The sequence below is a fragment of the Juglans microcarpa x Juglans regia genome, chromosome 1D (genome assembly GCF_004785595.1).
Source record: "Juglans microcarpa x Juglans regia isolate MS1-56 chromosome 1D, Jm3101_v1.0, whole genome shotgun sequence".
Taxonomy (NCBI): Eukaryota; Viridiplantae; Streptophyta; class Magnoliopsida; order Fagales; family Juglandaceae; genus Juglans; species Juglans microcarpa x Juglans regia.
The window spans coordinates 42,582,613-42,696,847 of record NC_054594.1 but is presented as its reverse complement, the minus strand read 5'-3'; the positions used below and the strand labels follow the sequence as shown (position 1 = coordinate 42,696,847).

Genomic DNA, 114,235 nt, shown 5'->3' with positions numbered 1-114,235 from the left:
CATAGTCAGAAGAAAAGGGATTGTGAGAGGAGACAAGAACCATATCATCATCTTATCAAATAACATGCAAAGATCCCTAGACCATGAACAGCAAAGACACTGTGAAACTTTGATATATTATCCGAAACAGATACAAATTAAAGTAATGCACGTCACGTACTGCATGTGTTAGGTTCCATCGTCCACATGAATGTCTATATATATATATATATATATATATATATATATATTATGCATGCATGCTCGCTTGTGTCATGTACTTATACATATATATAAGTACTCATGTGTATATATACACTCTGCTAGCTCCCATGCATGCATGTCATTTAACATGCATGCCGACAATAATGTACATCTGCATTGTACTTCTATGTACCCTTTTTTTGAAGTATTGTGATATTATAGCATAATTAAACCAATATCAAACATATCATAAACCTTCAAAAAGGAAAAAAGAAACTATAGAATTCAGTTCGAGTTAATTAAGAAAATCAACCTACAAAACGTAGTACTCAAGCTTTCAAATTTTGCAGTAATTAAGAAATTGACTGTGATCATCATCCTCGTTTGATCACAACCTAGGAAAAAGATATATATATAACAGAACTGACTATATATATATACATATGTGTGTGTGTAATTACATGATATAAATTTATAAGGTGGACCCCATGGAAGAGCAAAAGTTTAGGATGGGATCATGGACAGTAATGTCACCCCCTCGACGTACAACCAAATTATTTTTTGTTTATTTATTACTCCCACATGATGGCCCAGCTTAGCTGTTTGCTCTGCAGTCTGCACCATTTTGCAAGCTTATAAAACAGCAAAATTCTTCACAAGCATTTGTTTCTCTTTTTCTTGGGTAAAAAAAAAAAAAAATGCTAATTGGTTCTCTTTCTTTTTCTTGATCTCTTCCCACATTGATGTCATAAAATATTGTGTATAACGCAGTTTCAGGTAGAGGGTACGTGCAGATCAAGACATGAATGTATAAAGTACTATAATTTGCTTACTAAAAAGCATAAAGATCTCAATTCGATCATGTCATTGAAACCCATGCATGCATGCTGCTTCTTAATTAATTCATGATAGCTAAACAGCCATGCCAGTAAGAATTATCGTTTAAAAAAAAAAAAAAAAACCGAAAAAGAAAAACTAAAATGTAAGAATTTACAGGAGGTGGGATGATTAGGTGATGACTAATGGACCTGGTCTGACCACACAACGTCAATAATTAACCAAGTGAACTTTCAAGGACTACCAACTTCATGTGCAATGCCTCCTCACGTTTAAGACATAAAATAAGTAGCAGTTGGGTCACCATACTTCCCCCTGGCCCATTAATTGCTTCCCACCAATTATGGCGGTACATCATTTTGCTGCTTAATTCGCTAATTCCCACGTTACTAATCGATCTCTAGCTACATTTTTTTTAATATAAAATAAATGTGCATTTTTATTTTTCATTTATGAATTCACATCGGTTGCTAGCTGTAATATAAATTATGAAACTAAAGGTGATAAAAATTCATGATTAAAACATTAACATTTCTTAAAATCAATTCCTACCTCTTAAGTTTTTTAAACAAAGCGCATATCCCTTAGAGAGAAGAAAAAAAAAAAAAAAAAAATAGTAGATTTCAAATTTCGGCCAAATAAGCAATTAGAATTACATTTTTGAAGTCTTACAACCAAATGAACCTTTCTTCCTCCTCCCTTTCATATTTTCTCATCTCACATTATCCCTTAGTTCTATTTGTTTTGTTTTTTTTTTTTTTTTTTTTTTTTTTTGGAAAAAAAAAGTACCCTAAGAGTTCAGATTCCTAAGGTGAAAAATTAGCCAAAAAAATAAAAGAAAAATTCCCCACCCTAATTTCCTGACTAAACCCCACTAGATCAAATGCCTAAAATCAGGCCCACTACGATGATGGATCAAGTAATCATCACCACCACCGTTTGATACGCCGAAAATTGAACCTCGACTAAGAAATTGTTGTTGTTGAGTTCTATGCACCTCCTTCTGCCTCCTCAGCTCCAAGACCTTCCTGTGTGAGTTGGAGTGCTTCGCCGACACAAAAGTTGGACTCGCGACGGGTCGGTACTCTGGCACTAGCCGACCCGACTTATAACGGACCCCACAAGCGTTACAAAGGGTCTTCGGGCCCATGGGCCCAGTCCGCCACTGTGGAGTCTTTTCGGCGGCACAGTGCAAACATTTCCGGCCCGAAGAGTCTGACTCGTTTTGTTTGCTCTCTCTTTTCTTAGACGGTGTCGTCTTCGTGGTTGCAGATGATGGTTTTTCGATTGGAGTGTCGACCTCGGACAGGGTGGTAAGGTGGAGGAGGCGTGTGGACCAGTCGCAAGGGGCGGCACGTGATCTCTTGCTACGGGCCTTGCCAGGCAGTGGAGTTTCGGGTTGGAAAAAGGGGACATTTCGGGTAGGAAGCGTTTCGGAGGAGGAGGACGATTCGGGTGTATTAGGTTTCGTGGCGGTGGCGGTGGTGGGCCCAGTGAGAAAGTGGAGGCCTTGTTGGACCGAGAACGAGTCCTCCACGAAGTTCGACAACCATTCCAGCTCGGCCAGGTCGTCGTACTGTAACAAGACACCCCCAAACAAACAATGAATCCATGAAATTCGAACAGAAAACAATTTCATACACTTCACGGATAAAACTGAATTTTGCTCGAACCAAATTCACGGAAGGAGCGTGAAAATATTATGCTCGATTTTTTTATTTTTTATTTTTTTCAAAAAGAAAAGCAGTTACGGGGAGGAAATTTTATAAAGTAACGCGCCCGTAGTACTTTTTTTAAGATGAATATTAGCTGGAAATCTTTTTGCAGAATGATGCTGTAATTTAATCGAATGAATGGGCTGAAGTGATTATGAAATTGTAGAGAGGACTAACGAACATGTGCAAAATTCCGAAATAATAGAAATTCCTTCTCAAGGATGAGAAAGCTCTTTTTGTTTAACTCAACATTACGATAGCGCTAAAATTGCGTAGAAATAATCCAATTTGTCATATCACGTGAAAAGAGAAATTACCGGAACGAAGAGGTCGCCGGTGAACTGAGAGTCGCCGAAGCTCCGGGAGCCAAAGATGCCGGATAACTGAGCTCCGTTGCCCGAATTGCAGCTGTCGACAGCGGTTACGGTCGAAGAATCGTTAGAATTTCCGGCGACATTCTCAAAGAAACCGTCGGTCATAACGGCGTCTTCGTTCGAAAAGTCTAGGAGGTCGTCAACGGTGAAGTTCTCTCCTGGCTTCTGTTTTTCCGGCGACAATGGACCGGCACCGGCGCCAAAGCAATCTCCCATAAATAGCTCCGGTAGTTCCATCTCTGTGCGTATTGGTATATACGAGAGAGTGGTGCTTTCTAGAGAGAGAGATAAAAATTGCAGCGTTTAGAGAGGTTGTGTCTGAGACAGATGGAGTGAGGGCGAAGGTAGTGTGGGGGGGGTTTTTGAGGAGTGAAGACGAGGGCAATACTGTAAATGTGATCAAATTGGAGCATCTTCTTACATGTAGCAGAGAGATGTACGAATTTGCTAATAAATCATGGGAAGTGACTTGCAAGCTCTGTAAAGTTAAGTTCTCCTTCTGTTTATTAGTTTAACTATCTATACTCTTTCTTCCTCGTAACAAAATAATAATAATAATTAATTAATATTAATATTAATTATTACTATTATAGCATCACTCTTCTTTATACTCATTTACCTTTTTGTAAAATATAAATAATTTTAAAAAATATATTTAAAGAATTAAAAAAATAAATAAAATAATCCTAAAAGACTAACATAAAATTAAAAATAAACTAAAATTTTAAAAAATAATAGAATAATTTTTTTAGTAAGACTTGATAATAAATAGAGTAGTAATAAATAACAAAAATCTTAATGGGAAATGAAATGTCAGCTTGTCAATTTTGTATTCTCGACACGTATAACATTTAAGACATGACAGATTAGACTGCTAAAAACTTAAAGAAAGACAGACAAGAAGGTTAAATTATGAGTTTCTTAATTATGATCTAACGATGAAATCTGTGCAAATTTGATAACTCAAACGAGTTTTTTGCAAAAACGCTTAAAACCAGAAAATTAGTCTACAATTGATTCGAGAGTATTAAATTCTTATTGTTTCTTTTTTTGGAAACTAAAATATTCAAAAATATTATTTTAGACGTCTAGGTAGATATTCTTCATTTAAAAATTAATAATAATAAAGATTTTTCATCCTCAGTTTATAATAACTCATGCATGGTTTTGTAGTTTGTACGTTGGATGTTCAAAATTCAACCCCATTAGAATCGCTCTCTCCCAGGTTTTGTCGCCGGATTCCTCTGCTTACCCCTACTAATTTTTTTTATTCCCCGTCCAGGATTGTGCTTGCAATATATATTTAAGGCTGTTATTATATTGCCTGCCCACGTTTAAGCACGATGATTATACCTCAATTTAGTCCGAATTTATTTTCACAATTTCTTTTTAACTCATTACATCTCATTTTATCTAATCATTACAATTTTTTTAAATTCTCACACAAAATAAATTAAATAATTTAATTTTTTTAAATTTTAAAATAAAAATAATTTTAAAAATATATATTCTAATAATATTTTATTTTATTTTTATTTTTAATTCTAATTCTAATTCATTTCATTTTATTGACGAAAACAATTAAAGCCTTAATAAAAAATAACGGCCATGATGTAATCCACGTGGTCTCTTAGGATGATTTTTCACTTCTTATGCCGACCTTACCTGCCACATAAGATAAAGCGTAACGTTACAAACCACTTCCAGTGTTTGGTAAAAAAGTTGATAAAAATTTTGTATATCTCAGAGAGTCGGTTCGAGTCCTTTTTTTTTTTTTTTTTAATAGTAGAAGGGATAAGGTCTGCCTGGTGGCTGCAGTTCATTTTAATTTTTAACTGTAATGTCAACTTTTCTTATTGATCATTTAATTATTAATTTAAATTCAAATCAATTAAATAATTCATATCCCTTTTTTATTTATATATTTGTGTTCTTTTACTTTACTTCTTGCTTGCTTGCTTTCGGTGGGGTCGAGTAGCACGTGACAAAGCTGGAGGTGGTGTCAGCGATGCATGTGAGAGTCCTTAAGCTTTGGTCCGAAAGCCAACCCATTACCCCTAGAGCTTGTCAATTCCACGTGGCTGGAATCTATTGAACGCTTAGCCATTTTCTTTCCTTTGGTGCACCCTTCACACGTGCGTTGTGCCTAGCGTGTCTAACGCCAACGTGATAGCACGTGCAGGGAAGTCACGAGGATGGCACGCCCCGCACTTTCCTATCACCCTGCAATGCCACTGCCACATGCGCGCCTTTAATTAAGGGCTTCCTTAATTAGGATTAAAATTATAAACTTCTATATAGAATGCTACGAAATTGTTTTATTTGGAGAATGATATAGTCTCATATGCGTGGACGGTGGAATCTCCCATACGGTCTTTGGCTTTTGCATATTGAATGATTAAACTTTTTTTTATTGTTATTATTGAAGAAACTGAAACGATAAATAATATATTTTGCTACTCCTTGCTATTGATTCCAAAACTTCCTTGGATTTATTTTTATTGCGCCGGGGGGGGGGGGGGGGGGGGGGGGATACTTTGGGCCCGGCCCAGATCAAGATCCAACAAGAATTCGGGTCCAGATCAAAAGTTAAATATTGAGGTAGAAAAATAAAAAGAATAATAAGAGATCAACATTTACTTTTTTTTATTTTTTCCTTTCTTTTTTAATAAGGATAGGTTCCGGGCAAAGATAGACATATATATTGAAGAAAGAAATGTTATTCTTCATCTCCACACCACACATCAATATGTGATTTATCATTTTTATCTAAACACATATTTATACATTAATACATGAGTTTTTAAATAGAATGACAAATCACATGTTAGTATGTGATGTAGAGGATGATGAATATAATTTTTCTTTACCAAAAGTTGCTAAAAGAACAAGTACTTCATCATCTTCTTTGATGGCATGGAAAAGAAAAATACGATTGGGGATACAAAGGGAGAATACCAGTGGTGAAATCTTAACATGCCAAACCTTAAAATAAAACCAAACATGCCATCAATATCAAAAAGTTCTCTCTATAACGACAAGCAGTTTAGCTGAAGTGATTAAGGTGTGGGATTGGGGTAGTTTCTATGTTGAATCATACCAATACAGGCGTGCACTTTATCAGAGACAGTTGCCTCATCAATGTAGACTAGCCCAATATAGAACTTGACTCAAAATAATTGCAACGAGTAATTCTATATACCATGCTATTATATCATAATATCGATGTGGTATTTATCAACAACCATTAGACCAATTCTAATTTTTTTAAGAAATTATGTTCAAACATTGATAAGAAATACCGTATCTGTATACTGAGATAGAAGTAGGATCATTGAGAATCTATCATTCTCAAATTTCAAAATGGAGAGAGAAATCCACCATTTGTCCATTTCCAGACATCAACAAATTTCAAGAGAGTTCCAACAAAACTACAAGCCACATTTGGTCTTGTTAGTCCAGTCTTTTGATAAAATCTTCCAGTTTGGAAGTTTCAACAAATGTAAAGAAACAATGAGACCTATACATGTGAATAAAAAACATTCAGAACGGGAACCTAAGTGCAAAAGTTTCAAAAGATGGATTTCATGGCTCAACTGTCGTCACTTGTTGCCACTCCCCATCCACCGCTTCCCTCCACAGTGTCACGTTGTTGTTTCCATCAGCCACAGCCAATAAGTTTCCTGTCAGCGACCAGGAGACCCTCCAGACTGGAGTCTTAAAATCATTCAAAACCTTGCCTTCCCACTGATCCCCCTCCTTGGCCACAGTCCATATAATGACTCTGCCATCTTCCGAGGCACTAGCAATTGTAGATTTTGGAAGCCCTAAGTTGGGTGCCCATGCAACATCACGGACCCAATCTGTGTGCATCTGAAGAGCTGGAAAGCAATCCATCTTCCAATTCCCATCATAGAGCTTCCACACCTTCACAGTATTATCACAACCACCAGAACAGAGCTTCTGAACAGGATCAAGCAGGCCGGAACCAACAAGAGCACCGGGCGCAGTTGAGGGAGCCCATGAGACAGAAGTTACGCCAAGTGGGTGAGCTTGGTCGATTCTTGATGTGTCCCAACCACCATTTGGTTTTGCAGTGAAAACCGAGATATTTCCATCAGAGGAGCCACATGCTAGGCAAAGACCCAGTTCATGAGGAGCCCAAGCAATAGAATTGACAGATGACTTGTGGTCACTAAAGACATGAGCTTGAATCCACTCATTCTGATTACCCTCCTTCCATATAATTACACGCCCATCATAAGAACATGAAGCGAGTAAGGACCCAAATTTTGGGTGAGCCCAGGCCACCTGCCAAACAGGTCCTTGGTGGCCAGTTAAGGTTGCAAGATGTTGAGAGGCTGAATTGCTCACCCCAGTGATCTTAATTGAAAGGTCTGACGAGGCAGTGGCAACACGCTTTCCATAGTAGTCCATAGCCAAATCGTGCACCACATCTTGATGACCAGTTTCAATCTTTTGTGAAGGCATCTTTCTATGATTATCCAATGCTTCAAAACAAAAAGGTCAATGAATTTAAAACCTATCCATCCTTAAACTGGTTTGCACACAAATTCAAATCTTCCTAAAAAGATTGAATTAAATAACTCAACGTTTGATTGCAAAGTACAAGAAAAAAGCAAAGCAAAAAAGCTTAAAATCTGCGTTTTCCACTGTTTTAGGCCTCCTTTGGTTACACAGAGCAGATGAGATGAGATGAGATAAAAGTTGAAAGTTGAATAAAATATTGTTGGAATAAAATATTTTAATATTATTTTTATTTTGAGATTTGAAAAAGTTAAATTTTTTATTATATTTTGTATGATAAAGTTGTAATGATTAAATGATATGAGATTGTTTGGTTCGTGTAACCAAACCAGGCTTAATTTCGATATCAACGGGCAAAAATCGTAAACAATCCAATACCTGCATTATTTTCATGTTATCCATTATTTCAGGCTGCCAAATTATAGAAATGCGAATCTAAACATCACAGGCTAGGTATGAGCTCGACTAAACGACCGAAAAAGAAAATGGGGGCACAGATAACAACGCACCAAACATAAGGTTAGGGAAAATTGGGGAGGAGGAGGGAGAGAGAGAGAGAGAGGATATATATTATATATACGAATCAAGGGGTTAGAAAATGAGAAATATGAGTGTGATCTAAAAAAAGTCGTTCACGGGTAAGTCAACTCCCCCATGAACTGCATCTTCCCATCTGAAAATTTTGAAACGGACGACGCACCGTCATTTTTCAAAATTTACCCTTGGTACACAGCCTAATACCTACTGATTAAACAATGAAGAAAACGTTCCTGATTCCACATTCCAGAACCTCCCCCAAGCACCCGACCCCAAACAAGGACAATAAGATGCAGATTAATTTCTATTTTCTTCAATTTTACAAAGCGAACAAAACAAAAAAAACAACTGCCGCTGATGATTATTGAGTTCGAAATGAGAGGCATTACCTGATCCAGGAGTAAGACGAGGAAAACCGATTGTTCAGGTATCGCAGAGAAAGTAATCAGGAATGTTTGGGTGTGATGTAACTATCGCAGAGAGACTGAGAGAGGAGGTCTGAGCTTTAAAAATAAAGGACTGGACTAAAGGCCCAGTGCTCGTCTTTTTTATGAGATTGGGATTTACCAAGAAAAATAAATGATACGATACGAGGCACGATCCACGATTCGGCTTCCTGGGCCATCGTCCATTTCTGAAGAGGTGAAGGAACAGGAAAGCGTATTCGAAAATGAGTTAAGATAAATTATAAATAATAATAAAATTTATAAATAATAATGAGATAAATTAAAATGTATTGTGAATACAAACTGGGCCTAAAGTTCACAATAAATAGTACAAAATCCAGAGCAACCTACCCGATTCGTTTCTAAATGGGAATGTAGATGATTAATTTTTCATTCACTATAAATGGTGCAGTATTAGCCTAAATGCCAACATAAAGAGGGTTATTAATCTAGGAGTAATACTAGTTACAACTTTCAAATTGATAAGTTTCATATAAATTTTTTGTAAAAAAATGGATTTTCACGAATAAATAATAGTCTTTTTTAAGTGAGATCAACTTTTTTGTAAAAATTTATATCTATTTAAAACTTATCTATTTGAAATTTGTACGAATCGTTTTTATTCTTTTAGATAAACACATTGATATAATATCAATGATGTGTTTATCATTTATTTGAATCTGTAGTACTATTTATGTTCGCACAACTGCAATAATTTATTAAATTTTCAGATTCCAAACCGGAATCTAATAAAATAATCTACTAAATACTCTTAAACATGAGTTGGTTGAAATTTCAATTCAGATGCACGCGACGATGAGGTGGTGCTCCATTTAATGGTGAACGAACAAAAGGTACAACACAACAACATAAACAAAAGAGTCGGTCAATTATTGAAGAGTCTTGCTAGCGCCAGTGATTCAACAGATTTTTACCGCGAGCTGCAAAATGTATTTTTATATTTTTTATTTTGTTCGAGAAATTTTTTTAAAATATTTTTAAATATTTTTTAAAAAAAATGATAAAATCATTAAAAACACTTCCTTAACAAATAAATAAAAATAATAATCGGTATCTTTCGTCTGAATGCATCATTTCCCTGTGTTGAAACTGCCAAAATTGAGAAAACGTGTCACGCTTTTATTAATTATAAATTGGTGTCTATGGTCCAACTGCTGTAATCACAACCATTGACTATGATTTTAAAAATGTCTACTTATATAGCATTGGCATTGGTTAGAAGTCAAAATTTGGCAAACTTGTTTTGGTTAAAAGTCAAAGTAATTAAAATATAACTCCAAAATAAACCAAAATAATAATATAATATAATATTTTTAATAATAGATTTTTAATACATTTTTTTTCATATTTTGCTTCTACATTAAACATATGTTAATTACTGATTTATAAATTATTAAATAATTATTTAACATATGATTTGTGTGATCATTATAATGCAAAGAATCAAAAGTTTGAAAATTAAATATGGATTTTATCTGTAAACAGTGAATAATCAAGTTTGGACTTCCCTTTCTATTTACTATAGCTCACAATTTCACCTAAAAGACTTTAACTAGTTCAATGCACCTCATGTAAGTAAAATTTAGGTATATTTTGCACTTCATTGATATTTAGTTAGTTCAATGTCAATATTCGGAAATGTTTAGATAGTGAGTCGAGATGTAAGTTGAAAGTTGAATAAAATATTATTAAAATAATTTTTTTTAATAATATTATTATTTTAATATTCAAAAATGTTAAATTTTTTATTATGTTTTGTGCAAAAACTTAAAAATTGTTTTTATTATTTTTGAAATGAGTTGAACAATTGTTAAAAAAAGAAATACAGTTTCAAATTTTAAATGCAGCTTGCATCGGACCCAAAAGTTTTTTTTTTAATTATTATTATTATTATTATTATTTTTACTGCAATAATATCTGGATACGGAATACGCATCCGTATTTGTCCTTCTTTCAGCAGGTACTATATTATCATCCACCCCAAGAAAAAATAAATAAAGCATTGTACTTTAATTTTTTAAATTTATTTTTTTGAAGAGTCAAGTGTGCTATTTTACTATTTAGGATAACATGTGTTATTATTATTTTTTTTTCCTAATAGCCTCTATTTAAGGGGAGTATCTTGAAATCTTCCACTGATATTTTTTTACTCTTTATTTATTTTTTATTTTTTATTTTTCCTGATATCCAAGCAAACACATAAGGCACGATAAGGCCTGCTGACCCCTTCATGTCCCTACAGAGAGCATCACTCACCCACCATCTCATCACTCCCATTTCTTTTATGTCACATGTCAATCTCAGTGTCGTGTCATGTATGTGGGTACATATGTTACGACTATATACCGATGGCAGTGCTATGATGACGTCGGAATTATATACATATATTTTTATTTTTATTAACTGTCGAGGAAATATTTAATTACTTATTATTTTTATTATTATATAATGAGCTTTTAAAATCGAGGGAGGACGCATGCAAAAACCTAATCATGGTGTCCTCTGTATCCCACGCAAACTCTCCGCTCTCCCCCCAAATTGCTTTTGTAATTTTTTAAGCTCCTGATTCACCCACTATCTTTCTCAAATGCCCCTACTTTTACACCGAATTACCTCCTCTCAAATTGCTTTCGTTTCACAGCACTGCCCTCTGAACGGAGGACATCCCCTGTGTCATCTTTTTATAAAAATGAGTAATCCTCAAGTTTAACAAAGAAGAATTAGATTAAATAATAAAAAATTCGTTAAAAAAGTTTCGATTAAAATATATAAACTATTTTTTATTAACCATTTTAGATAGAAATATTCAAAAGTGTCATAAAATGTGAAGAGAAAGAGACGAGGGTTAAATTTGTGATCTCACTGAGGTTGCGGGAAACACCGTTTTCAAGTTCAGACTTCAGAGTTCAGAGTCCGAGACTGCCCGCAAGGGCACTTTCGTCACGACTGCATCCCCACCACTTTTGTAAAAATAATAATAATAAAAAAAAAAAAAAGGAAAAGGAAAAAGTACAGTAGAGAGTGAAGACCTCTGAGCGGAAAGTGACGAACCAATGAAAACTCAGGGCCAGGGAGCAAACGCAACACCACCAACAACAAAGAACGCGAATGAAACCAAAAGCAAATCAGAGCACAAAAGCTTTTCCTCTGTCTTCAGGCTAGGTCTCACTCTTTCCGATTATTGTCAACTTCCCCCCATTCCCACCTCTTCTTTTGTTTCCTTTTGCTTCCGAAAGCAACAGATCACATGCTTCACAACATCTTCCACTAGTTTCACCCTAAGACAGAAGATAGAGAAGAAGGGAAAGATATCCCATTTTCGGGAGTGTAATGCCTTTGATTTGTGCTATGTTTTTTTGTTTCTTTTCGTGAAACCTTAGGAAAATGTTTCAGGGGTAGCAGAGGAATATTTGGGGACCATGAAAATTGGTCAAACTGTGTCGTTTTGGCTGGTTTCGAGGCCGTAAAAAGGGTGAAATCGGCAAGAATATTTGGTTTCAGAGCAAGTTTGGATCTTCTGGGAAAACCTCTATTTTGGGCTTGTTTTTTTTTCTTTTTTCTTTTTTTTTTTTACAGTTTCCGAGTTGGTAACTTGGTGGTTGGGACTCGTTCTGAGGATTAGCTGAGTTGGATCTTGGTCGAGTTGTTGGATGGGTGAAAGAGCTTAGCTTTAAATCACGGGGAAACATCTGGTGCGAAACGTTTCGTGGTGTTTTTGTTTTCGGTATTTTGTGAAACACTTCTTACTCAGGTGCTTCGAATGTTTTCGCGATAATTCGTTAGGTTCAAGCTCTGATCTCGAAAGATTTATGTTTTCTTGTGTTTGGGGCTGTCTCTTATTGAGAAAACACGGGTTGCTGCGTTCTAGTTAAGGATATATATTGGTGTCCCTTTGACGATTTATCTTATCATTTCGTTTTTCAATCTCAGTATTGCAGACAGATTGTATTACTTCAAGACGTGGACACAAAATTAGAAAATGCATAACTTCTCATGAGACTTCCGTCTGTCTCTCTTATTGCCCTGGAGCTCTGGCAAGTGCTTGGAGTTGTCATTAAGGAAGATAAGCCACTTGGCTCTGTTTAGCTTTTTGTGGGTCACTTGAGTTTGAAGTTAGATTTCCATTTGTGGCTAATTTTGCTGCTTTGAAGCTCTAGGAAGTGCTCGAGATAATCGATAAGGAAGTGAATTTACTTGGGATTTCTTTCTTTTTTTGTTGGGTACTTATAGCTGAAGTGCGAGTTAAATTTGTGGTTGCTGTTGTTGGTTTGAATCTCTTTGAAGTGTTGGAGATTGTGCTTAGGGAGGAGCTAATTGGTTTTGGTTCAGTTTTTTATCAATAAGTTTCGTTTATCTGATTGGAGATGGCAATGTCCTGCAAGGATGGTAAACCAGGGATAGACAACGGCAAGTATGTCCGGTACACACCTGAGCAGGTTGAAGCACTCGAGAGGCTCTATCACGACTGCCCGAAGCCAAGTTCGATTCGCCGCCAGCAGCTTATCCGCGAGTGTCCAATTCTCTCGAATATCGAGCCCAAACAGATCAAGGTCTGGTTCCAGAACAGAAGGTATGGAGGTTTGCGGGTGTACATTACGTATGTGCGGTCTTTGTTTGTTGCTAGTGAAACGATGACATGAGAGCCCCGCCATGGACTCTCCCCTCACTATGACTGACAAATGAACTTCTAGTGAAACAATGACTGATAAAATTAGTAGAATGTGAAAATGTTGAATTTTTTATGTCTTATACTTGAGCTGTATGATGAAAAATTCGCAATGTAATTGAAACGCTTTTTCTTCACCTACATTTATTTTTTCGGTTTCCAGATAGTTACCCTGCCATGCTTTTAATAACAATTTATTTCATTCATGTCTTCAGATGCAGAGAGAAGCAGAGGAAAGAGGCTTCGCGGCTTCAAGCTGTGAATAGGAAGCTGACGGCCATGAACAAACTTTTGATGGAGGAAAATGATAGGTTGCAGAAGCAGGTCTCACATCTGGTGTATGAGAATGGTTACTTCCGCCAACATACCCAGAATGTAAGAAATTATGAAGTTTACTAACTACTCTCTCTCTCTCTCATCACAGCACCTTTGTGTTTTTTCCCCTACGATCGGTCGCAACTGAAAGAACCTGGATATTTTATTATCACTATCATCGCTGTTATTATCTAATAAATTGTGTGGAAACTGAGATTGGAGGTTGACTTTTCTTTTAGACGACGCTTGCAACCAAAGACACAAGTTGTGAATCGGTGGTGACGAGTGGTCAACACCATTTGACACCTCAGCATCCGCCGAGGGATGCTAGTCCTGCAGGGTTAGTGAGAATATGGTTGTTTAGTCATTTTCATTCATTGTGCTGTGTGACCACCTTGTTCTTGGCGCTAGTGGCTGATTAATGCATGCTTGTATTTTTTCCCAGGCTTTTGTCCATTGCAGAAGAGACTTTAGCAGAGTTTCTTTCAAAGGCCACTGGAACTGCTGTGGAGTGGGTCCAAATGCCTGGAATGAAGGTATCTTTTTACACGTTTTTTTCTTAAAGTTTTCTTATTTAAATGATAGTTCTTTCCCGATGCACATGGAATAAATAATATTTACTCAGATAATTAAATTACAAACCTTGGTATTTATTGTGCTCTTAGTGCTAGACCTCTAATTCTGATGACATATTTTTCCTGGTTTATTGGGGAAACATTACAGTAAAAAAGGTTGCTGCTGTTCAATTCTGTGTTTTAGATGCTACAAATTGCTTGGTCGAACAACTAGTTCTAATCTTTCTTTGTGCTCAGCCTGGTCCGGATTCCATTGGAATCGTTGCTATTTCTCATGGTTGCACTGGAGTGGCAGCACGAGCCTGCGGCCTAGTGGGTCTAGAACCTACAAGGGTAGGTGCTTTTTCGTTTTACTCCCTTAAATACTCTGCTCCTATTTTGAGCAGTTAAGATAATCTTGTTTACTTAATTACTTATGCTTTTCAGGTTGCAGAAATCCTCAAGGATCGGCCTTCGTGGTTCCGCGATTGCCGAGCTGTGGATGTTCTGAATGTGCTGCCCACAGCAAATGGTGGAACCATCGAGCTGCTTTACATGCAGGTAACACTAGTTATTGTATCCTTATAGTGTCTGTTGGAGCAGTTTACTTACTTTATCAATCATCTTATTTATTAATGATGTAGCTCTATGCGCCAACTACATTGGCGCCTGCTCGTGATTTCTGGTTGCTACGTTATACTTCTGTTTTAGAAGATGGCAGCCTTGTGGTACGTGGTCTCAAAGTAACTGGGCTTATGATTCTTCATGGAATTGAATATCCTAGTCGATTGACTTGGTTTACACAAGCGCATATATGTTCATACACACGAAGTCATCCTTATTGTTTCAACTTTCGAATGGTGTGCAGGTCTGTGAGAGGTCACTTAAAAATACCCAAAATGGTCCAAGCATGCCGCCTGTGCAGCATTTTGTGAGAGCAGAAATGCTGCCTAGCGGGTATCTCATACGACCTTGTGAGGGTGGTGGTTCAATCATACACGTTGTTGATCATATCGATTTGGAGGTACAAAACCAGCCCATACTGTATTCGATAATCATTGGTTGCTTGCTTTGGTTTTTGGAATATTTGTTTAGATGAAGTTTAACTTCTACTTGCTTCTCTTATTAAATAGCCATGGAGTGTACCAGAAGTATTACGCCCACTGTATGAATCCTCAACTGTGCTTGCACAAAAGACGACTATGGCGGTAAGATTAGCTTTCTACTTATGTCATGGTACAAAGTGTGACTTTTACTACTACTGCCTGGGACAAATAGAACCATCACGGAAAACTTCTTATTTACTTGAGAAAGGGTTAATTGTAAACTATAAAGGGGAGAGTTTTTATATTCCATATGGTCTTTCTCATTTTCATACAGGCTCTACGCCAGCTGAGGCAGATAGCTCATGAGGTTTCTCGGTCTAACGTTACAGGCTGGGGCAGGCGACCTGCAGCTCTCAGAGCACTTAGCCAGAGGCTGAGCAGGTTAACATATTCTTATCATTTGACATGACTCTACATTCCATTAATATTCTGCTGCTGTTCTAAATCCAATAGATGTTTTCTGGCAGGGGTTTTAATGAGGCACTTAATGGGTTTACTGATGAGGGGTGGTCGATGATGGGAAATGATGGCATGGATGATGTTACTATTCTTGTGAACTCATCTCCTGAGAAGCTGATGGGTTTAAATCTTCCTTTTGCTAATGGTTTTCCAGCTGTCAGTAATGCTGTCTTGTGTGCTAAAGCATCAATGCTATTGCAGGTCAGGGTGCTGATTGCTTGTGATATTTCTTTCCCAATTGCCTGTGGAAATAAATACCTGGAGATAAAAATGTTATAGCAGTTTTTTAGTTAATTATGCTATTTGATTGTATTAATTGTTCAGGTGAGTGGCCTTTCAAATGTACAAGCACTGTCCCATTCTTGTGGGTAGAATTTTTTAACACAAGACAATCAAAACCTCTTTTACTTTTTCCATGTTGTGCTTACCGATTCCTCACTATAGAATAAATCCACAACTGTATGATTATGTTTTAGTCAACAATACTTGATTGTTTTTAAGTATCTCTGAAGCATGTAATGTTAAGTATTACAGAAAACTTATTATGTGGTTGAAAATATTTTGGACCTGAATTTTGCAAATTATTCTTATTTTGATCCTGTACTTATTGTTTCTTTTTCAGAATGTCCCTCCTGCGATTCTTCTTAGATTCCTGCGAGAGCACAGATCTGAATGGGCAGACAACAATATTGATGCTTATTCGGCTGCAGCTATTAAAATTGGTCCCTGTGGCTTACCAGGTTCTCGAGTTGGAGGCTTTGGGGGCCAAGTTATACTTCCACTGGCTCACACCATGGAGCATGAAGAGGTGAGCAATAACTTTTTTTTTTTATAAGTAGGTGAGCAATAACTCTCAAATCTGTCTTTAATGTATTCGTATCTGTTTGTTGTTGGTATTATTTTTACAAGTCATTGTTATTAGTCTTGTTATTCATGCATCTGATACTTATTTCTTTGTATTCAAGTTCTTGGAAGTCATCAAGTTGGAAGGTGTAGGCCCTACTCCTGAAGACGCCATAATGCCTAGAGAGATGTTTCTATTGCAAGTAAGTAATTTTTCTCTTTATTTCTTGTCTTATGCTCCACTATTATGTCTTGTCCGATTTAAACTTTTGAAGTCATACATTGTGTTCGCATTTAGCTTAGCCTGGATTGCCTTGGCTTTGTTTTATAAAATTTCCAAATGTTTGGATTAAGTTATGTGACAAAGGAGTGTATAACGAACCGATTTTGGAATTTGAATTGAGATGATAATTTTTTGGGTTGGCCAAGGCTGAAAAACCGACCTATCGGTGCGGTTCTCGCCCAAAACCAACTGCCCATTTTGAGCAGCCCAAATTGACCGAACCGACCGAAGGGAGGATGGCTAACTGGTCGGTTAAACGGAGCAGCTTGTGGGACTGCCGGTATGCGGTTCTGGGCCACCGGTGGAATGCCGGTTTGTGGGGAGAGAGAGGGATTAGGGCTTCACCCTAGCCAAAACGACGCCGTTTGGTTTATTAAACTAAATGGCGTTGTTTTAGTTAATTTTTTTTTCTTACTCATATTAATGAAACGACACTATTTAACTTTAGTTAAACGATGTCATTTTATATAGGAATAAAATAAAAAAATAAATATATAATCGGTTGGTTCACCGGTTTGCATAGGGTTCAAACTGGGAACCGAACAAACCGATTTCGGTTTTCTCCACCGGTTTCCAGCATCCAGCTGCCGGTTCTGGTCAATTCCAGCCGGTTTTATCGGTTTCTGTCCACCCCTAGGGTTGGCAACTTTCTCAGAGTTCAATACCCATTCTCCTTGTTATCTGGTTAAATTGTAGTTTTATTATTTTTGAAAGCTATATTTTCTCTTATAGGTTGTTTGCTTTTATCTCGTGGCCTATTTGTGCAAATTGCATTTCCTTCTGTTATAAGAGGAACCACTAGTTTTGTAATAACCACACTGTCGTATATCAGTGTTCTTCAATTAATCAAAATCATATCTTCTCTCTCCTTTTCCTTATCTTAAAGTTCCAAGTGAACAAAACCAGGCTGCCCGTCTAATCTGGTGCCTTAGCAACTGCTATGGGAATAAAGTAGCTGGCTTCCTTTACCCATTTTGGTGCACATGTTGACAACTGAGCATATGGAATTAAATGGTATCAACATAGACGGTTGAATTGGTCTAGGAAGTTGATATAGTGCACAAACCATCTTGTTGTTGTCTTATCTGTTTTTTTTTTTTCTCACACTGTTCTCATTCCTGTTATATTTTTTTAATTTACTTGTCTTTTCTTTTCTGTTTTAATAGCTTTGTAGTGGAATGGATGAGAATGCTGTTGGAACCTGTGCGGAGCTGATCTTTGCTCCAATTGATGCTTCTTTTGCTGACGATGCACCTCTTCTGCCTTCTGGTTTTCGCATCATCCCTCTTGATTCTGGGAAGGTTAGCTTCAAATCCCATGTACCGTGTTTTGCAAGTTCTCTCTTACCACATTCTGTTAGTTTCTTAACTGATGCACCCTAAAATACTGTAGGAAGCCTCTAGTCCAAACCGCACACTGGACCTTGCCTCTGCTCTTGAAATTGGGCAAGCTGGTAATAGAGCGTCTACCGATTACTCTGCTAATTCTGGCTCCGTGAGATCTGTGATGACAATAGCATTTGAATTTGCATTTGAGAGCCACATGCAAGACCATGTAGCATCCATGGCTCGTCAATACGTCCGCAGCATTATATCATCAGTTCAGAGGGTGGCATTAGCACTCTCTCCCTCTCATTTGAGTTCACAGGCAGGCCTTCGGCCACCATTGGGTACTCCTGAAGCTCAGACCCTTGCTCGTTGGATCTGCCAGAGTTACAGGTGCAGAAGTTATAATTTTCAAATGTATTCAAGTGACTGTTTTGCTGTGCTGTCCTTAAATTGGCCTGTCTTAGATTAAGGGTTAATGAATCACTTCACTCTTTTTTTTTTTATAAGGAAATGAATCACTTCACACTTAGATATTGGAAGAGCCACGTGTTGTAATTTTGGCTAATCATCATGATGTATGAGAATGTGCTACTAAGGTAAATAGAACATTTGTATGACCATTTCCAGATGTTTTATTTGAGGCATGATTGCCAGCGTGTCACACATCCAAAGTAGCTGAAGGAGCAGATTATGACTTTGAAGTAGTAGCGCATTCTAAACTTAAAAGAGTATTGGCCATCTGAAATGACTCCCTAACTGATCCAGCACATGAGAGCTCTGGAACCGCGTAGACTCCGATACTTGATGGTCGATTAGCTAATGTGAGCAACACCACATAATGGTGGCAGGGTGATGGCAGGTTGTTAGCGGATGTGAGATCTTGCATCCTGCCATCAGACTAGGCAGCATAGGTCTATTGGGTTCAGAGAGTCATTTTTCCATCATCCATCAATGATTACCACTCCAAGCTCTATTGGAAATCTATTTTCCTATCTGATCCTGACCTCACCAATGCCAGAAACCCACCACCTTCGGTCTGGTTTGAAAGGCGATTATTTTGCCTAGACTAAAACATTTGACCTTTTAAGAATCAATCTCCTCTTAGTGCTGTTTGCGTGTGACACCTTTTTTTTTTTCCTTTCCCACGAAATAGGAGTGAGAGGAGCATTGTTAACATTCGTCCTTTGCATTTCTGGTTCAATCTGTCAGAACAAGAGCATCACCAAATTTGATCTCATTTTAAAAACTTTGATTATTAACTGTTAGCATGAGATTCCCTGTCTTACTGGTAGCTAATGAAGACATGCTCAATGCTTGATCTCATCTTACACTTGACAGTATGACACAGCATGACATTTTTTTTTACTTTTTCTTCTGGATTAGTTGTTTTATTTGAAAATTTTTACCAATAAAAAAAAGTTGTTTGTTTTTTTTTTTGGAAACTTTTGAAAGGGAATCAGTTTTATGTATTCCATGGTCAGAATAGTTGTGTTGCTCTTTCTAATTTTGCAGGTGCTATATGGGTGTGGAGCTACTCAAATCTGGCAATGAAGGGAGTGAATCCATCCTCAAAACCCTGTGGCATCACTCAGATGCTATAATGTGCTGCTCTTTGAAGGTGTGCATGAAAACTACTTTGCTAAGATCCCACCCCCTCTCTCCCAACATGAGAATGCTCAAAGTCCTTGATAATTATCTCTCAAACTAAAACAAAGGAGTGTAGAGTACGAATAGCCAAATCAAATGCCTAATCTGTAAAAAGAGATTATTTTCTGATAACCATGCCAAATCAAACTTTTATTTCTATGCTTAGAATGTGAGGTTGAACAATTATTCATGAACTGTCTTATGTATATTGCCCTCATAATTTTTGAAGATATGAATTCCAATCCATATGTGTGCAGATTTCATTAAAGTTCAATTATTGAGTTTTTACCAATAAAATCTGACGTCCACTTTATTCAGGCATTGCCCCTTTTTACGTTTGCGAACCAGGCAGGGCTTGACATGCTTGAGACCACCTTGGTTGCACTGCAAGACATAACTCTGGAAAAGATATTCGATGATCATGGTCGAAAAATGCTCTGCTCAGAGTTCCCACAGATAATGCAACAGGTCTGGCAAAATCATCCGAAATCTGTATCTTTCTCATTTGATTTCATGTTCTTAGTAATTGAAACCAAACGTACATATGCTTAAGGGGAGCTAGCATAGGGTCTTGATGGAGTCATTGTGAAGTATAGAAGCCCTCAGCAGTACCAGTTAATAAGAGTTGTGATATGTTTCTTTACTCGTAATGAGGTCATTTTTGTGCTGCATAAGGCAATACTTAAAAGACTTCTAATAAACTTATTTGATAAGATCGGGATTAGTTGATTGATTTTTAACCTATGTTTTACTTTTCTCCTTTCGGTAGGGCTTTGCATGTCTACAGGGTGGTATCTGTCTCTCAAGCATGGGCCGACCTGCCTCCTATGAGAGAGCAGTGGCTTGGAAGGTGCTGAATGAAGAAGAGAATGCTCATTGCATCTGCTTTATGTTTGTGAATTGGTCTTTTGTATGACATTAACATATCGGAGGCCAGATCAAATGAACTATGGAATTTCCAAAATCTTTATGTTCTATTGGCTTGTTAGTCTTTTTGCTAAAAAACCTTGTCACTGATCAAGACTGGGTGTGATTCCCCGCTTTAGTTTGTACCCTGAAAGTGATGCATGTTCCTTTGTATTTTATTGCTTTAATCAGTCAATTGATTTTAAGGAGGCACTCACTCAAATGCAACATATTCTTCTAGGGGCTGGACTGTCCCAAGGTCCCACACCCAGGTTTGGGTTGGTACTAAGTTAAGTAGTAGAGCAGAAGAAAGTCAAGTCTAGGGATGAATTTTGGCATTCGTGTTGTAATCTCATTTGAACAGGCAGCATCGAAGGTGGGTTGGAAGGTATCCCAAGTATCCAACACCTAAAAATTGGTCATGTTTCCCGAACCAGACCAAACTGAAGCTGCTGAGGACCAAGCCGGGCTGACCTTTGATTTATTGAATTTGACCATGCTACGTGTTGTGCTTTCTTGTACCTTGTACAAATCACATGATGTAACTAGCGAATTTATTCTGATCTCCCTAGTCCCAAGTACGAACTTATCATTTATCAATGCTTGGAGTTCATTGAGGGCATCCTAGCAACGATCTATTCTTTTCAAATTAAACTCTCTCCCTTCTCTCTAAAACTTTCTCCACAAATACGGCTAGAGGGGGTGGGCTCCCCTCCCTCCCTCCCTCCTCTTTCCTCCCTCCCTTCTATTATGTGTTGTGTTTTGTTTTGTGTGTTTTCAAGCGAAATAAGAGAGAAACATAGTTCTGGGTCTTCCCGCCGCTCACAGGCTAGCACGCGCCCCGTCATGGTGTTGCCCAGCCGTCGATCTTCAAGACCACCGAATGCAGAACCAAACGGAGCGGCAAGTAGCCCGCTTGCGTGGGTTGATGTTCCTGCGTTGTTCGGCGCTTGGCTTTCACGCACTATCGGGGAGCCTTCTGCCAACGCCACGTGTTGCATTTCTGGAGTCTGTGAGTCCGGGATCTTCAAGATCGACTATCGTTTCTCTTCCAAAAGTGGTGCGTGTACTACACACGCCACAGTAGCCTCTGTGCACTGCTTTTCCGGTTTTATACAGTGTTTTATCTTTATAATTTCTTTTGTGTAATGTTGTTTCTAGGAAAATAAAAATCCAAAAAATAAATAGTGCCTTCGGACTGTGGTCCAAATGGAGTAGTGGTCCTCCCCTCCACGTTGACGGGGTTTGGTGAACCCTACCCCACTTAGTCGAGGTATGGGGCTTTGTACCCTCTATCCTCGGCAAAGGTGGTATTTCTCTAAGACCTAGGTCTTTAGAGATTTACTGTTTGGACTAGACCATATCAATTACGAAAGTGTACTGAAAAGCTACTAACGATTGTAATTGACTTGTTTTTCAAGTCAACTTTGTAAGTCCTCAAGGTTTATGAACCGTTTTATCCAAAAAAAAAAAAAAAAAAATGCTTGGAGTTCATTCAAAGCGTTAATGATTGGTACACCTTGAATCCCGAGAACCTGACCTATAAAAAAGAATGAAACCGTGCTTTTTCATTTGATGAGTGCAATTTGGTTTGGTCTTGGATGGTTGGGCTTCGAAGCCCTTGGGGCCTCGACCCAGATCTAGAACAAAAACGAGCATAGGATGGCTACCGTATACGTCGTGGGTTTTTTTATTTTTTGGTGTTTTGTAATCCTAATTGTAGATTGCCACCGTATCAAACACTTTGGTTATAATTTTATATGAGAGGGATAGAAATTCATTGAAGTGGTTCGTTCACGTGGATGGTGTTTTACTAGTTACAACCATGAATTATTCAATTAATTGTCGTTTTCACCCCCATAGGAACCAATACTTCAAAAAAAATCCACGTAGTAGATTGTACAGAAACATGCAGAGTCTGCTTAATTAGAACAAGTCTGTGTACATGATCCCAGTTGGGTTATCACTCCCAATTAACATAAAAAGGGGAGCACGACAGAAAATAAACTGTTTCTCGAGTAAGTATATATATAGCTGAAATAATCATATCTTATTTAACGCGCGTAAATATGCTGCAGAAATACATGATTCACAACCAATGAGGTTTTGCTGTATACACAGCTGTGCACGGCTAATGCAGGATTTCATGTCAGAGAGCCAGTACCCACAAATCCTCCATGGGGAACCCAATCGATTCTCTTTTTTGAGGAAACTAATTGACTTCAGTAGCTGGAAAACCATATTTATTTGTCAACATATATGAACTAGCAATTTGGGAATAAAAACGACCGATGGACAGAGTGCCCATAACCCAAAAAGGAAAAACCAGGATTAATGTGAATGACCATTTGAGCCAACCCATAAAAACCCCGATGGGTGAAATATATTAGGATTTGCTACGTATCCCGGGAAGGTGGTATAAGAGACGGGAGAACCCAAAAAATCCCTGTGAGAGGATAACTGAAATCAAGGCATATAGCAAAATCATCCAAGGTATAAGCTAAAAAGCCCCGGAGATGAAGATCAGGTGTGTTTAACTTGGAACTAACCAAACAAAAAGCTTTTAAGGTTGGTCCACAAAAACTATATTTATATATATATATATATATATATATATATATATATATATATATATATATGATCAAAGAACATACTTAGGAAATAAGGGAAGACATTAGGATCTTCTAGGCAAAATCCTAATATTAGCTAGGGCTTTAGTGAAAAGGTTTGGAGGGAGAACGAAATATACTTTTTGGCAAAATAAAGAGGAGGGAATTACATGCTCATAAGTAGTATAGATAGAATCGTGCATGTCCTTCCATAGAGATGTATAAAAGCTTGCTGGTGACTCACTTGGCCATGGTGAGATCATTCATCTCCCTCGTAATTGCCGAAATGCAACTTGAACTCCGAGCGATCCCACCCTTCTTTTGCCCAGCTCCTTTGTCCCTAGGACTAATAGACTTGGCTCTCACGCCTCTCCCTTCCAATTTGCTTTTCTTCAACATCTCCCTCATGGCCTCAGCTTGGAACAAAACTGGATAAGCCCTTCCAAATTTGTTAAACCTAACACATGCACTCATATGTGAACCCAAAGCCTCCTCTCTCTTCCCTCCATTTTTCTCCACCTCTTCCTTCACTGCCTCGGCACAAAGCCCACATATCCACTTTCCGAAGAACTTGTTGCGCACCTTGTCAATGTACTCCGGCGTGCACTCCTCGCACATGCCACAGCATTCGCATTTTGCATCTTCAACCTCGGAAATTGGAGGGAGTACTGCTTCTAAATCAATCGCTTCCTTGCTAAGTTCGAATGAAATATCTGATACCGTTCGTTGAAGGCTAGCCGAAGAGAGCCTTGGCGGCTTGGAGAAGTTGTTGCTCCTGCTGTAAGGGCTAGCAATAGCCTCTCCATGAGGTGCCATGATACTCGATACAAAGCTTCTAAGAGACAGATAGAGAGAGAGCCTAAGGAAGATATAGGAAAAAGTTGGTGTTTTGAGCTTTGCAGATCAGAAGTTAGTGAGCTCTAACACTTGATTGATAGAGTAACTTGAAGAGTATCTCACGGTGGAAGAAGGAAAGCAAAGCGTTCTTATTTATATTAGTTGTGTCCTACTTTTAAGACTCTAAGCAGTGAATTTATGTGGATCTTGGAAACTCACATGTCAGTTATCAATGTAAGCGTGAATAGTCATGAACATGCTAAATCTTTCTAGAAACTTTTGATCGACAATGCAAGTTGTTCTGCTTTTTGAAGTTACTAGTTGCCAAGAAAAAAAAAAAAACAGAGCTTGAAAAACCATGCATGTAATTTTGGTTTTTACTACTATTGTTTTTTGGCCATTCATTAATAATGAGTAGCTTATTCATTGTAACCCTTAGTCCACCTCATTGTTCCCGGCCTAGAGCCTTACTCTACCTCGTTGCACTTATAAGAATATGTTCCTATTGATGGGATCATTAAAATCGTTAGTATAGGTTGATTAATGTAGTGACATATTTAGAAGAGGATATTGGAGGAACACATCCGATCGTAGTCCAAGTTCGTACCTCTCATGCTTAATTTGTCCATTTTAATGAGGGGATCAGGTGCTATATATTCGGTGCATGAATAATGTTCAAGGGAAATGAAAGAAGTACCTAGGTAACTCATTTGTAGCAAAATGAAAGCAATTTTATCGTAAGCTCTCTCCTTCTAGGCCTAGGCAAAAGAATAAAAAATATAAAGACAGAAACGCTAGCTTTCTACTTAATGAATTTTAGATTTTCAAAACCCCACTAGTAAGTTAAACATATTGACATTAAGTGGCAAGAAAGGATAAATAAAAGAAAAAGCAACCAAAATATTAAATGAAGCAGTGCCTTTTGGGTATCTCCTTTGGTTTAAGTGACTACAAAATGATACGGGTTGCGGAGTCACGTGTATGCCTAATGGAGCCATATGAACCATAGACATGTTAAAATTAGTGGTTAAACCCAGAAAGAAAAGGACTGCTTGAGATGGGTTTCTTTTGCCCTACAGCCACAACCCCAAGTTCACGGGCCAAGCTAAATCATAAATGTGAGAGAGAGCGTAGAAGTTAGGTATTGTAGCAAAAAGCAAATCATTAAATAAAGTACCAGAGTCTATGCCGTAGCAACTATCAGTAAGATAAGGAAAGCTTTTAAAGTTGTGGGCTGTACAGTTCCGAAGTGATTGAGATGCATTGAGACGAATTAGCCAACAAAAACAGATATTTTCATCGTACTGTATGTAATATTGCCTGTGTCGAATGGCACTGTTCGGGGTTGGGGCGGCTTATGGCCTTTAAAAATAGCTGTTGCCTGCTTGCAAAACTAGATGATTCTTAACCCCAGAAAAGATAGATGCACGTACAAAACTTGAATAACAAAATGGAGAGCATTGATTAATTTACATCCCAAATTGTCGCTCCAAATCACCCAAACAATAGCAATGTCCAATTTTATCCACCTGATCCTCACCCCAAATGAGCAGTAATGTGATATTTAATTGATAGCGTGCTGGATACAGAGCAAGGAAGAAAAAACAGATTTGAGATTTCCTGTTTTCACCAGGATGGGCTATAATGGTAAGTAAACACCACCAAATTTCTACACAAACTGAGGAACACAAAATAAGAGTTTCTACAGTCTGTACCTTACTTACATTTAATTTAAGCTTTTTTAGCCATCAAAATTTCTCTAAAGCCCGGAAAATACCATTTTGAATACCAGGGCATCCCAAATGGAGAGAAGGCAATGAGAACAACATACTACTACATGCACATTGGCACCCTAAACAACATTCAGATCACGAAACAGTTCTTCCATAACAAACCGATGCAATATAAAGATTCTTCCCCCACTTCTCCTGCAAGACCAATTGTCACGAAAGGTACCATAAACATCTTAAAGATCACTAGCAAAGAAAAGTCCAAATCAAATATGTAAAGGAGTATAAAATTCACCTTTACATGTGAACTAGGAAAAGCTGATGTTCGGAGTGTCTCCTGTGTTTCATCTGCAGGCTTCCTCCTTGGAACACTAAGAACAAAAGCAGCCTGGTCCCAAGTTGCTGCAGTTGCTGTGATTCGATATCCATAATCCCATCTCCGATGAATACCTTCACTAGGATAAAGAAAGTCTAGCTCCACAACCTGGAATTCAATGACGTTATCAGTTAGTTATCAATGCTTCTGCACCGGAGAACATATCCTCAAACATTATTAGAGCATTAGTAGTAAGCTCAACAAAGTTTGGCCAAAATTTAGCTAGAGAATTCACTTTTATAAATTTAGCTAGCCATTTTTCGACGACACAATAACAGACTCTCCAAATCTATCACTATTCTATTAAAATATTGATTTTGACATTTTTGTTTATTTTAATTCTAATTATAATTTGAATATTTGTTCGTTATTAAAAAAATATACATTAAAAATTGGTATCAACTAATCATAATATTGCAGAACTAGAACTTGAAACACTAGCAAAATGATGCCATGTCAATGAAATGATGACTAATGGAGATCGGCCACCTTCTGTGGTTGAGTTTGGGATTTGGGCACTTCGTGCTTTTGAGACGAAGAAGAATTTTCTGGAGTTGTGAACGAATAGCACGGGGAGAGGGAATTTTTTATGCCAAAATAATATTTAACCAACAACTTGGACTCAACAGATTTGGCCAGTGAAAATGATCAAAGTTAAAAATACTGTAGTTTTGTTGAGTCCACAACAGTAAGTTTTTATGCAATATAGTTAAACTTTGACCAAAATATAACTTTGTTGAATCCACTACTAGTGCTCTTAATAAAGATAAGATGACCTGGTCAGAAAATCCAGCACCACGAGACATTACAACTCCCCATCTGATCCCAGCAGTGGCCATTGCAGTAACATAGAAGCCCTCCCTCCACTTTTTGTTTATCCATTTATAAGGAAATGAATCACTAACTTTGTAAGATTGCTGCAAATACTGCGTGCCTGGTTCAACGAATAAAATCTTGGTTGAATAAAAAACAGATTGAAACTTGGCCAATTATGACAACTGAATAAAACTTTCTCCAGAAAGCTAAACATAATAATAATCGTAAGACTAACCCTTGGACATTATTACTAAGGAGCTCCCATTTGTTGCTCCAGCTATTGCGCTGATATAATAGTTCTTTTCCCACTGCTCCATTATCCATTCCTATAACAGAGACAAATGATACATCAGATACCCAGATAAATTGGTGACAGCACAAGTATAAAACCGTTGATGAATTCATTAAATTAATTTAGACAACAGCTTCAAATTGATCAAAAGTAACAAGTACCTTGTGAAGAAAATAAGGTGAGAGTTCATAAACTTGTGAAGTGAAACCAGTTCCAGCATCCATAATTAATGCCCACAGGTTCTGGCATGAAGCTACACTGCTGATAAATAATCCATCCTCATTTCCTTTTTCAATGTGCTGGGAAAGCCTTGCATCTGCCACATTATAGTGATACCTGCAATGCCAAGGCAACAAAATTTCATCCACAGCATTCAGCAATCTCAGTTAATTTCTATATGTAAAATATAATGCAGGATTTTTTTCAGTGAAATATAATGCAGGACTACAAGTCACACATACAAGAACCACACAAAGTTATAATGACAAGAATAATACTTGATGCATCATGCACAGGCATGGATTTAAACCTTTGTTTCATTGGTCGACGGGCATTGTAAACACTAATCCATTGCGTTGCTGGCATTCCTAAGCGAACTTTCTTCTTTGGTTGTCCATCATCTTCTTCCTCCTCCACTGCCAATCGAGCTCTCTTATGACCAATAAGCTTCGCAATAGGTAAAGTATAATTGGATTACCTTCAAACATTAGATTACCACAGCTGAAGAGTGACAACTAACAAACACAAAAGGATAACCTCATTACCTTCTGTGCACCCTCTGTGTTTATAGGTCTGATATCTAGATTTGGACAGATAATTCCATCAAAAAGCGAAATATATTTTGCATAATTGGGTTCTTCATCAAACCTCAAGTTCACCACATGTTCAACAAACTGTCTGAACGGTAGTGGACAGAAGCAACACATGGTTTCTGGAGATGTTGCCATCTTCTTCTTGCAAACAAGGAAACATTTATTTTCTCCCTGCAAACACAGCGTTGTTAAAAAATTATATACTAAAAAACGCAAAATTTTATCACAAGTTGGAAAGGACAAACCTGGTACCCTTGCCAAGGCAAACGACCTCGAAGAAGGAAAACAAGTGTATAAGCAAGAGATTCTAGATCATCTCTCCTGCTACCAGTTCTCCCTAAATGAGCATGAACACTAGCGTAACGCACCGTTCCCCTATCAAACCAGAAAGTATTAGTCATGGACCAAAATAATGGGAAAAATAAAAAATAAAGGTACAGGGTAAAGCAGTTTAAATAAACATTTTGCATGCTGCACAGATACAATGACTGGTTGTACCTGAAAACATCTGGTCTCTGGTCATATTCAACGTGCATGCCAGTTCCATTATCTCTCCATCTAGTAGCTGTAACCCTTACAGTGATAAAACAATGAGTGTATGCACACTACTATACAATGAGCACTTAACATTATCATAATGTCATTGAAAAACTACCTAATCCAAGATCGACTAGGAACAGCCTCTTCTCGTCAGGAGTTCCAGGAGGACCAAGCAGAAAGTTTTCAGGCTTTACATCCCCGTGCACATATCTGTTGAAAAATATAAAAGAATAATCGATTCTTCCACTTTAATTCTTCACACACAAACATCCAAAAAAGAAACCATCTTAAGGACATCACTCACATGTTGAAGAACAGTTCTACTTTCTGCTTACAACCAATTTCCATTAATGTGATGATTCTAATACTTTTTTTTTTTATAGGTAAACAAAACTATATTAATTAAAGAATAAGGCAAGGCCCGATACAAATGAGAAAAAAGACAGTGTGCCCTAGCTAGGAAGGCGCCAAAGAAATAAGAAAGTCATGAAGGTCCATGCCATTAAAATCAACAGCAATGGCCCATGTACATAGAGTGGAGTAAAATAAAACTTTAAGTTCCTCTAATGATCTCTCAGTGTCTTCAAACGTCCTGGCATTGCGTTCCTGCCACAAGCACCACATGATACAAATAGGAAATACTCATGCTGTAGAATATTCTATTATTAGGTTACTCTTCAAGTTATATCAACCAGATCTTGAAAATGTCTGGATGACCCCTCCACAACATACAAAACACCATGAATGAGAAGAGACCAACAAATTCTAGAGCCGGGGGTGGAACTAACTGTTGCATTGCCAACATTTCAAAAACACCCCCTAAAGAAATTTTTTTTTTATGATTTTTATACAAAGCAAAGTTGATAAATATTAATTTTACCCTCCCCCCCCCCCCCCCCAATATATTATATTTGCAGATTCCGCCTGTCTGGATCAACCCTCCAACTTGCTACATACATAACAAAATAACAAAAAATGGCCAAGGGAGTGTAACAATCAAAACTTCAACGAGAACATAAGCCTGATCCTCGCAGAAAAAAAAAAAAAAACTCACCCTCGAGAGTGCATCTTCTCCAAAATGGATATTGCTTCAATGGCAATACATGCAACCATTTCAATGGACATTCTGAAATTAAGAAATTGCTTTAATGACAATTTCATCAATAAAATGGTAATGTATTTAACAAAAAAATGAATGAACTTAAGAGTAAGTTTCATTAAACTGACGTATGAGAGTTATTATTCCAAACATCCCACAAGCTAGGACCTAGCATATCCATAACCTGCACACAATACAGTTTTAGGTTAAAAATCCATTCAAAGACCACTCAATGATAGATTGAAAGAGAATAGCATGAAGTCTGTCATTTGAGAATCAGCAACACAAGGAAAATAATAGCATACCATGACATAATAGTCACCCTGTCTGCCCTTGTAGTGTACACGTGGTACTCCGTGACTGCCACCAAGAGTGCTATACAAGTACAAAAAGTCAGTAATAGATTCATAACTACTGTAAAAATTGACACTCATACGAAATTAAGAGAAATAAGCGGACTCACTTGTACACCTGCCACTCGTATGGCGGTCCATAGTTACATCCTTTGCTACTTCTGTGTTCAAATTTTAAGGCCACCTATTTGACAAAGTGAATAGAATGGTTACCAAAAAAGAAAAAAAAAAGGGCATGGAATGAACTCAATGAATCCAACATGTAATAACAAAGATTGAATGCCATGCCTCCACAGCTCCAGAGCCTGTAGTTCTCTCATTTGCACTTAAAGCAGAAACACGCCGACCAACATACACTTGTCCAAACCCACCCTTGCCCAACTTTCTATCTATTCTGTACATCGGGGAACCACCGACTTGAACCTGCAGAAAAAAAACCATTGAAATCAAATCATCACACTGAAAAAAATATACACACATTTATATTTATGCAGGTGCGCGCACACCTATGCACGCACAGATTTTTGCAGGGCAGGCTGACAAATCCTATTATATTATTTATTTAGGGCTGTTATCAAGCCAAGCCGAGCCGGTTTTTGGCTTGCCGAGCTCAGCTTGACTCAAAATACTCGAGCTCGAGCCCGAGATCAAGATCGAACTCTCGAGATTTTTTTTTATTCTTTGTTCGAGCTCGACTCGATAAGCTAAACTCTTAACTCAAGCTCGAGCTCGTCCCACAAATGAGTTCAAGTCGAGCCGAGCTCGAGCTCGAACTCGAATTGTTTATTTTTTAAATAAGATTTAATAATTAATAAATTAAAAAAATAAAAAATCTAATATTGAATTTATACAACTAACAAGTATGACTTCTATAGAATTATAAAATTTTAAAAAATTTATAAATAATTAATATCTAACTAGTTGATATTTATCCAAAATAACAATATATTATATGCCTACATATATTATTAATACATAAACTTAATATGATAGCTTATATCTATTTCATAACACATACTAGTATATGAAATTATTAAATTTTATCGACTAATTATTATACAAATTATAAAATATACTTATGAAGTATATTCACTATATAGACATAAGTAATTAGATTACATATTATATATTTAAGTATAAAAATGGTATGCTTATATTATTAGTTACTACATATATACATGTGTATATATACATAGGTGTATGTATATATTTATCAATATATGACTGAGTTTTGATCGAGTCGAGCTAACGAGTTGACTCGAGCATAAACGAACGAGCCTTAGTCGAGTTGAATTGAGTTTTGTTGGATATGTGTCATTTACAATTCGAGCGGGTATCTGCTTTCACGAACGAGCTTTTTTTTTTACGAGTCGAGTTTGAGTACCGAGGGGCTATCGAACAGACTGGTTCATTTACAGCCCTAATTATATATTATAATGGATGCTACTTATAAAAAAAATATATATTATAATGGATGCTGGTCCCCATTAAGCATATATCATAACTAAGAGTTCCCAAAATATTCTTTAAATCCTATTACAATTTCTTAGTTGATAAAATGAGAGCTGAAAGAGATGAGGGTATTATGACGCAACATGGTGATTGCATTAACAAGTGTGATGATGGGAATGTCTATATATATGTGCACTATTTTTTTTTTTTTTTTTGGTAAGTATATACATATATGCATAATTTCCACTTGAACACTTCACATCCCTAAAAAGATTATAAAAAAAACAATTTAATAGGGGAATCTAGCAAATATGATATAAGTTTTTTTTTTTTTTATTGGCACTAGATGTCCGGGAATAACGTCCTGACTAATCCTAGGCGTGCACAGACCCTTCGCAAAGAGTTTCCCACAAGTGCATCTTGGGCAATTCAAGGGAAAAATCTCCCAATCCGATGGTTCCTAGAGATTGTTTGTACCCAATAGGATTCGAGCCTTGGATCTTGGACAGAGCATACAACCAAGACCAAGGCCTTTAACACTTGAGCCAACCCCTAGGGGTTATATGATTTAAGTAAACAAATATTCTTGTCTACCTATACATACATACAACAATTCCTGTGTACTCAGTCTATGTCTATTTCATTCGTATTAATATATTTACTCTTACTTATAAAAAAAAAACATACATACAACAATATGTATCGCGTAACCACCTAATTTTCCTGTTTATTAAATCCTCACAACTTTCAGCAGAAGAGCTACCTGTCTGAAGCAAGCGACTGAAAAAGATAACAGAACCAAAGTTGAAGGGTTTCTAACTATTCTCATGAGCGCCATAGTCATAATAACAGGAGTAAATTAGCAAAAACACTCTTCTCCGTTGTAATGGTTCAAACAGCATAAAAGCTACACCATCGAGACACTTGCAGCAATCGTCCATGCAAATACGTTCACAATCTAACTCTACCATGAAACTAAAAATCCATATTTCCACTAAACCAGTTCCGTTGGAATGAGTTAACTCCCAGCTCAACCAAACGACTCGAAACAGATAAACCGCCCAAGTCCTGCATCAGCATCTAAATTCCCAATTGCAAGTCTATACATTCCCAGAATCGCACCTTCCCCATATACTATAAATTTGCATCAGAACCTAACCAAAGTAAATTTACAAACATTACATCCTCGTGTAATAGCAAAAGAAGCAACGAACAAAACCCAAAACAATTAACAATGTGCTGAGATATTTAAATACTCTTAATATTAGAAAAGGTCCAAACCTTCTCAGGAAGCGGAGCGGTGCTTCCTTCGTCTTCACCGGCATGCACCTTTTCATTAATCCTCCCACCGCTATCGCAGTCATCCATCTGCTTCTCCCCTATCTCCTCCTCCTCCTCCGCACCGCCACCGCCACCACCGCCACGTTCCTCCAATCCTAGTTTCTCTTTCTCCTCCGCCCTCGCGACAACTACGTTCTCATCGGCCCCTCTTTGGTGCTGCCTCTGTTTGTTGTTATTGATGGCGTTGTTTGCTGCTTCTGCCGCCGCACGTCTTCGACGCGTCCTCGTCGCAATAGCTTCCCCAACTTCAGCCGGATTAGGATTCGGCTGCTGCTGCTGCTTCGCTGCTGCCCGGCCCCTGCGCGCTCCACTACGCAGTACCGGCATCGTTCATCCTTCGTATCTCATCCTCAGCTCGGAGAAAAAAAAAAAAAAGTTTCTCTCTCCCTTACACACCCACACAAAATCACACTCTACCTCTCGCTCTATTCCCCGTGGAATCAAGATTGCAGCATGAGTCCCTACCAACGACGAACATGCCCAGTCCGATATTTTGACGGAAAATCGTTGCAGAAGAATCAGAGTGACGCAGTGGACTCGAACGATGAATGTGTACAAGTCCGGGCCTTTAGGTCAGGAAATCGAAGGATCGGAGAATCAGAGTGCCGGAGATCGTGGCTTCGCAGCAGGAAATGAGGGATTCGGACAGATCGAAAAGATGTACGGACGGAGAGAGACAGAGGCAAGAGGAACCTGAGGGTGGGAGGGGGGGCTTTGGTGTACTTTCAGGTAGAGTGAGATAAGAGAGAGAAAGAGGGGTATTTGTTTATATACATAGAATATGATTTGGTTTTGTTTGGGAAAAACCTGGAAATTGAGGTTTATTGCGTGGGTAATTAAGAACTGTCGATGGGGTTGGAGTTGACGGTCGCTAGAAACAGGGATATTATTTTCTATTTTCTCTGTAAATTAGAATAGAACCAGAAGCAGGTGTAATTACGGGAAAGTGTTTGGGTTGGGATATTCTGATAAGAGCCAAAAGCAAGCCACGATGCGGTGCGAAGACGTACGGGTGGTGACAGTACTGTGTGGGGCTTTTTTTTTGGGACGATACCTTTCTTATAAATAATTATTATTATTTTTTTTAAGTATAATATTATATACAATTATAAATTATGTAAAAGTTATATATTCTTTTAAAAAATAGTAGTATTTATTATTAAAAATTAAATTTTTATATAAATTTTATATTTAATTTTTTTTTAAATGCGTGCACATTGTAATTGTAAACATTTTTTTTTTTAATAATAGAATATGAAATGAAATATGGTTCAATCCATTATCAATAATAAAAAAAATAGACGAGATAAATTATAGATAAAATAAAAAAAAAATCAATCTACATATAAAAAAGTGAAAATGATATAAGAAAAATACTCACTTATTCTAAATAAAGAATGAGATTTTTATAAAATAAGGTAATCACTACAAAAGCATCTAGCAACCCTATACAAAAAAACTCTCGACAATTCGTGGGGCTTTCTTTTGAATCGAAGCATCTTATACACTTCACTTTAACCATATTTTTTCTATTATATTGTGAGTTATAAAATGGCATGCGAGATTGTAAAACAATAAAATATAATGAACTTTGCTCTCAAATGATTTGTTGATATAAAATTTTATGTTAAATCACGTAAATCTATAGATATAGACATAAACAATAAATCATTTATTATTTATTCAATGTATGAACATTCGAGCCATTATCATAGGCCATTCGATCATAGTGTTGGGTTTGGATAATAGCAAAAAAATACATCAACATATGAATTAGATATTTAATGTTGTTTAAGGCAATACAAAAAATGAATGTTGGATAAAAAATGCCGTGTTTCGTAATCTTAAAATAATTCAAGCTTAAATGATCAAATTTAGAGTTGTTTAAGGCAAGACTAGATGATTTGACTCAATAAAAATAAAATTCTTATTTCTAAAATTATAAATGTTTTAAGATTATGTTAAGAATAAAATAAAGTTCATAAGGGGTTTTTTTTTTAATTGTTCATTATAGTGAAAGGTTTTTTTAGGTGAGATTTGGATAGTGAGTTGAGATGAAAGTTGAAAATTGAATAAAATATTATTTTTTAATATTATTATTGTTTTGAGATTTGAAAAAGTTAAATTCTTTGTTATATTTTATGTGTAAATTTAAAAAAATTGTAATGCTTATATGAGATAAGATGAGATGGGTTGAGTTGAGTTGAGATCAATTTTAGGTTAGGTTTGGATGTTGAGTTGAACTCGACTGAGTTGAGTTATTTATGAATAGTAGTGAGTTGAGTAGTAGAGAGAGTTATGTAGGGCCATCTAAGCTGAGTTTAATGTGTGTTTAGATGTTAAGATGAATTTAATATTTTTTATGAGAAATTGAAAAAGATTGTGAGTCTCATATATAAAGATGTTTTAAGTTGAAAAATGTTGTAGGTCTCATGTGTAAAAATGTTTTGAGTTGGGATGAGTTTAGTAATTTGAGAATTGAGTGTTTGAATGTTAGACCCGGCTTAAAGTTAGATCTAACTCAACTAAGTTCAACTGAGTTTGGAAACCAAACGCAAAATATACGGGTCAAAAGTCCAATTTGAATGGCTCTACAATGAACATGATTTTTTTAGTCAAATGGCCTTTTAAAAAAATAAAATAAAATAACGCTCAAATAGTTATATTTTTTAGAATGGAGGGTAAAACAAGCGGATAATAAATAATATAGAAGTGTAAGTTCAATATTTGTAAAGAATATGCTTAAAGTTAAGACCTCGTTACACAGTTTAGATGAGATAAAATGAGATATTTTATTAAAAGTTTAATAAAATATTATTATAATATAAAATTTTAATATTATTATTATTTTGATATTTGAAAAAGTTGAATTGTTTATTATATTTTATGTGAGAGTTTGAGAAAATTGTAATGATTAGATAAAATAAAATGAGATGGTTTGATTTTGTGTAACCAAACCTGCCACTACAAGAAATTATAAATATCTCGGCATTCACATTCTAAACACCATTTTACATTATAATTATTTTTTGTCTATTGTAGATCTTTTTTGTCTAATGATTTTTTTTTAAAAAAAAAAATCTTCTTTTATCTCGTAGATCTCGGTATGTTTTATAAAGAATGTTGAAGAAATATATCTCTCCATGTCAGGATGGCAACATGGTTGGTTGTAGTAATTTTGATGTTGAATTTGGTTTTTCACTTGTCTCTTCTAGATGTCTTGTTATAACTAAGTTTTCCTTTATTATAAGTAAGGTTTTATCAATAAAATTGAAATTCTTAAAAAAAAAAAAAAAGGAAAGAAAAAGAGATAGATAAGAAGATTGCAACAGGGATGACCATCCTTGGTCTTATCCCGGTATTTGGGGGCCTTGGGGCTGGCTTTAAGACCCGTTAACACGGGGTTCAATTCGTTAAGATGAGGGGCAAGGAGGCCGGGGGGCATGCCTGATGCCCCAAAGGCCCGAAAATTCAGTTCAGCCTGTCGAGGCACTTTTCTTTTTTTTTTTTTTGTTTGTTTAGACTGTTTATTTCATTGGGCAAAGGCCTCCATACTCATATGCATCTTTGTTACCTCCCAAAGCAAAGAGACGAAAGTAAGCTCCTACTCGAAAAAGAAATATGGTAAAAAATGCAAGCAAAAAGAAACAATTGCTAGTCTCTTCGTCAATAACAAGTAATGATTTGCTAGAGAGAGAACTACTCGGTTCTTGAACACAAAAACTAACTTTTTGTGCACTATGGAATGAGCAAGAAAACAAGTGATGGAGAATTCAATGTGGCATACGAACCAAATACTAAGTCTTAGTTATCTTAAATTGATGAGAAAAAATAATAAGGCCAAATGATAAAATTATAATCAAATATTGTTGGTCGAATTATAAAATAATTAATACATAACATCATAAGCCCGTCTAGCTCAGTTGGTAGAGCGCAAGGCTCTTAACCTTGTGGTCGTGGGTTCGAGCCCCAGTGGGCGTGTTAATAACTTGCTTTTCTTCTTTTGTCAGTTCCTGATTCATTAAACTAATGGCAAAATCTTCATCCATATGGGCTAGCTAATCTTGGGCCAAACTCTTTTGCCTTTCCGGCGCAAAAGGTCTACCTTGGCAAGCCCGATTATTGGTTGTGAAACTGTAAAGGCATCCTCCTCCTCCTCCAATAAACAACTGAACCCATGATATTAAAGACTCGAACACGATGAGAAATGAGAAAGCAGATGTGTATGTTCGATTTATTTGATTGTTCCACATGGGACCATATGATATGAAGTGATCCAGCCACGTGTTTCCCAGTTATCAAAAGACCTTAATTCGTTGCTCAAGGTAAAAACCTTTTCAATATTACAAGACATAATTAATAAAAAAAAGCATGAAACATTGCTCCAAAATCCAAACCGGATAGACTATAGTTTATTTTATTTCTTTATTTTTGATATCATGTCCTTTCATCGATCCTTTCTTTCTCTAATTAGAAACCCATTGATAATGTTCATCCTTTGAAAAAGCGAAAAGTAAGATATAATTATAAGATATTAAAAGACTGATAGATCATCTCTAGATGCAATTGATTCCTTTCTATCTAGTTTGTGCTTAAGGTAAGCAAATGCCATGGCCCACAACTGGCTCGGCAGAATATCATGAAGTTGATTTAAAAAAAAAAAAAAAACTGTAAAAAAAAAAAAAAAGCAACAAAAAAGATCAGTTTCAATCTTTAATAAATAACTACGGTTTGTTTGGTTTTTTATGTTATATATGTTATTCATCAATTTGCGTTGGCCTCATCATCTGGCCAAGGAGATAAGTACGGCCCACTAATTCTGATATTTATTTTTTTCCTTAACTTGTTAAGTTAATTCCCATGATCTGTAGATCTTCAAAGTCTTCGTGACAAAGTAAGAATAATTTACTAGATCACATTATAAATAGGTGCAAATTTATGTACGTCTTTTCAATCGATCGTGTCATTAATTAATGTTGACACGATTTAAGGTTTTACCATAGATATTTGAAATTAGTTTGTCATCGTGGCCCCAAACAATGAGTTTCGCCTTAAGAAATATAATTTGTAGCTGTATTGAGATATAAGTTAAGATTAATTGCGATGGTTCGTAAATAGTAAAATAAAAGTTAAATTATTTATTATATTTTATGTGAGAATTTAAAAAAGTTATTTTGAGATTTGAAAAAGTTGAATTGTTTATTATATTTTGTGTGAAAATTTAAAAAAATTATAATAATTAAATAAAATAAGATGAGTTAAAATGAATTTTAAATTTAAACAAGGCCTTAAAGCTCCCTATCTAGCTGGACTAGGGTGGATGATCATACGTACGCCGAAGTCGCCCCAAAAGCCCAAAACAAAACTCAGGGACGTCGATCGGTATATATGCAAATTTATGATCTTAACAATAATTTGTAAATGATATATATGGGAATTAAAGATATAATTATTATTGATTGAATAATTAATGCAGTACTACTTGTTTCAGAACATGGGACCATATGGCTTTTACTATTGTTTCCCACTAATTGCTAACTTTCCTCAATCAAGGGAAAAATCATGTCTAATATGATCATTTATATATATGAATAAAAGCAGCAATAATATTATACAATATTGCTAGCTGATCCAAATTCAGAACTGGATAAGATCAATTAAGTAGCTTTGGTCCACAAATCTTTGTCTGTTATATATACGAGTAATATTACTTACAGTTTTTATTTGGAGACTGCAATGCAAGTCTAAGTAATTTTATTTTTAAAATTTTTTAAAATTATAAAAATATCCCTCCTAAAATGATTTTTTTTCTCATTTAATAAAGGATCTGTATATACAATCACTAAGTGAGAACTGCAAATAGAATTTTTCTATATATATATATATGTTATTAATTCAAGGAATTAGCTCTATCAATATCTCAGCAAAAAGTAAAATTTAATAATTTTAAAATTAAGAAGAAGGAAAAAAAAAAAAAAAAAAAAAAAAACTGGTTATAAAGCAAAACACTCAACCTAAGTTGCTGCATGCATGGGCGGCGGCCAAACTTCCATTAATTGTGGAAGCAATTGATTCTTCTCTGATCTACAGCTTGTGGACATGAAATATGTTGCCCCCGGCCGGCCTGCATGAATGATTTAGCATGATTATTAAATATTGTTAGTGGGTGCACCGTGCACGTACAAGCATGAAAAAATTAATATATATTAATGAAGGTGATATATCCTCTAAATTAGATTCAATATTTTGGCTAATTGGGATATTATCAGGCATGCAGCTCGATCACTCGATCGGAGACAAGAACACCTCATATATAAGAACTTGAGCTAAGGCAAACCAAAGTACCCCAAAAAATGTACATGATTAATATAGGTCATGTCGTCTTATATAATTTGTTCACTCCATATATATATATATATATATATATATATATATGAATGGTGAATAATGATAAGTGGATGATCTAGCACCTGCAGCTGGTCGGAATAAATCGTGCCCAAGGTACTTCTGGGTGGGTTCATACATGTTAGTTAAAGTCGGAAATTAATTTCCACCTCTGCAGCCAACAGCTAGCAGTCCTTGGTGGCCAAAAGGGTACCATATGTTTTGGCTTTAGATGAGTGAAAAATCAATTTTTTAAGTGCACAAAAAGCATCCATGCATGAGCTTCAAAGCAGCATCTTTTAACAAGCATTATATATATATATTGTTGAAACAAAAAGAGAAAGCCGCATATATGACTTTTCTAGTGCTTTTTTGGGCAACTTTTCCTGTTGTTGCCAAGTCGTAGTTTAGTTTTTTAGAGGAATACAAGAGAAAAGGTACTGGTGTTTCACGGGATCAAATTAAATTAGTGGTTTCATTACCCAAAAGAAATAGCTAGCTAGGGTACTGCATGGTATATACCGATCTATATGAATCTTATTGCCAAAACAAGAAGTGCTGCTCTTTAACTAGATTTTTTAAGGTTCATCATCATGTAGCTAGCTAGCAATGCGATTTTCCAATATATGATAAGATTATGATGATTATCCAAGTTGAGAATTTCAATTTCATGAGATTATAATATATATAGCAAGGAGTACTTTTGCGGCCTATGGTTCGCCAATATTATAATTAGGGTCTTATGAGAGGCTACCTTTTGATCATTAGGGTCAAATATATTAAAATAATGACAACCTACAGCTAGCCAACGTACATTTGAAATTGTTCTTAGACATGAATAATATCAAAATTGATCGAGCCTAATCTAAGTTGTTCGATCGGAGGAGATGAGTGGTTTCGATTCATCTACATCATGATGAGTAGTTTCTTCACTTGATTAAGAGTCGGTTTGGATTGAGAGATGAATTGAGATCATCTTTTTTCACTATTATTTACAAATCATCTCAGTTCATCTCATCTCATCTTTGAATCCAAACGAAACTTAATTATCTAGTTTTCTTAGTCGCCAATAATTAGTTGGCAAACTTTCAACAGAACTAGTAGTACTTGCCCTAGGCCTTTTCTTTCCTTTTTGATCTTTTTCTCCCCTTTAATTATAAACCAAGTGTTTTTCTTCTCACTTTTTTTAATAGTGTTCCCGCGAGGTAATTGATGTCTTCTCTTAACTTATAAGATACGATCGAGTGGCATTAATAATGAATGGACTCCTGAATACACACACACACATATTGGTCGTTGTTGTTTTTGATTGATTGAATTAAATAAATATATTCCGCGTGCATGGCATGTCAAATGTGGCGTGTGGTCAACATTAATTCCTTCTAGAATATTTATGTATCCTATGGCCAAAAGATTATGGGGAAAGTATATATACATGTTATTGGCATGCATCTCTCAGAGAGAAAGAGGGAGAGAGAGAGAGATTAATTCTTAGTGGAGGAGTGAAGGGTTCAATTATTGAGCATTACCACCTTTTCCTGCATTGCACCAACTCTTTCTTTGGGGTCGTTTTCTAGACTTGCTTTTTGTAAGATGTAAAATCAAACAAATTAAGTCGTCTTATTTAACCGGAACCAGCGCCCTTGAAAGCTATTAATTAATTAAGTTGCCACACAAAAAGGTGTTGGACGTTCATTTTATTTATGCATGCAATTTATAATAAATTCATCCTACTCCTGAAATTCGAGTACTTCACCATATATATAATTCTCACTCTATCATATATTTTTTCTATTACTATATATGTTGTTAAATTTATTTAGGATGGTGCTACACCTACCGAAGGTGTAGTCCGAGGATGTATCCCGATAAGACCATTTGTTTTTTTTTTTTTTTCCATTTCTTATATCTTACACATTAAAAAAAAATCACAACATCATTAAAAAATATTTTTTTAATCATTAAGTAAAAAAAAAAAAAATTGAGACCCATTTATCGGGACAAAGTAGCATTATTCAATTATTTATCTATTACTATAATAGTATTCAATTATATAAGAAAAATTTTATTCATCACCCGGCCTACACCACACACCTAACAATCCAATATTCTCTTGATTTTTCATGATGAGCCGCACCTTGAAGTTTCACAGTACACGGAAGTACCATGCATGTAATATTAAAGACTTAATCATTACGTTTTAGAATGGTCGTCCAACTATTATAAAATATTATAAGGTACATATTAAATTATTCTTGTGCAACATATAATTCCAACGTACATCATATAATATTGCAGCTTGTAGAGTAGTAGCACATGTAAATCTTATACTAGCTTAATATATATATATATATATATATATATATATGACGGTCGACGTAATGAACATGATTAATGAAAGTCGTACGTATTGGGTAGGTCTTGAGTACTGTATACGGTTTGTTAAGTTTTTCAACCCGATTCTAGCCCTCGCTCTCAAAACCTAGTTCTATGCATGCATGTGTTCCCTCGTGCCGGGTCATGAAAAGATTAGATGCATCGAGTTGATCTCTTAATTACCCCAAAAAAGAAAATTAAAAACTTCGGTATATACGTAGAAAAAGATCATGAGTACGTACTGCTAGCCGATATCATATATCGTTTTGTTATCTACATGCATGCATACATGTATATTTGATCATCATGTTATATATCTGCATACATGTATGTGTCATGCCATGTTGATTCATACATATACGTACGTAGATATATGCGTATATGTGTATCATGTTAATTAACCTAATAAATTTTGGTGGCAGGTGGAAAGCACGATATATAGATCTCGCGTGCGCAATTGTGCGTGCAGGCATGTATTAGCATTATTTGGGGAAAAGCTAGCTAGGAAAGCTTGATTTGAAATATGATTAGGAGCTCTTTATGTTAGTGGGGGACTGAAGGAAGCTTTGGCATAATGAAAGAAGCTCAGCTTTTCTTATCAAAAGCTTCCTTCCACAACTTCAAATAATCAGTTGCTAGCTAGCGGCCTAATTCATGGCTTTTTTTTTTTTTTTTGTGGCGATAACGAAAACGCCAAAAATATATGTATTTCAAAGGAAAATATCTGTACGTAGTAGGAACTCGGATCCTTTTGATCCATATTCTTATAAGAGAGCTTTGCAGTTTATAATTAGCAGGAAACCAGAGCAGTTGAGAGGTAACAAATCAGAATTAAGAGATCGATCAAACAGCTGGTAGATTAACCAAGAATAATGCTACATACAGTTGATCTAGAGTCTAGCGCGAGTCGCGCACTTTTTTTTTTTTTAAAGTGAAGTTTATCGTTAAAAAAAAAAAATTCATCATATAGATATCATGCATGTGAGTTTTAAATTTATCTATTTTTTTTTAAATGAGTACGTGAGTAGTCTTGCACAGCTTAAAATTACAAACATAATTTATTTTAATAATAACAATAAATTAATAATAACCCGGCCCCTTTCTGGCAGGCATGGACAAGCAATAAATATTAACCCAAAAAAATGTTTTAAAAGTAGGAAGTAATATATATTTAAGCTAATTAACCACGACCTAGTATCTTTATTAATTGATCATGGTAATCTATAACCAAATCTTCTAAATTGACAGTACTACCCCAAAAGATAAAAACAAAAACGAAATATGAAAATAAAAAAATCAATGGAGATGATCAAACATTTGAGTTGCCGATTGAGATTGCTCCACGTACGTAGACGTAGAGATCAGACATACATGAGAGAGAGCTAGAGAGATTGCGGACATGAATTAATTAGAAATATACTATGATGGGGGGCCTTACTATATACTACTAGAACAGAAATTTGGCCGGTTTGGATTTTTTTGGGTCCACCACACAGAATTATTGTTCTGAATATTGCATTACGACAAATTCAATTGCACGATAAAAATCTTTCACGTTAAAAAAATAAAATTATATTCCTTGTCTGTTGGCGCCAGATCGATCCATATATATTAGGAGGACTAGTACTGTTTTCACTGACTTTCTGCTGCCATGATTAAATCGACATAAAAGTCATAGGTCTTAAATATTAATTATCAAATTAAGAAACATATATATATATATATATATATATATGTGTACGTACTTTGGAAGATATAAATTGAAAGAAAAAAATCATGATGATCAGGAAGTGCAATTATTGAATCGTAATCTTCTACTAAATTCCGAAGATCAGGATCTTTGAGCTTGAACAGCTTGCAGAATATTCATATATAATCTGAAGATTGATTAAAAGTCACCTTTGGCGCCATATATATATATATATATATAGACCCAGCTTAATTAAATTGCACGTATATATATATGAACTTAATGTTTTTTCTTAATTGTTAATTTGTAATATATAATGATGTTTTTCGATCGGTCTTTAGACAACTTGTGTGATAACGTATTAATTAAACAAGTATAATTTAGAATGATGGTGATGATCGGGAGAGTCAAATATCTATCGATCGGTGATTATCGCCATAACATATATAATTGGAACTAAGTAATAATAATATTTCAATTAAGTTGGATATACTACCTGTCATGTAATGCTGGCTAATATGAACAATATCATGCACGTCTACATCCGATCGAGTCCAAATCATTACGAAAAAGGCTAGGATCAATATCACAAGGTACTAGTAGAGCAGTCTGCATTTTAGCAGCTGTTCATTTGTTTGTTTGCTTGTCATACTAATTAATTAGTTAGATGATAGGGCACATTTTTCAGAAAAAGACCGACTTTTATATGCAAATATATATGGTACTACTGATCTTTTCATTATTCTACGTACAAGCTGGTATATAATCTTGGGTAAGACCAACCATATATATATATTATATATATATATATATATATTCAAACCGCCATATTTATAAGCAAGCTAGTTAGGTGTACATTATAAGATGGTGATCTACAGTACCCGCATACCTTGTGATTCGTTTCTAGGGTTTTGTAAAGATCAGGTACTAGCTAGCTAGTATATACTGGAGGCAGCTGCGAGCGAACTATATATATATATATAAATTAATTATTTAATAAAAATACTAGCTAGCTGATTAATAATTATAATCACGATCAAGCTGATCAATCGATCAGTGCTGATAATTATATATCAAGCTTTGTTCGAGATTAATTAGACGTGATCACATCAAATGAAGTTAAATGTGAGTTCGAAAGGCGACATCTGTCCCGCAATTTCCCTGAATTTCACACTTTTACCTAACACTTCACCTAAACTTTTTGGCTTTATGGGTGTCTTTGTGTGTTGCCGGCCAGTTGCCACCTTTCATTCTATATGAAAAAGTTAAAACGACTTGCGCGCCCCTCGATCATCCATAATGTATATATCAAAAACAGATCATCTTTTCCCTCAATTATAAATAAATAAATAATTTATATTATATATTCATTCAGCTCGATCGATCGATTTGTATATTATATTATATTATATTATGGCCGTTCACATCAACATATTGGACTTTACTACTAATTAAAGATAACTTGTCGAGAACTAAGAAAATTAGAATTTTATCGCCAATGCAGTAAGCTAGCTAGCTCGCTCATGTATATGTGTTTCTAGCGAGCGATCCTTTCAACTCAAAAATACATTAATTTATAATTAACAATATCACGTTTTAGTACAAGTAGTAGTACTGCATGCATGCAAATTATATATATTGTTGTGTATATAATCATTAATTTCTAAAATATATATATAGGAAAACTATAATATTTTGAAATATCCAGTCTAAAGTACTAGAGATAATATTTAAGGTCACCGAATGCCCATTGCTTAAGTTTTGCTTAAGCTTGATAGGGCCACCAAACAAAAAATAAGATTAACTTGGATTACGCGGATCTCGTTAATACGTTAATTAATGATCACTACTACTGCCTTTTACAATATATATATTTAGGTACGTATGTACCGTTCGATCAATTATATAGAATTAACCTAAACAGTAAAGGGGTTTCTTATAAAACTTGGAAACCAAAAGTTAAAGGAAAAATGAAATCGAGAAGAAAAAGGAAAAGGAAAAGGTGATCAATTTGGGAAGGGACGGGCCAGCAATGGGTTCACTTTAACATAGTGGAATCGTATAGATCGAGAGGTGTTTGTGGAGGATGCATGGTTTGGTGGTGTACAGTGTACTAATTAGGCTGTAAAAAGCAATTACATACTTTACATGAAATGAGGAGGATTATTATTTTATACTTCTTATACACTCATGTACAACATGATGAATACTTTAACCAAAAAATGGTTCTTTGAATTGGAACGTGCATGCAATATGGCTGGCAAACTAGCTAGATTCAGAATCAATGGAAATGATCTGCATATAGATCCAAAGGCAAGACTAAAAATAAAAAGGATATCCCCCCCTCCTAGCTAGAAAACTAAGGGCAAAATAATATCTATAGAGAATATTACCTCTGTCTCACAATTGAAATTTCTCTCACCAAATTAAGGAAGAAATTTAAATACTTGTCTTGTTAAAATGGTACATTAATGTGCTTACGTAAGGTACTTAGTATTTTTTAAAAAAAATAGATGAACGTCTGTTTACGTTTGGATAGTAAAAATGTTTGTACTATAAAAAAACTGTTTATTTACGACTAGTTATTTTCAGTAAAATAATTATTTCTAATTAAAATGAGTCTATTTTTATCATAAATAGTTATTTTTGTCGTAAAAAAAAATCATAAATACCCGTTGTTCTTGTAGTGTTGAGAATATTTGTGAATAGTAATAAAAAAGTAATGAAAAAGTGATAATAAAATATTGAATAATAATAAAAAATAATAAAAAGTAATAATAAAATAATAATAAAATAAAAAATAATAATAAGATATTTTGAGAGTCGGTCAATCAATCAGTTAGATCTAAAACTTCAGAAGAAGATTACTTGGATTTAAAGTCAAAACTGAGGATAAAGAAAAAAGCCCCTAAAAAAAAGGACAAAAGAAGAAAAAAATCGAAGACATGCAACATGAGTACTCCCGTCCCCAACGAAGAAGAAAGAGAATAGAATCTAGAAAATCAAACATATTATAGCAGTGATTGTGGTACTGTACTATGAATTGGCAAACCATTATATGTTGGAATATCATTAACAGTACCAAGATCGATCACTTCATTTGTGTAGCTAATTATAGTTCTCTTTATTGTATTATTTTCATGAACACAAACGGAAAAGAAGGAAATTAATTATGCTTTGGAAACACCCTGAAGTAGTATGCACATCTCTCCCTCCTTACATTACAGTCTGAAAACTTCCTTCTCCTAGCTAGCTACTAGCTAGCTAGCTAGGATTACCAAGATGACATGACATACACATAATGCTTACAGTTTTTTTTTTATTTTTCTGTCGTTTTTTCCGATGAACATGGGGAGAGGAAAACTGAAACTTCGTACAATAATTTTATTGTGATCCGAACAAAGACGTGGAGGTCGTCTCGTCCCAAATAGATATAACGTCCATATATAACAAAGCTGATCTCTCGCCCGAAATTTATAATTAAGACCGACTCCTCTTTAATCCTCCCGCCATTAATCACTTCTGCTGCCTCAACTGCTTGTAAAACCTCTCTATGAACTCCTCGGCAGCCTTGTCTACGCGGGGGTCCTCGTCGGCTTCCCTCAACGGGAACGGCGAGTCCGTTATCCTCAGCTGCCTCACCATGGGGCTCCGTCCGAAGCCAGGGAGTGCCGGCGATGCCTCCACCGCAGCTTCGTTGTTCAACATCTCCATCAGCACCGCCTTAACAGCATTCATAGTGGCTAAGTCATCGTCTAGGGTCGCCGGCGCGTGGGCGCACGCGAAGAAGTGGCTGTGGTGATGGTTGTTGTGGCTGTGGTGGCGGCGCTTATTGCTGAGGTGGAAGGTGTAGTTGGGGGTGTTGCTGCAGCTGAACTCGTACTCGCGCGGGGCCGAGGACGCGGCGTGGTGGTGGTGGTGGTGGTTGTGGTTGAACATGAGGTTGGTGATAGCTTTTCCGGCGATCTTGCCACGCTTCATCACCATGTTGAGGTCGAGCATTAGCTTTCTCTTGGATATGCCTTTTCGCAACATGAAGAAAGCTACACGTGCTATGCTCCATATTCTCTTCGCTATCACTGCTGGCACGTTTGGTTCCATCTCTGCGATTATATTGTTCTCAGAGTGAGGTTTTTCTTTTTAATATGAGAGAGAGAGAGAGAGAGAGAGACTCAGAGAGAGAGATGGGTCTGAGAGGCGAATTGGGCAAGGGAGTGGGTACTGGTATATAAAGGGGACTACGGAGGTGTGAGGAGGGGGGGTTCCAGCGTCTTAACTTTGCACTTGAAAATGACCAAAAGATACACGGAATTTGATTGCTTTTATGGTGTTTTATTATTTTGCTGAATTCATATGCTTTAGTGGAGTGGCGATGGGTGAGAAAGTTCGCGGCAGGGTGCGTGTTTGGTGGCGCGGGTTTGAAACTTCTCGTTCGGGTTTGAAATCAGTTTCAAAACTCCTTTGGACTAAAATCTGTTTGGTGTGGGGATTTTATTTTTTTTATTTTTTTCAATTTCAATTTGTTGATGCAGTGAGATGATCGATACACGACAAGATTTTGTACAAAGTCTCATGCATTGAAATGCAACGGCTGCAAAACCACAGATGGAAGGAGCCGATTTCGAAAACTAGGAAACCAACAAAAATTAAAAACTGAAAAATAAATAAAGAGTTTCCCAAATACAGATGGGTAGAGATTATTCTTATTTACTAATTATTAATTCGGATTGGGATAGGAGATGCTTGAGAAATGATATGAGATGATAAATCTGTAAATAATTGTGAAATATTTTGTAAATATTAGTAAAATAATTTAAGTTATGATGTTTTATAAAATTTTGAAAAAAAAAAGAAAAAAAGTTGAATAAAAATATTATAAAGTTAAAATATTATTATAATATAATTTTTTTAATATTATAGTTATTTTGATATTTGAAAAAACTGAATTATTTTTTATATTTTATTTAAAATTTTAGAAAAAATGTAATAATTAATTTGAAAATGTTTATTTTTGAATGATGTTTAGGAAGGAAATAAAATGGAATGAGATGAGATGAAAAACACTACCAAGTATCCCCTAAACTCTTGCTCAAACTTTTAAAAAGAAATAGAATACGAACCTATAATAAATCACGTAGATAATATTAACTTATTCAATAAATATTCCAATCTATTTCTCTCCAAGTCTAGATTCTTTGAATTTGAGTTCAAACTTTTTTCCCACACATGCATAAACCATACCCTATGGTAATCAAATAGATATTTATTTGATTTGTAAATTTTAGGTTCTGGTGTGATTATGAATTCTAGCAAAGCCAAAACATTATTAATACATGCACCTATGTTATCTTAATTAGTAGACGTTAGTTTAAAGTGTGATGGTGTGATTATGTCGATATTTTTAATGATGAATACTTTCAAATATGCCAACGCCTAGCATGCGGAACTGGTTGAGGATCAGACATTGTTCCTTGACCACTACTTGCAATGTCGAAACGTAAGTTTTCAGAGGTCATGTACTTAAAAAAAAAATACACAGGTACAATTTACAGTTAATGGAAATGGTAATAATTGGAGCATTGGATAATGTAGGTTAAAAAGGAAATTTGACTCCAGCTGGGATATCATTTATATCAAAGCTGAGCCTTGAATGATATTGTGTGAGCCCTGTCTGGACATCAGAAGTGGACCCTGAATAATCTCTAGGCCTGGCACATATCCTCTCCAGCTGAACTTCCTGGGAAATCAGGCAGCATAAAATGTCAATGGTTTTCGAATTTCTGAACTGCAATCATCACATACTAAAAGGATTTGCCTTTCCTTTGATTGTCTCACACACCCGGACATATGCAAAAACAATTTTCAATGCGTCACAAAATCTATGCAAATGAGAGAGAGAGAGAGACAGTTCATGCGTCCTGCATTACCTCAGTCACAGTGTAATCGTGGTCATAGCGGACAACGAAGATGCACCTGCAGCAGTTTATGTCATGTGGTATCCTTTGGATTTCCACAATATAGGCATCGCAGTAAACTGCATGATCATCTCTTTCCTGATTGTTTGAATAAGAAGTTGAAAGATAAGAACACTTAACATCTGGGAAAGTTTTTGACCATCTAACCAGGTACTCCACTTTTTTTCTTCCCAATTTATTGCTGGCCCGATAATCTTGATAGTTGATTGTTATGGACATTTCAAAAGTAAGAAGTAATCATCTCAAATGCATGATTTTTCCAGCTTAATGGACATATCAAATTTTAAAAATTATAACAAAAAACACAACACACACACACACAAAGGAAACAAAAGAAAAAGGTTACCTGGAAGCACAACACAAGATCTCCAACCTTCACCTTCTCACACTCAGATGGTTCCAAAGGAATAGACCGTTCCCGCACTCCACTTTTCACGTTGATCCACTCGTCTTCATCATTACTAAAGCCAGCAAATCGTACACGAACTTCCTGTAATGTATAAACATGATTCCACACATTTTATGTAGGTTGGTCAATATCTTATCAAAAAAATGTAGTTTGGTCAATATCACGCATTGTGTTTTTTCTTTGTTGGACAGCATCACAACTCCCACTGTATTATGTGAGAGTTTAGCATACAGATTGATTTTTTGAGGAAATGATAGAACCCACACAAAATGTGGAGTCCAACAAGAGCTCCTTGTTGTACAGATAGAGCATGCCCATGTGCGTTCTTCAGAATATGAAGCAATTCTTAAACATCATTTTCTTACACTAGTATTTTTTATTTTGCTAATAGTGATATACAGAGTGAGAATGATGAACAGTAAATAACCAGAAAATTTCGTTAATGGTGTTATAATCTGAACTGTAACAGCTTCTTCCCAACATGATTCCTGAAATCTGACCATGCACATCAGGTTCCTATTTCCTACAGGTAGTTGCCATTCTTTTAGCACACCCACTGGAGCAACTTATTCTTTTCCTTCACAATATTTTTTTTTTGTCTTTTCCTTCATAATATTAACGAAGGCAAGGCACTAACATTAAGAAAATTGTACTACCCAAAAGTACTTGATCAATAATAAAACTGATACTGAATCTTACAAGTTTGCCTGAGTTAATAAATCTGTAACTCTGGAATGACGCAACATCGTACCTGGAATGCGATAGAAATATTTCATTTACCACTCAATTGAAAAGGAGATTACAATATTCACAACTAAGGTTATACATTAAGGAACCGATTTCCATCCTGGACATAAACATAAATTTGTGAGTTTCTAAGATGTGGTAAATTTATATCATAAGCTCATGGAACTGGTAGTCTGAGGTACACTACTACTTTAATCTTTTCCAATTTTCATCAAGCGTTTAAACTTTCAACATCGACAACATTTAGTCTGAACTAATTAAAAGTCAACATACAATTCTAAAAAAGAGGCAGCGATTGTACACCAGAAAACTATCTTGAAGATCATTTAGTCTATTGAAAACCACATACTTGAAAGTACAATAAGATATGTCATTAACTTCAAGCAATATAGAAAAGGGTCAAACCTCGAAGTTTGGGGTTAGGGGGAGTGGAGGTTGAAGTTGGTAATGATTCCTAACCATATATGGGTAATAACTACAAACTATCATGCAACTGAAAAAATAAACAAAAAAAAAGTACATCAAACTCCAATAAAATCGTACCCATCACTGAAGTAGACATTGAATGGACAGAAAATGTTCTAACAGAGTTCTGTTATTTGTAGCTTCAGAAAGTTACAATTTATGCTCCTACCTTTATCTGGATATACCGAGAAAGATACAAGGTCTAGCGAGGCCAGTTAATTAAAGTCAAAAGCTTTGTGTCCTTTGAATTGATTTTCTAAATGATCCAAAAATTCAGAGTCGAACATTTAACAAAAACCATTTGTTCCTTGGTGCCTACTTTCTTGGTCTTCTGTTTAGTTATATAATTAATATTATGACTCAATTTTTTTTTGAAGTTCCCAGCTGTCATCAAAGATTATAGGTGGCAATATGGATATATTATGAAGAAGCAATACAATAGTCTATTCCATTCATCATGTCATCTTGATGCAATTACTTCACATAGTTTCATGCAATTTCATAATGTCTTCAAGAGACCAAAGTCGGAACAGCAGCAGCTCGACTCCAACATATTCATTATAGGAGTCAAGGACAAACCTAAATACCAATGGACAACATATTTGTCTTAAAAAAAGAAGCTTCAAGCTGTGCCCATATTTCCTAAGCTAAAATTTAAAATTTTAAAAGACACAGAACTAATGGCTTCCTTTACATGTGTAGTCGAAGATAGAGAAAGAATACTACTTATTATTCATTGATGTTCAACAGCATATACATACTACATGCAAATGAAAATTATATCCTCATAAGTTACACTAATTACAACCATGTCCTCTAACAACATGTAACAGACAAGTCTTGGTTAATTGAAAAGTTCTCTCTAGCACATTATCCTGTTTATGCTTTGTCTTATAATTTACAAGTGGTCTCGGTTGCTCTCAATTTGAGCTGAAATATCCAAAGGAAACCCATATGACCAACCTTGGCCGATTCAATTATTTCAAGTGGGGCATATTAGAGGGAAAAAGACCAAGGAAATAGCAAACTTCAAACCAAGCCAGTAAACTTTCTCAACATATTTAAACAAAATAATGTGGACTGTATCCTGGTTGATGAAGAGGATACACTCATTTTTACAACTTAATCGGAATCAGATTGGACAATCATAATATGCCCAGACATAAAAGTAGCTATACCCACATTCTTCACGGGTCTCTCATCTCCCTGGGGAACTTGAAAATGCCTCAGGATTACAAGCATTCCATACACAAACAATAATTTGTTTTTTTATAAGTAGACACAAACAATAATTGAAGGCATATAAGTTAAAGCAACTAGTTAAAATAGCTCAAAACCAAATATAGCATTTATATATAACGCTTTGAATTTTCTCAATTATTAGACACATTCTCACCATGCATGATCTTTTGATGATTTAGCTTCAAATGACAACTCTGATAGATCTATGATCCTTTTACCTGTATTGAAATTGGATTAAATTGCATGCAAGATTTCAGCTTTACCATAATAAGCAAAATAGTTGGGTTTTGGAATCACAGTACACCTCCATGGCTTCACATGAGGATAACATAGCATAATTACAACTGAAATTGCCAAAAATATGTCACTCTACAAATTGCCACAAAATAATCATCTCAAATGGTTATCAAGTAAGAAAAGGTAGCAGAATAATCACTCCACAATACTGGACAAGATACGGAGGAAAATTGAGAATGCTTAAAACAAACAAGAGTTTGTTACAACAAAAGAAAATGATATAATATTCACAGTTGATTATGAATAAGCAGCAAAGATACTAAGTATAATCTAGATAAGAGATATTGGAAACTGAACCATGCAATCCATTTGTAAATGAATTGGGATATCAATTACACAAGTACACAACCGACATAGTAAGTCAGACTGTGACTTACAAATCACACAAAAGTAAACCAGTAAGCCTGTGAGTACCTTTTCATAAGCAAACAAATAGTTCCTAAATTGGGGCCCACCAGTTTATGCAACCATGCAATAAAAAACAAAATATTACAGAATTAGAATGTTGTAAAAGGTGTTGGGATTATCAAGCATGAAGCCATAGCAAACTCATGTTTAAATGCCAACCCTGAAGCAACATCCAAGAAAACTTTTTGGTGAGCTTTAAGCAGACGAATTTACATTTACTTCTTTTATAAATCAAACGACCTTTTTTTCTGAAAATTTATTTATATGAAACCACTAAATGAGCATTTAATTTCAAATTCCATAGAAATTCATTAACGGAATATATCCTAAACTACTTTGTCAACAGTTCCACCCATGCTGACAAACAAAATTCACCCTTAGGACTTGGAGAACTTTCAGGTGCATTGCTCGAAATAGGTGCATCTGGGGTATCAACAAATAATTTCACGACACCGTGCGAGGGAGTGAATTTAGCTAGCGGCTGCTCTTGTTTATTCTGGAACCAACTTTCCACCTACAACAAAACTAGAACAAGAAATAGTTACAACACCTTCAAATGAAAAGAAGACAATAGAGTTTGGATGAGAAAAGAAACATAAAAACCTGATGCCGTGTTATGATAGATTTTCCAGCACGACTTGCTGAGGAACTGCAGTGATAAAGCAGGCCAAGGAAGAGAAACATAGGATATGATGATTAGTTAAAGCCCGTTTTAAGGAAGCGCATAATGTGGATATAACTGTAAAAGAGGGTTTCACTCATTTACACTAGGGATAGGATATGAATGAAATAGATTTCACCTAAAACTGGTTGCAATATCTTGGAAAAACTCTGGACCCAGTGATTGTTCTCCTACCCCTTAAATATTTTTTCCATTTCCATAATCTGTAAAAGAACATAAATTAATAATCATTGTAGAAGCTAGGCAAAATAGATCAGTGTGACGGTAATATTAAACATAAAATGCAAATTAAAAGAACACAATATATTCCATCTATCAGGGTTCATGAAATCGACAATTGAGCTAAGGGTGCCATATATCAGGGCAAAATGAAGGACCATGCTTATTACAAGTCTAAAAGAATGTTACACACACTGACTATTGTCATGCACTAGAAAGCTTTGATGAACCCAAAATATATCCACACTAGATCCTCTCTTTTCCTGAATCGTTCAGCCTCAGAAGAAAGATAATATTTATGAAGGTAGGCCACATGGTTCAATCATATATCGGTTAGTAGAATGACCGTAGAATGACCATAATATACCCATGATAGCATACAAAATTGCACTGTACGTCCATTAGTTTTTTCATCAAAAACCATTTCTTCGGATGTCACAAGATGCTCCAGCACAGACACATAATTCGAAAAAAAATTTGTTCAGATGATTAGCTAAACTCGAAACTTTGTCGCATGTCAAAGCAAAAAGAAACATAAACCGTCAAGTTCCTTCTGAAAGCAGAATTAGACCACTTGATATGAAACAACATGCTAAATCATATCCTTAGAAGAGGTAAGGATGTCGTTTGTTGTTGACTGTTGTGCTTGTTCACTATGTCCAATGTGCAAACAAAAGTCAGATGGTGCTGTACAAAACAAGTCCCATAACCAAAATTTTACAGCATTTTACAGACTGAGACTAGAAGTAAAATAAAACCTTGGATGCAATAATAAGTGATATTGGTACACTTTCGAGGTTTCATCCTCAACATTCCCTTTTTCCCCCTCTTTTGGAGTTGCAGATGCATTACTTGCAAAAATGCAATCATAATCTCGAAAAAATAAAATCTGCAACCGTGATATTGCCACTGGTATATAGCGAGCACAAATGCACAATCATGCAGGGTAGACAAAGCAACAGACTCTGCACCAAGCTACATCATCGATTGTAGTTCCTCCATTGGAATTCTTAAACACTCTTGTAAACGAAATGAGCAACACTAAATTTCAAAGTTTGGTAGCAATAAATACATTTATGAGCTTAGATAGTTAGGATACAAAAAAGAATTGGCAAACCCACAATACCATATGAGTGAGGGACCCATTATAAAAAATCGCATTTCGAAACACAGAACAAAAAAGTCAAAGAATACGTTCACAGCTAAGTCGTTAAATTTCCTAGATTAAGCTGCAAAATGACGAACCAACGAGGGGATACAGCAAGAGGCAGATGGATTACCTCAGCAAGAGTGAATTCAGAGCAAGAATCATCGGAATCTTCTCGCTTAAACCAGTCCATTGCGCAGAGAGAGTCAATTAACGGAAAGAGGGATGGATAGGGCGGAATGTCACTCTATGTCAGTAACTTCTACTAGGTTTTTGTTTCTTTCTCGGGGGGTTTTAGGATTTCAACTTTCTCGGGGTTCTGTGTTCTTTGATTCACTCGCATGTCATATTGGTGCTTTATCAATGACCAGTTAGAACTTGCCACGCTAGCATTCCAAGAACACGTGTGGATTTTTACTCCTACGGTTTTTTAACTAGTGGTGTACAAAAACCGGTCAAACGGCCGAAACCGCGTCAAACCCGCCATATCGGTAAAGCATATGGCCTAGGTTCTACCGTAATTCATAAAGGATAGAATGGATAGCTAACAATCACAATTTATAGATAGAAAAACACTAAATACAGTCGCCCAGCGTAATTGCTGGAGAGTGTCTGCCAACGTGGAAAATGAAACGCTGCGTTTCATTTACATCAAAACAGGTCGTTCCATCTCGTTGCCCTCCCTTACTTCGTCTTTTCACAGACCCACATGAATATCATTGTGCTATTTCTTCAGCATCCTTCGAGCCTTCATCCCAAACAGAGTCCTTCTTCTACATAGCTTCTTCTTCGCATCTTCTTTTTCTTCTTCTAACTCAAATCCAAAGCCATGGAGGTGTAGAGAATCAATGGGAACAAATTGCAGTGCTCCAGAGACATAACTCTTGATCAAAAGTACTACGAACGACACTGTCACAAAAGCCGTCCGCATTCAAGAAAGCTCGTGGAATTACAAGCTCAGTTGAATAAAGATAATGATAAGAACAATGACGCTTCCAAGCTTTATCAAAAGCCTCATTTTTTGAACTAGATAGATGATCACAGATTCACAAGTATTCATCTTCTCCCAAAACGATGGGCACTGCCACATCATGTGAACAACCCTAGTAGGTAGGTCAGGGTTTCATAAATGCTCTCTTTTTTTCCCCTAATCTAATTGGGACCTAACCATTCTTTATTAATATTCATTATATATATATATATATATTTGTTCTTATCCAATATCATCAATGAATTATGTGACATGGGTCATTGAATTTTTTTTTTTGTAAATAAATGAGTTTTGTTAGTTGACCTGTGAAGGTGCCTGGCGGGGTTCATGAATGGAGAAATGGTCTCTGTGGCTGCCTCAAACAAAGGGTACCATTGGCAGCAAAAGATGCAGACGAAAGTGGGGCTAAACAAGGACAATACCACCATCTGCGATACATCTATTGCTCATAGTCAAGGAGAAGCTACAACCTTTCATCCCATACAATACTATCAATTTATGTGAGAGATGAAGACGAAGATGCTAGACCACACAAAGATGAAGACACAAGATCCAGATGAAGAATAAGCTCTGTTTTGGTCTGAATGTCTGAATGTCAGATTTCATCTGTTTTCATCTATTTATTTTTAATATATCACACATCAGCCGACTCCGCAGCCGTTGCGCACCCCAACTGTACCTAGAAGAACTGTTATAGATAATTTTAAAAATTGTTTAAAAAAAAAAAAGAAACTTTAAACATAATAATATTTTTTATTATATTTAAACACATTAAATAAAAAATAGAAGTTAAAATAAAATTTAAAATAATATTATTTTATTACATAGTTGTATACAAATTGTTATTTAGCAATATTTTGAATACCGTACTGGACGCCGTACCAGTCAAGGCATTGGAACGAAATATTTCGATACCAGTACCGTTTCATATACCGTTTCAGAACAGTCGATATATGAATAAGTTATATATATAAATTATATTCCAAAATACTAGTCTATATATAAATAAATTATATATAAATACATATATATAAATTCTAAATAGTCTAATTTGAATTAGAGGTAAAAAAATGAGCTTGTAGTTTGAAAAAAAAGAAAATTAAATTCTGAAATTTCGGCCGGTACAGGCCGAAATATAGGTCAATACAGGCAGAAATATAGGCCGGTACAACCGGTATTTAGGTCAGTACAAAATGTATGTAATATCTATATCGAACCAGTGGCCAGTACGACATATTTCGACCGTAACGGCTGGTACGGTACGGTATTTGAAACATTGTTATTTAGTAGTAATTTTATCATTTTCTATTTTTTAAATATTTAAAAAATTTATTATCAGTAAATTTGTATTTTTTATTTTTATTTTTATATATTTAAAAATTAAATAATAATAATAATAATAATAATAAATAAATAAATAAATAAAAGAAAAAAAAGAAAAGAAAAGAGAATGAACTAGGGTAATGTCCAGCAGTAAGAGCTGGACGACCGCAAGCAGGACCCATAATCCAATTCGCATCAAGTTCTCCCCGTCGCCTCGTGCACCACAGCATAATTACAATTTACAACCCCTAAAAAAAACAAAACAAAAGTCCCAATTATAATCAAAGTCTGGTCGGCCCACCTGCGCGGTGAAGTTTCGGAAGTTGATGCAACCCAACCCAGTAGAAGCCGAGGTACTTCTCTGATCCCGAAGGCCATAATCGAGACGAGTTGTTTGGTCTTTGAGCCTCCTCTTTGCCAGCGACTAGACTTTCATTGTAATAGCCCTTGATATACCCTCCCTTCAAATGGGTTTCGTCCAAACAAAAAGAAAATTAATAATACTAATAATGGTATCCAGAAGTTACTATATATTTTTTTTAATTTTGAATAATATGTAAAAAAAACAAAAATCAATATGAGTTTCTCTATATTTTTAATTAAAAATTAAGATTTGATTATTAAGATGATTTAAAAAATTGGTCACATGACACGAGTTTAATTTTACAAATCGGGTAATAATTACATAGAATGAGCTGAAGTGAGGATGATTACAGCCTTTTTTTCCCTAGGAGTTTCTGTCTACTGCATGCTAGATTTCCAACGATGAGATTTGGACGATGGTTCAGTTAATATTAATGGTGTAGGTTGCAAATATTTATACAACAGTGTGTGCAACCAAAAGAGGAGAGTATATATGTATAATTGTAAACAGATTTTGGATACAAACATCAAATTTTCTTTGAAAAGTAAATGAAAATTTGGTATACAAGAGTCAAAAACAAAGCCACCAAGGCTTGTTGACTCAGCGAGATAGTCCTTTCCCTGTTTGTTTTTGAGCAGCTGGTTGTGGCGGTGGAGGCAGCAGCAGCAGCGGTGGCGGTTGGAGGAGGGGAACAGAGGAAAGCCATTGATATACAGTCATCTTTCTCATCTTTAAAGATTGGTCTTCCTATCACATGCTTGTAGTGTCCACCACTTAATGCCTGTACGTAAGAGGAGGAAATTAAAATAAGCCAAGTATGATTTCTCATATAGATGTTGATTTACACAGAAAAAGTGAGAGGTTAGTACAAATTGTCATCATTTTCCCATGAACTTTGATGAATTTATTTTTTCATATGCTATGATTAGCGCACGTCCAATACAGCTGTCCAAATATGCCTTTAGAGGTACCAAAACATCATACAAAACAAGTTGTGTTTTTTTATGATGATGGTGTGTTTGTGTCGTGGGCCGTGGCTAATCATAATCATGTTACTGCTTGATCACATAAACTACTGTGTGGAAAGTATCGTGGCATTATGCATCAACCATTATATTAATAATTATTATTTTTTAAATAACGAATTCAAATGTTAATGAATATATAACGTTATATCAATGCAATAGAACATGTATAGAAATACGAGTAAATTATATATATATATTACAAGAAAAACAAACATTTATGACAGATTATTTACAACAATAATGACTATTTACGACTATTTAAGATAAAAATAGACTCATTTTGATAAAAAATAATCATTTTCATTAAAAATAACTAGTTATAAATAATCAGATTTCTCGTAGTCATCGTAATATTAGAAAAAAATGGTGTTCATGCTATGTCAACGGCTCAAATTATGGCTTTTCTCGATATTTCACAGAAAAAGATGAATCAATGTCATGCAATCTTTTTGTTGCATGGTAGGCCAATCTTGGTCTGTGTTCCAATTAAAGCTCCAGAGACATACTAATAACTAAATATCTAGGTACAACTTTAGCCTTTAGCCAAGCGGAAAATAGAGTCCAAATATTTTACCTGGATTTGGTCTCCAACAGTGATTATCAGGGCACCTTTCTCTGGGATAAAAGAAACCCAACCTTTCTTGGAGTAGACGTGAAACTCTGAAGACCCATCACATAAATGCAAACACAAGGAATGAGAGAAATCAATTCCCCTTATTAACATCCTGATCACATCATACCACTTGTCGGCCGGTACATTCTTGCTATGCTTGTAGAGACAACACACTGACCCAAGTTCTTGTTGTTGTATCATTTCATTTTCGTATATTGGTTTTCTTAGAAAACTTTCCCAGAGGGCCAATAGAATTTTCTCAGCAACTTTCTCTATCTCAAACATCAGGGCTTCCATTTTCTCGCTGCAGATCATTACGAAGAACTTTGGCATGAGATCATATGCAGGTTCCATATATATAATTGGTTGACAAACATCTTGAGGATTAATTAATGATTATGTGAGTGCATCAATGCTAAACACTACTGAATCCATAAAGTTACTGATCGATTGCACAATGTTCTTGAAGCTGAAGAAATGCAAATCATGTTGTTTCCTTTATGTACCTTTTCTTATTTTCTTTCACATCGAGCAGACTTCATACAATATTTATACTAGCTCTATCGTATTATTTGTTTCATTTCTTATAAAACAATTACATGCATTTTTTTTAATATTATTATTATGAATCTGCTACCAGAAACTGAATGCAAAATTATTAACGACACTGACCATTCATATGCAAAAATTACGGCCAAAAAACAATGCCCACAAATGCCAAAAACACATTGATCAAGACGAGGTAGTTAGTAAATACCTGAAATTTGAATATCCTGCTGGCCAGACTCCCTCCATTTCCAACTTCAAAGCTTCATCTCTACACCATACAAACTCTTCACTCAATTCGCTCTCGCCCTCCTCTTCATGACCTTCTTCAAAACCGTATGGCCTTTCCAACGACCTCGTCGCCGCCGCCTTCTTTTCTGGTGGGACATGGAAAATGCCAGTGGCGGCAGCCAATGCGGCACTCATACTTTCAGGCGGAATTCCGTAGTTCACCAGCTGAAAGCACCCAATTCCGGATATAGAATCCAGAATCTTGGGTATTGAATCACTTTCCTTGGAAGTCAAGGATTGCAAATCAATCACTGGGGACTTTCAATGAATTTCTGGCGGGGAAAGACCTTATGGGGCAAGATGAGGTCGGGGACACGAAGGGAGTGGTGGAGGAATTCGGTGAGGATGTCATCATTGGTGACAGTCGATCGGCGTCCGGAGGCTACCGGAGAGGGAGGCGGGGCACGAAAATCAATTGGGTTTTCGGACCTGGGTTCAGGTGAAGTCGCCATGGGGATAACTCAAGCTCACTCGGGAGCTGTATATATGACAATCTTCTGAGTTCAGGTTTGTGTTAAAAATATGATTTTGTCTATTTGTTTTTGATGGATTTGCAAAAGTAAAAGCATAGGGAAGCAGCAATGATGGCATGTCTTTTTTTTTTTTTTTTTTTTGCTTCCGAGAACCATCAAGCCATTTTTTTTTTCTTTTATTCTTTTTCATCTGCTTTCTTTTTATCTGCATCCTTTGCATGTCCAGTGCCATTCATCATCTCTTTGGTGGCAAGCTTTGGCCAGGACAGTGTGTGGGGGCTCAGGGCTCTCTTTTCTTACAGCTGTGACTTCCTTCTTCTTCTTTTCACCTTTTTTTTTTTTTTTAATCTTTTTTTTTTCCCTTAGTGATTTCTAATTCAAACACTAATTCGAATCTCACTTTAACTCTTCATCATGGAACTCGCTATCAACTTTGCAGAACCTTGTTAAACCTTGCGATTTTCCGAACATATTATACTCTGCAGAATCACCTAGAATTTTTAGGAACTAATCAGCAAATTTTGTAAAATTATTTTTTTAAAATTTTACTTATCTATTAATTATTCAAATGTCAAGCCAGAGGAGGATGAAAATAATTTTTCTAATAAAAGAGTAATTAGTGCAACTTGAGATGAATATGATGGTTTATTCTTACCGAGTAATGCTAGAAAGTTAGAAATAGTTATAGGATATATAACTCTCGCGCATTACTTTTAAAAAAATTAGGCTAATTATTAAAAAAATAATTTTTTTATATAGATTTTATATTTATTTAATTTTTTTAAAATAAATATGCAAGACGTATATATTCTAAAATTATAAATATCATTTTTCATTCTTAATACATTTAGATTTTTACGTGGAAAAAAAAAATCATACTATTTAGTACAACTTGTTGACATTTCATAGCATTATTATTTTGTATGGTATGTTAAATTTTGGGGTCTCCTGCTTAATTACCATAAAGGTGATTAGGTGAACCTTTGATCATGAAATTGCAGAGGGACCTGTTTCTAACTGTTTGTCATCATTTCTATCTTTGTTGAAGCTGAAAATTCTGGTAGGCCTGCTTGGGGCTCTCAAGGTCTACAATGGGCCAGGTTGTCTGTATCAAGGCATAAATCATAACGTTGGAGTTGGGTAGTGACTATTTAAACGCGTGAATTTTAAAACTTAAATGACAAAATCACACGTGTGAATTTTGGTGGATTCACTTTTGCACGTGCAGCTTTTTACAAAAACCGAAAACCAAGCAGCCTAACTCTACTTTTACTGTTCGACTTGTTGGCATGTAAGTGATGATTTTATATAATATTAAAATATAAATTTTAAATTCAAAATTTGACTTTTTATTTTATTTTATTTAATTAAATATTTCACATATGAAACTCACTCATTAAAAAAGAATTGTGAGCATGAATATCAATAATATAATATAAATAATTAAATCTATTAATTTTCATCTCATCAGTTTAAACTTTTAAGAGAAGTGATCTAACAAATATTTTTCCGTCAAGAGTGAAGGCACGTGAGGAATGCTATGCTGCTTATTGCTTGGCTGTGAACCTTATAAATGTCTTTCTCTAAGTTTGTGATTAAAGTCAGCCACCAATTAGGGTAATAGAACAGAAAATAAGCCAATATTCCAGTGCCGGGTCACTTCAAGAGGTGAAGAGTTGGAAGAATTAGGAAAATTTGGGATGGTGTAGAATTGGACCAACTACAACTATACATGAATGTATATGATGTGGCGGTCTTTTCCATTGAATAATTCCTCCATATTATTTGAAGACATGAAACTTTCGAAATAATTTCAGAGTTTCCAGCTTAAGATATCTAAAATACCGAAGTAATTAATTTTCACACTGGATATGTAGTAGAATCTAATACATTCATCATCTTATTCACATTTGAACGATTGAAAAACTATCAACCAATCACTACTGCAGATATGACTTGCTAAGAAAAGTCAACATTTTCTCGACAACCTGATCTTTTGAAAGACGTTTCCCCTAATTTGCCCGTATTTGACCTTACCGTATCTTTTTTTTATAATCTTGGTTCACAGACTCTGTAACCATCATAATCATTTTTTTTTCTAACCAAGCTTCATATAAATATATATATATATATATTAAACAGTTACAAGATACAATAGTCTAAAAAGTAGGAGGCCCCAACAATCATCTCCAAACCAACTAATACAACAAGGAAAAAAGAATAAAAAAAAAAGATTTGAAATCAATGGTTTCTACCCATTTCTCACAAAAAGAAGTCATTTAAAGTGATTTTTTTACAATCCAATAAACGGATTGTGACACTACTACGACTAAAAGTCATAGACTCATAGTAGATTGTGTTGTGTTTCATTTTACTAGTCCAGTTTGGTTGAAAGAAATGTCCACTTCATTTTTCTCACGATCTTTGGTTAAGATAAGTGGTGATATAAGAAAATAGCATCTGGTAGATAGTTAGATACACCGGTAAAAAGTCATCAATGGCTTTAAAGGTGCGTGAGAATCAGGCACCACTGCTGGTGAGAAGATGTTTGTTGGATCTGCAAGATCCAAGACCGCTGATCCCATTTCTACCGCGCGTGACAGCAGAAAAAGCACTGTGATGCGGCGACGGTTGAGATTCACGCGCTACTTAAATGGACGCGATTCTTCCATAAGCTAACAGATCGACAATTAAGGAGTCTTGTGGAGCTACATGTGACAGTCGAAGGTGGTTGAAAATCTATGTGGTTGAAAATCAATAGATCGGCTCATCTCCATGTTATTTTTGGAAAACAAAGGAAAATATTGGACAAAAGTCAATTGACAGTGTTGAAAAGTACTAAGGGTAAGAGGGAATGAGAAGCCAAAACTCCCACACCCCTCTTGACGGCAAATGGAGGATATTACGAGATGGGTTTTGAGAGAACTTTTCGGGAGAAGAGAAATAATATAGCGAGTGGGTGATTTATTTTAACTGTCATAATCATTTAAACGTGAGTAATGTTTTTTTCTTTTTATACAAGGGGGTGGGATTTTCGAATTGAAATTTTTTATTTAGAAAATCGAGTTATATACCATCAGACCATTAGACTGTTAGCATAAACGTGAGTAATGTTAAATAAACATTTAGAGCTTCCAAATTTGTATTCAACATATCTTTTAAAAAGTGACTTTGTCTGGATGATTTTCATTTTTTTTCAAAAGATTTGTAGAAATCGTTTTATTAAAATATTTTTATGTTAGCGTGACAAATTATTAATTTAAGTATATTATTACTACTATTCTACAATCTTTTACTAAATTATTATTATCTTTTAAACTCAAACTCATTAAAAATAACATTTCATTACAGATTTGAGTATTAAAGAGTTGAGTAAAATTAAGTTGTAAAATTATTGTATCTATACATTTCAGTATTATAAAATGTATTTTACAATTTTTTTTTTAAAAAAAGTCCAGAATTTCAAATTGAATGTTTCATGATACTGAGGGACTTTTATTTTTTTATTTATTTTTTAAATAAAAAGTCGTAACATTGATCTGGAGGATCGAATGCCGTTAAATCGTATCGAATTAAGCAACTCTGGATTAGGGCTGCACATCATCCAACCCGCACTGGTTTTGGACCCGACCCATGTCCAGCCCAACAAGAAAGAAACTGGCCTAACTTTAGTCGGGTCAACCCGTTTGCCAGTTGAGAACTTAAAAGTCAAAATTGATCTCCCCATTTCTTTTCCAGGCCCTAAACATTCCTTCCTCCCATCTCATCCCCCATTTCTTTTGTATTGCAAAAACAATCTCTTTTTCCTTTAGCTGCTGCTGCTGTGCGTATGTTACGGTTCCCTCTCCCCTTACACTTCCAAAATCAAAGTGAACCCTTGAAAGCTTTGTAACACCACACTCTCGGTGGCTATAAAAGCTGCATGCAGCGCATCATCGACGATATCAAAGCTGTCCAAAAAGAAGGGATTGACACGTAGCGAAGTGGCGGTCATTAAGGATTGCGTCGAGAACATCAAGGACACTGTCGACGAGCTCAAACATTTTTTGAAGGAAATGGGAAATGAAATCTTGGAGACTCCGATATGCAAGTTAAGATAGATAATATAAAGACATGGGTCAGCCCTACTCTGGATCACTTATCTTTTGCCTGCCGTCTCCTCATCTTTGCTAATTTTCTATATGCTATCATCCTTTGATAGCGAGTTGAATGAGTCATAAGAGCATCCACATTGGTCTATATATATGTATATGCAAAGTCATATTTGTATAATATGACTCTAAAATCATCTACATTAGCTTATGTATATCCAAATATTTAGTTAGCTATGAACAATGCTTATCTAAATTTAGATAATTACTATTCACTCCACAAAACATATTTTAATCATTATTTCTCTCTCCACCCACTTTCTCTCTCACAATCCTTTCATTTTCTCCATCCTTCAACAACACAACAAATTTTCACATGCACATTCATTTTATTATTATAACATATTATATATATTTTTTCATTTTATTATATTTTTAATATAATATATAAAAAAATTATATTTTTTACTATTTCATTTGTATTATTAATGTCAAATGTATGTAGTGGATGCTAGTTGTAAAATATATATAAAAAAATTGATTTTAGCAAAAAATTAATAATAATAAAATAATAATATTTTATTATTATTTTGTTTCAAATATGCATAAACCAATGTGAGAATTTTGCTTGAATGACAAAGTGGTTATGCAAAAGAGGTGATTTTGCATATGCATATGCATAGACCAATACTAATGCTCTAAAATAACAATCAGCTACAGGAAAAATAATTTGGGACGACTGCCCTAGTTTGGATATTATTTTAAAAATACATCACTACTATTTATTATTTTATTATTATTTTTCATCTACTTTTTACTATTATTCATTATTATTAAATATTCTATAATTACTTTTTCATTACTTTTTCACTATTATAATTCACAAAATATGAGAATACCTCACTATCCAAACGTAACCTAAATTACTAATCTTATCGATTACTCACAATATTATTGGAAGGGGCTTAATACCACTCCAAGGCCTATTGGGCCGCTTCTCGGGTCTAAGCAACAACTCAAGCCAATAACTCCTTCCCTGAGAGCTCAACCCATCCCAACCATTGAAGGAATAATCGATTGAGAGTATATTAATAATCGATTGAGAGTATCCCGAATAAGAAGAGCTATTCAATCATTGGATTTGATTATACTCTCCGTTCCGAGACTTAAATTTCAAATAACAGATAAGCCCGCTATTGCATGGTAACACAAATCTCATGGACTTTATATATACTTTAGCCTTTAGCCAAGCGGAAAATAGAGTCCAAATATTTTACCTGGATTTGGTCTCCAACAGTGATTATCAGGGCACCTTTCTCTGGGATAAAAGAAACCCAACCTTTCTTGGAGTAGACGTGAAACTCTGAAGACCCATCACATAAATGCAAACACAAGGAATGAGAGAAATCAGTACCCCTTATTAACATCCTGATCACATCATACCACTTGTCGGTCGGTACATTCTTGCTATGCTTGTAGAGACAACACACTGACCCAAGTTCTTGTTGTTGTATCATTTCATTTTCGTATATTGGTTTTCTTAGAAAACTTTCCCAGAGGGCCAATAGAATTTTCTCAGCAACTTTCTCTATCTCAAACATCAGGGCTTCCATTTTCTCGCTGCAGATCATTACGAAGAACTTTGGCATGAGATCATATGCAGGTTCCATATATATAATTGGTTGACAAACATCTTGAGGATTAATTAATGATTATGTGAGTGCATCAATGCTAAACACTACTGAATCCATAAAGTTACTGATCGATTGCACAATGTTCTTGAAGCTGAAGAAATGCAAATCATGTTGTTTCCTTTATGTACCTTTTCTTATTTTCTTTCACATCGAGCAGACTTCATACAATATTTATACTAGCTCTATCGTATTATTTGTTTCATTTCTTATAAAACAATTACATGCATTTTTTTTAATATTATTATTATGAATCTGCTACCAGAAACTGAATGCAAAATTATTAACGACACTGACCATTCATATGCAAAAATTACGGCCAAAAAACAATGCCCACAAATGCCAAAAACACATTGATCAAGACGAGGTAGTTAGTAAATACCTGAAATTTGAATATCCTGCTGGCCAGACTCCCTCCATTTCCAACTTCAAAGCTTCATCTCTACACCATACAAACTCTTCACTCAATTCGCTCTCGCCCTCCTCTTCATGACCTTCTTCAAAACCGTATGGCCTTTCCAACGACCTCGTCGCCGCCGCCTTCTTTTCTGGTGGAACATGGAAAATGCCAGTGGCGGCAGCCAATGCGGCACTCATACTTTCAGGCGGAATTCCGTAGTTCACCAGCTGAAAGCACCCAATTCCGGATATAGAATCCAGAATCTTGGGTATTGAATCACTTTCCTTGGAAGTCAAGGATTGCAAATCAATCACTGGGGGACTTTCAATGAATTTCTGGCGGGGAAAGACCTTATGGGGCAAGATGAGGTCGGGGACACGAAGGGAGTGGTGGAGGAATTCGGTGAGGATGTCATCATTGGTGACAGTCGATCGGCGTCCGGAGGCTACCGGAGAGGGAGGCGGGGCACGAAAATCAATTGGGTTTTCGGACCTGGGTTCAGGTGAAGTCGCCATGGGGATAACTCAAGCTCACTCGGGAGCTGTATATATGACAATCTTCTGAGTTCAGGTTTGTGTTAAAAATATGATTTTGTCTATTTGTTTTTGATGGATTTGCAAAAGTAAAAGCATAAGGAAGCAGCAATGATGGCATGTCTTTTTTTTTTTTTTTTGCTTCCGAGAACCATCAAGCCATTTTTTTTTTCTTTTATTCTTTTTCATCTGCATTCTTTTTATCTGCATCCTTTGCATGTCCAGTGCCATTCATCATCTCTTTGGTGGCAAGCTTTGGCCAGGACAGTGTGTGGGGGCTCAGGGCTCTCTTTTCTTACAGCTGTGACTTCCTTCTTCTTCTTTTCACCTTTTTTTTTTTTTAATCTTTTTTTTTTTTCCCTTAGTGATTTCTAATTCAAACACTAATTCGAATCTCACTTTAACTCTTCATCATGGAACTCGCTATCAACTTTGCAGAACCTTGTTAAACCTTGCGATTTTCCGAACATATTATACTCTGCAGAATCACCTAGAATTTTTAGGAACTAATCAGCAAATTTTGTAAAATTATTTTTTTAAAATTTTACTTATCTATTAATTATTCAAATGTCAAGCCAGAGGAGGATGAAAATAATTTTTCTAATAAAAGAGTAATTAGTGCAACTTGAGATGAATATGATGGTTTATTCTTACCGAGTAATGCTAGAAAGTTAGAAATAATTATAGGATATATAAGTCTCGCGCATTACTTTTAAAAAAAATTAGGCTAATTATTAAAAGAATAATTTTTTTATATAGATTTTATATTTATTTAATTTTTTTAAAATAAATATGCAAGACGTACATATTTTAAAATTATAAATATTATTTTTCATTCTTAATACATTTAGATTTTTACATGGAAAAAAAATCATACTATTTAGTACAACTTGTTGACATTTCATAGCATTATTGTTTTGTATGGTATGTTAAATTTTGGGGTCTCCTGCTTAATTACCATAAAGGTGATTAGGTGAACCTTTGATCATGAAATTGCAGAGGGACCTGTTTCTAACTGTTTGTCATCATTTCTATCTTTGTTGAAGCTGAAAATTCTGGTAGGCCTGCTTGGGGCTCTCAAGGTCTACAATGGGCCAGGTTGTCTGTATCAAGGCATAAATCATAACGTTGGAGTTGGGTAGTGACTATTTAAACGCGTGAATTTTAAAACTTAAATGACAAAATCACACGTGTGAACTTTGGTGGATTCACTTTTGCACGTGCAGCTTTTTACAAAAACCGAAAACCAAGCAGCCTAACTCTACTTTTACTGTTCGACTTGTTGGCATGTAAGTGATGATTTTACATAATATTAAAATATAGATTTTAAATTCAAAATCTGACTTTTTATTTTATTTTATTTAATTAAATATTTCACATATGAAACTCACTCATTAAAAAAGAATTGCGAGCATGAATATCAATAATATAATACAAATAATTAAATCTATTAATTTTCATCTCATCAATTTAAACATTTAAGAGAAGTGATCTAACAAATATTTTTCCGTCAAGAGTGAAGGCACGTGAGGAATGCTATGCTGCTTATTGCTTGGCTGTGAACCTTATAAATGTCTTTCTCTAAGTTTGTGATTAAAGTCAGCCACCAATTAGGGTAATAGAACAGAAAATAAGCCAATATTCCAGTGCCGGGTCACTTCAAGAGGTGAAGAGTTGGAAGAATTAGGAAAATTTGGGATGGTGTAGAATTGGACCAACTACAACTATACATGAATGTATATGATGTGGCGGTCTTTTCCATTGAATAATTCCTCCATATTATTTGAAGACATGAAACTTTCGAAATAATTTCAGAGTTTCCAGCTTAAGATATCTAAAATACCGAAGTAATTAATTTTCACACTGGATATGTAGTAGAATCTAATACATTCATCATCTTATTCACATTTGAACAATTGAAAAACTATCAACCAATCACTACTGCAGATATGACCTGCTAAGAAAAGTCAACAATTTCTCGACAACCTGATCTTTTGAAAGACGTTTCCCCTAATTTGCCCGTATTTGACCTTACCGTATCTTTTTTTTATAATCTTGGTTCACAGACTCTATAACCATCATAATCATTTTTTTTTTCTAACCAAGCTTCATATAAATATATATATATATATATATATATTAAACAGTTACAAGATACAATAGTCTAAAAAGTAGGAGGCCCCAACAATCATCTCCAAACCAACTAATACAACAAGGAAAAAAGAATAAAAAAAAAAAAAGATTTGAAATCAATGGCTTCTACCCATTTCTCACAAAAAGAAGCCATTTAAAGTGGTTTTTTTACAATCCAATAAACGGATTGTGACACTACTACGACTAAAAGTCATAGACTCATAGTAGATTGTGTTGTGTTTCATTTTACTAGTCCAGTTTGGTTGAAAGAAATGTCCACTTCATTTTTCTCACGATCTTTGGTTAGGATAAGTGGTGATATAAGAAAATAGCATCTGGTAGATAGTTAGATACACCGGTAAAAAGTCATCAATGGCTTTAAAGGTGCGTGAGAATCAGGCACCACTGCTGGTGAGAAGATGTTTGTTGGATCTGCAAGATCCAAGACCGCTGATCCCATTTCTACCGCGCGTGACAGTAGAAAAAGCACTGTGATGCAGCGACGGTTGAGATTCACGCGCTACTTAAATGGACGCGATTCTTCCATAAGCTAACAGATCGACAATTAAGGAGTCTTGTGGAGCTACATGTGACAGTCGAAGGTGGTTGAAAATCTATGTGATTGAAAATCAATAGATCGGCTCATCTCCATGTTATTTTCGAAAAACAAAGGAAAATATTGGACAAAACTCAATTGACAGTGTTGAAAAGTACTAAGGGAAAGAGGGAATGAGAAGCCAAAACTCCCACACCCCTCTTGACGGCAAATGGAGGATATTACGAGATGGGTTTTGAGAGAACTTTTCGGGAGAAGAGAAATAATATAGCGAGTGGGTGATTTATTTTAACTGTCATAATCATTTAAACTGAGTAATGTTTTTTTCTTTTTATACAAGGGGGTGGGGTTTTCGAATTGAAATTTTTTATTTAAAAAATCGAGTTATATACCATCAGACCATTAGACTGTTAGCATAAACGTGAGTAATGTTAAATAAACATTTAGAGCTTCCAAATTTGTATTCAACATATCTTTTAAAAAGTGACTTTTTCTGGATGATTTTCATTTTTTTCAAAAGATTTGTAGAAATCGTTTTATTAAAATATTTTTATGTTAGCGTGACAAATTATTAATTTAAGTATATTATTACTACTATTCTACAATCTTTTACTAAATTATTATTATCTTTTAAACTCAAACTCATTAAAAATAACATTTCATTACAGATTTGAGTATTAAAGAGCTGAGTAAAATTAAGTTGTAAAATTATTGTATCTATACATTTCAGTATTATAAAATGTATTTTACAATTTTTTTTAAAAAAAAAGTCCAGAATTTCAAATTGAATGTTTCATGATACTGAAGGACTTTTATTTTTTTATTTTCATTTTTAAATAAAAAGTCGTAATATTGATCTGGAGGATCGAATGCCGTCAAATCGTATCGAATTAAGCAACTCTGGATTAGGGCTGCACATCGTCCAACCCGCACTGGTTTTGGACCCGACCCATGTCCAGCCCAACAAGAAAGAAACTGGCCTAACTTTAGTCGGGTCAACCCGTTTGCCAGTTGAGAACTTAAAAGTCGAAATTGATCTCCCCATTTCTTTTCCAGGCCCTAAACATTCCTTCCTCCCATCTCATCCCCCATTTCTTTTGTATTGCAAAAACAATCTCTTTTTCCTTTAGCTGCTGCTGTTGTGCGTATGTTACGGTTCCCTCTCCCCTTACACTTCCAAAATCAAAGTGAACCCTTGAAAGCTTTGTAACACCGCACTCTCGATGGCTATAAAAGCTGCATGCAGCGCATCATCGACGAGCTCAAACATCAAGGACACTGTCAACGAGCTCAAACATTTTTTGAAGGAAATGGGAAATGAAATCTTGGAGACTCCGATATACAAGTTAAGATAGATAATATAAAGACATGGGTCAGCCCTACTCTGGATCACTTATCTTTTGCCTACCGTCTCCTCATCTTTGCTAATTTTTTATGCTATCATCCTTTGATAGCAAGTTGAATGAGTCATAAGAGCATCCACATTGGTCTATATATATGTATATGCAAAGTCATATTTGTATAATATGACTCTAAAATCATCTACATTGGCTTATGTATATCCAAATATTTAGTTAGCTATGAACAATACTTATCTAAATTTAGATAATTACTATTCACTCCACAAAACATATTTTAATCATTATTTCTCTCTCCACCCACTTTCTCTCTCACAATCCTTTCATTTTCTCCATCCTTCAACAACACAACAAATTTTCACATGCACATTCATTTTATTATTATAACATATTATATATATATTTTCATTTTATTATATTTTTAATATAATATATAAAAAAATTATATTTTTTACTATTTCATTTGTATTATTAATGTCAAATGTATGTAGTGGATGCTAATTGTAAAATATATATAAAAAAATTGATTTTAGCAAAAAATTAATAATAATAAAATAATAATATTTTATTATTATTTTGTTTCAAATATGCATAAACCAATGTGAGAATTTTGCTTGAATGACAAAGTGATTATGCAAAAGAGGTGATTTTGCATATGCATATACATAGACCAATACTAATGCTCTAAAATAATAATCAGCTACAGGAAAAATAATTTGGAACGACTGCCCTAGTTTGGATATTATTTTAAAAATACATCACTACTATTTATTATTTTATTATTATTTTTCATCTACTTTTTACTATTATTCATTATTATTAAATATTCTATAATTATTTTTTCATTACTTTTTCACTATTATAATTCACAAAATATTTGAGAATACCTCACTATCCAAACGTAACCTAAATTACTAATCTTATCGATTACTCACAATATTATTGGAAGGGGCTTAATACCACTCCAAGGCCTATTGGGCCGCTTCTCGGGTCTGAGCAACAACTCAAGCCAATAACTCCTTCCCTGAGAGCCCAACCCATCCCAACCATTGAAGGAATAATCGATTGAGAGTATCCCGAATAAGAAGAGCTATTCGATCATTTGATTTGATTATACTCTCCGTCCCGAGACTTAAATTTCAAATAACAGATAAGCCCGCTATCGCATGGTAACACAAATCTCATGGACTTTATATATACATATTCCCCCAGGTATGTGAAGGATCTCTGATCCATTTGTCTAGAAAATGAGATTCTTATTGTGATCACTGACTTAGGCATCAAAGTCATTCTCTAGAACGTCCAAGCCACACAACTTTTTGTTTGCAGGTGATCATGTGCATGAAGCTGTGAAACACATCCATAACAATCATAAAATACATAACGTTGTTTTGTTCGCTACTTGCCTACTTTATAGAAGCAATGCTAGATACAATTATAGGTTATATAAGCGTCACACGCTTTTTTAAAAAAATAGAAGTGTTCATTATGTTAGTCTCATATTTATTCACTTTTTTTCAAAAAGAAATATGTAACAGTTATACTCTATGACTGCAAATATCATTTCTCGAAAATAACATTTAGGTAGTCAGATCATATCAAGCACTGGTTAAAAGCAGCAACAACACCGACACATACTCCTCCAACAAAATTTTAATTTTAAAACCCTTGCCTTCCATAGTTATAAAAAAATATATATATATTTTTTCTAATATATTTTTTATTCATTTTTTTCATATCCTTGTATATTTAAAAAAATTCTCAAGATCATTTAAAAAATATTTTATTAATCACTAAGAAAAAAAGAATCATGGGGATCCGGTGAGTTTAGAATTATTCTTTTTTTAATTTATGATATCATTCTAATACCTAGTAATATTTTCGGATATAACACTCAATTATTTGCAAACATTGTGCGCATGCATCATGCACAATATTGCACTTAACATGTTGAGTAAGATTGTTAATCTGGGACCGATTTTTTTTTTTTGGGCCCGGTCTAGAACCCAGATAATCAGATTACGGTTCCGGGTTCCGGCCTAAATCAAATTCGGGCTGGAACCCGCATTACAAAACCCAGATTGATCCGGGTCGGATCCCGATATGAAACTCGAGTTTCGGATTTAACATCCGGTACCCGAGGTATATATATATATATATATAAAACCCTCATCCGTGCAATGTCCTCTCTCTCTTGCTCAAAGTCCAGCTCCAAGCCTCCAAACCCTCGTCCTTGACTTCCTAGCGCTTAACTCTCTCTCTCGCCCAAAGTGTCAAATGGAAACCCTATCTCTCGATCTCTCTTCTCTTGCCCGTAATAAAGGGAAGAAGCCTTCTCTCTTCTCTTCTTTGTCTAACTTCTCTCTCTCAACCTAGCGCCGAAACCACAACCATCGTCGCCGGTGCTATCAGAGACCACCGTCCACAGAAGACAGAAGCCTTTTCGCTACTCTCGGTATGTTCCTCTCTCTCTCTCTCTATATATTTTGAGTGTTTAGATCTCTTCTCTTAGGAGGAGGTTTCTTTCATATCTAGAGTGTGTTGAGGAAGCCGGAACCCTAGCCATCGTCGTCGATGACTAGCAGAGTTGACGTTTGGTTAGATCTGCTCTTTTCTTTTTGGCTTTTTATTTCTTTGCCCAGATCTATAACCTTTTATGTTGTGGTAGTACGTGAGTAGTGTTTTGGTTGGCCAGATTGTTGCATCTCTTTGTTTTCCAGTTTGTGTATTGACTAATGAAAGTTCTGTGATGATTTTGTGATTTGCGAAAACAAAATGCATTTTAATTTTGCTTACCCAAACAAGCTTATTTGAAATAATAGGATTTTTGCTATCTGAACTCTTTTCTGCCATTATACTCTATCTAGAATTGTTCACTCCATAAATGCTAGCCATAATAACTTAGGGTTATGTTAAAATTCAAGTATGTTACAAAAAGTTCACTTTTGTGTATTCCACTAAGTCACTAATTTCATTGTAGTTGTAGATCCTTTCAGATTTACCTATATGCCTGATTTTTATTATTTAGTACTTACTGTATTTATACTTTTATTTCTTAAATCTGGATACATACTTTTATTCATTGAAAACTATTGAGTTCAACTCATATAAATCTGGTTACATACTTTAGCTAGCTAGGACTATTTGGGTGCATTTCTTGACATTATTTTGATGTATCATCATTAATTTCAAAACCATTTTGAGGTGCTGCAATCTTTATACATAAAGCCATCAATTTCCATACGAATAATATTCATGTTTCCATGATAACTGTAATGCATATATTTTCCTACTAGAATCTATGCTTAGCATTGTCACCATTTTCTTTTACATGTATCTATCTTGCAAAGAAAGAGATAAAAGATAATCTAGCTAGGATGAAACAATTTGTGTTAGGCAAGCTTGGAAAAGTTCTTGATGAAATGTCAGCAGAGGCTTCTTTGGGGAGATTATTTGGTGTGAGATTAAATCATTGATGGGAAACTGCGCTGCTGATTTTATAACTCATTTCTTGTAATTTTGTATTTGGTAATGTAATTTATAAATACCAATAGTTTAATATGTAGTGGATTGCATTGTAATGCATGCATAGATGAATATTGGATTCTTTTTTTTTTTTTTTACATGCATTTAGTATTTTTAGAACACAAATATCATGCCTTTCATGAACTTGACTTCTTAGAAATAAAATAAAATAAAATAAAGGCCTTTACTTTTAAAAAAAAAATGGGTATAACCTGAAACTCGGATTTCCATGTTTTAAAAACCTGGATATTCCTGAGTTTCGGCCCAGGTTTGAAACCCAGGTTTCGGTCCGGGTATACCTGGGTCGGAACCAGGATAAACACCCCTAATGTTGAGTTGAGTTCTCTATAAATAGTAATGAGTTGAGATAATGAAGTGAGTTATGTGGGATCTACCTAAGATAAGTTTAGATGTGTTTTGATGTTAAGATGAGTTTAGATGTATTTATGATAAGTTAAAGAAGGTTATGGGTCTCACGTGTAAAGAGATTTTGAGTTGAGAGATGAGTTTAGTGATTTAAAAATTGGATGTTTGGATATTATAAGAGATCTAAATTTGAACTGAATTCAATTGAGCTGAGTGCAGTTAAGAAACCAAACAATAAAGATTCTGTTTTCCAAGTAAAAAGTACTATCTAGAACCCATTTATGCTTTTTAGCACCACGTTGGGTATCTAATTAAAAGAAAAATTTTATTTATCATCTTTAGATACCATACATCACACAATTTTTTATTTTTTTTTTCTTATCAAATGTGTGGTGTATGAATGATAAATAATATATTTTAATTATTTTATGAAGAATAAAATAAAATAAGTGCAGTCTGCCGATGATAAGTATATTAATTTGAAAACTCATCCGGAGATACCCCCAGCCCCCCCGGGGGCAACGCAATGCAGAGTATAGCTACGTAGTCTGCACCTCAGAAAACCCCAAAGATGACGAGAGCATGATTGAAGAAATTAGGTGGGTGCAATGCAGACATCCGTCTCGATAGATCCAACTTTATGTCTAGAAGTTTTGGATAGGGTTAGGAACACGGCTGAGAATGCGAGGAAGAATCAGTGTTGATCATTGGGAGAATTAACAAAAATAAATTCTCGATTTTAATGATCATGACATTATCAGCAAGATAGCGAAACAAAACTGTACCAAGGACTTTTTAGTTGTCGTCGTCTGGTTGTGGTGGACTTTGATCACTCTGTCCACACGTATAAGCCACAGTCCATCCTGGAAGACGCAAGGGGTCTAAGCCAAAGACCTCAAATATATAATAGCTCACCTACTACAAAGAGAAAGTCTTCGTAAGGAGCTGAAATGGGACACCTTCTGTCGAGGAATTGTTAAAGATTGCTATCATGCTTGAATTCACAATCTTTGGATTTCCTTGGTTCAAAACTAAAAGATAGATACTATTTACTATTTATAATTGTTCCAATAAATTTTGTAAACAATATTAAATTAAATGTTGTAACAACCCTTCATATATCTGCATTTTTTTTTAATTTAAAAATTGAAGTATAATCAAGTTTTTAAATGAGATATGATCCCATGCGATGAATTACAGATTCATTCATTTCAATGGGTTGGATGACATATCAATTAATACAGAGTGAAAGGAATTTCGTCCTCTCAGACATATGAACTCAATTTGGCCGTAAGTTTTGGATTTTTCTCATAGAACTTGGCCTTGCCAACCGTACTAACAATTTCAATATAATTTGCTAAGGAATTGTAATATTGTCATTAAAAGTCAAAGCTAATAAAAATCATGTCCCTTGAAAATGAATCGACAGAGTATAACTACCACAAGAAATAAATATATTAATGCTACCACAAGTATCACATTCTCAAAAGAAAAATGTTACTTTGCGTATTTAATTTGTCTTCTTATTTTAACACTCATGTATTTTATTTTATTTTTTTATTTTTTTCACTTAATAATTAAGTAAGTGATTATTAGTGTATTGATTTTTTTTTATTTTTTTAAAAATGTTTAAAAATAATAAAAAATATAAAAAAAAAAATTAAAAGCCAATTTGGCCTAGCGGTCACTTGGAACGGGCCACTCTGCACCGCTCTTCTCAAAATATTTTTTTTTTTCATATAGATCTTAAACTTATCTTCATTTTTTTTTTTAAAAATGCACAGAATTTATAAATTCTAAAATTACAAATATCATTTCTCTATATAAAATATAAGAATAGTTAATATTATTTTTAATTTTAAATATTGTTAACTCAATCACGCAGCTAATTACTCGTGTAGCACATTTTAAAGAGCTTTGTATGTCAATCATTTAAATAACAACCACTTAATTAAAAATGTAAAATTAATATTAAACTGAGGAAACAAGCAAATTAGTTAACGTGACTTCCCTAGAAAAGCTCCATGGCTAAGGGTAACCATCCGGAGTGCCATCCATGGTTCTTGGCAGGGACGGCTCAATGTATTTTATGGCCTAAGGTGACCATTAGGTGCTTTAATTTAAAAATGATAATAATATTTAAATATTAAGTAATAAAATTTTATTAAAATTTTCTGAAATGCAAAACAAATATGAATATTTTTTTATTAATAATATCTATAAGTACCATAACAATTTGAAAGAGAATCTAATTTTTCTGTAAATAAAGTATTATCCATTATTCGTAATATACTTCTTTTAATACTTCATTATGAAAATAAATAAGGCCATCAATATCAAAATAAACATCATATTTTATAAAATATTCAAGAGTAATATATCATCATTTTGCTACTTCTATTCCAATTTCATTATTGTCTGAAAATTTTGTATAGTTTGAATAAGAATGTTTTAGTGAGAAAGTTGGTAATGAATATTAATTCATGGAGATGGTGTGAGAAAGTTGCGAACCATGATTTTGTTGTGCTTTCACTCAACATGATGTATGTTTTAGTTAGAATATGGACCTTTTTCTCAGTATAGAAATGCACGAGAAGGTGAACCTAAATACCAACCCCTCTTTTTCCCCTTCTTTTCGAAGTGGGTCCTTCAACAACCCCCATTTTGCTCAATCCACGTCCTTTGGATGTGGAGTTTGGTAACCGGTTGTGGAAAGGGTCATATAATTATATTTAATTTATAGACTCCCAAAAAAAAAAAAAAATTGTTTAATTTCTGATAAACTTATTTTAAAGGGCTTGTTTGTGGGTTTTCCACTTTTTAGTTAGTGCAGGTGGTGACAAGCTGCTAGCCGCATGACACCAATTAAAAATCAGTACCATTAGCTCCATATCATGATTGTATTATTTATTTTTTTTATTAATGTTAGCCGTATCATGTTTTAAGATTTTACAAATTTAATGCATTCGTTTTTTAAAAGAAGATGGAGTTCATTATTAAAAAATAATTTTTACATGTAGGTCTTTAGTTTATTATTTTTATCATTAATTGTAAATATAATTTCTCTTTATTTTTTAGTTGCAATATAAAAAGCAACCGTTTATTACATGTCGATTATTTAATAAATAGTAATAATAATATTAACCCACGATCATTAATATTTCCAACAAGCAACCCTTTAAATTAACCCTTTGCATGTCGATTCATTTTAGGCTTTAATCATTCAATTGAGATTTCTAACGATCAGCATTGAATTCATGGCATGCTCTACTTGTATGAATGACGATTCGAAGCTTTTTTTTTTTTTTTTTTAAGATTAATTTCATGCATAAGAAAGCAATACGTAGGTACGAGCTGGGAAAATAATTTTATTTATTTATTTATTTGACGGGGGTGGGGACTGGGGAGAGGTCTTACAGGGCGTCAAAATCCTGCTCGGTCATTAACCAATATAATGCCAGAACATGGCCCGATGACCCGATTATCCGTACCATAATCCAAGTGACATGTGGCAATCACGCATATACAGAATTAACAGAGAACCTCAAAATTTGGCCAAAACAAACAAAATCTAGTATGACATATGCATACATGCAGCATACGTCTATAGATATCCACATCAACGAAATTTCAAGAAAACGAAGGGATCGAAGTGGGCACGGCCGATCACTCATAAAAATTAAAACATTCTGGCCATTTCTCGCCCTTCTCGGCTTTTACCAACTCTGTCACATACATTTTATAAATACCATCAACTTGGTCTTAGTTGTAGTGGATTCGAAAACTCTCTCTCTCTCTCCACAAGGATTAGAGAGCGGGACATTTCCAATAGTTGTTGAAGAATTCAGCTTCATTTTCGGTCCTTGTAATTCAAGGAACCCAATTTATAAGTATATGTGCTTTCTTTCATCCCTCTGCTTTCACCATTAATGTGAAAACTCTCCTCATGAACTGAATCGATAGTTCACGGTGCTTACCTTTTTCTAATTACATAAGTTTCATTTCATTTCATTTCTCATCTTTTTTTTCAGAAAACAAAAAAAAAAAAGCGGACTTCGTTTTTTCTTTTTTACTCTACGTTTCCACTCTAACTATAGTTTCCATTCCACAAAATTATGAACTGGGCATGTTCCGGCTTCCGCAAACTCATCAGAAGAAGAAGATGGATGGAACGGAGAAAGCAAAAGGCCCGGAAAGGCGGGTGAGCCATAGCTTTAGTAGAAGCATGAGCAGGAAAAGTTGGAGCATGGAAGATGTATTTGCAGGTGCTAGGCACTCTCGCCGCAACAGTCATGTTGACGAAGATGAAGAAGCTCTAACATGGGCTGCCATAGAGAAGTTACCGACGTATGATCGTCTAAGAACAGGTATCATCAAATCTTATATGGACAATGAGCCTCGTGCAAACCAAGCGTTGCACAAGGAAGTGGATGTTCGAAAGCTAGATATGAATGAAAGGCGAAAATTCATAGACAGGATATTTAAGGTTGCAGAGGAAGATAATGAGAAGTTCTTAAAGAAATTCAGAAACAGAATTGATAAGTAAGTTTTCTTTTACTTCTTTTATATATATATATATATATATATATATATATATATGTATATGTATATAGATAAGTAATGTTAGATATAAGGTCAAATAGATAAATCTCGTAAAGTCATTTCTAAAAAAATAGACTCCACTAATAAAAAATAGTTTTCTTACACTTTTTTAAAATAAAATTCATTTTTTTACAAGAACTTGTCTATTTAAAATTTGTACATATCAATTCTCTTAAAGTAAGATTTAAATTATTATGTTTTGATGATGTACCAGACTGTGCAACACTTTTTTATTATAAAGTAGGGTCTAATACATTAATTCAAACGTAATCATTTTATAAAAATCGCTTCTATAAGATTCTTGTATAAATCTAACACTTTCAATTTATATTTTGAAAAAATAATAGTTTCATGCGATATTGGAACAGAGAACTAAATGGAATATTTGAGTAAATTTGGGATACATTAGAGACAAATTGACGGGCAGCTTATGATCATGACATGAATCACGTTTTCTATTTATCTTGAAGTGCTCTGCAGCGGCCAAAACAATGTTACAAGATGTGATGAAACAAAACAACTTCAAGTCATTTTCTTAGGACTGCTAGTACTAGCAGGCCAGAATATACCTTGCAAGGCAAGCAGAGAACTAATTAAATGACCTAACTCACTTTCTTTTCCCATTTATTTGTCTTAGTTGATACGCTTCTGTATTTATGTAATTGTCCCGTTCTTTTCTTCCCATATAATAAACGATCGCTCGTAGATCTTCATTTTCATGCAGTTTGATATAGTTTGAAGGGAATCTATTTGTATGGTTTTAATTTGTTTAACATGCGATTAAGACAATATCTTTGACATGGTCCTATCTTCGTTGAATCCGAAGTCGAAGACTTTCACAGTACTCTTGTATATGTTAAAAGTTGTCCTTTTACTGGCCGGTGACTCATGATGAGTTGCATGGAACTTGTGTGTGAACTCAGCCTAGCTAGTCGACTCGATCTAGTCAATACCACATGTGCTAATTTACTAGCTAGGTGCAATATTTTCTACCCCAACTCCTCTCTAATTTTTTACAGCTTTTCATGTAATTAATTTCAGGGTTGGAATCCTACTCCCTACTGTTGAAGTTAGGTTTGAGCATTTGACGGTTGAGGCCGATTGCTATGTCGGCACAAGGGCTCTTCCCACTCTACCAAATGTTGCACGGAATGTTGCGGAATCGACTCTTGGTTTGCTTGGGATTAGACTCGCTAAGAGAACAAAATTAACAATTCTCAAGGATGCCACTGGAATTATTAAACCATCAAGGTATACATATATACATATATATATATATATATATTTACAAATTAAGGTTTCTAATTAGAACCTGGTACGTACTCCTCCAATTGTGTTTAAAACCAGTCATCTTCAAGCAGGTGGGATTTGTACAATCTAGTAAGTAAGAGAATTCATTATTTCTTGGAGTGAACTCCACATGATGTGACCATAATCAATCAGTTGAGCGTACACTTGTTTTCAATTATACCAATCGTATATTTTGATGTAACCCTTGTTTGTGTTGTTATATATATAGGATGACCCTACTGTTGGGACCTCCATCCTCAGGGAAAACAACCCTTTTGTTGGCATTGGCCGGAAAATTGGACTCAAACTTAAAGGTAATTAGAACACCATCTCATGAGTCTCTCATGACAATTTAAAATAAAAAAAAAAAATAGAACAAAATATCTTATGGATTTCTCCAAATGAAAATTAATAATGATCCCTGGAACAGGTTAGAGGAGAAATCAGTTACAATGGCTATAGGCTCGATGAATTTGTGCCTAAGAAGACATCCGCATACATTAGCCAAAATGATGTTCATATCGGAGAAATGACTGTGAAAGAAACTCTAGATTTCTCGGCAAGGTGCCAGGGGGTTGGGACTCGATATGGTATTAATTAATTGATCTTTTTCCTAAAACTTAAACTAATTAATCGAATATTCTTTCTTCTTATAAAACTGATAACACCTTGATTAATAAATTGTATGTTTTTATCATATATATAGAACTCTTAAGTGAACTTGCAAGAAGGGAAAGGGACGAAGGCATTTTTCCAGAGGCTGAAGTTGACCTTTACATGAAGGTGAATACATATATATATATATATATATATATATATGCAAAATATACAAAATAATTTATTATTCTTATATTACTTCTCCTTATAATTAGGCTACCGCAATGGAAGGAGTTGAGAGCAGTCTAATTACCGACTACACTCTAAGAGTAAGTCATATCTATCTATGTGTACACGTACAACGCATGCTTCCCTCACTTATTTTCTTCCCCCTTTTGGCCTCAAGTTCTTTGTATGGTCATAAAGAAGTTTCCAGTCTATGACTTTTGAAGTTTTGAGCCATTCAAATTGCAACAACTCGCCAAATTCTTTCCAAGTTTTCAATTCGATCGTCAAGATTTTCCGCTCACCTTCTTTGCAAGTAGTGTTGGTGGAGACTTGGGACCTCTTGGCACGTTGGTTTTTTGACACTTTCCCTAGTTTTTAGCATGTTTCGAGTCACTGTCTAATCAATTAAGCAACCTCTCAACTTGCACAAAGCATTAGAACTATACTTGTCCAACTTTGTGCTTAATGACATGAATTGCCATTTCTAGGTAGCTTAATTAATAATGTGTCGTTTTTTTTTTTTTTTTTTTGGTTCATATTGAATGGAACGGAACAGATATTAGGGCTTGACATATGCAAGGACACCATTGTTGGAGATGAAATGCAACGAGGGATATCGGGTGGACAGAAAAAACGAGTAACCACAGGTTAATTAATTATATATATATATATAAATTTATACTCCATTTGTCATTATTATAAACTAAATATATATAATTAAAATTTAAATCCATCAATTTTACTAACTCATTTTGTATAAGATATTTATTATTCATTTTAATTTAAATATTTTACATGCTGGATTCATGCAATAAAAGTATTAAAATATAAATAAAGTAATTTAATTTTTTAGATAAGTTGTAAATTGTCACCACCTACCTTCTCAAAAAGCATCCAAATCCAATGTGACATTTCTGCTTTTTTCAGGCTAAGGCCCAAATTAACCATTAATTAGGAATAATCAGATACTTTTCACTCTGTTATTAAAATGGGTGATCCGTAGTCCTAATTTTGGTTGTAATTATGTCACAAACTTGTAAATACAGGAGAGATGATCGTTGGACCCACAAAGACACTGTTCATGGATGAGATATCAACGGGTCTTGATAGCTCCACGACATACCAAATTGTGAAATGCTTGCAACAGATCGTCCATCTAACGGAGGCCACCATTTTAATGTCCTTACTCCAGCCGGCTCCGGAGACGTTCGACCTCTTCGACGACATCATTCTCTTATCGGAGGGCCAGATTGTGTACCAGGGCCCACGGGAGCACATTCTCGACTTCTTTGAAAGCTGTGGCTTTAGGTGCCCTGAGAGAAAGGGCACTGCCGATTTCTTGCAAGAGGTGAATATCTATCACCATTAGAAAAAATATTTACAAGTGAAAATTATACAACTGCTGCGTAATCGTTTTGAAAAGAGTGAATAAAATATGAGATTCACGTAAAAAAATTTATTTCTTAATAATAGATCCTACATTTTTTCTAAGCGATTACGCAGTGTCTACGTACTTTTCACAGTTATATGTAGAATTATTTTATAATTATTGGCACATTCAGTCTAATTGGACTGTCATTAGCCCAATTATCTTCTTCGGTACATCTATAAATAAATTAGATAAAAATAATCTTACAAATTAACATGATAGATGTTTTAATTTTTAATAAAAATAACTAATTTATAATCTAACAAATCATATTAATTTATGTGTGATTACTTTTGTATGATTTGACTAAAATATTCCTATTTTTCTTTGAAGTTATGAAATAACGAGGTTGTGTGATAGGCATAATATGAACAAAATTAAACTTAGTCGTGTCTATACCAATATGGTGCCATGTATACTGCATTCAGGTTACGTCGAGGAAGGACCAAGAGCAGTACTGGGCTGATAGAACAAGACCATACCGATACATATCGGTTTCCGAATTCGCAAGCCAGTTCAAGAAGTTCCATGTGGGCAAGCAGCTTGAAAACGATTTATCAGTGCCTTACGACAAGGCCCATAGCCATAGAGCAGCGCTAGTCTTCAATAAATATTCAGTCCCAAAAATGGAACTCCTGAAGGCATGCTTCGACAAAGAATGGCTGTTGATGAAGAGGAATTCCTTTTTCTATGTGTTCAAGACTATCCAAATTGTCATCGTGGCAGTCATAGCATCCACTATGTTTTTAAGGACTCGAATGCACACTAGGAATGAAGAAGATGGGGCGCTATATGTTGGGGCGCTTCTGTTTTCCATGATCATTAACATGTTCAATGGTTTTGCTGAGCTCTCACTGATCATTGCTAGGCTTCCTGTATTTTACAAGCATAGAGACTTACTCTTCCACCCTGCTTGGACTTACACGCTGCCAACTGTGTTGCTGGGAATTCCTATATCTGTTCTTGAGTCTATTGTTTGGATGGTCGTGACATACTACACCATTGGATTTGCACCCGAAGCAAGCAGGTAATTTTAATAAATTCAATATTTCATCATCTCGTTCTGGATTAATTAGTAATTGATTATCTTTGAAATCTATAGATTATTGTAATTGTACAATTGTTCCCTTCTCATTTCCATGATCTGAGCCTAAAGCAGAATTAGTATTTGATTATCTTTACAAGTGTCACATTAAGAGTTCATTTAAGGATATATAATTATTTCTTTATTTTTCTCTTCTTTTCTTCTTTTTGTGGGAAACTTGGTGAAACTAAGCAAGTGTTTGACAAGTGAGCTCAATTCCATGGCAGGTTTTTCAAGCAACTAATGTTAATATTTTTGGTCCAACAAATGGCCTCTGGGATCTTTAGGCTCACAGCTGCTGTCTGTAGGAGTATGATCATCGCCAATACTGGCGGATCTCTCACTTTGCTCCTTGTTTTCCTACTTGGAGGTTTCATTATTCCTAAAGGTTGGTATTAAAAAAGAACAAAGCTTTGAAGCGCCAGATGCCAAAGTAGTCAAAACCTATTCAAATAGAGCTACATTACCAGTTTGATGTACTAATTCAGACTTTGTTTTACTGCAATAGGTCAAATTCCAAACTGGTGGGTGTGGGGCTACTGGATTTCACCTTTGACATATGCTTTCAATGCCATTTCTGTAAATGAAATGTTTGCTCCCAGGTGGATGAACAAACTGGTATGCTAAAACTAGGCCTTCGACGCATATATTAAGAAGCATATGGAAATAAGTTCATAAAAGAACAAGAAGTTAGGAGAGCTATGCTTATGGCTCTCTAAAGGGTGCAAGTTTTTGAGCTATACTTGATTCTGCTGCAGGCTTCAGACAATGCAACCAGATTAGGTGTGGCAGTACTTGAGAACTTCGAAGTTTTCCCTGAAAGAAACTGGTTCTGGATTGGCACAGGAGCACTTCTGGGATTTGCAGTTCTCTTTAACATCCTGTTCACGTTTACTCTTATGTATCTTGACCGTGAGAACAACATTCTTTTCAAGGGTCTATTTGATATTAATATTTCAATTTCTTTTGGATGACAGTTCTTACTTTTCCCCTGCTTATGTTACTAGCATTCGGAAAGCCGCAAGCAATAATATCTGAAGATGCTGCAAAAGAGATGGAAAATAATCAAGAACAGTCAAAGGAAGAACCAAGACTCAGAAGGCCCACGTCAAACAAAAAATCAGTTTCTCGATCACTGTCTTCGTCTGATGAGAACAATACAAGTATGCAACAAGGCAATACATGCAATATTAACATCTACATGAATTAGCACGATTTTATTTGGTTCCTCACATGAATAAAATTCTCTCAGGAGAAATGGAAATCCGTCGAATGAGCAGCCGATCTAACAGCAATGGAATAAGTAAAAATGCTGATTCAGCTCTTGAGGCTTCCAACGGTGTTGCTCCTAAGAGAGGAATGGTTCTTCCATTTACACCTCTGGCAATGTCCTTTGACGATGTGAATTACTATGTGGAAATGCCCCCTGTAAGAAGCATTTTTCATCTTTCATTTTCTCTATACCTTAAAAGACATTGTGTGAACGTATATTGGTTCTTATAAGATTACAGCTAGAGCTACCTTTACCACGAGCTTTTTTGTTTCTGACAGGAAATGAAGGATCAAGGAGTAGCAGAGGACAGACTCCAATTACTTCGGGGAGTAACTGGTGCATTTAGGCCTGGGATCTTGACAGCACTTATGGGAGTTAGTGGAGCTGGAAAGACAACGTTGATGGATGTTTTAGCAGGAAGAAAGACAGGTGGTTACATTGAAGGTGATATTAGAATTTCCGGATTTCCTAAGAAACAAGAAACCTTTGCAAGAATTTCTGGTTACTGTGAACAAAATGATATCCACTCGCCACAAGTCACAGTTCGAGAATCCTTGGTATACTCAGCTTTCCTTCGACTCCCTAAAGAAGTCAGCGATAAGGAAAAGATGGTAAGAACTATAATTGCTTCAAACCATGTATTTGGCAATGGTTAGGAGCTAAAACAATTTGTTCCTGGGTTTCAACTTTCCAGATATTTGTTGATGAAGTTATGGAATTGGTAGAACTAGACAATCTCAAGGATGCAATAGTGGGGCTTCCAGGAATTACAGGATTGTCAACAGAACAGAGAAAGAGGTTGACCATTGCCGTTGAGCTTGTTGCTAATCCCTCGATCATTTTCATGGATGAACCAACTTCAGGTCTTGATGCAAGGGCAGCAGCCATTGTCATGAGGACTGTGAGAAACACAGTGGATACTGGAAGAACAGTAGTGTGCACCATTCACCAGCCTAGCATTGATATCTTTGAAGCCTTTGATGAGTTACTACTGATGAAGAGAGGAGGACAAGTGATCTACTCTGGACCTTTGGGTCGGAATTCTCACAAAATCATTGAATATTTTGAGGTATTTTATCTTTCTTTTCTGCGTTTAATTAATAGTTACAAACAGCGGAATGCATTATGTGATTGTGTGCTCATTTCGCAGGCAATTCATGGAGTCTCAAAAATTAAAGAAAAGTACAACCCGGCAACATGGATGCTCGAAGTGAGCTCAGTAGCAGCTGAAGTCAGGCAAGGAATTGACTTCGCTGAACTCTACAAATCATCATCCTTGTATAAGTAAGTCGAGATATAAATCCTAGGAATGCTAACTGTTTATGAGTGTCTATATTGATTATTGATTTTAAGCTAGGCTATGCGTTCATTTGCAGGAGAAACAAGTCCTTGGTGAAAGAGTTAAGTGCACCAAGACCTGGGGCAAGAGACCTGTATTTTTCTAGTCAATATTCTCAGTCCACATGGGGGCAGTTCAAATCTTGCTTTTGGAAGCAATGGTGGACTTATTGGAGAAGTCCGGATTATAACCTTGTCAGATTCTTTTTCACCTTGGCTTCAGCCCTCATGGTGGGGACAATTTTCTGGAAAGTGGGGACTAAAAGGTGTTTTTTTCCGTTTCCTTATACAATAATCTGAACTACCTCATTAAATTTTATTCTCAAAATAAGTGAGACTTGATCATTCTTACAGCTAATTTTCTCAATGTCTTGAATGTTCTATGGAGTAGGGAGAGTGCAACTGATCTTTCTATGATCATTGGAGCAATGTATGCTGCTGTACTGTTTGTAGGAATTAATAACTGTGCCACAGTACAACCAATTATATCTGTTGAAAGAACGGTGTTTTATCGAGAAAGAGCTGCCGGGATGTACTCTGCATTGCCTTATGCCCTTGCACAGGTTGGAGGGATTTTATATTAGAAAATTATCATGCTTTCTCTTTTTGAGTATCGAACTAGGGATCCTTGAGCATTTCTAAATGAGTTCATCAGCCATCTTCATCTACAAAATTTCTAAATTTCCTTTCACACAATAGATCACTATAAGCTTGAGCTTTGTATGGTAGAGTACTATAAAAAAAAGTGTGGATGTCAGAAGATTGTTGCAGATGTCGTAAATTGTCTTTGATTTCTATGATTCAAAGTTTTCTAGGAGAATCCACTTCTTATATAAGTAATCAAATTTTTCCAACCAATAAAGAGCATCCAGCCCTATTTTCACAAAGAGAACTTTCTATAGGTGCCAATCAATTGGCACAACTCTGTTCACTCTTTTCAACAAAAAAAAATATAATTCTGAGTATTTGATATGCAGGTGATTGCCGAAATTCCATACGTGTTTGTCCAAACAACATATTATACACTTATTGTGTATGCCATGGTGAGCTTTCAATGGACAGCCGCAAAATTCTTCTGGTTTTTCTTCGTCTCCTTCTTCTCTTTCCTCTACTTCACATACTACGGCATGATGACCGTTTCCATCACACCAAACCATCAAGTAGCATCCGTTTTTGCAGCAGCTTTCTATGCTCTCTTCAATCTTTTCTCAGGGTTCTTTATCCCAAAACCCGTAAGTAGCATTTCTATTATCACAGGCACTCGTGCTTTCAAATAATTTTTTGTGTAAATAAAAACTTCATGAGAATAACTTGAGCATGCATTTTGACACATATTTCGTTGGAGTTTAAAATTTCAGAGAATTCCGAAGTGGTGGATCTGGTATTACTGGGTTTGCCCAGTAGCGTGGACTGTTTATGGATTGATTGTGTCCCAATATGGTGATGTGGAGGACACCATTAAAGTACCAGGAATGGCGCCTGACCCCACTGTTAAGTGGTATGTAGAAAACCATTTCGGGTATGATCCCAGTTTCATGGGTCCAGTTGGTGGAGTTTTGGTTGGCTTCACGGTCTTCTTCGCATCAATGTATGCCTACTGCATAAAGACTCTGAACTTCCAGATGAGATAGAAGATAATTTTGAAAGAAATTCTCGATCAAGTAGATTAATCAACTCTGTACATAGAAAACAGAAGCCATCCGCGATTGAAAAAAGAATGGCAATTGTATAAGGTTTGAGTTTTCATTTTTTAGGAATCTTTAGGATGTTTGTTATTTAAAGAAGCATGTGTTGAATACTAAGAAAGATGATCAATATCCGAAAGATCATCATCCGAGGACTGAAAATTGGGGCTCAAGAGTACTAGTCAAGACGGCTTAACTCAAGCAATCTCGCCCAAGAAAATTAAGAACGCATTCTCGCTCGCCGGAAATCGCTCAAAACAAAAGCAAACTTGGAGCTATAAGAGTTTTCCGTATATATATAAACTCAAAGACAAACTATGCCACCACTTAATTGGCAGATGAAATTAAGAAACATGTTATTTATTATGTTCTTTCTGACCGACACAGTTGTTGTGTTGATAATTCTCCCACGACGGAGGCTGCGAGTGGACGCCGCTGAACCGTTCAAACGTCGAAGTCTAATTAAAGTCCAAACCAAACACTCTCTACCATTGAAATTATCCCTTTATCAGGAACTAAATTAAAAGATCATCTTGATATTTACTCCCAGAGTTCTTCTTCATTGTCCTTATATACTACACGCTTTGCTAAAGAAAAAATATAAAAAGATAAATAATAAGGATGATGAATAGAACTTTCTTACTCCCATTAGCTCATCGCGTCGGAATACATATAATTACATAGGTAGGACTAGGAGTCAAATTACAAGTAATCCTTTCTAATCTTTACCCACGTTGTTAGAAAGTCGTGTGCTTTTACCGAAAAGCGTGAAGATGGTTCAGAATTTTCGCAAATGGCAAGCAAGCAGATAAGGTCTCCCCACCGAAGGCATTGTTATAATTATTATTTAAAACAATTACTATAAAACAATAATTCAATTTAAAATCTTTATACTATAACATAATTTGATTTAAAATATAAATTTTAAAATTTAAATATTACAAATCAAATTATATCATAGAATAGTGTGTAGTGTAAAGTTCATCAATAAAAAGCAAGTCCAATGGACAAGGACCTGTTAAAGGCCGCAACATGCATTGATTCAATACTCATTAAAATTTAATAAAACCATAACATTAAATTGGGAGAAACTTAGGATTTGTTTGGAAACATAACTGTTTTCATATATATTCAGACTACTTCACTATTATTTAAAAACTATTCACTATTATTAATCTTGTTATTATTTATAGATCATCTGAAATATTCTTAATATCCAAATTAAGGCTTATTTATGTGCCCCTCTTCGTGTTTGTGTAAGGAGTAGTCTGTTTTAAGTACGTAAATGGCTGTTTTTTTTTAGATGATGAGTAGGGTTCTCCAACGTGTTTCAGATGCTAAGGCTGAAAATTAAGGGAGAAGACAGGTAGAGGAATCGTGGGTCCAATTAGTATTCTGTGGACGATAGACAAAGGAAGCTTAGTTATTATCGACGTTACATTAATGCCATACATATATATAAATATTATATATATATATATATATGTGGTAATGCTTTTGAGTATGGTCTCCATGCGCGGACAAGAAGCATTCCCATGTCCTGATCCTTCCATCCCATTCACACTCGCTGGTTTCATCCCGAAAATAACTCCCTACGTACGTACCCTCACCCCTATTATCCACAAAACAAAAGAAATGTGACCCACATCTTCATGGCTACTCTCAACTACCGTTTTGAATTCTCGCACCCACATTGTCATGATGGCTTCTCCCTTCCCCACCTACCTAGAAAAGCTTTTGTGTGGCACCTTTCCTCGATCCATCTTCTCCTGTTCTCCTATACGCATATAATCATTATATTTTATTCAAATATAAGAACTATGAGTAATTTCAACTACAAAAACTCATATTCATTTTTTATTTTTAAATCAAATTATAGGGTTAAAATTCGTTTGTTCGCATTTATGTAGAGTGTTCCTTAAACCATTTTACAATCTAGTGTGACACAAGACTATCACATTAATCAATAATTTACTTAACATACTACTATATGTTTTAAGTTTTCTTATTCATAACAATTAATGCATGGAAAATGTTAGGTTGTTTTATTTTTATTTTTTTTAATATTTTAAAAAAATTAAAATACAGTAATAATATATATACATAAAGAGGCAAGTTGAGGAAGTGAGCAGCACTGTAGCACCACCCATGCAAGCCACATCGATCTTGCAGTGAAATTGGTTCCACTTGCGATATCTTTCAGACGTCCACTATTAATTTGATTTGAAGGGTCAAAATTGTGACACCCATGAAAAGGATGTGTGCACGTCACCTTATCCTTCATGAAACCTAAGAGGCTGGGATCACCCCACGTGACATAAAAGATTGGTGTTAGTACCCGGAGATAGATGCCAAATCATCAAAGAACAGAAAAGTCGAGCAGTATTGCCCCGTTTACAACGTGGGTTGTCGTGCTACTGTTTCTGGCAGTTGTCTGCTCATGTGTTTCAATCACTGCCAAGTATGAATTTGGAGTCCACTATGTCCGCTTCTACATTACCACTCCATTTGTGGCAATTATTAGTCCATAATTATTATTTTGACGAAATGTTTTGTCTAAACAAATAAATATTTCTACTGTAATGGTTATTATATAACAAAATAAAGACTAATGCGTGTCAGCATTTTTCTATGATAGTAACTGATCATGTCCCAAAATGCAAAAATTTCAAATTAAATTTATTCCTATTGAATTAAAACCATAACCCTAATCAATTTATCGATTACTACTCGATATTAATGAGTCAGTAGTACGAAGATCAAATGTGAAAAAAGTTAATTTATAAAGAACAAAAAACATAAAGAAGCGTACAGTTGAACAAAAGGGCTCTATATATATATATATATATTATAGAAAATACTTTAACTAGAATTACACAAAAATAAATTTATAAACTGACATAATTTGATGTGATACGTCAAATTATAAAATTATTTTTATTATAAAATAAATTTAAAAAATCTTATAAAATTACGTCAATTTATAAATTTATTTTTATATATAATAGTTCTCATATATAATAGTACTATCTGTACTTATATACATACCCAGCGATGTTGGCAATGAAAAAGAAGACTCCCAAGCCAGAGCCAGGCCTAAGGCCATGAGTTTTACGGTGGAGTATCTTAGGTGAAAGCAGCGAAGAGGACAGACCCTCTGTGCAGATCTCGAAGGAAAGCAATCCTACGGCTACTTAAAAAGAGTTCACGTCTGTAAGGTAAGGCAAGTTAATGAGATCATTATACCCTTAATTGTTAGGTAATTATTAATTTTTAATAATAAAAACATTCTGATAAAACGAGAGGAAGACGACGAAAAAAATCACTGGCTTGGGAGATAAAAAATCATCATATTAAAAATTGAATTACCCAATGTAAGAATGCACTAACATAATTTTAAGGACTTGTAACATAGAGAATGCTAGCGCCATCCTGTATTATAGTGATAGCGTAAATTGTATTTATTTTTTCAAATACTTTTTAAATTCTTTTAAACATTTTAAAAAATCACAAATACATTAAAAAACATTTCTTTCAAAAAAACAAAAAAAGGGTAGCGTTGGATGCACCAACACATCCATCTCAGCATGAGTTTCCCAGATCACAACCACGACCCCGTAAGGGGACGTTGGCATTGGTGGGTCCTCTGAATTGTGAATGCGATTCGCTGAAAAAGTCCCTCCTCAGTCCTCATGAACTGTAATTTCATTATTTATTTTTTCACAGCGAGGGCGAGAGAGAGAGAGAGAGGTCGCATGCGCACTATTTATTTGGCTCTTTACTTTTGCATTCCTGACCTGTCTCCTTTCCTTCGAAGAGAGAAAAAATTCAGGGAGAGCGACGGAGAGAGAGAGAGAGAGAAGAAAGGAAAGGAGGGAAGGGGTTTGGGTGTAGCAAGGAGAGCTCGGCACTCTTTCTCGTCCTCCCGCTCTCTCTGCCTATTCTTTCTCTCTCTGAGTACAGAAAAATCAAGGACTCCATCCTTTCACATTTTCTTTTGCCAAGATGATCTCCCTGAACAGAAGCTCTTTCCTGGTAATATAAACTAAACCCATTTCTCTCAATTTCACCTACAATCAAGTTCCGGCTCTTTCACATTGAAACCCATGGAATTCTCAAGCTCTTCCTTCTTTCCAATCGGTGGTCTTTTCGTATAACAGAATTCCAAGCCAAAAAAATCAGATTCCTTTTCTCGGTGTTCTTTAATTAGCTACATCAATTGAAAAAGAAAATCACAATTTTATCATTTTTTTGCATGGTTCTGGTCACTTTTTTCTTTTCATATTATTTTGTGGCGTTTTTCATTTTCATTTTTTGTTTTTAAACGCAGAATAAGACCGGGATATCTGGGTTTCGTAGCCCTTCCTCTGGGGCGGTGCTGAGAAGACGGCCAGCTTCGGTGAGAGTGGTGGCTTTGGGCACAAATGGCCGAGCAGGGGAGAGAAACGCCGCCATTTTGGTGGAGAACAGATTGAAGGAAATGAGAGAAGGCTCCTCCGCGATCGCTGATGTGGAGTCCGAACCTACCGTCGGCGGTGAAGTCCAGGACGAGTACGGCGAGGATGCCGCCACTGAGGAGTTTGTCACCCCTTGGTGTCTCTCTGTTGCTAGGTGAGAGATTTTCGATCTATATGCTAGCTCAATATTCATGTACAAATTCTGTTTTGTAATTTGTTATTTTTTTTTTTCAAATCAATCTATGCATTTCGATGATATCCATTTTTTTTTTTTAATTTTATGGCTTGATATATCGTGATTTATAGTTGTAGAGTTCAATAGCTTGTAAGAGCACTCACAATAGTTTCTTCATCTTATCTTTTAAAATATATTATCAAAACTCACTTTTTCTATTTTACATATTGACTTTTACAATATATCATACATCAGCTCATCTATTTTTTCTTCATATCATTTAAATATTATATTTTTTAATATTTTTTATTCATTTCAAATATTTTCTCTAACTACTAATGATATCTTCATATATTTTGATATTTACAATATCTTTTCATATATAATGTCATATAATTATATTTTATTTTAAATTAATCCAAATTTATAAGCTAGACTAAAATATAAATTAATTCAATAAAATAGAGCATGGTATATACCTACAACTAGGCGCACCACCAATAGATATTTTTTTTTTTTTTGAATCACACCAACAGACATTTTGGTTTGCTATTTCACCCCAGAAAATAATCTTTTTCCTCAATACATATGATCCCGATTCCCCGTACACACTCTGCACCACTATATTCCGAAAGTTTACTTTCTATAGTTTATGCAGTGAAAGAAAGGAACTTGGAGTCCAAACAGAAATAAAGTTTACTTTCTAGTTTTTGCAGTGAAAGAAAAAAGTAGAAAGTAAGAGAGAGAAATGAATAAAAAATTTATACATTTGTGAACAGTGTCTACTAAATGTAGCGGTGGTACTATAGGAAACTGTATTTTAAAGATGAAATACATAATCCATTAGAGGGATATTTTGAACTCTTTCCTTTAAATTTTACAAAAAGTTGGGTTTTACAAGAGCATTGGGAGCCTCAAAAGGTCTAAAGGATTTGTTTTTTATTATGTGTCCTTTATTCATAGGGTGCGGCTACCATGCCGCCCCATGTTGACTGCTGGGCCTACCGTCTAATGGAGTGGTCATAATGGGTGGGCAAAGTAGTGTTTCTCTTATTCATATGCAGATTCATCCATTGCGTTGTTTTATAGCAATTTTTAATAAATCATACCCTCTCTCTCTCTCGTATAAACAGAGAGATGTGCCGTGAGAGGGGCAATTTGGTATGTTTAGATTTCTGCTGCATTTTTAGTTTTTGTTTTTCAGATCTGTTATTATCGTAGTTATCGATGTTCTGGTAATGAAAACAACGTATTATGATGTTCTGATCTTTTTTTTTTTTTCCCCCGACATAAATAAATTGCATACACTCGCAGTTTACTTGCTATGTACAAATATTCTTCGTACTTGAATTCATGTTCCAATAGGCATCTAACTGGTTCAGTCCGGTTTTGAACATTTTGTAGAATTGAACTGGTATATATCGGTTTTGAAAATTTAAGAACTGATACAGAACTGATTAATCACTGAAATCAAAACTTCTAGTTTCAGTTTGATTTTTCCGGTTTTACAGATAAACAAAATTATACTCCAACAAAACTTTAGCAAGTGATTGACCCCATATCCCCCATTTTATAATTTTTTACTAAAAAGTTATAAAATTGAAATTTATATGTTAATATCAAAATTCAAATGTTATATTAAAAATATAAGATTAATTTATGTTATATCATAATCAAATGTTATATTAAAACTTTTAAGATTAGTTTTATATTATAAGATTAATAAATACGAATAATTAGATTAGAATTTCATGTTATATTAATTAGCAATTTAACATATAATATATAATATAATATAAATAATTATATAAATAATATTTTATATATAATGTAAAACAATTAAAAATATATATAGCCCGGTCCGGTTTGGTTCAAACTGGTTTTCAAAATATGAAAACTGGTATTGGACTGGTTTAGAATTAGTTTCAGTTCTTAAGAACTGGTTCCGGACTGAACCGAATGGTCCGATTCAACCGGTTTTTCCAGTTTTTTTTAAACCCCTAGGTTCTAATGTTTCAGTTATTGTTTGATTAGGTGGCAACTAGACTTTGATAAATTTCCATTTTCGCAATACTTTTATTTACTAATAATCTAATTAAGAAAAAAATCAAAATATTAGCAATGTTTCTAATCTACAATTCGCTCACGATCTTTATGTATTTCTGTGTACCATTTTTATCTGGCACCCAAATTTTTGTATCTTTTCTTGTCATTTCAGTGGTTGAGTAACATAAAACTGAGCCCTTTATGCTTGAACATAAGTTATCCCGGGATGCGAACTAGTATAAAAATGAATTTCTAATTAATTATCATTTGAACATTTTTTGGGCAAGTCTTTCCATATGTATCTGGGTTGGCTTCGTACATCTATGCCTTTCCTATGCCTTACGTCCTTTATATTTTTAACCTTTGATATAATATATTTGATGGTTATGACATATAAAAAAAAAAAAAAAAAAAAGGTATGTTTGAACCGATAAAAAAAAGTATATTTGATGGTTATGCTTGTTAGAGATGGCCCTTATCCGTTTCCTACTGGAAATGTGGTGATGTGTTTGATGAACTACCTTCAAGTCCAAATAATTGGAATATAATTTTTTTTAATGATGTATATGTATTTACCTTGCTCATTGGATTTTTTTCTCTTACTCTGCAGTGGTTATTCTTTGCTGAGAGATCCGCACCATAACAAGGGGCTTGCCTTCAATGAAAAAGAGAGAGATGCCCACTTTTTGCGAGGTCTCCTCCCCCCAACAGTTGCTTCTCATGAGCTTCAGGTTAGCACCCAGCGTCTAGATCCTTCAACCCCTTTCACTTGGCTATGTGGTTTTCTTTTTTATTGCTGATAGGCCACGGCAGTCAACAAGGTTCCGTAAACCCAATCCCAAGTATTTGGGATAAACGGTATGTACTCAAGCTGCAGTTTACGTTGCATGCATGCCGCATGCAACGAGAGACGAGAACGGGTCGTAAGGGACGTTGGGAACGTGGGAAGCTTGAGTTAGTTGATTACGTAGGAATGGGTCTTCAAGGAGTTACGTGGAGTTACGTATTTTACGTGTTTCTGCTTTGGGGCTCTGTTTTATGCTCTGTTTTACGTGTATGTTTACGTGTTTGAGTCGGTTAGTTAGTTACTAGTTTTCCTTTATTTTCGGCATGATTGTAAACGGCTTGGCTTACTTAAAGCAGCCCAGAAAGTGTCAAGCACAGCAGAGAATTTATTCAATTATTACGGTTTATTTCTCACCGGAAGAGAAAGCATTCTTTTACGTTAACGTTATGACAAGTTGGGACCTATCAATTGCATAGTACCTACTTATTGTTATTACCACTCCACTCCCCAGGTGAAGAAAATGATGCATAATATCCGCCAATATCAACTTCCACTACAGAAGTACATGGCCATGATGGATCTCCAGGTAGGCATCTACACGATCCATTTTTTAGTTGTAGTCTTTGCCACAGTTGGATTCTCATAAAGTATTGGATTATACTTAATCATCTGATTTTCATATAGCTCAATTAACTGTCACTAATATACTGGCTCTCATATTGTGCAAAGTCTAATTGAATGAGAACACGTGTTTTAATATAAATTACGCATTGTTTTATCTGTCTGATTATTTATTAATTTCCCAGTGAAATTGCAGTCTATCAAATTGTTGCTTTGCTGATTTTTCAGGAGAGAAATGAAAGACTATTCTACAAACTTCTTATTGAGAATGTTGAGGAGTTACTCCCAATTGTATACACTCCCACTGTTGGTGAAGCTTGCCAGAAATATGGGAGCATCTTCATGCGTCCTCAGGGTCTCTTTATTAGTTTGAAAGAAAAGTATGTTTGGTTCACTTGTTTCTAGTTCCCCACATTCATGGTCACTTATAATGCAATGTTGTCTTGAAACTGAAACTAGTTTTTTGCAGGGGCAAGATTCGTGAGGTTTTGAGGAATTGGCCTGAGAAGAATATTCAAGTTATTGTTGTCACTGATGGGGAGCGGATTTTGGGGCTAGGAGATCTTGGCTGTCAGGTAAACACTATCAAGACATTGTTATCCAAGAATCACGTGAAATGTGTTATTGAAGTGTGAGACTGATTAAGAGTATTGGTCATCTCTCTCTCACACAACACACACATACGAATCAATTGTTGACGCATTATTAACTGTTTTCAGGGGATGGGAATTCCCGTTGGAAAACTTTCATTATACACTGCACTGGGTGGAGTTCGTCCTTCATCTGTAAGTACTTGCATAACCTGTGTTATTTTTTTTGACATGCTGAGTTGAAATCCTTGTTTGATCAAGTTTGACATGGGAAGCTCCTTTGTTTTGCAATCTATCATTAGACTCATTACCCAGCAGAGCTCTGCATTGCGGTCTTCCAAAGGAGAGAAAAATGTAGATTGCATACTTGGCTTCCACCAAAAACAATAAAATAAAATCCTAATACTCTGGAGTGGGGGGAGCTATAACTTTTGGTGGAAGGTTGTAGAGGATCATAGGATCTGCACTAAAAACAAGGATCTGAACTTTCCTAAACCTTATCACCTAGTTAATTTGTCTATAACTACTGTTGAGAATGGCTGCTTCTCTTTTTCTTGTTACACTAACGTAAAGGAATGTCAACTTGTTGATTGTTTTCAGTGCTTGCCTATAACCATTGATGTGGGTACAAACAATGAGACACTACTGAATGATGAGTTTTACATTGGGCTCAGGCAAAGGAGGGCAACTGGGCAGGTTCGTAATTGCTTGCTAAAATTCTTCTGGCACTCATTTAATTTTTTGAGTTTTATGCAAGATATGCAATTATCCACCATGCTAAAATGCGCCCTCTCTCTTTCTGTGTTTTAATTTAGGAATATGCTGAACTCCTAGATGAATTCATGACCGCAGTCAAGCAAAATTATGGAGAAAAAGTCCTCATTCAGGTAGTTGGCCTAGAAGACAGGTTTGCAGGGCTTGTTATTTATTTGTAAGTTAGTGTTCTCTAAATCTGCTGGCAATGTCTTGCAGTTTGAAGACTTTGCGAACCACAATGCTTTTGATTTGCTTGCAAAATATGGCACAACGCATCTAGTTTTTAATGACGATATTCAGGTAAACTACTACTATTTTTTACAATGATACTGTACCTTTAAGTGCCTTTTGCTTTCATGAGTGAAGTTCCATTACTTATCAAAAACAGAAATTATAATGATGACATCTTGGAAATTGAGATAAACATATATCTAATTTTTTAGTACTTCATTTCATTTCAGGGGACAGCATCCGTGGTACTTGCAGGGCTAGTTGCAGCTCAGAACTTAGTTGGGGGAACCTTAGCTGACCACAGGTTTCTATTCCTCGGTGCTGGAGAGGTTAGTCTATATTACCCTGTTTTGAGCCCCTAATAAAGAAAAGAAAGGGAAATGAATTTCTGGATTTGAAAATTTAAGTTAAAGGGCGAATAGGTGAGAAAATAAATCATGTTATACAATTTTATGGCCCTTATATGTGCTTGTGTGCCTTAAAATTCCTTGATCTTCGTGTGCTTACTCCGGACCTGTCTTTTTTCAGTCTTTCTTAAAAAATAATGTTGTTGTATAACGGGCAAAATTAGATCGTATGCTATTTCAAGTGCATTTACCTCCTGGTTCCCCATCTCTCACCATCCTGTCTCTTCCCCTATTTCACTAGTGTTCACTCCGCTGCTTCATTGTTGTGTCTCATTCTTGTCTGATGATTGCAGGCTGGTACTGGAATAGCAGAACTCATAGCCCTTGAGATATCAAAACAGGTTATAAACTGTTATCAGTCTCATTCCTTTCTGTTTATTTAGGGTGATATGATTTGTGGAATCCTTCAATTTAAAATATACATCTAAATACAGTATTATACCTGATATTTGTGCAGACAAATGCCCCATTGGAAGAGACCCGCAAGAAGATTTGGCTTGTTGATTCAAAGGTAGTAAGATCCTGATATAGCTCTTCGCTGTGTGAAGTAGAGTTCCGTCAGTTAAAACTTGCTTACAAATCCTTTAACAGGGGTTGATTGTCAGCTCCCGGAAGGAATCGCTCCAACATTTCAAGAAACCTTGGGCTCATGAACACGAACCAATTAATGAACTTGTAGATGCTATTAAGGTGTGAACTATCTCAGTCTTTCTTTCTCTCCCTCTGTAATACACAGATCCAAACATGCTTCGAGCATAGGTTTCATAGTCTTTATTCACAGAGTTGTCTTGTGTTTATTAGGCAATCAAGCCAACTGTGTTGATAGGAACATCAGGAGTAGGAAGAACATTTACTAAAGAAGTGGTTGAGGCCATGGCCTCCATCAATGAGGTAATTTTTTTTTTTTTTGTCCATTTATCTGCCTTTATGTTTGGGAAATTGTATTTACACCCTAAAGGAGCTGACCATTGTGCATGCCTACTACTTGTAGAAACCTATTATTCTTGCTCTTTCCAACCCAACTTCACAGTCTGAATGCACTGCCAAGGAAGCTTATACATGGAGTCAGGTAACACAAGCATGCTTGAGTGTTTTCATGTTCTTCATGCCAAATATATCATATGTACAGCTTCTTTTTTTCGATATAAAGAATCTTTGATTGTTTTGCTTGGGATCGTTAAGCTATTGTTTCTCCTCCAGATAACCAATGATGACCTTTTTCTGTTTATTCATCTTTGTTCCCCATAGGGTCGAGCCATTTTTGCTAGTGGCAGCCCATTTCCTCCTGTTGAATATGAGGGGAAGCTTTTTGTGCCTGGCCAGGTCTTTAAAGAATTTGATGTAGTATGTGGTTAATAATACATGAGAGCCGACTACTAATTTTGATATTGATTTCTTTGTGATGCGCAGGCAAATAATGCATACATTTTTCCTGGACTTGGTCTCGGTTTAATAATGTCTGGTGCTATCCGTGTTCACGACGACATGCTCCTGGCAGCCTGTAAGTGGGACCAAAACTTGGCCCTTTAGAGTTCACATTCATTTTGCCTTGGGATACAGGATGTGGGTACTATTTTCAGCTTACCAGCTCTAAGCAAAAATTTGTCCTTTTTCAACGCAACTTTCACCTTATGTACTGTGTTTTAGGTTCTAAACTGTTTTAAAAGTTGGCCAAATTTTGGACTCTAAACCTAAGTTGGAATCTGGACATGCTGAGTGGAGATTGGAAAACTTACAAAAAATATGGGGTTGGTGGGCTATCCCTTGCCAAAATGCTACGCAGATTTTGTATTTTGAAACGTTTATCCTGCTTTCGGAAGAAATGGGATGTGTAAGGGTCACTATGTAAGGTTGAAAGAATCAAACTCAACTCTAAACATCTTCCTCCAAAGGTGGAAAAAGATTGAAGACATTCTATTCACTCATGCTTAATCCTTGGGAACGATGAACTTTTTTCCTTATTCTTCTGAATATGCTGTATCGTATGATCATCCCTATTATTTTTATTACAGTTCTTGTTGAGTTTTAGCATTGGATTTTGTTTTTCTCTTGTTAAGAAATTAGAGAAATTTTTTCTAATGCATTACATATTTTCCTTCGGATGTTTTCTTGGAACAGCGGAAGCTTTGGCTGCACAGGTGAGCAAGGAGAACTTTGCTAAGGGACTCATATTCCCTCCATTTACTAACATTAGAAAGATTTCAGCACATATCGCTGCTAAAGTTGCTGCTAAAGCTTATGAACTTGGTGAGTTCTCTGATCGTTCAGCTCTCAAAATTTTTGTTTTCCAACACCAAAAGATTTTGCATCTAACGATGCGTAATTGATATGTAGGTTTGGCTACTCGCCTTCCTCAGCCTAAAGATCTGGTGAAGCACGCCGAGAGCTGTATGTACAGCCCTGTCTACCGAAGTTACCGGTGAATTGGTAGAAATTTGTCCATTTTATCGTATGAATTCACTATAATTATACAACCTCTGGCGCGATCAATTTCCTTTAAAAAAATTAAATCTTTTCTACCCTTCTACCCTTTTAAGTCGGTTGGGTAAGGAGAATTTGGGTGGGTGCTGGTAATTGGATTACAAGTCAAATTTAGTTTGGAAGATGTTGTGCACTGTTACATTTTTCAGTTTACATGAAATAAAAGTTCACATTATTGATTTTGTATGATAATATATGGAGTATCAACAACATAACCTGAACTATATGTCTGGGGTTATCATGGTTCCCGTGCAGTGTTAGTAGTACATTGTAGGAAACAGTCTTCCCCTCCCTCAAGTAGAAGATGTACTAAACCATAGCTCAATCCTTTATTTTGTCTTTCTTTATGGGGCTGGGGCGTAGTGGCCAACGTTAGAATTCATAGTTCTTCTTCTTCTTCTTCTTTTTTTTTTTTTTTTTTGACTTAAAATTAGCTGATTAGACTTGGTGGATGTGGTCCATTTGATGAAATACATCAAGTTAAGTAACCACGCATATATATGTTTGAACTTGACCAGACTTGAATTCGACATAAATACGATGGGAAATTAATAAATTAGGTCATAGTATGACTATAATCCAAATATGATTCGGTTTGAACTTTGATACTGCGGTACGTATTTGAAGGGATCGACCTATAATGCCAATGCACTTCTGAGGAAAATTTCAAATTTGAAGGAATTTCAAATCACAGTAAATTGAAATGCTTAGATGGCATGACTACCTTTGTAGACTTGCGTGAGGTATTCATTAAAATTTAATAATGTTTAAAATATAAAATGTGAGGTATTCATTAAAATTACATGGAGTTAAAAAGTTCAAATAAAATGAATAGAGTCTTGAGAACAATCTACCTTCAAAACAACTATCTTTCGGCCTACTTTGAAGTTCTTCCCTAGCACGAATTTAGACTCTTTTGGACCCTTCAACGGGTACCCATGAGTAAAACTATATGGAAAATGATATTTGGATATTTTAATTTTTTTTAATGATTAAGAAAGTAATTATTAATAAAATCGTATATTTTTTTTAATAATTAAAAATATTAAAAAAAATTAAATATACCAGGAACACACCCAGTTGTACATGCTAGGCAGCCCTTGCATTGTCCAAACCATATTATCTTTTCCTTTAAAAAAATATATATATATTAATTTCGAATTTTTTTGAACCATTTCTTGGACCTCTCGTAATTATCAATTATAATATATATATAAAAAAAATATTTATCATTCTTACCTTACCCACCTACTTTTATATTTATTTTTTTCTTAACACGTGTGAGATGGAACTCTTAACACAAACTGACCACGGCTTTCTATTTGTTACTTTACAACCGTCAACGGCCGACGTTGGGGTCAAGCAACTCAGGTTGCGTGTATACCTCCTATTCCACCTCGAAATATCAAAGCGATATGCTGTCCTTTTTATTTATTTTAACCCTTTTGAATGGCTAGCACACAAAAAAAGAAATGAAAAAAAAAATGTAGAAAATTCTAACGCGGTTTTATTTTTGACACGATAATTGACTCTAAAGGTCCACTTCCCTCTACATATATCCCTTCAATTCGCGTGGAAATAATGTAAATTAAACAAGTTTATTTTATTTTTTCTCGTAAAATAGAAAATGGAAGATTTCTCAGCAACTACGAGGAAAAGACAAAGGTTTCGTGCATTCTTTGGTCCACGAAGCTAAATTAATAATGTAGATGCTTTCCCACATGAAGATTAGTACACGGCATATCTTGGGCATCATTTGTCCATCAGTTTGTTTAACCGAAGCACATGCTGAACAACCTCAGGCTACTTCTCTTTTCTTTTGGTTTTTTTTTTTTCTTTTAAAATTTATTTTTTTAAGTTAAAATTTGAATAAAATATTATTAGAATATATTTTTTAATATTAATTTTATTTAAAAATTTAAAAAAATTAAATTGTTTATTATATTTTATTAAAAATTTAAAAAAAATTATAATAATTAAAAGAAATAAAATGAGATAAATTAAAATGAACTATAAAAATAAATGGTACCTAAAAATGTTTATCCCAAATAAAATGAAGATGTTTTGGGATTTTTTTTTTTTTTTTTTTTTTTTTTTAAAATGATGATGCGGTCAATGAGGAGAAATGTCAGTGGAGAATGGTGAACACGGGGGCGGCCTAACTCGAAGAGCTTAGGGGTTGAGATTTGGTCGAGATTTGGGGTTGAGGCTGTCTCTCTCTCTGTCTACTCGTCGATCGAAGAAAAAATACACGAATTCACTCCTTTCGTATTTGCATTATTGAGAGACTGACCAAGTCAATGCTTTTCTTTCTTCTTCCATTTATCTGCCTTCCAGTACTCCGCAAAAACTGTAGTAAAATATCTTAAAATGACAGTGATACCAATCGTCAAAAGATATTTATATCCTTCGCTTTTGTCGAGTTTAATATATAATTATTAATTAATTTCTATAATATTACTCCATGACGACTTTAGTTTTGATCATTTAATATCCAACTTTCTTTTAAGGAAACTGCCCGTATGTATCTTAAATTTGCATTCTTAATAATATATAAATTTTTACTACTTATCATCTCGACACACTATATCAATTTTATTTATTTATTTTATTCTTTTTAAATTAATTAAGTTTTTCTTGTGAAATTATTATTTATTTCAAAAGTTTAATCTAATGGAAAGAAATAGATTGTATTATTTATTTTATATTTTAACACTCATCCTTACGTGTAGACTAGACTCTCCATCAATGAATTGCTCAATACATAAAATATTTAATTAAATATGATAGAATGTAAAGTTAGAATATAATTTATCATTTTAATATATTGTATTTGCATAAAGATTGTATGGAAATTGTGAAATAATATAATATCTTATGAGTAAGATGTACGCTAAAGTGTTTGCTATTATTTTCAGAAGATAATATACATACAACTCTTTATATAATTATATTTAAATATAACATTTTTTATAAAATAAGTTATAAAAATAATATCATTTTATAGAAATATATTCAATTTAAGTATAATTATAAAAAAGTAGTATATCATTTTCATTATTTTCACAATAAACACCAAAGAGCGGATCCACGCCGGGACTCCCATACTTTTTTTTTATAATTCTTATATAATCCGTTTTTCTTTTAATAAATGACCTCGTACAATAATTATTTGGCCTTGAGATATTTTCTTTTAATCAAAACCCTGAATGATATAAAAATATAATAAAAAAAATAATGCTAAGTACAAATTTAAATTTTATTCAAACCTTTTAAAGTAGATTTTAATAAATAAAAAATTTATACATTTCATAATATATTCAAATTCTTTACAAAAAGATTTACAAGATATATCTATCTAAAATTTATACAAATCATATGTCTCCTATAACGAACGTACAATATAATTTCATTATCTTTGTTAAGAAAAATTATTATCATCAGTCACAATTTATCACTGTACATTCTACATTCTATAAAAAGTATCTTCTTACTTTATAAAAAATATCTCACATCTTAAAAAATAAAAATAAAAATAAAATAATTCACATCATGTATAGAATGTGTGATATAAACATTTGTAACAAAACTCGCTAAACAAAACTTGAGACAAGGGCTTGCATATCTACAAGAGAGAGCCCGCAGTCGCGAAGAAGTTTCCGCCGAATCAACTCAGAAAAAAAAAAACTCATGCGGATAAATATTTTACGATAATGATACCTTACACATTTTTTTTAACTGTTCAGTTAATTTATTTTTATTTTCGCTATTTGAATCTAAATTAAAAATCTCAAGACATGACCTTATTGTATAATTTAAATGAAAATAAATTCAATCAACCAACATAGTTATGTAATTTATTTAAAAATAAATTCAGTTTTATAAAAATTAAATCAAAGAGCAAAATAAAATCTATTTTTATAAAATTAAATTTATTTTTAATTAAATTACATGATTTTGTTAGTTGATTGAATTTATTTTCTTTTAAATTATGCAAAAAGGTCATGTTTTGAGATTTTTAATTCAAATTCAAAGAGCGAAAAGGAAAAAAATAACTAAGTAGTAGAATAATAGCAAATAAGGTATAAGTGTATCATTACCTAATATTTTAATCACAACAAAATTATACAAATTAATTTTACAAATTGATATGTTTGGATGTGATTTATCAAATTTTAAAATTATTTTTATTATAAAATATAACTAATGAATTATATGAAATCATGTCAGTTTGTAAAATTATTTTTATGTAATTTCTTTATGTCTATAGTAATCAACTCTCGTATAATAGTAAATTTGAGATGTTTGGAAAATGAGATGAGACGAGATTATAAATCTGTAAATAGTAGTAAAATAGTTTGAGATATACTTTTTTATAGAATTTTAAAAAATGAGAGAAAATAAATTAAATAAAAAATATTATAGAGTAAAAATATTATTATAATATAATTTCTTAATATTATAATTATTTTGAGATTTGAAAAAGTTAAATTATTTTTTATATTTTTTTTAAAAATTTAAGAAAATTATAATAATTAATTTAAAATATTTATATTTAAATAATATTTAAAAATAAAATATGATCAAAATGAGATGAAAGGAAAAAACATTTCCAAACATCCATTTACTTTACTGTTCTGGGATTCTTTCGTATACCTTACTTTTCTTTTCTTTTCTTTTTCCCCAATAATTTATCGAAGACCACAACCCGAAGAGTTGATGAGTCTCATCTTTCATGTTAAAGTCAGTACCCTATCCAACACAATAAAGTCATGGGCAGAGATTCCTGGAAATTTATCCCTCCAAGAAAACATCTTTTCGTGGAAAAGATGCAAGAGAGTCGCTCTATCCACCACATCATACTTAATTCTGCAAAGCTTGACTTACCTTCATCCCTCTGTAATTTCCTACTTTCTTGTAGCATCTGCTTCCACTTGGCATCTCCAAAAGTTCCCTATCCTCTCTGCTTTCTTTTCCAATTCACGTGTCCGTACACATCAGCTTTCATCTTTATCTCGTATTGTGATGATAATGTTGTTTATGCGTGAAAAATCCCCGTATATTTAAGTATTTAACCACAACTTGTGCGGTGGGTTGAAATAAAATATTGAGGAAGAGTTTAAGATTAAAATATTTTAATTATACAAAAATGTAATAAAAATAAGTTTATAAATTCACATAATTTTACATAATACATTAAATTTTAAAATAATTTTTATTATAAAATAAATTTAACATATCATATAATATTATGTAAATTTATAATTTTATTTTTATAAGATATTGTAGCATTTCTCATTTAAAGATATAAGGACCGTTCTTCTCCTATAAGGAATTTTTCCTATACATTTTCAGTTTTTCTTTTTGGATTAATTTATGCATATATGAAGAAGGGAATATCATACGTGAATATAATGGAGTTGAAAATAAGAAATAACATAGCGTAAGCGGTCAATGCTGCAATAAAACCTTTACACTGTTGAGTCTTTATTATTTTTTAAAAATACTCTAACCACAAAGTAATTTTATAAAATAATATCATAAATTGATATGTTTTTATGTGATCTGTTGAATTTTAAAATTAATTTTATTATAATACATATTTATCAACTTATATAGAATCACATCAATTTATAAAATTACTTTTATATAATATATTTGTGGGTATAGCTCTCCTTGCTATTTTTTACCTATCAATCCGGGTTTTAGTAGCCATGAGTTTCTTTTGTTTCCTTTTTTTTGTTTTCACTATTAAAATGGGTTTAGCTCAATTAGTAGGATAAACCAATGGTAGAGGTACTAGGATTGATGAGGAATAAATAAATGCGTCAAACTCATGATTAGGTTTTGGGACAAATGGAAGAAAATGACAACATGTTTAGAATCTTTTGGTTTTAGAAATAAGATTAGATGACCATTTTGTCCATTCAGTTGGATTTAAAGCATCCAAAGCTTTGTTGTGTCCCTCGACATTTGGTAAGCTAGCCCAATCATGAGTACATCTTTCCAATTTAGTAATCCCTCTTACTGAGATCATTAAAGTTCAAACAATTAATTACAGGTGTTCGGATAATACAATAATTGTAGGAATAATTACTCGTCTTAAATGTTTTATGAATTAGTTCAAAAAAAAAAAAAGTTTTATGAATTGTGTATGTGTAATTTAAATTAAATTATGAGTCGGTAGCACGAGAGGGGTCACCCATAAAGGCTTAATAGCCTTTTTATTTTTTCATCATTTTTTTATTACTTTTTTTATAAAAAAAAGAAAAAATTCAGAAATTCATTTAAAAATACCTCATTAAAAAAATTAATAAAAAAAATATTAATTGGTGACTTTTTTAGTGCTGCATTTTCCTTAAATTATTGTTTGTGGGAAGCTTGCTAAGGGTGTTAATGTAATAAGAACGCGAGGACTACGACCAATTAAAATGGGTTTGATTGAGATATATCCCTTTTCAATTGGTATCGAACAAAGAAAGCTTTCCAATAGGGCTTAATTTGACGTGATAAACAATGTTTATGATCGATCATTGAAGTGGTATCAAGCATTCCACACAGCATAAATTTGTAGATATTCCTCGTAGATTAGGAAGGTTTAGCAAATACGAAGGTCGACTTCGACGGAAAAATAACAAAAAAAAGAGTTGGATTAGAAAGGATAAAATAAAAAAGAGAGAGAGAGAGAGAGAGAGAGGAAGCACACGTGAATAGTGATTCATGCATGGCATTGACTTCATTAAAAGTCTAGTCAAATGTAAAATTTGATAAATTTTATCAAATTAAGACTGCATTGAATTAGTCAAAGAGATAAGTGTGAAACTTTGAGCTACAGTAAATGAATAGGTTTCTTCAAATTTGAAAGGCTACTATTCACTCATCAAATCTATTTTTTATTTACTTTTAATCTCTAAAAATTTTTTTTATTCACATTTAATCTTTAACCGTCTTATAATAATAATGTAAAAATTAAATTAAATTATTAATTAACATATGATTAATGTAATTGTAAAATATGAAAAAAAATAAAAATATTTTTATTAAAAAAATAATATTATATTATTATTTTGATAAATTTAATGACTAATTCAATGTGAAATTATGACAAAAAAAATTTTAAATTTATAAAAATTATTTACTTTTCATCAAATTTTAAAAATAATTTTAATAAATTCAATACCAATATCCTAAATATCCCATCCATTCTTCAGTATTCAACCCCACGTAAAGCAGACATTGGCCACTACCTAATTACAACGTGGCATATTGTGGATGGCCAAGTACATCCACTAGGCTTTTTTTTTTTTTTTTTTTTTGTCGGATAAGTACTCTTTGGGGAAGCCCAATTGTTTTGAAGCATCTCCCTTGTCAATCTGCCATCGGATCAGTACCAGCATTAATATATATATATATATGAATTATTATCCATAATCTTTCATTTTTATATTAAATTTTTTGGTTTTTTGATATGTTGTATTTTCTATTTGTCTTTTAGCTAGTTATTTAATGTTATATTAACGATAAAATAATATCTCGTTTATTCTTGCTCTTGTGGCTTCAAAAAGTGCAGTTTGGTCGTTATAAAAAAATAAAAAAGAAATTGGTTTTCGTGAATTTGGATAAATTGTGGATCACACGTTTTCCTGCCGACCATTCGTTTCCATAAACAATCAAAGACAAAAGTGGAGTACATAGGTAAATAGATTGAGCCAACGTGTCACCCGCTAGTGAAATTACTTTCCTGTTCCTGGATTTATTGACCTCGAATTTACATCATCTATCATCTAAGGTTAATGAATAGACTGGTTCATAAAATCTAAAATTAAATAATCATTTCGTCACCTTCCCTCCAATCCTAATAATGGAGATCATACAATCTTATAGCGTTTATTATTGTAGAATTTTGAATAGATATTTTTTTACATTGATTCTGAGATGACATAGGCATCAAGTGGAGTGGGGCTTCCTTACTTGGACTAATGCAAAAAATGAATAATTAATTAATTTGATTGAATTTCAAACTACATAGGGCAAAGGTTTAATTTTAGAACAGCCCCCCAACTTGATTAATTATAGTGAGGTGACTGGTGAGCTGTAAAAAGAATTTTCCACCCCAATTTCTCACTTTTAAATTAATTATAGAATTTGTAAAATTGCGGAGGAAGTATGATGACTTTAACAGCAATTAGAAGGTAACAACTCTTATTAAACTAATCCAGGAAAAGAAGAGGAACAATGTTCATTTTTTCATTAAAAACATGAGTTTTTAATTTCTATTATTATTTAATTATTTAATTTAAATTATTTTGGATAAGAGGGAAATCAAAGCATCCAATTAAAACAAAAAATTATCTGATTAACTAACATTAACAATAATTATTAGTTGTCAGGAATTATGAGACAAATGAGAAGAAAAATGAAATAAAATCGTCAGTTGTAGGGGCTAAAATGAATTAAACATAAACAAAAGGTCCAAACTGCAATGAGAGAAAAACAAAGATCCAATAAAATTACCAAAAGAGCAGGACGTTTAACGTTAAGGGTAAAAAAAAAAAAAAGACAAAAACAAAAACAAAAGAGCAGGACGTTATCCTTTCTGAAAGGATGAAATGGTAATATCGTGAGAACTTCAACGAACGAACCACCGCAATCCTCTATCCCTTAATTAATTCCCACTAAAAAGGAAGTTCATTTCCCGTTCTACCCCTATCATTCCCAAATATAAATCTCCCTATTCGCTCCCAAAGACCAAACCCCAATCATTTATCTCAAGTCTTACCCATCTCCCTGCTTCTCCCTGGCTCTCGCTCGCTCTATCTGACAAAATATTCATCGGACTAGGACAAACTCTGCAGTGACACGACCGACTGGGCTTGGTATGACTCGGCGGTGCTCGCACTGCAGCAACAACGGCCACAATTCGCGCACGTGTCCGAACCGCGGTGGAGGAGGATGCGTGAAGCTCTTCGGCGTGAAGCTAACCGATGGCTCGATCATCAAGAAAAGCGCGAGCATGGGGAACCTCTCGGCTCACTATCATTCCTCCTCTTCCGCCGCCGCTTCCCCCAATCACCTGGACTCCCCCTCCTCCGACCTCGTCCACGTGTCGGATGGATACTTGTCCGACGATCCGGCCCACGCCTCCTGCTCTGCCAACCGACGTGGCGACCGAAAGAAAGGTAATTTGAGAATATTTTACTATCATCTTCAGATTTAGCACGGTATTTTTTGTGTGGGTTTGAGAAGGTTTTCTTTTCGTTGGATTGGTTTGTAGCGATTCTGGATAATGGTTTAAGCTCGGGCTCTGTTTATGATTTGTTGTTGAATTAATTAACTAACTTGTCTCCCGTTCGTACTTTTTTTTTTTTTTTTTTTTGCCCTTTTAACTTTGTGTTTTAGTGTTCGTTTGCTCTTTCGGTGGATGAGCCGGGCTTGTGATCTTTCTTTCGTTCTCATTTTTGACTTTGTCATTTTTTGAACCTTTTGCTTTCCGATCTTTGGGTAATTTTCCATTTGAAGAAAATTATGTCATTTAATTTTCGAAGGCGGTGTTTATTTTTCTTTGTAGTTGCGGAAGGTAATGACGAAGATATAAAGCATATATATTTGTGTGTTCCATACTTAACCCGTTTATGGCTATTGTATGTTTCAGTACAAGTCACAGCTTTGGTGATGAGCTGGATTGGTTTGATTTGGAAGGAATGTTGCTATTTAGTTTATTTCAATGTTAATAATTTTTATGTTTCTTCGGTAAACGAGGTTATGTTGGTGAAAAATGATGTACTCTACGACAGATTCGTTGATCATATATTTGATTTCTGGATACCCATAATTGCTGTATGATTTTTACTGAAGGTTTTCCACGTTTTGACATTTGATCAAGACATGAAAAGTGATTCTCCATGGTTTTACTTACTTTTAATTTTCTAATTTGGGAAATTCCAGCAAGTGGCTTTTTGGGCACGGGACAGATTCTATTAGTAATTTTTGTCTTTTTAAAACGATCAATGAATTTCTTTATCCATTTGGAACTTGACGTTGTATGCTAGGCATTCTTACCACAACGGGTTGTATTTGCTTGAAGATTTCGTTTGTAGTTTTTTTATTTTTTATTTTTGTTGGCACTGGGTGTCCAAGAACTCAGTCCCGACCAATTCCAGGGGTGCACATGTCCTCGAGGATTCAAACCTTAGACCTAGAGGGAGCATACTACCAAGACCAAAGTCTTTACCGCAATCCCTAAGAGTTTTTGTCTGTAGTTCTAGAAGGACTTTTTTTCTCCTTACGCTTTCAATACACAAGTTCTTGGGTAGATACGGCCTTAACCTGATCAATAGCTAAAGAAGTCTTAAGTGACTAACAATGAGGGGATAGGTGAATATACTATATACTATATGTATTTGTACATGTATATGTATCATGGTTACGTTTTGTCCAGAGCTTTAAGTTAGTGCTTTACGAAAAAATAATGTGTAGCTTTCCGTTTAATTTTATCAACGTTCCCTGGTTCAGCAAATTCTTTTACATTGAGTCTATTCATTTATCAGTTAAAATTTCCTGTGTTTAAATCCATGTCAAATACGCTCACCCACATATTTGCATTATAACTAGATTACCTGCTGTTTTAAAGCACAACTCTACAATCCTTACCTTACGATATAGATAATTTATTGGCATTGGTAATGCCTAAGTAGTTGTTTTCTTATGTTTTTGGCGCTCATTCACGTGAGCTGCTGATTCAATTATGCATTGCTATCCAAGATTGTCTGATATATTATCAAATAATAGGTGATATATTGCCTGGCGAGAGTATTTGATTATCTGGATTGCAGATTTTTGGTGGGTTTCCTATATAAAACAGAGTGTTAGACTGAATGGATAAAAGCATATCATTTCATATTTCTCAATATACACGAAGGGCTAGTTGCCAAAACCCAACAAAACTTTTTAAGTACCATGGAAAACTTGTTCGTAGACATTAATTCATTATGTTCGTTCTGCCATATTAGAAGTGACTATTCAATTGGTCCCTGTACTTTTTTAAGGTGATTTAAACAATAACAAGTATTATATTGGGAAGTTTCCCACTAAATGGAGAATCACTTTTTTTCCCATTCTTATTGTACTGGATTTGGTTTCCAGGTGTCCCATGGACAGAAGAGGAACATCGACAGTTCTTAATTGGTCTTAATAAATTGGGGAAAGGCGACTGGCGTGGGATAGCCCGGAATTTTGTCATATCGAGGACTCCAACACAAGTGGCAAGTCATGCACAGAAGTACTTTATCCGGCAAACTAATGCTAACCGAAAAAAGAGACGTTCCAGCCTTTTCGACATGGTCCCAGATATGGTTTGTCTCGCTTCTTACATTATCTTAGGTATTTCACACGTAAAGACACTCAAATCTTCAGGCACAGACAGTCACAGCCAAATGGTTATAGGTGCCTAATTAGTTCACACCTTCAAGATTGTCCATTTTGCAGCCAACGTCATGCATCACTTTGGTGAAGAAAAATCCCTTGGTCATTGCTTGTTAATTTTCCATTTCCATTGCAGTTATTGCATTTATATCTTTTTGTAAACATATAATATATGTAATCCAAAGAACGCAAAAGGTATATATTATTGTGGTCGGAGTGGAGCATTCATTAATCAAATGGAGTTTAATGGTGGTAGCAATAAGTTATTTCGTAGATATGTTTTGGGTTGATTATATTTTGTTTCTTTGTCAGGCCACAGAGACACCGCCTGTGCCAGAGGACCAAATATTGCTACCTTCTGCTCAGACTAGAGAAACTGATACAACAATGTCATTACCTTCCTTAAATCTCACCCTCAACTCAGAATTTCAACCTATGGAAGCCACACCTGAAGAAAAAGTTCAAGAACATGATGTAAGTGTTGAGGGATCAAGTGGACTGGCACCTATGATTCCTGGATTCTTCCCTGCTTATTTACCTCTCCATTTTCCAATTTGGCCACCGAATACGGCTCCTGTGGAAGAAGAGAAGGGTGGAGAGACGTCCCATCATCAGGTCTTGAAACCAACTCCAATCCTCCCCAAGGAACCTGTCAATGTAGATGAACTTGTTGGCATGTCTCAACTCAGTCTCGTTGAGGCTGAGGGAAGCCATAGAGAGCCTTCGCCCTCTCTTTAAAATTGATAGGAGGGCCCTCAAGGCAATCAGCGTTTCATGCAAATGCTCCTGTCAGCGGATCTGACTTAAACAAGGGTGACAGTAGTGTAATTGAATCCGTTTGAAACGGGGGGTAAAGTGAAGCATATCAAGATCTTTTTTCCTTCCTTTCTCAATCTTGCACAATCATGTTTTCACCGAGTCATGTTTATTTCCTATGTTGTATGATGTATTTCGGTGTTTATAACGTAGGTTAGATCAATTTCGTAGGAAATATTTATTCTTTCTAACTGTAAACAGCTAGCAGTTGAAATAATCGAATCAAATGGGCAGCATTTTTAGTTTTGTAGATGAACTCTGATTGGCATATATGTCTCGTAGACTGATTTATTATTTTCCCAACTGTTTGTTCATGCGTTCTGAGGCTGAGCTCTAAGGTCCTGTTTGGATGTTGGAACATAATGAGATCAATTCAATTCAGTCTAATTTTAAATTGAGTCTAACATTGAAATACCTAACTCGTAAATCACTAAAAATTACTCAATGCAAAATATTTTTACACATGAGATTTATAAATCTTTTCAATTTAACATATTTTTACATGTGGGACTAATAATTTTTTTTAACTTCTTATAAATATATTTAAATTTATTTTAATATTTAAATACATCT

The 114,235-nt window shown here is 34.7% G+C and overlaps 11 protein-coding genes, 1 non-coding gene and 1 pseudogene across 16 annotated transcripts; 5 read left to right on the top strand and 8 right to left on the bottom strand.

Annotated features, from left to right (window-relative positions):
* Window positions 1–1,803: 1,803 nt before the first annotated feature.
* Window positions 1,804–3,467, bottom strand: LOC121260354 (GATA transcription factor 9-like). The gene is made up of 2 exons (XM_041162194.1): window positions 3,053–3,467; window positions 1,804–2,596 (listed from the first exon to the last, which is right to left on the bottom strand). Exons 1-2 carry the CDS (start codon window positions 3,344–3,346, stop codon window positions 1,895–1,897), a joined length of 996 nt encoding a protein of 331 aa, XP_041018128.1. The 5' UTR covers window positions 3,347–3,467; the 3' UTR covers window positions 1,804–1,894.
* A 3,008-nt stretch (window positions 3,468–6,475) lies between these two features.
* Window positions 6,476–8,723, bottom strand: LOC121260559 (protein transport protein SEC13 homolog B-like). The gene is made up of 2 exons (XM_041162493.1): window positions 8,584–8,723; window positions 6,476–7,620 (listed from the first exon to the last, which is right to left on the bottom strand). The coding sequence occupies exon 2, from the start codon at window positions 7,598–7,600 to the stop codon at window positions 6,695–6,697; it is 906 nt and encodes a 301-aa protein (XP_041018427.1). The 5' UTR covers window positions 7,601–7,620; window positions 8,584–8,723; the 3' UTR covers window positions 6,476–6,694.
* Window positions 8,724–11,724: 3,001 nt separating this feature from the next.
* LOC121258082 (homeobox-leucine zipper protein ATHB-15) lies at window positions 11,725–20,942 on the top strand. The gene is made up of 18 exons (XM_041159433.1): window positions 11,725–13,231; window positions 13,543–13,702; window positions 13,882–13,982; window positions 14,088–14,178; window positions 14,455–14,550; window positions 14,644–14,757; window positions 14,841–14,924; window positions 15,065–15,220; window positions 15,330–15,404; window positions 15,577–15,683; window positions 15,770–15,962; window positions 16,384–16,569; window positions 16,727–16,807; window positions 18,054–18,188; window positions 18,280–18,605; window positions 19,728–19,833; window positions 20,181–20,330; window positions 20,632–20,942. Exons 1-18 carry the CDS (start codon window positions 13,026–13,028, stop codon window positions 20,776–20,778), a joined length of 2,514 nt encoding a protein of 837 aa, XP_041015367.1. The 5' UTR covers window positions 11,725–13,025; the 3' UTR covers window positions 20,779–20,942.
* Window positions 20,943–23,337: 2,395 nt separating this feature from the next.
* On the bottom strand, window positions 23,338–24,355 carry LOC121261296. Its single transcript, XM_041163604.1, has one exon. The coding sequence runs from the start codon at window positions 24,191–24,193 to the stop codon at window positions 23,618–23,620; it is 576 nt and encodes a 191-aa protein (XP_041019538.1). The 5' UTR covers window positions 24,194–24,355; the 3' UTR covers window positions 23,338–23,617.
* Window positions 24,356–25,750: 1,395 nt separating this feature from the next.
* On the bottom strand, window positions 25,751–33,787 carry LOC121258467 (casein kinase 1-like protein HD16). Of its 2 annotated transcripts, XM_041159980.1 has the most exons (16): window positions 32,966–33,787; window positions 30,521–30,655; window positions 30,343–30,416; window positions 30,185–30,254; window positions 30,008–30,063; window positions 29,835–29,906; window positions 28,896–28,990; window positions 28,739–28,805; window positions 28,486–28,615; window positions 28,193–28,411; window positions 27,958–28,094; window positions 27,590–27,764; window positions 27,372–27,462; window positions 27,097–27,254; window positions 26,240–26,428; window positions 25,751–26,142 (listed from the first exon to the last, which is right to left on the bottom strand). In XM_041159980.1, the coding sequence occupies exons 1-16, from the start codon at window positions 33,350–33,352 to the stop codon at window positions 26,083–26,085; spliced, it is 2,115 nt and encodes a 704-aa protein (XP_041015914.1). In that variant the 5' UTR covers window positions 33,353–33,787; the 3' UTR covers window positions 25,751–26,082. The 2 variants fall into 2 exon arrangements, with proteins under 2 accessions (XP_041015914.1, XP_041015925.1); XM_041159991.1 differs by lacking the exons at window positions 29,835–29,906; window positions 30,008–30,063; window positions 30,185–30,254; ... (1 more) ...; window positions 30,521–30,655; window positions 32,966–33,787 and having other exon boundaries at window positions 28,739–28,813; window positions 28,896–28,966.
* A 3,146-nt stretch (window positions 33,788–36,933) lies between these two features.
* On the top strand, window positions 36,934–37,004 carry TRNAK-CUU. Its single transcript has one exon. It is a non-coding gene; the product is annotated as a tRNA-Lys (tRNA).
* A 9,987-nt stretch (window positions 37,005–46,991) lies between these two features.
* Window positions 46,992–47,576, bottom strand: LOC121247767. The gene has a single exon (XM_041146206.1). It carries the CDS (start codon window positions 47,574–47,576, stop codon window positions 46,992–46,994), a length of 585 nt encoding a protein of 194 aa, XP_041002140.1.
* A 1,381-nt stretch (window positions 47,577–48,957) lies between these two features.
* On the bottom strand, window positions 48,958–55,408 carry LOC121247759 (protein SAWADEE HOMEODOMAIN HOMOLOG 1-like). The gene is given in 10 exon segments (XM_041146194.1): window positions 48,958–49,211; window positions 49,399–49,528; window positions 49,797–49,940; window positions 50,559–50,610; window positions 52,468–52,531; window positions 53,394–53,532; window positions 53,622–53,667; window positions 53,819–53,876; window positions 53,879–53,903; window positions 55,200–55,408. Coding segments are annotated over 10 exon segments (861 nt in total). The 5' UTR covers window positions 55,260–55,408; the 3' UTR covers window positions 48,958–49,068.
* A 2,743-nt stretch (window positions 55,409–58,151) lies between these two features.
* LOC121260061 lies at window positions 58,152–60,785 on the bottom strand (annotated as a pseudogene).
* A 5,236-nt stretch (window positions 60,786–66,021) lies between these two features.
* Window positions 66,022–67,569, bottom strand: LOC121247750 (1-aminocyclopropane-1-carboxylate oxidase-like). Its single transcript, XM_041146183.1, has 2 exons — window positions 66,860–67,569; window positions 66,022–66,406 (listed from the first exon to the last, which is right to left on the bottom strand). Exons 1-2 carry the CDS (start codon window positions 67,390–67,392, stop codon window positions 66,022–66,024), a joined length of 918 nt encoding a protein of 305 aa, XP_041002117.1. The 5' UTR covers window positions 67,393–67,569.
* An 11,606-nt stretch (window positions 67,570–79,175) lies between these two features.
* LOC121257692 (ABC transporter G family member 29-like) lies at window positions 79,176–88,935 on the top strand. Of its 3 annotated transcripts, none has more exons than XM_041158860.1 (22): window positions 79,176–79,238; window positions 79,502–79,890; window positions 80,992–81,201; window positions 81,470–81,554; window positions 81,671–81,830; window positions 81,947–82,023; window positions 82,113–82,166; window positions 82,622–82,712; window positions 83,112–83,413; window positions 83,923–84,521; window positions 84,806–84,966; window positions 85,087–85,196; window positions 85,337–85,490; window positions 85,586–85,741; window positions 85,831–86,006; window positions 86,130–86,462; window positions 86,546–86,920; window positions 87,002–87,135; window positions 87,228–87,455; window positions 87,581–87,752; window positions 88,167–88,421; window positions 88,548–88,935. In XM_041158860.1, the coding sequence occupies exons 2-22, from the start codon at window positions 79,511–79,513 to the stop codon at window positions 88,818–88,820; spliced, it is 4,485 nt and encodes a 1,494-aa protein (XP_041014794.1). In that variant the 5' UTR covers window positions 79,176–79,238; window positions 79,502–79,510; the 3' UTR covers window positions 88,821–88,935. The 3 variants fall into 3 exon arrangements, with proteins under 3 accessions (XP_041014794.1, XP_041014800.1, XP_041014786.1); XM_041158866.1 differs by having other exon boundaries at window positions 79,196–79,317; XM_041158852.1 differs by lacking the exon at window positions 79,176–79,238 and having other exon boundaries at window positions 79,337–79,890.
* A 3,702-nt stretch (window positions 88,936–92,637) lies between these two features.
* Window positions 92,638–101,441, top strand: LOC121258486 (NADP-dependent malic enzyme-like). 2 transcript variants are annotated; one of them, XM_041160022.1, is made up of 20 exons: window positions 92,638–92,909; window positions 93,205–93,485; window positions 96,163–96,283; window positions 96,851–96,925; window positions 97,189–97,340; window positions 97,430–97,535; window positions 97,680–97,745; window positions 98,151–98,246; window positions 98,366–98,437; window positions 98,523–98,606; window positions 98,768–98,866; window positions 99,238–99,285; window positions 99,402–99,455; window positions 99,536–99,634; window positions 99,746–99,835; window positions 99,936–100,013; window positions 100,193–100,267; window positions 100,355–100,445; window positions 101,063–101,191; window positions 101,279–101,441. In XM_041160022.1, exons 1-20 carry the CDS (start codon window positions 92,880–92,882, stop codon window positions 101,365–101,367), a joined length of 1,935 nt encoding a protein of 644 aa, XP_041015956.1. In that variant the 5' UTR covers window positions 92,638–92,879; the 3' UTR covers window positions 101,368–101,441. The 2 variants fall into 2 exon arrangements, with proteins under 2 accessions (XP_041015956.1, XP_041015948.1); XM_041160014.1 differs by having other exon boundaries at window positions 92,663–92,909; window positions 96,163–96,344; window positions 96,807–96,925.
* Window positions 101,442–110,163: 8,722 nt separating this feature from the next.
* On the top strand, window positions 110,164–113,912 carry LOC121260427 (transcription factor MYBS3-like). The gene is made up of 3 exons (XM_041162294.1): window positions 110,164–110,604; window positions 112,568–112,776; window positions 113,159–113,912. The coding sequence occupies exons 1-3, from the start codon at window positions 110,304–110,306 to the stop codon at window positions 113,582–113,584; spliced, it is 936 nt and encodes a 311-aa protein (XP_041018228.1). The 5' UTR covers window positions 110,164–110,303; the 3' UTR covers window positions 113,585–113,912.
* The last annotated feature ends 323 nt before the right edge of the window (window positions 113,913–114,235 follow it).

Coding starts and splice junctions, on each gene's coding strand:
- LOC121258082 (XM_041159433.1), top strand. CDS start 13,026: ATGGCAATGTCCTGCAAGGATGGTAAACCAGGGATAGACAACGGCAAG. Junction 13,703..13,881: donor TCCGCCAACATACCCAGAAT/GTAAGAAATTAT, acceptor CTTTTCTTTTAG/ACGACGCTTGCAACCAAAGA. Junction 14,758..14,840: donor TCGAGCTGCTTTACATGCAG/GTAACACTAGTT, acceptor TTAATGATGTAG/CTCTATGCGCCAACTACATT.
- LOC121261296 (XM_041163604.1), bottom strand. CDS start 24,193: ATGGCACCTCATGGAGAGGCTATTGCTAGCCCTTACAGCAGGAGCAAC.
- LOC121258467 (XM_041159980.1), bottom strand. CDS start 33,352: ATGCCGGTACTGCGTAGTGGAGCGCGCAGGGGCCGGGCAGCAGCGAAG. Junction 30,064..30,184: donor AGGGTGACTATTATGTCATG/GTATGCTATTAT, acceptor TATTGTGTGCAG/GTTATGGATATGCTAGGTCC. Junction 27,765..27,957: donor CGTCGACCAATGAAACAAAG/GTTTAAATCCAT, acceptor TTGGCATTGCAG/GTATCACTATAATGTGGCAG.
- LOC121247750 (XM_041146183.1), bottom strand. CDS start 67,392: ATGGCGACTTCACCTGAACCCAGGTCCGAAAACCCAATTGATTTTCGT. Junction 66,407..66,859: donor GCAGGATATTCAAATTTCAG/GTATTTACTAAC, acceptor AATGATCTGCAG/CGAGAAAATGGAAGCCCTGA.
- LOC121247767 (XM_041146206.1), bottom strand. CDS start 47,576: ATGGAACCAAACGTGCCAGCAGTGATAGCGAAGAGAATATGGAGCATA.
- LOC121260427 (XM_041162294.1), top strand. CDS start 110,304: ATGACTCGGCGGTGCTCGCACTGCAGCAACAACGGCCACAATTCGCGC. Junction 110,605..112,567: donor ACGTGGCGACCGAAAGAAAG/GTAATTTGAGAA, acceptor TTTGGTTTCCAG/GTGTCCCATGGACAGAAGAG. Junction 112,777..113,158: donor TCGACATGGTCCCAGATATG/GTTTGTCTCGCT, acceptor TTTCTTTGTCAG/GCCACAGAGACACCGCCTGT.
- LOC121260559 (XM_041162493.1), bottom strand. CDS start 7,600: ATGCCTTCACAAAAGATTGAAACTGGTCATCAAGATGTGGTGCACGAT.
- LOC121257692 (XM_041158852.1), top strand. CDS start 79,475: ATGTTCCGGCTTCCGCAAACTCATCAGAAGAAGAAGATGGATGGAACG. Junction 81,555..81,670: donor AATTGGACTCAAACTTAAAG/GTAATTAGAACA, acceptor TCCCTGGAACAG/GTTAGAGGAGAAATCAGTTA. Junction 84,967..85,086: donor AGGTTTCATTATTCCTAAAG/GTTGGTATTAAA, acceptor TTACTGCAATAG/GTCAAATTCCAAACTGGTGG.
- LOC121258486 (XM_041160014.1), top strand. CDS start 92,880: ATGATCTCCCTGAACAGAAGCTCTTTCCTG. Junction 93,486..96,162: donor TGGTGTCTCTCTGTTGCTAG/GTGAGAGATTTT, acceptor CTTACTCTGCAG/TGGTTATTCTTTGCTGAGAG. Junction 100,014..100,192: donor AAGCTTATACATGGAGTCAG/GTAACACAAGCA, acceptor TGTTCCCCATAG/GGTCGAGCCATTTTTGCTAG.
- LOC121260354 (XM_041162194.1), bottom strand. CDS start 3,346: ATGGAACTACCGGAGCTATTTATGGGAGATTGCTTTGGCGCCGGTGCC. Junction 2,597..3,052: donor CCGGCGACCTCTTCGTTCCG/GTAATTTCTCTT, acceptor GTCTTGTTACAG/TACGACGACCTGGCCGAGCT.